This window comes from Chelon labrosus (assembly GCF_963514085.1).
Source record: "Chelon labrosus genome assembly, chromosome: 11".
NCBI lineage: Eukaryota > Metazoa > Chordata > Actinopteri > Mugiliformes > Mugilidae > Chelon > Chelon labrosus.
The window spans coordinates 3,832,189-3,955,418 of NC_140344.1; the positions used below are offsets into that span (position 1 = coordinate 3,832,189).

A 123,230-nucleotide genomic window follows, 5' to 3' on the forward strand; every position below is an offset into this window, starting at 1 on the left:
GTGGATAAGTATAAAAGTAAATTGGCTTTTTACCTTTGACAAGATATTGTTTTGTATATTTATTATATTTATTTGATTTATTTTTTGGACAATATGCATCTTGTCTCTATGTTTAATGCAAGACTACGCCTTGGCACGCTCTTCATTAGCCTAGGTATGGCCATAACTTACCATGTGACTAATGAGCAATGTCAATTAATTGGTTGTCAGGGAAAGCAACTAGGAAGAGAAATCTGTATTAGGAAAAGTGAACATATGCAGTACAGACAAATCCAGAGGCCAGTTTGTATTTTCCACTGGCAGTTCATATTGACCCACATCTGCTGCGGCCAGCTGACAGTAACAGTGACCGTATCATGGGTAGTTAATCCATAGTGTTAACTTAGCTGACGTTGCCTATTCCACTGTGTAAAAGCTAGTTAGCTGCATGGTACTCATTGTGAGATGAACAGAAATTGATTACTGTTAACACTAACCCTACTGTGCTGTTGTTGGGAATAAAGTGCTTTCTGGATTCTGGATCCACTTTTAGCAAACTCTGTACACCCATGTAATCACATATTGTGTATTGTCTTAGACAGAGGCAAAGGCTTGTGTATTTCATATTCAGGTATTCCCTGACCCTGTGACCTGCACAGGTCCTTGCAAATTTCCTAGTCATCACATTAAAATGTTAAGTTATGGTTGAAGCTTTCTTAGGAAAGCTTGCATCCAAATTACTTTAATGGGAAATGCCACAGAAGATACGGCGATGTTTGCTTCTGGACTGCCCTGGATTTGTGTACATCAGTGCAAATGCCGCTACCTGAGCCATAGTCATTCACAGCTATAGTGATATTTATTGTTTGATGACATTTTGTATACACTTCTGGTTCATTGGGCTTTACGCAAGATAACAGTTTGGTCCAAGGAGTGCTTCAAGTATAACTCACCTGAAATCCCTGAAATGAACACGTTTCAACAATATGGCATCGGACGGCATCATAATGTAACACAACAGTTGTCTAAATTGTACTGATGAATCTGTGCTCACGCGAGTTGGACTGTGAAAAATAGGAGAAAATACTCTTGACTCAGGAACATACAGACATAAAATAAATAACCCTCACCACACATTACGTTTTTTCATTTGGAAGCTCCACGTCCATTTCTCGAAAGTGCCAAACACCACATTTTTGAGCAAATACAGATGCTTTTTATGGATGTGTTTCCTTTGCTCGGGGCGTGTGAATGATGGGAGGCAGTCACGGAGTCATAAGCGAGCGTATTACACAGCAAGGAACATCAAACTGTCTGGATCATGTTTCCCCTGACTACGACTTGTTTAAAGCCTCTTTCCGTACCACATTTTAACACCACATTCACTCAAAGTCCAGACCTCTGAATCTCGCAAACAACCTGTTTAGAAGGAAAATGGGACAGTGTTGCAAAAAGTAGGAACTGGATATTTAGATTATTTTCTTGATGCAGTACTTCTGGCTATAACTTGAGTACAGGGTCATTATTACTGATAAAAGGAAAATAAAAAAAAGGAAAATAATACCCTCATTGTAATAAACCTCAGTCTAATCTTTGATAGTCAAGACAAAATGTGATAATTAGTGTTCCACACACTGTGTATATAGACTACAAAGACAATCAAAATAAAAAGGGATCTCAGGCAACTGACAACTGATTACAGAGACATGCGACAGCAAAATAAAGACATAAAAGGAGCACACGGCAGCCGAAAAGACTAAGAGGTGTAAACATCCAGTCAGTTGCCACCTTTAAATGTTTCTTTCTGATGTATACGGCTGCGTTTCATGTCTCTTTCATTTGAAGAGCTTTCTGTTGCGCCTCTCGTCCGCTCATGCTGATGGCGAGTTAATAGGACAATCTGACACACAGACAGAAGGAGCAAGGGATCAGCTCACAGACCCTGCAATTCATTCCCACTTTACGGCATCTCGTCTCACCAGATTTTACAAACAACATGACATGATATTTACACTGAACGTAGGAAGTCTGGTTGGAAATATCTCTGTATACACGATTCTGAAGTGTCCTGGTGCAGTTGTGTCTGGGTTTCACACCAGCTCAGCCACTATGTTCTCAACAAAACATTCTGAGGTGCTTGGATCAAGTGCTTGCATATGTGTAAAGCCAGGACAACAGTGAACATGTAAGCGCATATAGCACATATTCATGAGGTAGTGAACATGTAAACATGGCATCCTGATTTCAGAAATGATTAATCTGAACAAACCTGAATACAAGTGCATATCCAGTGCCCAGTTGTTCACAAATAAGAATAAATGTATTCTAAACTTGGATGGTAAAAGGTAAAGTGCTTTATTTGTCATTATACAAGTATCATATAACAAAATTACATGGTCTGATGGAGGGTTAGTCCTGAGCCACTGTGACCACGCGCGCCGCCACTGTGGGCCAACCAGACCCGGTGCCTAGCACCTAGCATGTGTTGATGATGGGAGGAAACCGGAGTGCCCGGAGAGAACCCACGCAAACACGGGGAGAACATGCACACTCCACACAGAAGGGCCCTGAGAATCGAAACCTCTCCGCCCCGGGAATTCAAACCGGCGACCTTCTTGCTGTGAGGCACCAGCGCTACCTACTGTTCCACCGCGCTGCCCTTTACGCAAGTGTGTGATCACAAATTCCAGCCTTGATTCTGATCTGGATCAGAATCTCAGTATGAAGCTTCCTCAACCACTGGGTCCAAGTTTCTCAGTGATGATGACTACCTGCCCGCTTCAGCCAAGAGACACAAAAACATGTCACTTATGGAGTAATGAAGACGCAGAATTTTATCTTTCCTTAATGAAAGAATCACATATTAAAAAGCATGTGATACAACCGAGGATAATCCCCCTAACTGCCACACTCACTGAGATATTAGAATGATACAGATGTGATCCTGAACTTCTGCAGTCCCACTAATATTTGTCTTACAGTGCGAAGAAGGACAGTTCTGTCTATTTTCAGTCCTGCTCTCATTTCATGAGTTCTTTCCCCGCATGAATACTTGATCTGTCAAATGCTGAAGCTGAAGTTGCTTCGATGAACTCAGAGTGAAAGTATGAATGATGCAGACATAAACACTGACACACACACACACACCTACACATGTCTTGTAGGGTAATCGGAGACATAGTGAATCATTACCACGCTTCTTCAGTCTCTCCTTAAATGCACTGATGTTACTGTGTGTGTGTGAGGGAGAGAGGAAGCGAGAGTGTGTGTGTGTGTGTCTCTGTCTGTGTTACTCACGTTTGTCTCGGTGGCAGTCGCTCCTGAAATGGGTCATAACAAGAGAGGAGGCAGAGGAGGAGAGAAATAGAAGCTGCAACTCAGAGTGTGTGAGAGGGACTGAATCCTTGCTTTCTGAGGGATAGATGGAGAGACAGAGGGAGAGGGAGGTAGAGAGAGAGAGAGAGAGAGAGAGGTGGCTGAGTAGAGTATGGCAGTGGGTCGTACCATCTAAAACTAGAGGGGTGGAGGAATGGGGAACAGTTCACTAATCTGCAGGAAAATGGGGGGACAAAGGATGGAGAAAGGAGGAGGAGGAAACAGTTTTGAACCGGTTCCCCCTCCCCAATGAATGGTGCTCTAATGACCCATTACTGGCCAGAGACTGGAACTTTTTGGGGACAGATGTCTCTATTGTTCAGAGAAGGTTTTTCCAATTTGACATAGACGTCTACCTTTACTCCTCTATCAAATCATGTTGTTGTCATTAAAAAAGTGTATTTTGTCCTTCAGGTGGAGGGGGGCAGCCGAATCCTTGCCTGGGACAGGATCAAAATCAGATCCCTCTCAATTACAGGTACACATCTGGTCATTCATACAACTTTCTGATGGACAACACCCACAGATGTTCCTATTTAAACCTCAACCCATTATCAGTCATTTAGAACTGAAATGGATGAGTGGTGAAACGTAGACGCAAGTATCAATTGCAGTTTTCTTAGTTTCAGCTTGCTTTTTTTTTTTGGATATACCATGGCCTGTAAGGCTGAGAAGAACCTTCAGTCATTCAAGTGACAAGAAAGAAGTGGAAGCGGCGAGAGAGGTAGCGTCAAACAATGAAAACAGAGCTAGGGGAGAGCTGTGGCTTGTGGATAGAGCAGCAGCTCTGGTCACCGGTTTAGATAGATAGCAGAGAACAAATGCCCCCACATGGAAAATAAAGCTGTTATTTTAAAATAAATTTAAGGAAACAGAATAGAACAGAAGTCTCTGTCCACCCAGTCACAAAGGGGGCATTTTAATTAACTTTTATTGTGAAGTTTTGGGAAGCTTAAGATGGATTTATTCTGTACCTTCAGGTGTAATAACGTGCAAGCGATCCCCAGTACTTCTCTTGTGTGTTTACACCACCTAGTGGATAAAAATATGGCTGTTAAATCCTGACTGAAATTCAATTTTATCTTTGATTTCTCTGTATATTGCTAGTCTTTATTTCTCACTTGACAAATAAAAAATATATTTATTAAAAAACAGAAATTCATAGGGACACATTTATATTTCATATGTTTAGTTCTACAATTACATACCTAGGCAGATGACTTTTGGATAAGGCCACTCAGATGTTGCATGAAGTAGTAACATCAGCCTTGTATCACAGACAGAGCAAATGGTTACACTGAGCTGGACAGCAGCTGGTACACAACTTCAACAGCTGCAGATCCTGAACAGCAGCCCATTATATACACATACATACTTCTGTTACTGGACAGTGAATCAAATGACCACAAAGAACGGCAACCAACCACTAAGAGAAGCAAAATGACCAGACAGATCAAACACACCACAGAAACAACAATAAAAATGAACACAGACACTAAATGAATGCAAAGAGACACAAAGGGACCAGTACAAATGCAAAATGTCCAGAAATACATGTTGTTTGTAGTTGCTTTAGTTCTTTTTCAGTCAAGTATTCTTGCTTGTGCAAAATGGAATGGCTTGTTTCCATTTCACCTGGCACACCGGCCACCACACGATGAACTTGCAGCCTGTTTTACCAAATTACAACTATTAACCTAACTGTAACTTGCATCTTGGTATATAACCAATAACCAATCTAAGTCGGTGTCCATGTCAGGCCCCTCCTTGAGGGGTTCAGGGGTTGAGTTTCTGCTTGCATTGTTATTTGATGGGAATTTAGTGAAAATTGCTTAAATACTGCTTTACATGTGCAGTTATAAGTCATTGTTATCAGAAGAATTTACAGGGAGAAAATAAAGATTATCCTCAGAAATCCCATATCTTTAATTGCTGATGCAATCCAAGCCTTGGTTTAATCACCGTTTCAGAGGCACTGCTGGCCCAACCCTCCAGCCACCATCTAACTCTGTTTTAATTACAAAATCCATTAAATGATTTCATTTTAATTAAAGCTGTCCTTTCTAATTAAGATATGATGATGAGGGGAGTGGGGCTGTCTCCTGGGCCTCTTCATTTATCTTGGAGTTAACCTCCGTCAGCAGCTGGCCAACAGCTACCCGGCGTTGCATTTCAATGAGCATTTACCCACCAGACCACAAGGTCAGTGCAGCCAAGAAACACACACACACACACACACACACACACACACACACACACACACACACACACACGCACACACACACACACACAGAAAACATGTAATCACACCCTCCTTAAAGGTCTTATTAACACTCATGTAACAGGCTGTTGCAGCAGATAAAAGTGTCCATTAAGATACGAAATTACAGTATTTACTGTAATGAATAGAATGAGAGAGAACATAACAATATACAATGAAATCAGTATGGAAAGCAGTTTGCAGACAGACACACTCACACACCTGAACTTGTCTTGTAGGCTAATAGAAATCACTCAATGTTAAAACTAGCTTCACTTCACTATTTACACCAAGGGGAGCAATGTCAGGACACATTGCACTGATGTAAACGTAACTGATTGTGTTTACATTAGGAAAGCGGACGGGAACAGGACACTCAACATTTTTAATACCTTTTATTCATGCATTTACAGTAAAGTGGGATTTTGAATAGAGTTCATTTACATTATTGCACTTTTACTTGAAAAAACACCTAAATACTTCCTCTGCTGCATATCTTGGAAGACTACAGACTACAGACAATAAGGAAGAAACACAAATCATTTCAAACACACACAAAGAGAGCCTGCAGTCTGTTTATGTTGCGTTCCCAAAAGACACGCTTTTGTAAATCACCTTTGGTTTCAGAGCCCCAGCTCTGATGTGGTTTTGCAGAAATCAAAAACTTCAAACTGTAATTAGCGCCTTCACCAACGTAAATAATCATTTTCCAAAATACAGTTGAACCACATGTGGAGAAACGTTTCTGAGAACATCTGCGTTGTTTGCATTTCTGATGTGGAGCCTAACCTTAGCACACAAAAACATATTTTCTGCATGTCAAAGGCTGAAGCACCACCTGCTGGACTCCAGGCAGCATCCACAGTTTGTTGGTATATACGTGTTTTATTAATGCTGAATTATAATTTAAATATATGAATATTATGGTTAATGGTATATTTATAAGAATAAGAAAACCTTTATTCGTCCCACAGTGGGGAAATTGCAGTTTGCAACAGCATGCAGAAATGACAGAGATAGAACAGATAATAGACATATTGCACAGACTGGTGTTATTACACCATAAGGTGTAATAATATTGCACATATTAAGAGTGCTCGCCGTGGAGCCCAACAGCAGCAGGAAGGAAAGACCCTCTGCATCTTTCCTTCACACATCGAGGGTGAAGCAGTCTGTCACTGAAGCTGCTCCTCAGTCCTGTCAGGTCACCATGCAGGGGGTGGGACTCATTGTCCAGCATGGAGGACAGTTTAGCCAGAACTCTCCTGTCACCCACCTCCCTCACTGAGTCAAAGGGGCAGCCCAGGACAGAGCTGGACTTCCTGATGATCTTATCCAGCTTCTTCCTCTCCCTCTCTGCTATGCCACTGCTCCAGCAGACCACTCCACACAGGATGGCCGACGCCACCACAGAGCCTGCAGAGTGCGGCCAGTTCAAACGTCTTATATGGCAGTGATCTCACCACACAGTTTAACAGTAGGATTCCTATGGCTATCCTGTATTCCATTGTAGGTCAGCAGGAAATAGATTTGGAAATTGTCATCTGACAAGATCAGCAGTAGATGAGAAACGCCAGACTTTTACAGTTTTTGGTTACAGTTAATCAATTACTGTTTGCTCTATGTCTAAAAACATTTCCACAGCTTAAACACCCATAGTTTCAAACCGCACTAACATTCACTACCGGCTGTCACAACACAAAAGATGGGTTCATTGACATATAAAAGATTCATCCCCTGGGGAGCACTAACGTTTTTAGATCAAATCTGGTTCGGTCTAAACAACCAGCTAACATCAGTCAAGTATGATCTGAGACTGATGGAAAAAAAGATGGAAGCAGCACTGTCAGCAGATATTTGAAATGCCTGTTCCCACCTCTTTGGAACACACATGGACCGTACAGTATACGATATTTTGGCTCGCCTTCAGGACCATCAAATCTTTTTCCAACATGATCATCTAGAATGAAGAAACTGGAGATCAACTGATCAGCATGGTTCAGTAGAGGCCAGCTCTGTACAGTTGTTTCTAGCTCTTCCTAGCTTCACAGCTAAAGCTAGCTAGCTCTTCCACTTTTCACTTCTGAATGACAAACTCAAACTACTGCCATCACTACTGCCATCTACTGCTCTAAAGAGTCATTTTCTTTCACGCAGGCGCAGAATGTATGCGATAGCTGGCTGTTGGCTATAGTCTATACGGTGTGTTCAAGTTCAGCTATTTGGTCCAGACACAAGCAACATGAGATGACGTCACAGTTGAGCTTTTTTAGTTCTTTGAGGTCAGTCATTCAACTGTAACTCAGGGGAGCAGGGGACTAATTCTTAACCATTGACAGGATGTGCTGGAGCAAGTCTGATCTACAGAGGCCCGAACATGCAACTTAACAGGACTTAAAAGATGTGCTGTTGACGTCTTGGTGCCAGATACCACAGGGCATCTTCAGAGGTCTTGTAGAGTCCATGCCCCGGTAGGTCAGAGCTGTTTTGCCAACATGTAAATGACCAACAGCACACTAGGATGAGAAGGGTTGAAGGGTATGGGATGAAAACGGGTCAAGGAGATGGGATGAAAGGGATGAAAGCGGGTTAAGGGGATGGGATGAAAACGATTGAGGGGAAGGAATGAGAAGGGGTCAAAAAGGATGGGCTCAAAAGGGATGAGAAGGGATTGAGGGGATGGGATGAAAAGAGATGAAAAGAGGTCGAAGGGGTTGGGACGAAAAGGGGTGAAAAGGGGATGGGGTCAAAAGGTGGAGGAATGTGTAGACTGACTGTAGTGGCTAGTCCTATACTCAGCCGCTACGGCTGATAGTGGGCTTGAAGCTGTTAAGACATGTACTCAGTTTAAAGAAACGAATAAACCAATAGTCCGTTTTACGTGATTTACTTAGATTGTCTTTTTATTTCTCATGACGGTGCCTTTGGTTGTAGTGAAAACAAGTAGTTCAAAAAATAAACCCGAGCACAGTCGAAAACTGTTAGGCTCCTTCCACTTCAGTAAACAAACACATAATTAACCCAAACTTAAACACCTGTAGCCACCTTCGGCCTGCATGTCATTCAACCGCTGCATGACATTCCGCTGCCCCCTGGTGGCTCGGAGGAAAACAACCCTCTTACAAAGAATATGTGGCTCTTACACTGATGATGGTAGAGGAACCTGGGGAGTGAGACTCAGGGTGGGGGCCACATCTCAGGAACAGATCCTTGCCCCCCTGGTTCCTGTAATGCAAGGTGGAAGAAGAAAAAAATAAACGAGATGGAAGGAGACAGTGGGGGTTGACAACTGAAATGAACTGAGAGAGAGAAGGTTAGGACCTACTTTTATAGGTAAGCACGGGAAATAAAATTATATGGGGCGTGGTCTAGTACCTGAACTTAAGTTATAATAACTTCATATACTGAGCACCCAACACAAAAGATTTATTTTAAGACTGATTTCTTTTTCGAAACAATTCCCATGTTGTTTTTAGTCGACAAAAGAGCAACCTTTAAAGGACTTTTTTAAGTACAATGTGAACTGTGACAAAGAGTCCTGTAGGATTTCTACTGCACGATTTTAGCCTTACAAAAATAAGCACTGCTCAATACTCGCGATACTTTCTTTTGCCCATCAAAGGACATCAACGACACTTCAGTGACATTCAGGGTTTAGGTAAAGTCACAGTTGTTGCCTAAGAAACCTCAATTAGACTTCTAAATCCTATGGATGTATTTTCACTTTGACTTTCAAGTACCCGTGTGCTGAGTGCTGTAACATTCTTATAGGACAGGGATTGGCAACCTAAATGATGGAGGGGGCTACAATTTTTAATCGACACTACCTGAGGGCCACCCAGGACCGCACACTTAACCAGATATGATAAAACTGCCATTTTAAATATGTTTGTGTATACACATTTGAATTAATTTGTGCATTTTTACACTAAGAAAGAGTTTAACATTTTCCCTGTATACCCACTCTACCTCACCACTACCAGCAGTGGGCACTGGTAAAAAGCCGCTGTTGTTTGCGTACTTTTGATTTAAGGTCCGCTACGATAGCAGCCCTTGCTGCTTCTGTATACTTCTCTATTTAGCTTTGTGCAACGTGTTGTAGCGGCAACTTAAATTGAAATCTTTCATGGCAGATAACGTCTCTAAGCAGACTAAGCACATAGGTTTGCCTTTACATTCTGTGAACAGATAACCTTCTTTCACCTGAAAGACACGATTTTCTCGAACAAGTTTTCTCTCTCCTCTGCTCTTAGCCACGGCGCAACGTCTCTTCTTCACTGGTAGAGAAGACCCGGTGGAAGCGTGCACGAGGCGGCGTCTGAATTTGGAGGCGCCATCTAGTGGCCAACTGTGTCATTACAACTGATTCAGTGCCGCAGAGGACACATTTTTATAATGTTCAAAAATTAATCTAAGGGCCACTTCGAGTGAGGTCGCGGGCCGTGTGCGGCACTCCGGTCCGCCAGTTGCCCATCCCTGTTATAGGAGATTGTAGCGTGTGTTTAAACATGGCCATTAGCGTGCTTTATCCTATATATGACTGAGATTTTCTATTTTGGATTAAAGTTTGGATTTGTAGCAGCTCCTGGGTCCTTTTTGGATTTCTTCCAAGATCTCTGCCACTCTTTTTCTGGAAAGGGATAATCCAGACGGGAATCTGTGCCGCTGCCTGTGATAGCTATAGCTGCCTTGTCATTTAGGAGCCACACAACATTATCCTGCAACACAGCAAGTTTAGGGTTTCAAAAAAAGTGCCATAATTGGAGCATAAGTCACATTCCTGAGTTGTAGAGCGAATATGAAATAGTCACCAAAATGTTGCTGCTTTGTTGTAAGGGTGATGATTAAAAGACACCACTGCCAGCTGACTGACTATAATTTGAGTCTATTTCTGGGGATGCTGATGATAAAAAAGCAAGAGCATGTTCCAGATGTGGGTGCCGCTCTCCTCCACCCCCGCCTTCTTTCAGCTCCCGCCTACATAATGTCTAACAGAGAGGTAGGTGGAGGTGGAGGAGGGTTGAGAGTGAGTGACAGAGAAATTTGGCAAGTGCCCTCGAAAAGAAACAGCAGGAGAGGGAATGATTTAGATTTGGAGAAGCCGTGCAGGAGCTGAAGACGCAGAGCTGATCTCCAGACTACTTAGAGTTCATTAGGAGCTGGTTTATGAGGATTAGGATGGAGCTTTTGTCCAGGATGAAGGCTGTCGGGGTCTTTGTGTTGATGATGTCTCTAAATCAGATCTCAGTTTCATCTGCTCAGGTGAGTACAGGTGTCTGCAGAAATGATGACATTTTTCAGACTTTTTTTCCAAATATTTTCTCTCTTGGGTCGCCATAAATACTTCCAATAGAATAAACAGAGAAGGAAAAGCACAGATTTGGACTGGACTGGAACTTTTTATAACTCCTGTCTAACCTGAGGCCATAAACCAGATAAGTCACTTAAGAACAAATGGTTAAGATGACAGGTGAATAATTAATGGTAAAGTAATAACAACAACAATTAATCACAATGCATTTTGCAAATCACTGCAGAAACAGCAAAAGCAACTGCTCTCTTCCTTGGTGTTTAGGTTTCATAGGATGCAATTATCTTTCAGTAAATACAACAACATTTTTATTTATTTCTGAAATAGTGGAACATTTTGTTTCTGGAAAAGAAACTTTTGAGACTTTGCTGCATGGTTAAATAAATGTTAGAAAAAGGTCAGATGACAAAAATCTGATTTGGTAGAAATGATTATCATCTGTCTTACCAGTCAGGGATCATGAGAGCAAAATACTTTTTTTTCAATAAATGTCAGAGCCAGGACTGTTGAAATATAGCACTTACTGTATTTCATATATTGTATGACAGTTTTCATCAGAACAATTGAGTGTATAATGAGGACATAGTTGACTGAAGAGATATTAAAGGCTTTGCCCCTTTAGAGAAGAACATAATGTAGTACTGACCATGGTAAATGAGTTAAGACATTAAAATTTGGCAAACAGATGTTTCTGAAAGGTTTTGTCAGCATGAAATGTTCTGACAAAAAAACAACTTTGCATTTATATAGAAACATGAATAAAGTTTCTTGAATTTTTTTAATTAAAGTGCTAATTAAATTAGAAAACAAATCTGTAAGCAGCCAAAAGTCTCAATCTCAGATTTTCCACTTTCCACTATCATTAAATATTCTTCCCATGACTATTTTTTTTTCTTCTGTCACTGAATAACCAATGCGCATGATGCCCATTTCTGATCAAACCAGCTGTGTTGATGTCTTGTTCTGTGCTTCAGTGTACTCATTTGTAACTGCAGCACAGCATGCAGACCTCAAGTTCACCCTTGTTCCTTTTCATTATGTCATTGTATGTAACAAAACCCCTGCCAACACTGAAACACAAACCCACAGGTTCATTATGTGGCAGCTGTGGTGGTGTGTTTCAGTTGGTAATGTGAGTTCAGCAGTGGCCTCTGATCCAGACTTCACCCCGGTGTTACTGCAGCTTTGAAAAGCTCACTTCTATATATAGACCTCACACCTGAAAAACACTCCAGACAGACTGAGTCTAGAGTCTGGAGCAGACCTTTGCCTCTGCTTAACTGAATGCGTACAGTACACGTAGACTGTGAGTGGACTTCAGTGTTAATTAGGGGTTGAACGACTTGGACGACTTGGACGACTTGGACGACTTGAACGTCGACTAGTTAATGAAGTCACACATAAAAACACTGTAGAAAGTAACGCTTTATCCAACAAAGGTTCAAAAAAGGCAACTGTACAAGTCCAGTTGCCTTTTTTGAAACTTTGTTGGATATACCATGACCTGGATGACTGAGAACCTTCACAGAAAAAATGAATGCGTTACAACAATGAAAACTATATTCTTGACCTGAATACATATTGTAGCATCTCACACAAAGAAAGCTACTGAGGCTTTTCTACAATGTTATCAAAGCTTGAACACGTTTATAGAGCTTGAGCTCTACCATAACGTCCGTCTCTCATGTGGTGCATTAACTGACATCAAGGACACAAAAACACGCTCTACAACCACAGCAACAATGCCAACTAATACAACACAAAACTGAACAAAAACACATGAGCTCATCAATACTGTGCTGCAGATATGTTTAGCTTATAGAAATCGGCACCGTCAACAGCATTTGATAGTATGTCACAGCGTGGTGTAAGATAGGATAATGAAAAAAAAAGCAGTATATCTCCGAATCCTTTTCCGTGTATAGCAGCTAAAGATCAAACTTTAGAAAATGAAATTCACTGGCAAATTGTTGATGTGCAGGCTCCTTCTCTCTGTTAGGTCATTTGTCGAAGTTGCTAATTGGCTGCTGTTGAGAGAATTTGGATTGTTCCTCTACTAGCATTAGTTGGTGCCTTTCTATATGAGTGCGAATTGCAGTACTACATTTGTTGTATATCAGGACTCACTTACATATTTTGCATGTCACGGTAGAATGGGCTTCATCTTTAGTGAAGTATATGCTGCAATGACTGACTGGGTTCCTCATCTGTCTTCTTGGAGGCGTCCATGTTGTTATTGTCACATGATCAGCAACTAGTCGACTTCCTGCTTGAAGCGTCACGGTACAGCAGTAAAGTCGACTAGTTGACTAGTCCGTACAACCCTTATTGTTAATGTACACACAGTAATGCACCTTTAAATTTTAGTTTAATTGTAGGATTTGATGAGGCCAGCAGCAACATCTCTCCACTAACCTTTCCTTGTCCCCCCCACAGGACTGTCCGTCCACTCACGATCTGCTCAACTCGCTGCGACAGGTGGAGAAAATGCTGGCGGTCCATGAGGCGTCGTACGAGCAGGGCCTGCGCTCACTCAAAAAGAAAATTAGTGCTCTGCACAACAGCACCATGGCCATATTTAGAGCAGGCAAAAATGGTGAGGGAAAACACTTACACTATCCTGGTGTAAGTACCCAAAAAATGAGAAGATAGCGAGGGTGAAAAGCTGAGGTAGAAAAACAACATGAAACTCAACAATAAGTCAAAAGGCTCTGTGAGCTGTCTTCCTTCCAGGCATGAGACTGGGAAGTCATTTTGAGGTGGTGCTAATTGTCATTTTCAAATTATATTGTGGACTGCTGTGTGGACTTATTGGCAGCACACTGAAAAGTAGCCTGGAAGCCCAACCAACTTCCCTGCCTACAAATGTCCTTGTGGTGGAATGTTGGTCTGGAGTCGCTCCATTGGGAACTGAGTATGCACCAGAAAAGACCTAGAGAGGAGTTTAAACTCATTGTTGTACTGCAGAAACAATTTGAGTACTTTGAGTACTCTTTGAAAGTACTGCATATGATGAAGTGATGTAGATACAGAAAATAGAGCTGTACACATCAAGTACCAGACAAGACACTAATAGGGAAAGTGTTTGAACCCAAAAGGTGAATAACAAATGACAAATAACAAATAAAATAGCTTTCTGAATGTCTGAAAACAAGTACCAGACCTGTTTTAGATGATGGTCTGAATAATCTGGACAATAACTGAACCTGCCTCTGTCTGCTCCCAGAAACCTGCCCCAAACCAGAACCCCCTGCCCACGGGCGCAGACTGGGCAGAGTTTTTGGTGTCGGCCACGAAGTCCACTTCCTGTGCAAGCCGAACTATGAGCTGATTGGCCCACGGACCCGAGTGTGTCTGGAGTCCCTGAAGTGGAGCGGCCAGCAGCCCATGTGCAGAAGTGAGACATGCGCTCAACCCACTTTAAGGACAGTCCTGACTTAGGTTCACTGTTTTTAATTCTTTTTTTTTTTTTTTTTTTTTTCAGGCCTCAACAGCACCATCAACTCTCTGGCTTCCTTCTCTCCTGCCGCTCCTTCCCTTTCCTCCTCCTCCTTTCCTGCATCTGCTGCTCTGTCAGCCGCCTCCTCCGCAGCATCTTCACCTTTTCCCGACTCTTCTTCATCAACCATTCCCTCCTCTGTCCGACCGTCTCACTGCACGCACTTCCTGGGCTCCACCCGCTGCACCTGTGACGTGGGTTTCACCATATCAGGCCGCGACAACAACATCTGCACTGGTAACAAATATTTATTTTTCTTTATTACGTGCGTTACCAAATGATGATTATATTCCTGATTGGTTAATTATATTCTTGATCATTCATGAAGTCAAAGAAATGTCAAAAAATAGAGTTGCTTAATTTGTCCGTCCATCAAACAAACATACTCACATCTGTGAAGCTTAAACTCCAAAAATGTTTGACACTTTTGCTTGAAAGTAGTCTTAAGAAATTCATCAGTAATAGAAATAGCTGTCCATTTCTTTCCCTTCAATAGACAAGATTGGTTCATCCCATTTATTTTTGGAGCTTGAACTACTTCTGAAGTTCTGTCTGTGTTTCAGATATCGATGAGTGTCATCTGTTTCCTCTGGGTCAGCCCGGCCGCCTCTGCTTCCATCAGTGTGTCAACACACCTGGAAGCTTCCACTGCTTCTGTCCAGCCGGCTACGACCTGACCCTGGACGGCCGCAGCTGCACAGGTCAGGGCCCAGAGCTTGTCCTGTCAGCTCAGAGGGAAATTGTGGAGGTGTGTGGACCTTTGGTTTGTAACGCTCACCTCTGACCTCTTCCGTTCAGACATCGACGAGTGTGAAAACCGGATGAACAACTGCACAGCAGACCAGGTGTGCGTGAACACCTTTGGAGGTTTCCAGTGCGTGACAGTGGAGTGTCCGCACATGAAGAACGCCACGTACATCAAGACGTCACCAATGTAAGAGCATCCTCCTCCACTTCTTCCTCCTGAGAATCTTCACTATCTCCCTGCTCCTCTTCGTCATCCACATCATTCTCCCACACCTCCTCTGGCACAGTGTGACTACACACACACACTTTGCAACACTTTTCAAATGTCAATCCTTCTGTTCACAGCTTTCTTCTGAGCTGTTTGGTAGACTGCAACTCATCCTGATCCAGGGCCATCCAGGGCCATTATTTAAAATGTGCACATTCTCAGAGCCCAGAAAAGAGATATCTATTTGAAGTAGAAATCATCACAGTGTAAAGTGTAAAGTCTATTAGCCAGTGTATGATGTGCGTGTGATGCTGAACGAAACACAGAGGATAGAAAACATTAGTTTATGGACACAGGAAGAAGTTTTCTTCTAGATTAAGCAATGGGTGGCATATTGAAATGGGTGGCATATCCACTTCTTGTAACGTGTAAATGGCCATTGGTCCAAAAAGATTTCCCACAAATCAGCGCAAATAAAACAGCAACAAAATACAAACATACGTAGCACATTTTATGTTATTAGCCATAGACTGAAGAGACATTTCCTCATAATCCAATGCCTCTCTCATTACAAATTGTGTTGGAGAACTGACATAGGGATATGGAAACAAAACTGCATTCAGATTGGGTTTTGTGCATGGCGTGCCTTCTGCATGTGTTCGCAAACCCAAAATCTCTAGGCTCTACTAAACACTTCTTTAGCTACATAACAAACAAAACAAGTAGAGAAACCCATAAACCTCCCACCTCAGAAGACAAAGACTCTGAATGACAGGGACAGCGATAGGGAGAGATTTTAAAAACAATGAGTTTAACCACCGAGTCAACCTCTTCCCCTCTCCACCCATCATTTAGGGTCCCTCCTCTAACAGAAACTGCACTGACTGAGGTTTGGCCCCAGACGAACTGCAGAGTTTTCAGGCTCCAGTCAGCTGATCGGTCAGGAAGAATACAACCGTTTATGGCACTAGATGTGTTTACCAAATCGATTTGAGTTTTGATTTATGCCTACAGCTGAATCCTAATTGCATATTACAGTAATCCAGGGAGGACAGAGTTGTGGTGAGAACACAGTCTCCAGGGAGCATCTCTACCACATGCAGCGTTAGCATTAGGTTGTTGCTTACACTCACTTACCAAAACCTCAGGTACACTTGTGAAAATGAATGCATTCTAAATCCCCCTTCAGGACTAGTGTTCAATTAATGTCAGAAAGAAAGTCAGAAAGGTGGTAGTTCAACAGGGAAGTAATTTTGGAGGATGTAGTTTGTGGTGCTGTTAAACCAGATTGAATTAACACTGAAGTGATTCCGTTACTTAGCGTAACCCACTAGGGCTGTCAGAGTGTATGTAATGGCTTCATTCTGCCAGAGAAGATTTGTTGTTGTCAATGTAGGTTAAAAAGGAAGTTTGGAAGTGTTGTACCCTCATGTCTTGAGTTTAGAGATGGGTGTGAGATCAGAGTACTCAGTGAGTATTCATGGGTCAGAACATGCTGATCGGCACTGCAGCTGGTGTGATCCAATCCAAGATGGTCCCTGCTACTTTACTTTCATCAAATAGCAGTTCCTTAAAAAGCCTGTAGCATGCAGTATAATTTCAGGGATATCAGATTGTGAAAAAACCATTCAGGGATTTGAGCAGATCGCTGTGGGAATAAACAAGCGTGGAGTCTCTGGAGACTACAGAGACTCCAGTGATTTAGTGCTGGCTGTCAGATTCTGTTCAGTTGTAGAAAAGATGTGGTGTGGACGAAAGCGGGGGAAGCTATTTAGACCACTGTGGTTTGCTGAATATTTAAAGGCACGTTTTGACCTCACTCTGACCTCAGACCATTGTATTGTTTTGCTAACTACCATCAAATTAGTTTTATATTGTGTGCAGCATTGATAGGTTGCAGCAAACCACAAGTCTGTTGGATAAATGTATGTATAGTGTACGTATGTATGAGTTGTAGTTATTTCTACTAATTACTCTTTGTTGTAAGCATTTAGGTAGGCACAGTGGCGAGGTGGTTAGCACTGATGCCTCACAGCGAGAAGGTCCCGGGTTTGAGTCCATGGGCCGGCTGGCCTTTCTGTGTAGAGTTTGCATGTTCTCCCTGTGTCTGTGTGGGTTCTCTCCAGGTACTCCGGCTTCCTCCCACTGTCCAAAGACATGCTGGTTAGGTTCATTGGTGATTCTAAATTGGCCGTAGGTGTGAGTGTGAATGGTTGTCTGTCTCTCTGTGTTAGCCCTGCGATAGATTGGAGACCTGTCCAGGGTGTACCCCGCCCTCTCACCCGATGACAGCTGGGATAGGCTCCAGCAGACCCCCGCGACCCTTAACAGGAATAAGCAGTTACAGAAGATGAATGAATGAATGAAAACAAGAGTGAGTCTCTAGGAAGTGTGGGTGGGTCATCAATAACTCTTGGACCTTACTGCATAGACTCTGGCTCCAAAGTCGCAGATGGCACCGCCCAGATCCCGGGGAAACTAGCATCGGTTTGGATCATGTAAGGAAGTGGGGTTGCATTGTCCATATTTATATACAGTCTATGGTTTTATGTCTCATCACGTTATTTATTTATTATCTGCGCAGCTACATCTGGGTTACAAAGTTCATTCCTTCGTGTTTTGAACATTGTCGAATGAGAAAAAAAATCAACCTTAAACCTTGAACCTTGAACATTACCCAACTTTACCTTCTGGCAAACCAGTTATTGGTGTCTGATGTAAAAAAAATCTATCAGTGCATCAACTTTTGAATGTCAGACATACAGAATATACCTTAAATTAACGGTAAGTGTTTGCTGTGCTGTGATAGATTTCCACATTCTAATTTATCTCAGAATGTAGATAGTCAGAGGACCATGGGCCTAATAGGAAGCAATTGATTCAAGTGAAATGAAACTGTAAAATAACCATCTTTTTACCCACTTTGTGTTTCCTCAGACGCTGTGAGAGGAACCCGTGCATGCTGGGAGACAAGGCATGCACTCAAGCACCAAACTCCATCTCCTTCCACTACCTCGCTGTGGTGTCCAACATGACCGCCCCGCGCGTCCTCTTCCGGGTGTCTGCGGCTCGTGTGCTGGGTGATACGCTGCGCTTCGGCCTGGCTGGCGGCCGCGGGCGGGGCCATTTCAGCGTGCAGCGCTCGGGCCGGCAGACGGGCACCCTCCTCTTAGTGACGCCCATCAAGGGCCCGGCCACTCTGGAGGCCGAGGTGGAGATGAGTGAGCTGCAGCGCCACACCCTGCTGGGCCGCTACCTCACCAAGGTCACCCTGTTCGTCTCTCCGTACGTGTTTTAGAGGGGTACATTGAGAGGTGGGTGGGGTCATAAAGTTCATCAGGGTCAACCGTTGCGTTCAATTCTAAAAAAAATTCTAACTGAAATCATCTGCTTTACTGAGTAAGATTGTAGATATAGATAAACAATAAGTTTAACTATTATTGAAATGAGAATCTTAATCTGCACAGAGAGAAGCACACCACACTTCATCAAATATGATAACTGGTTAGTGCACTTGGTTATTTGCATTTGCATTATTCAAGTAGGTACATAGGTAGTTACAAAATTATCTAGGTTAGATAGTTTCGTTAAGAAACATGCACGGTCAGCTGCAATAGCTTCCTGCTCACTGTCAACAATGCTTGCAGTTGGTCAGTGCTGCAAATTCATGCAGAAATATGAATCTCTTTGCTGATATGAACCACCTCATTTAGTTCAGTTCAAAAGGTCTGTGTATTTCTTTTACTTTAGTAGTGGTAACACAACATTCACATTCTGAAATACAATACAGGATGTAAATCGCTTCGCTGTTCTAATGGCTATCAGTTTGTAGGCACGCATCAGTAAGCAAACGCAACACTGTTCATACTGATTCAGACTATTCTTCATTTGACTGGTCCCAGCTGTTAGACTCAGGTTAGTCCCAAGCTGTCTTTGTGATCTTTTGAGGAAGGAAGCCCATCGACTCAGTCAGTGTCAGTGGACTGAGAACCCGTTTAGTTTGAAGTTTTGTTGATAGATATTTCCTTGTTCGTGTACTGAACACCACTCCAGCGGCACAGAAGCAGTTCAATTGTTGCTAAACGTATCCATGCCACCAAGCTAGCAGAATTAACAAAGTCAACCAGAGGGTGTACCATGATATGATTTCTGTGCATAATAAATGAAAGCACATGGCCTACGACATTATATGATAAGGTGTTTCTGACATTAAAGTGAATACAAAGATGAAGTGATCTCTGACTGCACAGAGGAAGACCTTTAAGGGCAGGATGAAGAACCTCACTGCAAGTCTTTCTGGGGTTACAGAAGGGAGGGAAGGGTGGTAGGGGTGTCAAACCACTAAGTGTTTTTGTCTTCTTTGTAGGTGTCTTACTGTATGTTTTGAACTTCTTCTGGATGAACTGTATGAATTCTGTATACCATGTAGGTTCAGGTAGACTGAAGATATTTAGTTTAAGAAGCACAGTATTAAAGTGCTTCTTCCACTGGTCAATAAAACTGGCATTTTAAATCTTATATTTGAATCGCAGAAAGAGTAACAGTGTGGCTGATGTGTCAACAAGTCAAAAGGATAACTGAAACAGAGTTTGAGTCTAAAGCCAGGGTCATAGTTGCACCAGTCTTTAAGAATATTGCTCCATCTCCCATTCATTTGAATTAAAGCCTGTACAAGTAATGCCTTCCAGACGTGCCTGTTCTGCAGTGCTTCCGCTGACGCAGGGAAAGTTCACGGACCAAAGTTTAAACTTTCACCAAAGCTAGATCAAAGTTCACCTTTGTTCAACTTTGGCCTGGAGTTTTCACACTGTGCCCTTTGTGGTTATTTGTGCCTCTAATGCATTATTATGTGTTATATGCTGTTTTTTTCTATTGTCCAAAATGGGCAAATCTTTTTTTATTTTTCAACAATATATATTATTTGTCTAAGTCTATGTGTAAGCCCTTATATTTCCTGTTACTGTGTTAAAAATGAAAGATTTTTGCAGATTTGTCATACATACATGTACTTTGTATTCTAACCACCAGTATATTGCTTAAGGTACTTTATTCCATGTACACACAAAATAAATGTGTTCCTCCCGACACTGTGTTATTTGCTAGTTGTCTTGTCTGTTCGCTTAGAGGCTTTTGGATGTTTTGAGACGTTCAAGTGTTAAATTGTAGTTTTACACAGTGGGAACTGAGTTCAACATGTTTTGGTATGTCGGACTGAAGAATTTGACAGAGGTCTGTCAGACAGCCTGAAGCCTCCAGAGACCAGACAGAACACACACAGCGCAGACCCACAGTCATGTATGTTTGCACTGCACGTCTGTAGCTACATTCTCCCACATGTACAGGACGAAAAGTCCACAGAGAGCCAAACACAGATATGAGGTCCGCTCTTCTCACACAGAATTGAACCGGATCTGTAAAGATTCTTTGTGAGGGATTACAGCAAATTTTACTATAATTATGATCAGTTTAACTAGCATCATCCTGCATCAGCTAGCATCACTTTGCCCGACAAACATGGCACAGTTATGCCTGACTAAAGCCTGGAGGACTTCTACTGAAACACCAAATCAGTCAGTCTTTCTATCAGGGAGGTCCACTGGTTCCTACAGAAGACATACATCTCACAAATATACTGTACAACTCTTGCAGTGTTTCTGTCAAAACTCCCTTTAACAGGAAGAAAGCTTGAGCAGAACCAGCTCATATGGAGGGACCCATCTGCCTAAGGCCAGCCGGGTAGAGACAGAAAAGAAAGAGAAGAGATTAGAGTAGGAGAACAGAGCAGCAGGACTAATGAGATAAACAAACCTGTCATACATGTAGAATTTAATCATGATACAATAAAGAAATGGCTGATGCATGTTATAAATAAGAGGATAGTAACTAGTAGTAGTACACCAAGCATGAGTAGTAATAGAGAAGAAATTAGATAAGAAATTAGAGGAAGAAAGTAGAGGACATGTGCTCAGTGCATCATCCCCCAGCAGTCTAGGCCTATAGCAGCATAACTAAGGGATGGTTTAGTCCAGCCCTAACTATAAGCTTGATCAAAAAGGAAAGTCTTCAGCCTGACCTTAAAAGTAGAGAGGGTGTCTACCTCCAAAACCCAAACTGGGAGCTGGTTCCACAGGAGAGGAGCCTGATAGCTGAAGACTCTACATCCCATTCTACTTTTTGAAGCTCTGTGAACCACAAGTAGGCCTGCACTTTGACATTGAAGTTGGGATGATATGGTACAATGAGGTCTTTAAGATAAGATGGAGCTAGGCCTTTAAGGGCCTTGTATGTAAGGAGGTGGATTTTAAATTCTGTTCTAGATTTTAAAGGGAGCCAATGAAGAGAAGCTAAAACTGGAGTAATATGATCTCTCTAAAGTTGTTCCATATACTACGAGCATTTAACTGTTGTATCTCTGAGCAGCATTAGACAATTAGTAGATGAGTGTTCAAAAATGAATGTGATAATGTGCAAATAGCTCCATGATGAGTCTGCTTGGAGCATTGTAGTGTTTCTGGAGATCGCTGCTCATTCTTCGAGCTTCACACATCTCAGAATTTAAATCACAATCAGTGCAGATCCCTAATGTAATATTAGCAAAAGCTATAATAACTAGCACAGCATCCAGGACCCCAACTGAGACTGCTTCACCAGTGAAAAAATAAGCCCAGCAGGAATCGTTTTTCCTGTACATTCTTCTCTCTCCACTTCTATTTTACAGGTTTAACTAGCACAATAAAGAGCTCAAAGCAAAGAGGAAGAACGAAACGAATGGCGACAAGGTGACCTGAGTCAAAGCGTGTTCCCAATCAGCCCCAAAGACGTTTGAGCAAAACCCAGAGGACAAGCATTCAACTGAATGCCAGAGGTTTGTAGCAAAACTAGGGATAGAGGAATACGTATTGCAGAGGTCACCAACTCCAGACAGAGAGAAGAAGACAGGAGGGCCAAGACTGAGGCCAAGACATGCTAGCATGTTTGAAATTACAAATGAAGTTACTCGGAGACCGGAGGAAGTGCAGAATATCTCACGTGAGTTTTTGGTTTCACTCCAAATGCTGACACCTTGCAGAGTAGAGAAAGTGTTCTGAAGGTTTCATAGAGATGCTCTAGGAATGCCCTGCAAAAAAAAGGGTAGTCAGAGCATGGCCAGCAGCACCTTACACACACTGACATTTCACACAAAGCTAAGAATATACCATATGCTCTAACATGCCATTCCTAGAGTCCAGCTGGCTGGCAAAAAACTGTGACGGGGGGAGAGTGTGGCGAGGGAACGGGTCTTTCTGAGTTTGTTGCCTCACGCTGGGACGCTGGCTGTGAAGGTGTGGGCGTGCGGAGACGTCTGGACTTCACTTGAAGCAGCACTGCCGTGAATGTGGGGGTAGAGAAATGTACGGGCGTATGTTTTGAGAGGTGGCCTCTCTAACGTGCACACATGCCCTCACACGAATGGGAACATAAACGTGGTACTGACACATTCACACAGTCGTGATAGCAGAGCATCTCAACTGTGCCACTGCTGGGCAGCTCTGCTACTACAGAGGGTTTTCTCTTGCCACCATCGTCTTAGCGCTTGCTCTGGGGGTTTCAGGCTGGGTTTTGTAAAGCATCTTGAGACAGTTTGAATTTTTAATTACACTATATAAATAAAATTGGAGTCCATGTTGTGTCCAAGTGACAGCAGACACTTAACTCTTGCCTTTATGAACATTGTGATAACCATGCAGAGGTATATCTCCTGTGTGATTTACTTCATTACTAGGAGAATCAACATGTGGTTAATTAAAATCAATTAATCAGTTAATCAGTTAATTAAAAGACTAATAATCCATTACAGATAATGTTCATGGACTTTGAGCTGCACCTTATCAAGGTTGGATCACACTGTGGCTGAAATGCCCATTCCTGCTGCTGACCTCCAAGATTTACTGGCAAATACAGACACTAGGAGAGTGGACTCTGTTTCAGAAGCACAGCGTGGAATCACATGCGGAACCATCAGGTGTCTGGCTTGAATACTGCTGCTAGTGATGAAGTTTTTGGTCGTGATTAAAAACAGGAATGGTGCTCACTCATTTTCATACCAGATGTAAAAATAACAAAACCACAGGCTGCACAAAGGGAGCAAGACCGAAATCACTAAAACAATGGGGGGTTGTAATATAAAGTGCGCTCTGTGTGATTTGTGGTTAACAGGCTCAAACGTGAAAACCACAGACAAAGCCTTCTATTTATTCAGAGGAAATGATTTTTCTGTTTCTGTCTCTAAAGGAAGTGATGATTGCCTATATTCATTGTTGTATTGTTAGATGAGGGTGTACCCACAACTGTATTACCGTAAATACCAGGATGTTGTGGTTCTCCCTGGAGAGTTCCAGTCAGATAATGACGTTGAATGTTACTTGGTTTTTAAGGATTTTCAGATCTGCAGACACCCAGCTCCACTTGAAAACGAAACAGATAACAGAGCTGAAATATTCACAGATACGACCTAAACTTGCTAAGTCAGCTCCCTTGGCTACACCCTTCGTCTTCATCTTCTCCCGCTCATCCGGGTTCGGGTCACAGAGTCAGCAGCCTCATCAGGGAACTCCAGACAGCCCTCTCCCCAGCCACTTCCTCCGGAGGCATCCCCAGGCGTTCCCGGGCCAGGCGAGAGATACAATCCCTCCATCGTGTGTAACGATGTCTAACTCCTCTCGACGTGGAGGAGCAGCATCTCAATACTCTCACTTTCTATCTTTGTAGCGTTCCAGCTCCTAAACCACTGAAGATGCAAAGTAACTCTTCATAACATGAGTTAAAGAAAAAAACTAATAGATTACTATTATTATTATTTCAGGCCGAAACACATTCCTTTTACAAACTGTAGAACAAGATACGTCGGCTTAGAAAGGGGTCACATTAAGTGGATCCCATTTCTTTGCAACATAAGGCTACTGTGAATATTATATACTAGACAACATGTTCATGATTGTAGACGATTCCTTTGCAGCATTACAGTACTAAATAAACTGTTTTTACACTGTGGATCGTCAGGTGGCTTCTGATTCCTCCTGAATTAACTCTGCAGCGGGACAAATGAGCCCAAGCGTGCAGCCAGTCACAAAGGTTTACCTCCAGGTACTCGAACAATAAGGAGTCCTGCAACACACTGAACCCACAGAGCTCTGATGACAACACTGTGGAGTTGTTCATGAAGAACTGCGGCAATTTCTCCCGGATGTTTTGGACCCGCCTGCTGAAGCTGAAGCTTGGTAAGCAAGCAGAGGCCCTGCTTAGAAATCAAAAGGTGCTCATCCCAAAGAGACCTTTCACAGTTTACTGCTCTTTGTATGAAGTCATGCTATTGTCCGTTTGTATTTTAAGCATCCTTACTTTACTTTTACTGTTGAACATCTGCACCGTGCAGTTTGTGTTGTCACCTGTGGCTCTGAAACCTATGGACTTCAAGAAGTAATGTCATAGACAAGAACCACATTGATCATTTCATTACTGCAATCAATAAACGCAACAGGCCTACAGGCAAACACTTATATAACAATTCTAACAATATTCATTCATTCATCTTCTGTACCCGTTTAGTCCTGTTAAGGGTCGCGGGGGTCTGCTGGAGCCTATCCCAGCTGTCATCAGGCGAGAGGCAGGGGTACACCCTGGACAGGTCGCCAGTCCATCGCAGGGCCAACACAGACAACCAATCACACTCACATGCACACCTACGGCCAATTTAGAATCACCAGTTAACCTAATGAGCATGTCTTTGGATGGTGGGAGGAAGCTGGAGTACCCGGAGAGAACCCACGCAGACACAGGGAGAACATGCAAACTCCACACAGAAAGGCCAGCCGGCCCATGGATTCGAAACGGTGACCTTCTTGCTGTGAGGCATCAGCGCTAACCACCTCGCCACTGTGCCGCCCAATTCTAACAATATATTTGTCGTTTTTCTACCTTTACACTGTGACTATAATACTTTATTAATGAATCAATGGTTAAAACAAAAATTGGCCGGGGCTAGATTAAAACACGCCAACTACTAAGTAGACAAATCAAGCTGTACTTGGTGAACAGGGAGAACGCAAAGACAGTTTACACACAATTCTGATTTGTGGAACCTTAATTCTGTCTGAAATCTGGTCTTTTACTGGGACATGCATGCTCTTCAATGAATATAACACGTTCACAACCCTAAAAGTAAACCATTTAAGGCACGTAGGTACGGACTTGGCACGGATCACAGTGCATTCAAGGCCCATGTGTGCTGCATTCAGTGTTTCAGCCCGTAAACTGGCACCGTGTTGAAATCAAAGTGGGTAAAAATGAAAAGAAATTTAATGAAGGCTTTCTTGTAAAATACCATCACAGTGGTGCACATGCACATGAAGAAACATGTCACTTACTGCATGGCTCACTGATGTGCCTTTATTGTTTCTGGACAAAAACACAGTTCTCACTGGGTCTTCTCTCTGCGTTTTTGACAATTGGGTCAACACAGGCTAGTGGCAGCTCCTGTATTTAAAGGTTCTGAAATAAACAAACCAGACATTGGAATAGAAACCTTGCAGACTTTATTATTATTAACAAACTGTCCATTTTTCATCTGTACAGACCAACAAAAGAAACCAAAAAGAAATGTGGACAAGAAAAAAAATATATCATTCTGACGCTCTGAAGCTCCATGGATTCAAACGTAAAACATGGTTTACAAAAAAATTTTCACAAATTTAAAATGAAATGTTCAAGCCATCATCGCTGTGGACAACGAGAATAGGAACCGACTGGAGATCTAACAGCTTCCGGCAGAGTTGGAAATCTGTGGGCGACACACACGCACACACACATACACACAAGTCATCCAACACACGCAAACATGCACACATGTGACCCATCACATGCAAACATAAACGCACGTCATCCAACACACAGAAACACAGTCACATGCCCACCGCTCTGCTGGAAGCTGCAGGGGGTTCTGGGATGTTCTGTACAGTGGGATCCGTCGGCGGGACGGTGATTAGGCACGCGTAGATAAAAACAGATGGGAAACAAAGTCAAGGCAGTTCGATGAATCAGAACGTCTCATTTACAAGCAGCGAGGGCAGCGCTCACCACACCAAGCATCAACAAATAGAAAAAGAGAGAAACAGTACAGGCTAACCGCACAGTACGTAGTTTACAGTATGTCATCACTCAGTATAGATACACATGTACACATGATCGGCTCGAGCTGGGAGAGGAGACACCCTCAGTAAGTGTTTCACTAAAACCAAGAAAGTCTCGTTTCTGTCTTTATTAACCCGAGACCAAAAAGCTCGAAGACATGATGACTCTGCAATGACCGGTTAAACACACTTCCTCCTCCTGTACCAACCTGCAGGCTGAGCATCAGACAAACCAGATACAGGAAACAAAATGTTTATGTTTCATTCAGAATTTCTTTCTTTTATTTATTTATTTTTTTTCACCATGGACATTACCATTCTTTTAGGGCTGCCACTACCAATCACTTTCAGTATCCATTCATCTTCATCTTCCTAAAGAAAACCCAAAGAAAACCCAAAGACGCAGAAAACTCATTATGATGAAGCTTGTGTCTGTTTTGCAACTTCTCCAGCCGTCTTGTGAATGCACTTTGAATTCTCTTCCCGTATACATCTGACACCAGTCCTTGTTTGACACCAACCCTCATCCTCTGCGTTATCACGTTCACAGTTCCCGTTTTATCAAATTTCTGTCACTTTCACCAAGCTCCTATCAGATTAACTTTTATGATCTAGAACAGAAAAGCAAGCAAGTTGTGTTGAACAGCTCCTAAATACCAGCTGCTGTTGATCCAGCTCCAAATGCCACATCAGTCTCAGTCAGTCCGTGTCCCCAAGAGGCGTCCGTTGTCCTACGTAAAGAACCCAAGGCAACTGAAGCAGGTTGATGCATGGAGGATTTCACGCCTTCACTGCCTGTTCCCTACATCTCTTCCCCACTGTTCCTCCTGCAGGATGGATTCTGGTGAAAAGGCAACCAGAGAACATTCAACTCATAGGGGGGAAAAAATACATTGACCATTAGTAAACAAATAAATAAGGCTATGAGAAAACAATATATATATATATTTATAGATATAAAAAAAGAACAAAAAAAATGTGCATTGATTCCAGTATCATCTTTACACAAAATGTTCACATCTCCACATCTGTTGTTTTTTTTTCCCCCCGGCACTGCGCTCAGATTTTCCGTACCAACCGGTGCAATACCGACAGCCCCTCAGAGAGAGAGGGAGAGAGAAAAAAAGCCACTTTGTCCAGTCTGTGTGCTCAGACCAAGGTTTTCAAGGTGGAGAGTGTGATGTAAATCAAGTCTCCCATCCACAGTGGGCATGGTGCAAGCAGCTGAACTGGGATCAGCAGGTGGACGTGGTGCTTTTATGGCACAGGTTGGGTTCTGACAAAGGAACAGGAAAGAAAAAAAAGCCAGACTGCAGTAAAGGAGAGCTGATGTTGCGGTTTCCAAAAAAACGAAATGATCCGATGACGTGGAACAATTCCCGTTGTAGGAAGAGATACGGAGCAAGCAGAGTAGGAGCGTTTGTGACTTTGTCTCAACCGTGGATCGGTCGGTGGAAGGCTGGCTGGTTGGTACCGCCCACCTGGCAGTCCCATGGCGATCAAATCTAACACATATCAAAATAAAACTGTAAAACAACCCCCAAAAACCTTTTAGCAGAAGGACAAACAAGAAGAATATGGTGGTAGAAAGACCGTTTGGATCTCACACACACACACTCGCTCACACACACACCTTCACACCAACACGCAGTTTTGTCATTAAAATCATTAAACTGCTCTATACATGAGCATTTTTCCCCATCCCACTTTCTACACATTTACACTTAATATGATTCAATTCACCACACTCAACCCTAAATCTTGACCTCTGACCCTATATCCTTGCAACCCACACTGCCCACTCCCCTTCCCTATCTTCACCCCTGCACCACAGCAGAGTAATAGTGCATCTACATTGGACGAGTGAGCGGTAAAACTGCAGAAGGAGCTGAAACTCTGTAACAAAGCTCAGGAAGAGCATATGCCCCACTGTAGACTAGGTGGGGCATATGTAAAGAAAGAGCAGGGGGAGTTGCTGGTCACGCTCACTTTAGGATTGTGGGCAATGTCATTCCCATGTGGATGCCCCCCTCTAGGGTAAAATGCTTGGAGGGGCAAATAAATGGGCTGAAAAGGACTGAAGAAATAAAGATGAAGGTGATCCGGTGGACTCTTCAGGAGTGAGAAGAGGGTAAGTAGAGGGGCATCAGGGGGTAAACGACGGGGAGGTCTTTTTCAGTGGTGGTCGGTTCTCCTGTGGGCATGTCCTGACCCTGAAGTGGACGGAGTCTACCTGTCCTTCAGCTCCTGAGTGACTCGTTTGGTGAATCTGCCGCAGAACAGGCCCATCAGGAAGAGCAGCGCCACGCCTGTACCAATCACAGTCAGGATGTAGTTCTTGGACGGTGACGTCATCACCTGCACGGCCAGGTCTGAGAAACCCTCAGCAGGAGCCACCTAAAGGTAGGAAGAGCGTGCATCAGCTGTGTTCTACTATTCTGTCTGTTATTCGGTCAAATAAAAGTCTGTTTTTATTCAGTTCATCTGTTTCTAAATAGAAAAATAGAAAACTAATTTTAATGCAGCACAACCATCACTTTTAAAACAAAATATAGTAACATGCTTTAACATCATTATAAATAATGCGTATCTTGGACATTTATCCTATCAAGATAAATACTACATACGTACTTCAGCACAGACCAGAGGAAACTAAACAGCACTGCAGCTGTTGTGTTTATTTTGTGGTGTGTAAAGTTCAGTTTATCCGTTTTGTTTAACTTCACCACCGGTTGTGTTTCCCAGTCTTGAGAGGGTTTTACTGAAAGGCTGGCTGGAGAAGATGTGCTCTGTGTACCTTGGCAGCGTAGCCCCACATCTCAATGCGATCCTGAAGCCTCTTCTTGCACTCTGGCTGCAGACGAACACGTTTGTCCTGCAGCGCCTCCATAAGGCACGACATTTCTGAGAAAACAAAAGCAGCACAGACAGACGTTATGTAGTGTTGATCTGAAGCTGTCTGAGGTCAGATGATTTATTGACAATAGCTGGCAGCTAGTTTGTTTGATATATGCTCTAATAAATTAACAATGATGCTGTGAGGGTGTTCTCTTTCTGCTCTGTTAGGACCTTAGCTTTAGGTAACCTTTGTTTTTAATTTTTAATTGTTTTTCAGGGACTGATTTGTTTCTTTCAGTAGGTTCTAGTTGACTCAGTGATGAAAATACATGTTTTCCATAAAATGAAGATGCCATAACATTTAAATAATGTAAATAAAGTTAGAGATTTACAGATTGGAGAAAAAAAAACAACATATGATCTAACAGAGGTTGCACTAGACGTTTTCGTTGTCTGTCATTTTGACTGACAGGGTCATAAAAATCCTGTCATCTATTTTTACCCGTCACTTCAATTTTTTTAAATGATAATAATGCAATTCAATAGCATTTAATTTTCATTAAAAATTTCATTATCTTTAAGTACTTTTTCAGTATTGACAGTACTGACTTTAAATGGCAGGAGAAAAAAAAGTCTGGGCTGCCGACACGCCTTGTCCGTACTCGGACCGGAACTGCTAGCGCTAACAGCTCTTAGATGCACCGTTTGCACAAAAACTCATCACTAGCAACGTGCTTTCATCCGATTCCTCCATTTTGGTAGCTGTTAGCCACATAGACATAGACATATACATATATATTGTATATATGTCTATGGTTAGGCGAGCTCTGACGTGTGCATCAGTATAATCGGTGTACCAGGAAATCGTGCACTGATAAAAGTTCCGCAATGTTTTGAATGCAAACTGCGATTAGAGACAAGAGCCAATTAATAATGTCACTCGCCACCGAGTGGTCAGGGGTGTGAACTGCAATCTGTCAAAATTACAGATGGCCTTCAGATTTTTCCATCACAGTTCAAAAAAAAAAAAAAAAAAAAAAAAAAAACGGTCAATGACAGAAAATATTCAGTTAACGCGACTCCTGGATCCTAACTAAAGATATGATCCGATATCGACAGCATTTAACACCTTCAAAGGCAAGAAAAATGTCACTTTTAATTTTCACAGGAAGCTTTTTCTTGAGTCACATGGTTTAAGTGTGAATTTGTAGACTCACGGCGGCCTTTGCCAGGTGGGATGGCAGCACAGTGGTGTTTGATGTCCAGAGCGCAGGCTGTGTGAAGGACGGGGTCGACGAAGATGTCCGCTTTACTCTCCTTCAGCATGTTCAACACCTCCTGCATGATGATAAACAAGAACGGGAGGAGAGGGGGCAGAGGAGGAAGGGCCATGAAAAATACTGAGAAAAATAGTTTCTCCTTTTCTGCGTGAACTGCTCAAGTTTTGGATTCCTGACAGAAGAGCAGCCACAGGTGTGTGTCTGTCTAAATTTTAAATCGGTGCCTAGCTCTGTAATTGATGAAGCTGGATTTTTATTTTTTTTTTACCTTCTTACAACTTTCTTGTTTAATCTTCAGCAGGTTGACCTTCAGGCACTCCTCCACCTGTCCCGTCTGCTCCTGAGCCGCTGCCTCCTCTGGACACAGCTTGTAGATCTAGACACACAAACAAACACACACCATCATTTATAGCCATGTATGCTGTTGAAGCTCTGAGCTTTTGCCTGCTTGCTGAAAGCAGGGCTGAGTAGATCATTACACGTCTATGGGGATCAATATTTGAATTTTCCCTGAGAAATAATCAAGCCAACAATAAAGACTGTAGTAATTTAAGCCAGTACAAGCGTAACGTTTCACCTAAACTGCCAATGAAATGTGTTTTATTTGTAATTAGCTAAAAGCAGTTATCGCCTCCTGCTGGCCACACCGCCACAGTACAATGTCAGATGATTTGAGGAAAGTCCGGGTTCTGACACTGACTTTAATAATATATGCTTATAGATCATCTTATATGATTTGATGATTACAGTACAACATTAGAACAACCAATGAACTGTGTGCTTTCAGAAACAAACAATTCATTAATCGGTTTTCCACAAAACTGGGAGCAATGCAAGGATTAAGGTGATGGATGCAAAAAACTGGGACATTTGGTTACTTGCTCCCTGAAACAAGCGGCACTTTAGAAGAACAACTAAAAAGTACAGCAAAATCTAAATATCAGTTGGATAACTATGTGTGTGTGTTTGATATGGAGGGAGATAGTATCAAGGTGTGAACCTCTTGAGTGCAGTGGATCTGCAGTTGAGGGTCCAGCCTGTAGTCCAGTGCCGACTCCTGCAAGATGACCCGGATTTGATCCTCACAGTCTGGAGACAAACGCTGAAAAAACACACACAAAACCGAAATTTAAATGATTTGAAGTGCTTTAAGTCAATGTATTTTTGGATGCTGCCCAAATTTGTTATTTTAGCTAATTACTAAAACGTATTCAGGTTATAAGTTAAATAATGAATATACATTTGAAGTGCAGACTCCTTTTAGTTAAACAAAAAATATTAAACCTTTGGCAATTCAAAATATTTTACACACTTGCCGCTATTTGGGACTTAAAAGTAACTGGACAAGTGAAGATGACCATAAACTGATCACTGCCTGGTTGAAGTCTGGAACCCCTGGGCTTTAAAGATTGGGTTACCTCTTTGCCAGGCCTTCACTGCAGCTAGCTTCAGTTATTAGTTAGTGGGTCCTTCTGACTTTAGTTTTGTCATCAGCAAGTCAAATGCATGCTCAATCAGACTGAGCTCAAGAAACTGGCTCATGCACTGCAGAATATTCCACTAATTTATCATTCTAGTCCAGGTTGATCTTAGTTTCTTCTGTCCAAAAATGTTCTAGCATTAGCAAGTTTTATGTTCTACCCAACACCTTTCTAACCTTGAAGTTTATAAAACGTTGCTCCTTGTGTTGGTCTTTTTAATTCTTTACGGCAGACTAAAATATAAAGTGTCTACCAGAAAAAAAAAAGCTATTATGGAAAAGTTCACATTGATCAAAGAACACTGCAACTAGAGCTAAATCCAAAGAGAGGTGGGAATGTAAACCAAAATGTTGTCTTAGATGTGTTGTATAAAGACAGTTATTTGTCTGACCTGGTCAGCGTATTTGAGTTTGAGGCAGGAGATGACCTGACCCTCCAGCTCGCTCTCAGCCGTCGCCTTGGTCAGTATGGACTGACAGAACTTTGGGATGTCAGCTTTGCAAGCCTTCCTCAGCACCGGGTTCAACCTGAAGTCTGGACACACACACAGTTTCAGAAACAGCACTTGGTGGTAACAGGATACAATACTTCTACTTATCCAATGCTGGAAAATAAAGTCTGATTTATACAATGTCAGATGGTGTGTCTGTACCTGTGTTCTGGGTGATCTGTCTCTTGGTGATCATCTGTTTGCATTTAGGATCCATCAGCTCGCTGTTCTTGTTCTGTTTCAGACACTGAAGGACGTTCTTTCCATCCGAATCTGTGCAGAAGCGCTGAACACATGAAACAACAGTTACATTCAGGTCCCTCATAAGAATAAACCTTATTCACTGATGTACCCAGAAACAAAGACACTAATGCACTGGGAATAATTACTGCTACTAAGGGATGGTGGATCATTATGCACCATGAGTCAGACTGACTGATGATATTTTCAGGAAATTCATCTGTTCAACAATACAGTATATAGAATATAACCTTTAAGCAACTGGCTGATTCCTTAGGCTGTTGAATGACAGCATCATTTGATCAATTGCTCTCTGTCTATGATATGAGAGCTGTTTGTGAATTTAACTTTCAAAGTTACAATCCCTTTAAAGATCCATATTCTTCCATAAAACAGTGATTATTTGGGTGGTACTGTATCCTAAAGTCAAAATAAAGTGGCTTTAGAAAAAAAAATGCTAAATCCTTATATTACACAAATACTTCAACTGCATTAAAAACAGGCAGTTTAAGTTCCTACTCTTCAAATCTACTGAACTTTTAGCTGGTTTTACAGCCATATTCTGATCACTTGATGCTAATTTACAGGCCTACGTTAGGGAATCAAGTAATACTGGTTTTAAAATCCTACCCTGATCATGTGCTTGCAGACTCTCATTAACTGGTAGTCAAGTTCAGGATCAACCATCTCCACCTCCTGCAGCTTGAAGATCCTCTGGTGGCAACGCTGCGTCAGCTGACGCTTTTTTTCCTTCAGACACTCGATAACCTGCACACAGCAAGAGACACCAACAGATGTTAGCGTTACTGAAACACTTATAGAGCATCTATATCTAACTGTCAGGTCAAACAAAGAAAACAAAGATGAGACGTCTCAGCTGCAATTCAATTTTAGGTTTTCAGTTCCAAAGGTAAATCAATTTTGATAAAATTTCTCCACAACTGCGTTGAGGCATAATGATTTGTCTAAAAGTGAATTTGTTTATGTGTGAAATAAACAAGACGCGTCTCCGTGTGTGTAGTTGCTTACCTGTGCGTTGCCAAAGGCCACATTCTGACACAGCTCTTTAATGTCCTGCTTGCAGGACTCGTACAGTTCTGGTTCAAGGCGGATGTCCTCCGACTGCAGAGATTCAAGGAGCATTCAGTGGATTTACAGGAAACACAAACACAACCAAAACATTTAGCCTGTGCAGGTAAGAAGAAGCATCACAGTCCACATAAACAACAGAAGATGCAACTCTTGACCACTGACTATAATGCTGTTTTAGTGAACGTACCATCTCCACCTCCTCCACCCGCAGCTGTTTGCGACACTTGATGGACACTCGCTGCTCTTTGGCGTCCTGCAGGGTGTCGTTCCTCACCGTGGTGCTGAGGCAGATCACAACATCCACCCTGAATGACAACAAGACACAAGGTTACCAGTGAGCCAGAACTGAGTGTTGCAGGTTGTTGTCAAAACCCCTCTCATAAACTGTAATGAATGTTTTATGGCAAGCAGTTCTGATATTTACTGGCCAAGTTGGACTATCTGAAATTTAAATTGCAAATACTGATGTTATTCTGACAACTAAGACTACAGATTTATTTAATTTAGTTTAGAGTACTCCAAAAAATAGGATGGTTTGTCATTTTAGGTAGTTAATATGATACAGATGTATCTCTGTGAAAGTAGTGTCAGTTTGGCCAATGCAAGGAAGTGGAGAAGCATATTTATATATAGTCTATGCTGTGGACAAACTGTGGATGAAACCAGTTAGTCCATAATGGTTGCACTGCATGGTGTCTGCAGTCTAGTTGTAGCAATACTTATTTTTACCAAACACTGACTAAAGAAATTACGCTTGAGAGATTCCAATAGGAAGCTGAAGTTAACAGAGGTAAGCCTGGATGTAACAGCGTGACTTTGGCTTTCTTTGCAGGATTATGCAATTGCGGGTACTGGCCATGTAGAAAGGATGACTATCACAAGCATTCTGTAAAAACTTGTAGAAGTTGACACAATATTCATACATCTAAAAAAACTACACACCTAAAATTAGTTTAACCCAGATTAGAGATCCCTTTCAGGTCTGTTTAAAAATCCAGATTATTCCCTTTTGCCTTAGAAATAACATCTATCAGACATTCGGGGACATTGTCAGTATTTACTGGACTGCTGGATGGAAAAGAGCTGATGGCTTAATTATAATTAAGCCACCAGTCTCCCACAGAAATGCTGAGAGCTGAAAACCTCAGCAGGAGTTATGAGAACTGTCAAACCATCATTTTAAAAAAAAATCACCTGAACTTTATTTTTGGCATGAGAATGACGTACGAAACAATCTCAAGGAATTGAATCCATTGCAGAACATTATGTTTCTAATGAAGTTGGATATAAAATGTGATGACTTCATTTTATCTGTGTGAAGATAATGCCACAGTGACCTTGACCACCAAATGCTGATCCATTTAATCCAAATAGAAGTTTGTGCCAGACGGGATGAATTTCCCTCCAGAAATTCCTGATACTTTATCACATACATTATACATAATACATTCTTTACATGTATATAGACAATCAAATAGTTATATCCCTTATGTGTTGCAACTGCTGGAAAGCTCTATGTCTCTGGTCATTACTGCGGTAGGAATTATAAAAAAAAAAGCAGAAGGGAGGAATGATAAATAGTGTTACTGTTTTTTTTATCAGTTGCACAATATATAGATATGAAGAGATGTTGTGAAACTTTTTGTGTTTGCGTGTCTTACTTCTTCTTGATGTTGGGACACAGTTTGAGGACGTCTTCCTTGCAGGCTGTCTTGAACTTGTAGGAGAAACGGAAATCTTTGATCTGAATCTGTGAACAGAGAGGCAGACAGAACTGCATGTTATTACTGAATATAGCAGGTAATGTGGCTCATTACCACATGCTGAATCTGTAATGTTAACATGAAGACACGTCTCCAAGAAGCCTCTTATTGTGTTCTTGCAGAGCTAAAACAACATGACAACACATTTTCGTCAGTCTGCTCACCAGCTGGAAGTGTGTCACTCCCACCGCACACTTCTCATTCATTTCCTTCTGGTGTTTGTTCTGAATCAAACACTCCATCAGATCACCAGTGTCGATCTGATTATCAGCTACCTCCTGACAGACAGACAGAAAGAGAAGTGAGGCATTATGAATAGAGGTTTGAATCACTTTCCACAATTAGATGTAGCATCTGGATGAAAGGAAAAATCTAAAAACTAAAATGTCTTCTGAATTATGCTGAAACTATTAAAAACAATTGGTATCCACTATTCTCTACTCCATATTTGTTAGAACAGAGACATTTCTGACAGACGTCTGGACAAATGGATCCAAATTCTGGACCATTAACTACTCTCTGCATTACGTGTTAGCAGCTGATTTTATTAGTTTTAAGAGTAATGTTCTAATAAATGTTCTGAGTTTTTAAATGCCATTAAATGACGTTTAACGTGGACACTGTGACCCAGCTTGTAATAAATAAATAGGCCGGTAGGGGCTGGAAGATATTACTGAGGTACGCTGAGAAATCTCATCAACATAACCTGTTTATTCAACCATGAATAAAAATGCTGATCAGTGTTCTTTACCATCATTGTCCGCAGAGAAAACTTGACACTTCCAAATATCACAGGCTAACGTTACCTAGCAACCTTAGCAAGAAAGCCAAGCAGCAACAGAGAAACTTCCTTGATGACATTTAGATAATATCAAAGCAGGAAAGGCAAATGGGGAGGAACAACAAAAAAAAAAAAAAAAAGCGTACAGTTTTTCAGAATGCCAGTACTGGCATACCAAGACAAATCCCAGTGGGTGAACTGTCAGTATATGACTTGAGTGTATTCTAGTATTGGGCCCCTTGCACCCTCCCTAATGATAGCAATTTCACCAGATCACAGCCAGTAATATAACTTTCAACCCAGAAGAAGCCTGAATGAAATTTGTGTGCCCACTCCAGTCAATCAAGTTATACTTGTCACAAAGCTGTCACTATAACAACTTGACAAATGCCAGCAATGCTACATATTCCACATCTGAAAGGAGTTTACGACAGAATAAATCTACTGCTGCATACGTACATGACAGTAGGTCTGAATGACGGGTTCACAAGCTCGCATCAGTAGTGCCTCGATCTGGATGTCCTGGGGACAGAACAAAGAAAATGACAACGTTTACAAGAAAGATATCATCAAATCAAGTTGTTTTGGTCAGCCTGCAAATATTAAACCAGTACAGCTGGTAGTACGGCATATGGATGAATTCAATCCTAGCAGTGGTTTCTAACATGGTGTTTAGTAACTTACGGAGGCTCAACATCAATCTCACGGGTCACAAAATGAAAACACAACATAGTTCTTTGATGTAAAATAAGTTTTTTTATTAATACCTAAAATCCTTAATACGAGGAAAACTTTCTTTGACAAAACAAATGTGGAAATCTATCACAGCACAGCAAACACTTACCGTTAATTTAAGGTATATTTCTGGAGTTTTGCATATAAAGATTTTTGCATATTAGATTCAAGCCCTTGCCAAATAGATGCCCATTCTATGACCATAATCTGCCAAAGATCATATCATATGGTTACAGCATCAGTGAGAAGAAAGAGGATTCTGCTTTTCCACTTTAGACCATTATAATATAATAAAAAAAATATATGATTTTGTTTACTTTTACCTGATGCACTGTGCTAAAGAGCAGCCACCTTAAAAATAACAGAACTGTGTAGTTTCACTGCAAACTAGGCCATTCAACTATAATAATAAAAAAAAACACCTGATCAAGACCTACCTCTGACTCAAGTTCCGTCAGATTTCCCACAACATCTCTGCAGTCAGACACCAGATCCTCCAGATGATCCTGCAGACACTCCAGCTCCTGCCCGGCCTCCGTTTTCTCGCTGCACCACTTCCCCAGGTCGGTCATACAGCGTCTCTGCAGCTCAGGGTCCAGCTTCACATCCAGTGCCCTCTGGTGGAGAATCCTCTGTACCTCCACTTTACAGTCCCGGGAGAGCTGCAGGAGGGTGACAATGATGTCAATGTTAGAAAAGAACCAAAGTTGCATTTAAAAGGGTCAAGTGTAAACCTGTACTGCTTAAAGATGCTATAAAATGATATTCCACCCTAGATTTCCAATCATTTTGTTCTTTATAAACAATTCTCACAATTAAATGTTTGTAGATTTGTGTATTTAGAACCTAAGTACTTCACAGCTAATGGCTAATACAACTTTCTATTTTGTCTATCGTGGGTCGCTTTACATCACTTGTTGTACATCATATCATCCAATATGGAGATACAGGGGTTAGCGAGCTATGCTAGCTCATCTGGACAATAAGTCCACATAATTTATAGAAGATGTTGTTGTTCCATGGACTACTCACAACTGTATATAAATCATGTCTGTTGAGAAACGTTTTAGTCTCCAAAAGGGTAGATAAACAAAACTGAATAGTGGGACTTTAGAAGGGTCTGAAACTATATCCTTCTGAGGGTGGAGTACCACTTTAAGGACAGCACACACATTACGCTGCCAGTTTAAATCAAACACGTAATTGCTGCCATGAATTAATCAAGGCAGCCACATTTTCCATTGGTTCCAAAGGTTAGCTTTGTATTGATTCTTCACATGACAGTTCACCAACTCACATCAGCAATTAAAACTCCCACATGCACTGAGACGAGATAAGAATTACCAAACACAATCATCCCTCCTGTAAACCACCAGTCATCATGACAGGCAGACTGTTTGTTTGATTATCATCATCAGCCCAGCAGCGAAACGTACTTACAGTCAGACCGTCGTTTTCTGCTTCAGACGCCCCAGTGGGGAGCTACGAGAATATTCTCTGGTCAGTGACAATGTTCCAGTATATTTATTTAAGTTTTCATTTCCTTCTTTATATAGACAGCCGGCTGTAATAAATATTTATTCATGTTGTCAAATTTAGACATTTTGCCAATACTTGAAGCAACATCCAGGGTGCACAAAAGTAATTTAGATCCACACTTTGCAGGCAAGGATAGAATCATATCTCACTACAACAATGTGAGCAGACTCTGTATTTTCTACATTTGATAGAAGATAGTTCAGCATGAAAGGTCTTTGTATTATCATGAGTGACAGCTAAATGTATTTGAGGAGGTGGTTGACACTGCAGACAAGACAAAACCTTGGGAATACAAACTTGTAAACTAACGGTGGATAAATGCCACGATTAAACATTATTTGAATGAACAAACCCTTTAAAGGTCAAATCAGATGGAAAATCAGGGACGACAGTAGAGACTCACCCTCCGTCCCTGCTCCACAGAGCGATAGGCATGGCGATACAGGCAGGAGAAAATGGCGCCGGGCGGCATCATCTCGCTAGTCTCGTTCCAGCCGTGAGTATGACAGAGTCGGGACGCGTCACCCTGACATTTTTTATACAGGATGGGATCCAACCTGGATAACAACACAGAGATAAACAACGGAAACTTTTCCTTCAGAAACACTACGCTTCTTTAGAACTCAAACACGATGTTGTTATGTAGCAACAAATGGACCACAGATGAATCAGCCTTAGTCGTACTGTCTATTTTCTAAGATAACATAAAACACATACATGCAGTAAATAGACACACACATGTGTTTTATGTCATGTTTTTATCTATGTTTGTACTGTCTGTCTATATGTTTTATGTAACATGTTGTTAACCATGATCTACAGTTTGTTTTATTTGTTCTATACTGTATGTTTCATGGTTTGTGTGATGTATGTCATGTGGTGGTCTATAAGTGTAAAGGATGTCCTGCCTCTTAGACTGTAAACCTAGTTTACCTATGGGTACCAGTAAAGTAACCTGACCTGACCTGACCTGACCTAGATGTATTATCAACACAGTAATAGCTGACAGACGCAGATTTCAAATTTAACATGTTTATGTTGTGCACACAAATATTAACTAGAACCAAGATATTTTTTCCATTTCTCTATATTTAGTCCAGACTTATTTTAAAAGGCATTAAATGCAACTGAAAGTCCAATCCTCCAACTAGTCATGTGTTTTTATTTATTTTGTCTCGACTAAATCAGCCTGGGAATAAATTGTAGCGCGACTTACTTCCAGTCTCTGGCGATAAAGTACTGCAGCTCCAACAGTCTGCGCTCACAGTCCTCCACCATCTTTTCTGTGTACAGGTGTTCCATCAGACACGACAGGATCCTACAAGATTAGGGTTGACAACACAAATATATTCAGACCAAGACATGTAACGTAGGTTGAAAGACCATGAGATAACTTCAGGATTAACGCTGGGTTGGTAGTTTGCAATCTATGAATACACCATTTCTGGCAAAACCTAGATGCCTTAATTTCAGAGGAAACAAGAGTTCTCCTGAAACAGTACACAGAAATTAATCTCATTATTCTGATGGGTGCTCAATTCTATAAATTTATTATTGGAGATGGCTATCTCCTCAGCAAGAGTCTCATCCTGTGAGCGATGTCAAAGCCATTTCATTGTGCATTTGTTTTGAACATCATTATTGTATAACAGCGACTGATGGAAACACTGGACTGAAGCATATGAAAGCAAGCCTACTTCTGGCTTTGTGTTTAAAAATTTCCATTTATTTTTCCAGTTTGACACTGCAGGGTTACAAATTGTCCACACATTAATTTAAAGAAACAAACAACTGCTAATTGCAGTCAGCTCAACTCTTTGCCCCATTACAGTGCAGTGGTATTAAGCCTATTAATTTACACATTTAAACAGTTTTTTTCTGGCTGACTTCCTGCATCTGGCAGCAACATCTGTTTTGCTTTTAGGCAGGAATATGTGTTTGACTTGCTTGTATTTGTCTGTTATAGTTTTCTCTTTGGTAGTCAAATACGCCTCTCAGCTGCCAGTAGATTTGGCCAAAACCACCCCTTTTATGGGAACATGCTCACAGCCACATTAGCACTCTGGGCTGACTTGACAATTTGATAACCCTCTCTGTGACAGTGTTCAGTGTGACTGCAGATGTTAGGCTACAAAAAGACCTCTTTAATAGAACACAGTTTTTCAGAGGTTTCCATTTTCACATATTACGTTGAACGTTACATCAAACATTTGAACTGACATTTGGAATCTGGATCTTTGCATCAGAATGAAATATCAAGTGTCTGCAGTTATTTTTGTCTACCCGCCAAAAGAAAGGTTCAGTGCAGTGTGACAAGGCAGGGAAAACAAAATGCATGAATTATGAATATATACCAGAAGAATTAACTTAAGACAGCATCAAGACAGTACATGTAATACACAAGATGAAGAGGACTCACATGGGGTCACCGTTGCGGATGTGTTTGCAGGCCGTCTGGATGACAGACTCACAGGCCTCGTTCAGTGCGCGGTCGATGCGGTAGTCGGCTCCGGGGTCGGCTTCCTGGATCAACGTCTGGAGCTATAGGCAGAAAACAACAACATTCACTAAAGAACAAGCCCAATGTCTGTATAAATGCTCCAAAGGGCCGTCTGTGAACCAAATGAAAATGAGTGAGGCAACTGCCTGCACAGCTGAAACAAGGCCACTCAGTGCTCTGTCATACCCCGGCCAGATCAGCCAGCTGGCTCATGTGGGGTGCCGGCTGAGGGTTAGCACACTCTAGCTTGCTGCCATAGTGGGGTTAATGGGACTACTTGGTTTATTTGACATGGAACGCTGACAGCACCGGTTTATTGAATTTAAAAAAAAAAAAAAGAACACCCACAATATTCAGACAGTACTTCTGAAAGCTCAAAGTGGTCACCTGAGAAACACTTAACACCTCCAAACATGACCATTTTCCTGCATGAATAGGCTGCTTGGACTTGATTTGGAATGATTATACACAGTGCGTCAGCCTCCTACTTCCTATGTTCAAATTTAGACAAAACAACAGTGAGCAACTTGTTTTTGGGAATTGGGAGCACGAGAAGGAACACTCTGTTTTCAATTTGTTGGCTCGGGTACAGGGAGAAAACGGATATGTGCAGTCCTGACAGTGTGATACTGGACACAAACTTTATTTGTCCCACAATTTCCCCATTGTGGGACAAATAAAGGTTTTCTTATTATTATTATTATTATTTGTTTATGTTCAACTTCACCAATGGTGTCTCAGGCTGCCAGGCATGGTTGAAATGAAGCCCACACCCCCTTATTGAAAGGTGTGGACAAGCATCTCATGAGAAAACATCCTGGGGCTTTCCAACCTCGAAAAATGTGTATTTATTTAATGTTTACCTTTTTTTTATCTCTTATGTGCACTATCAAATAAACTGTATGCTGCTGTAACACTGCAGATTTCCCCACTGTGGGATAAATAAAGGATTATCTCATCTTACCTCATCTCAAGTATTGCAGTTTTCTCTAATACATGATTGCTAGTTTGTGCCTGTGTTTTCTGGTACGTGTCAAACAAGAACTCAGAGCAGATGTTAATGATTATTGAGACAATCCTGCTTACCAACACATTTGCAAGCTGTTTGACGTTTATGTGCCAATAGACTAAGACTTAACATAACCATTACACTGTCAAGTCAGTCTAAGGCACCTTTTGCAAATAAATCATGCAGCTGTATTTTTTTTATTTATAATAAGCACTACCCACTGGATTTAAATCATACACCATCCAGTGTAATTATTGGCAGAATATACAGAATATACATAATATACAAATTAGGTCTGCAGGGAAGAAAAAAAAGTTCAGCTGAACTGAGATGTAGTAGCTAGCAAACAAAAGAATTTTAAGAATGTTGTATTCAAAATTGGAAGCTGTTACCCATCGCCAACACTAACTGGAACAGTTAATATACTGTACTTTACTTGTCAGCATAGTCCTGACAAGCATGACTTGGGCTCATTCAGGAAAGGCAGCGCCATGATGTCCCATCCTATTTGTTTTCTTGCCATCCACTTACAACAAACTGTACTGTTGTTCCCACTCACCGCCTTCTGACAGTTGGGCTCAATGGCCCCCATGTCTCCTCGGCCGGCCCTCATCAGACAGTGCAGTGTTCGTCCTTTGCGGTGCAGACCGGAACAATGACTCTCAATCTCACTGCGACAGTGCAGCACGATCTCAGGACTCAGAGAGAAATCCTCCATCAGCATTCGCCTGTAATCCATCATCTCACCCTGACACTCACCACTGACCACGCGACCTGAAATGCACACAAACACTTAAGTGTGGTGACCTGTTTGAGAATGAAATATTCAACACACAACACGTTTCATAGAGCAGACCCCAGTCCACATTTGACTGATGCCCATCACCAATAGACGTTCCAGACTCTGGTCGCCATGGTAACACCTTGTGTAGCTAAAATATGGACACAGCTACACTTTGAAGCACCAAAATCTGATAAATTCAGCCAAAGTTGAAAAAAAAAATCTGTCACAGCATTCCTGAGATGCTGCATTCATAAGAATTAGATGGACGGATGCTGTTTTTCACAATCTAAGCAGTAGTCCTTTTATGTTTACTTTACACAACGCTAAACTGAGACAGACATCCAAGTGGGAGGTTCACAGCATAGATGTCAATGAATCATGAGAGAAAATCGAACAGGGACTGACACATCATTGATCTCAAAGTGGCCTCTGACTGTTAGATTAACAATTACAGACATTGGAAGGAACAGTAATTGACAAATAGGAAGCTCACTTGGAGGCCGAGCTGCTTACCTCGATGTACAGCAGACTCCAGACACAGCAGCAGATAAGATAAACGAGCTTCTCGAGCTCGGGGCATGTTGGTGTCCACGCTGCAGCGGTACTTCCTCAGGTCTGACTTGCAGGCTTTGGCCAGTGAGTAGCTCACCTTGTAGTCCTGAGCAATCAGCTTCTGTCTGGTGGTCAGCGCCTCGCGACACTGAGGACACACAGCCACGTCAAGACCACAACTGAGTTTTAAAAACTGAACATTTATTTGGTCTGATTTCCAGATTGCCAAAAGAACTTGAATAAAATCACACCCTCTTTATCGCAATAAAGAGTAACTAATTACTAATATGGACCGTACTCACCCTCTCGGACATGGCCTCCTCAAACTTATGATTGAACAGACATTTGTAAACGCGTCCTTCCCCGGCCATTGTCTAAAACATTCAGAAACAAACAACAGTCCATCAACTGCAGCCAGATTACCTTTTTACTACTATAGACACTGTTGTACACTGGGGGTGCACGGGGGAACGGGGTGAACGTCGTCATTTCCCTCCAGATTGAGTGAAACTCAGAAATGATGCGTTCAGTGCACAGTTCACAAAAATATTAACGTGTTCAATGAACGCTGTTCACTGACTCTAAATCACTAAATGTGGTAGAGACACCCCCAACCCTGTGGGGAAAATAATATATATCAATAAATCCTCACATTTTCACAGAAGCGCTCCCGGTCGTCTCTGCAGGCGAAGTAAAGGTAGCGGTCAAGGTGGAAGTCGTCAGAGGAGAGCTCTGCGACTCTCATGATGGCCTTTTTACAGTCATCCTTGATGGCATGTGCCCCTGGCTGCTCCTCGGCCTCCCGCACTAAACCTTTTTCCAGACAGGCGATCACCTCACCCTGAGAGTGGATGTCCTGCAAAGAGAGCAAAGGTCACAGTTGTAGCGGTTACAGTCAGGTATGACAGTCACTGTGTCTCAGCTCTGGGAAGATTTACATCTCCCCGAGTCTATAAGATGAAGAGGTAGAAGAAGCTTAATTTTTAAGTGCATAGGTTTAATTTCCACTGCCTGATCCCAGCTGAACACCTATGTGTTTTCTGCTCGAAGTGTTTGTGTTTGATTGCTGGCAATACAATATGTATTTTGTTCTGTACATTTTCTAAAGTTTCTTAGAACCACTTGTCTTAACCCAAATGTCAACAGTAACATAAAAAACCAAAAAATTGAACTCTGTATCCCAAGTGAGTAAGCAAGTCATTTTTAATTTGGGATATATAGATATCACACTAAACTCTTTACCAATCATGAATACAACATCATAGAGCCCTGCACATTACCAAACTCATCCTATGCACTTAAAATAGCAAGTGTAAGTGCAGAGATATGTGTTAGACTCAGGTGTGCTAAGGCAGTAGAACAGAATTTAGCCATGAGCACAAAGAAGCACTAGCTCCCCGTTTTTTTTTGTTAGTTTTTTTACCTTGAGTTTTTCTTTTTACTTTCAGTATAAATAAACCATACTATAGTCTCCACTCTGAATGATAAGCCACCATGACAGATTTCTGATAATGAACCCAATGTTGACAAATAAATAACTCGCTAATTGTGCAGACACGATATCCTGTAAAAACTAGAGCCCGACCGATAAATGATTTTGAAGGCCGATACCGATACAAATATTTGTTGGTTTTAAAAACCGATATATCGGCCGATATTTTTTTTTTTCAGAAACGCGCAACAAAACATTAACAGATTTCCCTAACATTAGTTATTTGTAGTTATTTATGAGTTTTAACTAAAATAATATGATAATGCATCCCTTTACCTGCACTTTTTAAATTCTTTCCATCAAGCTACATCAAACCATTTTCAATCATCAGTTGCTGCCTGCCTTCTAAAACCTACTATTTAGCGATCTAAATCCATTATGTGACTCGTTAATGCTGCGGCTGAACGACAGTCTGCAACGCACACTTGGCGTCATTGGATTTCACACACGTGTAAAAGAAAAGCTAACTTTTATGCACAAGCTACGTTTGATACTTTTTCTCTGTCTAAATGTTCACTCCTCGCAAGTCTAACTTACATTTTACAATGCAGGGACTGTAACTAGAGATATGCTAGTTATAAATACAGTAATCATTACAGTACTTTATTTAGGCAGAATAAGTTCGTTGTGGTTTCCAAGCTCATTAATGTTAACGTTAGCGGTCTTCCACTGATAGTGGCATTAGCTAGCTTTGTGGTTAGCTAGTCTATGATGAGCCATAATTTAGCAATGGATAACGTCATACTGCAAATTGTAAAACATACATTTTCAATATAACAGGCCAAGGAGAGATGATACGTCTCATTGCTATAACTGTCACGCTATTAAAGAAATACTTCAGTCACATTGTCAAACGTTAAAAGGACAGTCAGTCAACTACACTGTAACAACGTAACGTAATTAGCTAATTCCGCTTCACTCTCGGCTTATTTAACAGCAGCAAAACTGGACATGATAGTCACGAATTTTGTCATGCTTATTTGAGTTAAGAGAACTGATGGGGATGTTCTTTTAATTGTTATTCAAGCAATGTATGTCTCGTGACCAACTCACCATGAACACACTTCACCGATGGTCTTACTCGCGGATAACTGGTTCTCTCTGCCGACTCTGGCTGGATCAGCACGAGTTATACACGAGTGTTGCCAACAGGGACGGTGTAGAGTGTCCTCTGGTGGACAAACTAAACTATACAACGCCAACACTCATGACATGGTTGAAGGGTGTTTCGTTTTTATTTTATTTTTGAAATATTCATTTATCGGCCATTATAAATGCCGATACCGATAGTTTTGAAAATGCCTAATATCGACCGATATATCGGCCAGCCGATATATCGGTCGGGCTCTAGTAAAAACTCTAACTAAGCTTATGGGGTTCTCCTAAGAAGGGAGAAAATACATTCAGAGTCAAACATCTCTTTGCTCACTCCAGCTGAGTCACACTTTGAATGTAGTTTTCTAGGCTTTCAGACAGAGGCAGTGACCAACCACAAAATCTGGAAGAGGCCATCCGTTTGGCGATTAAAGAAGCAAATTTGTGTGCATTCCTGCTTCCAAAACAAAAGACCAGGTTTGGTGTCCACTAGTCTTCCTCTACAGTCCTGCAAGTCCTTTAAGGTTTGAACCTAATGGACAAAGTCTATACCACGTGGCGAGCTCGAGCCAGTTTTTAAAATGTCTGTCTCAGTTTCGCAAAAGAGAGTGAGACAGCAAAATGTAATTAATGCACTTAAATTTAAAAAAAAAAGGAAGGAAATGGCTCCTGTCCTCATTCAGAACAGTTCACAATAAACTATATATATTTTAATGCAACATTTAACTTTTTCACAGCAAAACTGAAAAATACACATATTAAGTCTAATCTAAATGAATCAACAACACCACACAATTTCTGTACAACTAACTGGCTCCGAAGTCGCAAGATGGCGCCAGACGTATCTCCGGGAAATAGCATCAGACTGGCCAATGCAAGGAAGTAGGGATGCATTGTCCATATTTATATACAGTCTATGGTATAGATTTATGTCAATACAGAAAATGTTATTAACTTAAACGTTCAACACTAAAAAGTGGAGGTGGATGAACTGTACATTGCACGACTGCACTTTTAATAATGGGCCAAAAATCATTAGAGTCAAACCTTAAAAACACCTGATAAGTGAAAAACTAAATGTGGCTATGGCAGCACTTCAACTCACCTTCTCTCCAGTGCTGATGCTACCGCAGTGCAGAATGTTGATGTCATCATGACATTTGTCCATGAAGCCACAGATCAGCCGGAAGTCACTGAAAACGATGGTGGTCATCTTGGTAATGTACTGGTTACATTGGTAGTCCGTGATATTGCCACGGTGATCTACCAGACAGGACACCAGGTAGCCTTTTCCCAGCTCCTCTGCTGCACATTCCTTGATCTGAGTGAAGAGAAACAACAGAGCGACTTGGTACACAGAAACCTTGATGTTCCTCAAGTCATCTTGCATAGTTTACTAGAGCTAGGTGATATGGCTTAAAATTGAATATTTAGTCAATTTATATAAAAATTTAAATGTAAAAGCCTCTGGTGTGGTAAAGCACTTGTGAGACAACTACATGTTAATGTTCTCTTAAAAGTATTAGACAAATTTCCATACTACAGAGGTATTATAAGAACATTTATTGTGTAAAACCCATCTCCCACTTAACTAGTCACTACATGTGTGAGAGTAGACACATTCTTTTGCTTTCCTTATACTCCACAAAATGTGATTTGGGCTGACAAAATATATTGCTTGTAACAACCACCACCATTTGACATAAATAGCACATTACTGTTTTGTATCTTGTCCGACTATTTAACCTTCCCCATTAGGGAAGCTACACAGGTGCTTTTACCAAATCATCCTCTTCTTTGCTATGTGTATTGCTATTGTGAATTTGTTAGTTTCCATACAATACAGAAGGAGTGCTCATTTTTCCAGAGAAATCATCATCATCATCTTTCTGAGTTTTTCAATTTGACCTGGAGAGATGTGCTCACTATAAGTGGATTCTTCTGTAAACGCTTGGGTTTTCAGTTTCTTTATACTGCATATGTACCGTCTGTAGGTTAATATCAACCATCATTTGCATATTTCTTTAACGCTGCATATGTGTTATCAAAAACGAGAAGATCGTTGCTTCATTTGCGTTTATTTGCATGACATCCATCTACAAAGGAAATTAAGCAATCAGCAACACTTGCCTAAACGTAGAAGTTGTCGTCCATTGAAGGAGAATGCCGACTTTAAATTATTTTATGCTTTTATTGTTTATTTACTGTTATAAACATGTTAAAACACAACCTTACATGAAACCTGCCCGAGGATTTAATGAAAAATATATACCTATCAGCCACAACATTAAAACCACTGACAAGACAAGTAAATAATATTGACCATGTTGTGACAATTCAGTGTTCTGCTGGGAAACTTTTGGACCTGGCATTCATGTGGATGTTACTCAGACATGTACCACCCACCTAGACCAGACCAGGCACCCCCACCCCATAGCAATGACACTCCTTGATGGCAGCAGCCATCCCCAGCAGGATGCAGCCTGACACAGGCACACACACAAAAACGCTTTAGGAACAACTCAAACATGAAGAACAGCACAAGGTGTTGACCTGGCCTCCAAATTTACTAGATCCCCAACGAATCAAGTATCTGTGGGATGATTCATAGGACCCAAAGGCCCCCACTAACAACATTCTGTTGCCAGACACCACAGGACACCCTCAGAAGGCCCATGTCCATTCTCTGATGAGTCACAACTGTTTTGGAGGCACAAGGGAGACCTACACAATATTAGGAAGGTGGTCATAATGTTCTGCCTGATTGATGTATGTATGTGAAACCAAATTATCATTTTGAGAGGAAAGCTGTCGTGAAACTTTAAGGACTTTAGAGGCTTAAAAACAAATTGCTGCTTCTTGGCCAATATAGACTTCAAGCATATATTACAGATAATGCCTTCCTGTATATTAGATCATGAAAAATTAGGCACAGTCAGTTGAAATTCAGATGCTACTAACATCGTGTGTAGTTTCCTGCTTTGCACTTTAGAAAGTGTTAAACTGAACTCTAAACCCTACACTCCAAAAACACAATTGCCTGAAAACTGCTAAACTAAGTCAAGTTAGTGCCAAGAAGTTGACATAGCAATCGTGCTGTTAAGGAGTAGAGGTTTGGTTTTAGCAACTCACCTCAGAGATGGTCGTCTTACAGACCTCCACTGCTACAGATTCAAACTTTGGGTCAGTGGTCAGGTTCAGCTTGTAGTTCCACAGGAGCTGGAGGAGAGAAGATAATGAAACATGTCGTCCATCATCAACTACTGTTGTGTCCCAAGTAAAATTAACACAACTTTACAATCAATAACACAAATTAACAGAAAAAAAAAAAATCTTAAACATGACTTTTTAACTTCAGTGTAAAATACATAAATATATAATTGCTTGAAGTTTAATTATATTTCTACAGTTCAGGTTTTATGTTGATTCAAAAGCTCCAACTGCATCTATTGTGTGATTTACTATGGTTAAATTATAGACCATGACAAAGCCCTGGGGCAGTGAAATTTTATCTTAGTGGATGCCGTGCCACTCATTCTTGTGCTTGTTTAATTTACAATACACACTATCCACCCTTTGTCCTCCCAGCTACAGCGTACAGGTGCATGGACAGCTCAGTAACAGAACAGTCAGGTCCAAGATTAAAAATATCTACATATTGCAGAGAGTGTGTAAAAACTATTACAGAATATAGCTGTCTGGTCAGATGTGGAGTAGATGTTTGTCTCCATGTCAAAGGTCAAAAGAATAACCTTATATGTCAAACATCTGAAAACTCAATACAAAGCTGGTTAATGATTGTTGCTTTTCTTATTTATGCGACTGAATTACCAAACATGTGTATGCGTTTGTGGAAATTAGTCTCAGATGCTCTCTAATCGACATACACATCATGATATCGTGCTGGGAATGGGTGTTATAGAGACACTTACATGATTGCATTCAGCAGCAATTTCCGTTTCCTGAAAGATAGAAAAGAGAAAAGAGATGTTTGAGTATAACAAGAGGATAACTTCAAGTTTAACACATTTTTGTAAGGTTCATTCTTTGGTACAACAATTTGAGAGTGAATATGTCACATTGAGGACAGCTCCTCTGAAAGCTGTAAAAGATTAGGCCTATCTTTTCCTTCAACTATATAATACCTCATGATTATCTTTTACAACTTGTAAAATCCCATAATCCATAGCCTGTAGTGGAACAGTGAGTTCAGACAGTTGCTGAATCTAGCAGTGACATTGTGGTTAAACCTCTGCAGGCGTCTCATTTAAAGAAGAGATGCAGTTGTGGCTCAGTAGCCCTCTGAATGACACACTTTCGTAGGTGGCCTCCTGACTCAGGACGCAGCTTCTCAGGCCAATGAGACCACAGAGATATTTTCCTGTTGCACTGCGTTAACCTGAGCTGAACTGGTCGACTTCCTGCCTCAATGAGCAGTCCAACGTCTAAAGTTCAACAGCCTCCGCTACCCTTTAACCGGAGAAAAACAAAAATCAACAATGCCTGCCAGCAGATGACCAGCCACTTTTCTGACCGTCTGCCACATGGCAGCCACGAACAGGCAGCGTGTGTTTGAATATCTGCGTCTGTGTTTGCAATGCATTTTACACGTAAGTGTAACAATGCTTTTCACACAAATAAAATGTGTGATGAGGGGGTGGACCTCACCCTGACCGCACTGAGAAACAGCTTTCACATGTTGGTAGAAACAATGAACGAATGAATAAATGGGAGAAGAAATGTGACCCAGAACAGCTGACACCCGACTCCAGAGCAGCAAAACAACTTTCTATATATTTACCATGTCACAAATTAGAAGTGTACTAAACAAAGAGGCTCCACGTTTAACTTAAATGATAAGAGTTGGGATTAGCTGGCAGGCTCAGAAATTAGGAAACTGGCCCCATTCATTCCAGATGTTGTGATCTGAATGTTCAGATTATTCATGTGCTGTTTGAACTTTTCAAACTCTGTTTACTTTCTTTACTTACGTTTCTCTTCACTTTCATTTTTTTGCTACGCTGATTAGCCTGTCAGAGTGATCCCTCTTTCTCTCTCTCTCTCTCTCTCTCTCTCTGTGATGCACTCTAAAAGCCGCAGACAGGGGTCCAGCTACACGGTGTGTCTTGCGAGCATCTATCCAGCTCTGTCAGGGGATCAGCATGTTTCAGAAAGCCCAAAATTTCTCACATATTTGTGAACAGATACATTGGATGAAAGTGTGGAAATAGCGTTTTGTGAGTCAACAGGAAAATGTTCAGCTGCACCAAGTCTGAATTACTGTATTAATCGTAATCATAAACTGTTTGCATGAGTGTTGGAGCTGCTGACCAGCTGTTAGCCACACCAAGACCGACACACCCAATCACATTGCTGAAATTTTCAGGCACTGAACGTGAAAATCAGTTAAAGCCTCCATCTCATTTAATAGCTGCAGCTAAATTAAACTTAATCAGCTCTTCTCTTATTGTCTTGGGAAAACCAGAGTGAGGTCGAGCTATAATTGGAAATGGGCGACAGGAAGTGATGGAGAGAGAAAATGACACATTAAGCGAGAGATAGGAGGGGAGGAGAATCCAGAGGGAAGCCGCCATTTCCAATACTTGGAGTCATGACGCAGAGAGCACAGCAGCTGGGCGTTAGGGTCTATATGCGTAGGCTTCATGTTTATTGTCCTTTTAAAAGCTGCTTTCTAAAGCTCCCAGCAAGAAGTATCTGAATGAATCCAGTGCCAACAGAATAGGAAATCAGTTTGCATTGAAGTATTTGGAACAGTTGATTTCCCATCAAGTTCAGACATATGGGATCAATCTGTCAATGGTCAATAAAATGTCAGAATGAAACTTCTTGAAACCAAAGATATAACTCAAAATACAAGTACTGATCATTTTCATGATACATTCATCGGATCAGTACTTCCTTAAACTACTGACTGCGTCTATTAAATGCCAGAAAATGTTGAAAGATGATCATCTTTCAAGGCCCTAGTTGACACCTTGTATAGTCCGACTAACAAAACTCAAACATTTAATTGAACCTCAAATAACACATTTACATGCAATTAGAAGATCATTTCATGCTTCAGAGACAAGAGCAGGAACCGCAAATATTGACATGACGACATCAAAGGACGGACAAAAGCAACAAATGAAACACAGCAGATAGGATATCTCCTGATCATCCTTGACAGCCTCGACAGAGCCGGAACTTGACGCAGCAGTGTTGTGTAAACGTCAAGTACTAATGTGAGCAATGTACACTGCATTTTTAATCATGGAGACGTAACATTTGTAACCAGAAACCGCTTACTCTATATTCAGATCAGCTAGAAGCACTCTTAAAATGTCAACCGTTCTGTCTCTCCACACAGAAAGTGTGCTTTTTTTCCCCTCTACCAAAGCAGTTGTGTTGAGCAGTGTTTGGGTCAGGTGTGCGACAGATGTGTACCACCGGCTTCATACAAAAAGAAGTGAAAAGAGGGTGAGATGCTGACATTCAAAATCCAGCAGAAGGTGCAGCAGAGATCTTCAAAACAGGAAACAATGAACACCCACACCTAATTGTTAATAAGAATGGGTTTTGTGTGCTTACTATGTTATTTTTGGTTCATGTTTCCTTTGGGAGTGGTTTGTTTTTCTATTAAATTTTGCCTGTTGTCCTTCAAACTGACTGTTACATTTTAAAATGTTGCACATGTCAGAATGACACTACAATTTGCAGCTAAAGAGGTTTAGTTTATTTCTACTGGATTGGTATTGCAAATATTTTACGACTTGTACAGAATGAAACTTAGTGGACTCTACCAGCCGCAGGTCACCTTCACTTTTAACATAAACTAATAAGATAAAATAACAATAAAACCAAATACCGGCTTGCATGGCTGGTATTGTGTCCACCTTGTGAGTTTCTCTCTCTTTGTGTGTGTGTGGTCCTGGACATACCTATTTTAGCAGACTCTACCACAAAGGCAGTTTTGAATACTTTGGCAGATCGATTTAACAACTTCAGAGCTGTGGCAAGATACCCTCAAAAAAATGAAAGGTGCAAAGTTGAGGTATTAAGCATGAGTTCAAGGATGGGTGTGGTCCGTGTATTGGGTCCAAACATTAACACATTGGTAGGCGTTGTGACTGTCGTGATGGATATCAAATAAAGTGTGGAAAGCTATTCAGAGACAAGCAGAAAGGATCAACGCTGGTACACTTTATGCAATACTGTCAACATTGTCGGTATGCCCATTCACTCCTTGCGATAAAAAAAAAAAAAAAAACTCATATCACGTCAGCTTTGTTTGCCATACAGGTACATTTGTGAAAATGAAGGCATAATAATAATAATACTAAAGCCTTCAAGAAGCTAAGATTTAGTGCATACACTAGGATTAGGGCCGTCATTAGCTTAACTTCCTGTTCAAAAGACCCATGTCTTTATCATTTCAACTGCACTTCAAATTCTGCTTACTTCCCAAATGAATAAAATACATTTGTCAAAACAAACTAAAAGCTCCTTTGCTTGCTTTGAATAAAGAAAGATATTATACATCCACCACGTCACCAAATCTCTGAGCCAAAACTTCCGAGTAAACTGCTAACCTGCGCCTACCTCCTTCTTTTGAGTTTATTAGCGGTTGCTAAACATGCACAGGGCGCGTCCCTGCTCAGCAAACAAGACTCTAATGTTACATTTCCGTACAGTGGCATCGGTCGTATCAGACCAACAGTGTTATCTGGAATCAGACTAATACCTAGTACTGGTACTAGTTCATTTATACTTTAAAGTCTTTCAAAGTGGAAATATACAGTAACTAATGTCTACATTTCAGTACGGCACTGCAAAGGGTGTTTTATATTATAAGTTCTATAAGAGGAAAATATAAAAAGGTACACATGAGTACTTAGCATCAGCAGTGAGCATCAAAGCTTCAACCGAGACAGAGGTATTTTAACATGGCACATATGCCGTCTGGTATGGAAGCTTGATTTCCTGTATTGTTCAGAAAAGCTGAACATACAGCAACAAGACCGCTCATTCAGCATCAATGTGGCCTATGCAGCCAACCTGCCACAGCAAAGCTTCCTCCTTTTGTGCAACACTTTTAAAATACAAAGAAGATTTCCAAATTTAACCCACAACACAAGACTATTCAAGCAGCTGGCATTATTCATGCAGCTTAAAATACAGGCGTTTGTTGGTGCTGTAAGTACTGATCATTTTCATGATACATTCATCTGATCATTACTTTCTTAAACTACTGACTGCGTCTTTTAAATTAGAGAAAATGTTGAAAAATGATCCTCACTTTCCAAGGTCCTAGTTGACACCTTGTTTAGTCTGACTAACAAAACTTCAACATTTAATTGAACCTCAAATAACACATTTACATGCAATTACAAGATCATTTCATGCTTTAGAGACAAGAACGGGTCCTGCAAATATTGACATGAAGACAGCAAAGGACGGACAAAAGCAACAAATGACACACTCCAGTGGACATCAGCACACCAGACAGGATATCGACAGATCATCTCCGACAGCCTCCACAGAGCTGGCCCTTGACGCAGCAGTGTCGTGTAAACGCCAGGTGTTAACAGTGAGCTATGTACACTGCATTTTTAATCATGGATTGACTAGAGACAGTAACCAGAAACTGCTAAACCACCTACACTGCATTCAGATCAGCTAGAAGCACTCTTAAAATTTGAACCTTTCTTGGCTCAGGTTTGTATCAGGTGTTGGAGTGATACATGAAAATGGGACAAATGTAGTCATTAACGTCTGTATTTCAGTACAGTTCTGTTTTCAGATAAGAACTTCTATTAAAAAGGCAAATATCAAAGACAACAACACGCAAGTGCTCGGTATTAGACCATCAGTGATCATTAAAGCTTCAACAGAGACAGTGGTATTTCAAAAAGGGAAATGCACTCCCTGGTTTGGGAGATTTATTCCCCGTGTTGTTCAAAGAAGCTTAATATATGCACAGCAACAAGGCAGTTATTTTTTTTTTGTCCTGTAGCATTAATGTGTTGATTGATAAATGTAGAACTGGATAAAACTGGTAGGACGAGACAGAGGCAGACAACGGTGGCCCATGCAGCCGACCGGTCAGAGTAAAGAGTTCAATCTCCAAAGCCTCCTCCCTCTGGACTCCTAGGCTCTGCACCACGTACACAAAACCACAGCCACCAGCAGGACGGTCAGAGGGCAGAATCGAGACACACAAAAATGCACTGCATCTAAAAGCAGCTCTTAATCTCACCCTCAAACCAGAGAACAGCAGAGTGCCAGCTGACACAAAAGGTGGTTGGTACAGCAGCTACCGACTGCCTTTCCTTTAATCGATTAAGCTTATTTGTTGTGTAAAACAGCATCAAATTGGGGTGTTGAAATAAGTAGTACTGTGTCATCCTTGGAACAGTTGTGTAGTGGTTAGTACTAACGCCTCACAGCAAGAAGGGTTCTGGGTTTGAATGCGTTTGCATGTTCTCCCTGTGCCTAAGTGAGTTTTCACTGGGGGCTTTGGCCTCCTACCACTGTCCTAAGACATGCATGTCACAGATGTGTATGTGAGTGTCAATGGTTGTTTGTTTTTCAGTGTTAGGCCCCCGCATTATTATTGATAGGTGACTGGTCCAAGGGATACCCTGCCTCTCACTGAATGACTAATGGGATTGACTACCCTCTAGTCCTCCTGTAGTGGATCATTTGAAAATGTATCAATAGCCTGTGCCTTAAAAAGAGTCTTGCTGACCAGATACGTTAGAATTGTCTTTGTTAGTTCCATTATACTGTTATTTTTAAAACATGCATTTTAACAGCATAGTTTGATTTTTAAAACCCTCTGGATTTTATGTACAATTCAACTGTGGTAAACACTTCCTAGTACACAAATTACTCTTGTAACACTGTCCAGAGAGAACTCAGCCCAGTCAGGCAAACTTAAACTTAACTATCCATAAAAACAAGAACGAGGAAGCTCTAGTGAGAGTTTAACGGAGTGAAGAAAACCGCAACCACAACTAATTAACCAGTGAATGATTACAACGAAAAACGGGCATTAAGATTCCAAAGATGTCAAGGTACACCACTGTGATGAGCTAGTAAAAAAAACGTAAAACAAAGCACTTACACTGAGATCACCATACTCAACATTTAAACCTCTGTGGGGGGGGGGGAAAAACATCCTATATCAAATTGTTTGCATTCTAGTACCAGTCATGAACTTCAGAGTCATTTTCCGTGGCATTAAAAAGGTTTTTAAAGGTCTTGATGAGAATCAGCAAGCAGCCTGGTGTAGAGGGCACTGAGATACTGACGAACAAACAATATCAACCTGAAAATACGTCAGAAGAACAAGGAAAGCTTTAACACCCCAGTGTTTACCTTAAACATAAGCTTATGGATGAATAGATTTCCTTTACTAAGATCTTAACATAAAAAAAGCACATAACGGGATGTGACTACATTTGATTTTCATTAATGATTATCATCTGTTGATTAACCAGGTAATATTCCAGTTAGGGATGCAAATGTGTTTTTTGTTCTACCTCATTATTTTTATATACAATGGTTATTTTGTTTATGTATTGAGTATATTTTCAGCTAATTTAGACAGATAGGAAACAAAAAAATATCAAAGCCTCTCATTTCAGAAATTATAAGCAGACACTGTTTAGAATTTGTGCTAAACAGCTGAATGAATGGCTTAAATAATTCCCACATTTTTAAAATTGATGCAGATTAATTCTCTGTTATTCAACTCATGTCAGCTCTAATTATGTTCCTCACGCCACGCGTTAAATGGGTAGAAGCTGAACAGAAGCAATCACAATAGTAAAAAAATAAATAAAAATCTGCAATAGACGGCATGAGTGATTCACTGACTCTCGCACTTTTTAATACGCCCCCCTTCTTTAAAATCTCTCTCTTAGCTTTTCCCCAGCAGTTCATTGTCCCACATTCTATAAACGGGACAGGGCATTTCATGACGACTTCTACCACCAGAGAGGACGCTGTCTTGTGATTGTGAGTAAGCAGATAATGGGCAGCTGTAAGCTCCTGTTGTAGCATACAGAGAGTTCTCAGTCTGCTGTAGTCCTGCCGCTGACAGGCAGCTAATGAGCTTAAAAAAAGGGAATGAGCTCTGCAGCCACCCAGCCAACCACGAGACCGCTACGCTGATCTCTCAAGGAGCCCTTGAATGAGCCTAAAGGTCACAAAAGCAGCATGGTGAACCAGGAAATCACCAGCTAGTCTGCAAAAGACGTTTTTTTTCTTGTGGGAGGATGTGTAGAAACTGTACATTGAGGAAGAAAAAAAAAACAGTTACTGTGTTTCCCTTATCGTGTGTGTGATCATACTGTGCAAGTGTATGTATGACACACCGACCCTCCAACCACCAACCTGCCATTATTTTTAACTTCAGCCTAGGTCAGTTCACTTAAGGATGACTGGGCTGGGATCAAACGCAGAGGTTGCAGCATCTCTAGTGTAATGAATAGCTGTTCTTCAGTTTTATACTACAGTAAACTACATATCTTTATCTCCAACTTATCAGTCCATTAAAGAAACAAGTGACAGATTTGTTGATAATCAAAATAACCGGTCCAGGCCACACTGACTGATTGGCGACGAGAGTCCCGCTTTCCTCAGTCATATCACTTCATTTGATCAGAATATAGTTCATATTAATCTGTATGATACACGGGTGATCTTATAAAACATTAACACCCACATTACAAACATATAGAGTCCTATTCTGGTAAGAAGTAAATTAAAGAGGGATTTTTTTTTGTTTTCTTTTTTTATGGTTAATTGCAACCTAAACATGTCAAGACAAAATTAACTACTCCAAAAACCACAGAGTTGTAATCCTAGTGCTGCCCCAGGCTCAAGTGGAGGGCCACTTAAAACCTTTCCCAGGGTAAAATGGGTGTCCGCAGTCAAATGGATCTAAACTCTCCTATATCATTACCGTTAGCTACAGGACAGCTATTCAACCAGGGTGAAATCACCAGTCAGCTCTAACCTCTTCACTGTCAGCACAAGTCACTAGGGCTAACTGCGGTCTAAAATAAGATTAGACACTGTTGTTAATTGCCGGTGACACACAAAATAAATGGTAAAGATTATTTTAAAACACCAATAATAACAATATCAATACCAGCGAAAAAACTTGGCAATGTTATCCGAGCTAACACCTCCCTGGAGCTACATTAGCTAGCGGTGTAATGATAACGGTTACCGTTTAGTTAGCAGCCTTATCGTTGACTAACCAGGAATGAAAAGTTATCTGGTTACTGGTTTGGCTAAAACAAGCAGTGTGGAACTGTGGCTCCAAACTGTAACGCCAACATGTTGGCGGACAATGTTGCACTTAGCCGCTAGCACTTTGAGTTGAAACGGCTCCGAACAACCCTAATAAACTACCAGTTTGTTGAGCTCTAACTCACTATTAGATCACTGACAATGAAGTGAACAAAACACAGACTGCATCAGTAATAGCCGTGTCTTCTAGTTAATTCGGCCTACAATGTATACACGAAAGAAGGTTTATTTCAGATGGTGTCTAGTTGTTTTTATACTGATCAACGGTTAGTTCTTCGCTAATGTGCGACGTTAAAGACAACATTTATTAGGGGACACGTTTCAAAAAGTTGCAAGTCGTAAAGAAGGAAAGTGCCGTTCGTGGCATTGCATCCCGCCGAACTGAAGAGTGCCTCCTGACGACTTCGAACATGTTTTCAATTTATTTGTGCAGCGGGTGTCATGTTGAATATTATTTCACAAGTTATAAATTACTGCATTTTTGGCCGACATATGACGTGACGTTCTCTCAATACGTTGGCTAGCAGCTGGCTAACTGTGGAAGCTAACGCTAACTGGTTCGTTCAGCAGGCACACCCTGCATCTTTCCCTGCAATCACAGGACTCCCTCCCGCTAATTTACCTCTTTCTTGTCTTGAAGACATTCCAGGACCGCCAGGTTGTTGCTCCATGAATGTTTGGGGCAAAGCCGGGTCAGGTCCTCCCTGCACACCGCCTCTTCAGCCAACTTCCAGCCGGTAGAGCGCTTCCGAGACAGCGAGGCCACAGCGCCTTGGTTCCTCTCAGCGACTCCAGCATTCACCGCAACGGGCCCCGGACCCCCGGCTGGATTCTGTGGGTTGTCAGGATTGGGGAGCAATTTGCCGATAACATTATCTGCTCTAAATGGATGCACAAACGACAAGATGCACATCAAAAGCAGGAGCAGAGGAACACGTATACAGTCCGCCATCTTCACAGAGCCACTCAGCCTACTGCTGCGTTCAGGAGCTGTCGGATATATGGGAACTAGGAGTAAAGTTGCAGACGGTTCCCCCCAAGGGTGGCAGTGGACAGCTCATAAATAAATAAGTGCCGGTGAGTTCATACTCTGAGTCATCCAATCAGCCGCAACGGAAAGTCTGTTCCTACCTTAATTATTATTTTAGTGGGAGACAAAAAGTTTTAAACAGTATTTACCAGGTGCAAACGAATGTAGTTCACCACTTGGCTGTCCTACTGCAATGTAAATAAAATGATACACCTGACAGCCAACCAATGATCTTGGCTTGATGTATTAGTAAAAACTATTTTAGGATGAATAAAAACACATAGATGACAGGAGCAGGGTTGGGGTGTCGTTTGAAACTGTTTCAACCGATTTGACAGCTGATTTTTGCAACAACAGCTCAACACTTCTTTGAGAAACACAAATATCCTTTTCTGCAAAATGTTACTCTATAAATCAATAAAATTTATACAAAGGACCAAGGCTGATAATGTGTATTTGTCCATTTCTCAATACATGAAGTCAGGTCACTGAAGGCCTGAATCACACACATGCAGTCACTGTTCAAATATACGTACATTGTAGTTGAACTGAAACAATCGGTTTCTGTAATTGCTTGTCCTCTGGAGGGTACAAAAGGTTTGATCCGTCAAAAAGATACACTGCCTCGCCACGTGGATTTAACTAAGCAAATAGGTGTGAGCCTCCTATTGGATAATTACTGCATGGGTAATTATCTTTCAGCTGGCCACAAGTTATTTAACCCCAACTGATGCAATGAGTAGCTTCTCATTTGTTAAATAACCATGTCTAAAGACACATCCTGTGGTTGTGGAAAAGATGTTAGTCTCTTTGAGAAGGGTCAAATCATTGGCATGCATCAAGCAGAGAAAACATCTAAGGAGATTGTAGAAACTAATAAAATTGGGTTAAGAACTGGCCAACGCATTATTAAAAACTTGAAGGATAGTGGGGAACCATGGTCTTGGAGGAAGAATTGGGGTCGGAAAAAAATCCTGATTGATCGTGATCGGTGAATGTTTGGTGAAATCAAAGAAAAACAACAGCAGCGGGCCCCAGACCCCCGGCTGGATTCTGTCTAAAACTTGGAATGTATGTTTAATAGTGAAAGTAAGAACATTTCCACATGTACAATGCGAAAGGAACTCAAGGGATTGGGACTGAACAGCTGTGTAGCCTTAAGAAAACCAATAATCAGTGAGGCTAACTGGAAAAAAGGCTTCAGTTTGCTAGGGAGCAGAAAGATTGGACTCTGGAGCAATGGAAGAAGGTCATGTGGTCTGATGAGTCCAGATTTACCCTGTTCCAGAGTGATGGGGGCATCAGGGTAAGAAGAGAGGCAGATGAAGTGATGCACCCATCATGCCTAGTGTCTACTGTACAAGGCTGTGGGGGCAGTGCTATGATCTGGGGTTGCTGCAGTTGCTCAGGTCTAGGTTCAGCAACATTATGTGTCCAAAGAATGAGGTCAGCTGACTACCTGAATATACTGAATGACCAGGTTATTCCATTTTTTCTTCCCTGATGGCACGGGCATATTCCAAGATGACAATGTCAGGATTCATGGGGCTCAAATTGTGAAAGAGTGCTTCAGGGAGCATGAGACATCATTTTCACTCATGGATTGGCCACCACAGAGTCCAGACCTTAACCCCATCGAGAATCTTTGGGATGTGCTGGAGAAGGCTTTGTGCAGTGGTCAGACTCTCCCATCATCAATACAAGATCTTGGTGAAAAATGAATGCAACACTGGATGGAAATAAATCTGGTGACATTATAGAAGCTTATCGAAACAATGCCACAGAGAATGTGTGCTGTAATCAAAGCTAAAGACAGTCCAATGAAATATTAGAGCGTGTGAGCTATATATATACAGCGCCCTCCATAATTATTGGCACCCCTGATTAAGATGTGTTCTTTAGCTTCTAATAAATTCCTTTTTTTTTATAAATAATAAGGGGACCACAATGAAAAAAAGAGTAAAATCCAACCTTCAATTCAAGTGCATTTATTCAGAAGGAAAAAAATCCCACATTAAGAAATAATTATTTTACATCAAATCATGTGTGCCACAATTATTAGCACCCCTGATGTTAATACTTTGTACAACCCCCTTTTGCCAACAAAACAGCACCTAATCTTCTCCTATAATGTTTCACAAGATTGGAGAAAGCAGAAAGAGGGATCTTCGACCATTCCTCTTTGCACAATCTCTCTAAATCATCCAGCGACCTGGGTCCTCTCCTCTGCACTCTCCTCTTCAGCTCACCCCACAGGTTTTCAATGGGGTTGAGGTCTGGGGACTGAGATGGCCATGGGAGGAGCTTGATTCGGTGTCTGGTGAACCATTTCTGTGTAGATTTGGCCATATGTTTAGGGTCATTATCTTGCTGAAAGACCCAGTGACGACCCATCTTCAGCTTTCGGGCAGAGGCCACCAGATTTTGATTTAAAAAGTCCTGGTATTTCAAAGCATTCATGATGCCATGCACCCTAACAAGGTTCCCAGGGCCTTTAGCAGAGAAACAGGCCCACAGCATCACCGATCCTCCCCCATACTTCACAGTGGGCATGAGGTTCTTTTCTGCATACTCATCTTTTTTGTTACGCCAGACCCACTTAGAGTGTTTGTTGCCAAAAAGCTCTATCTTTGTCTCATCTGACCAAAGCACACGGTCCCAGTTGAAGGCCCAGTACCGCTTAGCGAACTCCAGACGTTTGCGCTTATGATTTTGAGTGAGAAAAGGTTTTTTCCGTGCATGCCTCCCAAACAACTTGTTGGCATGTAGATAGCGCCTGATGGTTGTTTTGGAGACTTTGTGACCCCAAGATGCAACCATTTGATGCAATTCTGTAACAGTGAGCTTTGGAGATTTTTTTATTTCTCTGACCATCCTCCTCACTGTGCGTGGTGGCAAAATAAACTTGCGTCCTCTTCCAGGCTTGTTTACCACTGTTCCAGTTGTTTTAAACTTCTTAACGATTCCTCTGACCGTAGATATGGGCAGGTGTAGGCGAGTGGCTATTTTCTTGTAGCCATTGCCTGACTTGTGAAGGTCGACACACATCTGCCTTACTTGAACGGTGTGTTCCTTTGTCTTTCCCATGTTGAAGAGAAATGGCCTCTGTGTCACGTCATATTTATACCCCAGGGAAACAGGATGTTTCTAATAACTAATTAAATGTTCCTACATACTCTGATCAACTTTGTAAACTACTGTAGAAATGACAGAAATATTTTAATTACATGTATTTCCTAGGAATTGTTAGGGGTGCCAATAATTGTGGAACAGTTGATTTTATGAAGAATAATTATTTCTTAGTCAGGGTTTTTTTTCCCCCCTTAAAAATTCACTTGAGTTGAAGGTTACATTTTTCTACACTTTTCAGTGTGAGAGTATGTTTCTACAATAAAAATTGAATTTATTTTAAGGCTTTTAACACATATTACCCAGGGGTGCCAATAATTATGGAGGGCACTGTATATATATATATATATATATTTATATACACACACACACACACACACACACAGTCGGGGAGCGATTGAGGCACGGTCCTGCTGCTGAGCCTTAAGTTTGTTTCAAGTTCAATCACAAAAAAGCATCAAATCTGCAAAGGTAATCTTGTGCTTTTGAGTTTGGATAATACAACTTTAAGTTGCTACATTAACACATCAGCAACTAAAACTTGGAATGTATTCTTAACAATTGGATTCTTTAACTTTCACACATTTTGAGTCACTTGTTTAATTTAGGTCATTCTAAATGTGCCAATCAATGATTTGACTTAACCAGATGCACGTAAAAAAGTAAATGCGACAAAAATGAAATAAAGATGATGAAATCTGACAGTTCTAGTCCAATGAACTCTTTTCAAAATCAATCAGCAAAACTGCATTTAATCAGAAAACCTGTTAAATCCAGTTTTCTAATGCCAACAGTCCCACACTCAAGTTTTTTTCCTCTCTGCTTTGACTGGTATTACTGGTAAAAATTCCTGTTTTGTCCGATTCCTTCGTGTTCACTTTGCCATTATAGTATTAGGGTTTCAAAAACATGTGAAGAAGCGTGAATGCTACACATAAGGTATATCTATCTGTACCGAGACAGAGAAATTAACATTTTCCTCCATTGGTGGTTTCTAGATTTATCATTAACACTAAGAGACGACGTGAGCAGATTCTAGAATTGAAAAAATAAAAAATAAAAAAACAGTCATACCTGCAATTTAAATGAAAAATAACACAATTTTTATTTATTTGAAGTCATACATAAAAGAGTGGTAGCAAATATACATATATACAACTTTCTTTAGAAAGAAACTCAGGAAAGTAAAACCGATACCATCAGATTACTTTGGCACTTGATGTTTAGTGGGGAGTGGGATAAAACTAAAATCCTACATCATAAATAAACCCCACCGACAGATTGTGCGAGTTTGAGAGAAGGGAACATTAAAAAGCTTAAAAGGGAAGCGGTAGGACAGATTGAATGAAGAGAGGTGTCTGCTCTTGTTTGACTTTTGCACATAGCTCCTAATGGTCCTTTAATTATTTACTGTTGTTGACTTCCACGCACGTGCTGCTGTTTTGTAATAATCTTTAAACTGCCATCCCAGGGAGCCACTAGATTTCCAATCATTTCTGTACAACGTAATCTAATGTAATCCATCACAGTGAACAACATAACTGAAAACAACCAGAAATAGTGTAATTTACAGTCCAAACAACAGATGGATTAATTGAGAAGGCAATCGGCAGATGGAATGATGGTGAAAACAGTTCGCTGCAGCCCAGGCTGGATGTTGACCATGTTTAGAAAGCTAATTCATTTTCATGCTGTACAGAAATGAATGAGGACTAATGGCTGCATGCGGCAGTGCAAGTCTAAACCTGAACGGCCTGCACACAGCCTGAAAATGGTTGGCAAAAAGTCTAAATACATGATTTGCAGTAAAGAGCTGCAGAAATGTTGGTGTCAGTCATTTAACTGCAGGTCTGACGCGGTATTTCTCCCAACAATCACGTTCATTAGACTCAAAAGACGAGAAAAATCACCTTCTGTTGACAATCCTCCAACCACTTCCCCAGCTGAGATGACTGAGACTCCGCAGGGCAGACTAACCAAGTGACAAGTGTTATGCATTATTAATCTGACCTTTTCCCGCATGTATACACAATCCTTGAATGGAAGAGCATCCAAGTGCCACACAGCTGACTCAGGCTTCATGCTGTTACACAGTGACATGGATGTTTGGTTGAAAGGGGAGGAGAAAAACTACAAGGGATGAATCGGAAAGGTTTCCTCTGGCCGTTTCTCTGTGTAAACATACAGATAGAAGTTTAGCAGCATTTAGTTTCCCACACACACTGTGGTGTGCTTTTTTGTTTCCAGGTCTCTTGAGGAGACCAGTGGTCCACATTCATCAAGTCCTCCTCACTCACTCCCACTTGTACAGCTTCAGCATCTTCTCTGTAAGCGAGGCCAGAAAGTGCTCGCCGTTCACGGAGAAGGGACTGATGTCCAGCACTGGGAGGTCAGCCGGAAGCTTCTGCAGAAGAGAGCCACTGCCAGCGTCCCACACCTGATGAGGAGGAGGAGGAGGAAGACAGACAAGGAGACGGATACATGAGGAAGAGGCAACTGGAGGCTCTCTCAATTATATATAAAACTCAGAAGGAAAAATGAAGTTAATATGAAATATAGCTTTAAAAGAGCAAAAAATAATAATGGGGATGGCTGCTGCCATCAAGGAGTGTCATTGCTATGGGGTAGGGGTGCCTGGTCTGGTCTAGGTGGGTGCTACATGTCTAAGTAACATCCACATGAATGCCAGGTCCAAAAGTATCCCAGCAGAACATGAACTGTCACAAGATGACAAGATGTCAATGTTATTTAATTCTCCTGTCAGTGGTTTTAATGTTGTGGCTGATCAGTGTATCTTATCCACACAAACAAACACGCACAACTAACCATGGTGGAGTTGGAAGCCTCATCCCCAGCACAGACCAGTGTCCCGGCTCCCTCTGGACTCCTGAAGACGGCATTCTTGGTGAGCAGTTTGCAGGATGAGCCGGCGCTGAACGTCTGCACCGGTGAGCAGGAGCAGCTGGGTATCTGACTAGAGTCCTGCTGGGGGGTCCGGTTCAGAGCCATCAGGACACAGCGCAGGAATGGGTTGGAGCGTCCTGTGGCAGAAACAACATTTTTATCTACAGTTAAACACTGTCAGCACTGATGCAGACGGTCCTGATTCAGGGTTACTCTTCAGGAGGTTTAACATGGTAAACATGGTTAGAACAGCACCTTGAACTGGATCACAGCTGGCCAATATTCCACATAAATAATTTAAATTAGAATCAGACAATAAAAGAATTGCAATATAATGTCAAGGCGCACACCCAAAATGGACTCAAGCCTCAGATACATTGTCTGCTTTGGGATGTCCAGGCTGCTGGACCAGAGACTGAAGTGGCTCCTTGCATGCTAATTTCTTAATCACATGACTTCCCCAGGTAATACTAGTCTCATCTGAATAATGCTAATTAAGTATTTTTGTAGCAGCTTCAGCAAGACCATACCGACCAATAGCACAATTCTTGATGAGGTCTTCAATTCACAGCTTTTCTTTCACATTTCTGTAACTACTGTCCAGGAGCATGTAACAAATAATTCCAAATAAAATAGTGAGTCATTCATTAACACAATTAAAACATCAAGAAAGAATTGAATACCCCTTAGATCAGTGGTGAATGCATAACACTTTCCATTTCATAACTAAACCACCTGAAAAAATATTCAAGACCTTTGCTGATAAATGTTGACGTTTTCATACCTTTTTCTTTTTTTTAGTACTTTTTAAAAACGTGCAGAACTTGTGATCTGAAAGGATGTTGTCATCTGTGCCAACCGCACAACAGGTGTTTAACACTGTCACCAAAGAAGGAAGAAAAGTCTGCACCCTTTGCTACATGCAATCCCCTCCCCCTCCCCCTCCCCCTCCCCCATTACTTCCGGCCCCCCTTTACTCACAAGCATCCAATGAACGCACAAAAGGCCAAAATGATAACTCTGTGTCAGAATGATGTGTGTCCAAAACTTCCGTGTTATTTGCAGAGGCACATTTGAGACGTTAGTAACCTCTGGTCCACTTTTCAGCAAGCTGCTTATGAATCAGCATTTTTCCTGCTAACAGCAAAGAAGCTGTCTGCTACCACATCAGGTACAACTATTTTCATTCTTGATCACTGTTCTGTTTATTTTATTTGACTTAATATTTTTGTTATTTGCTTTGTAAAAACTAATTGTATCACCCATTTAACATATTAAGATTTAGAAATAGACAGCCAGTGAAATGTGAACCCATGTGCTTCTACCCGTCTGCAAACTGCTGATCTGGTTCTTACTTTATTTCTCCCATCCCTCTTTCTGTTGTGCAGATGGGTTCTGGTAATCAGACAGCTGCTGAAGCTTTTCTGGAGCTGCATTATCGACTTGTGAGTCACAGGCTTTCGACAATTAAAGCATCTCTGCTTAAGAGTGGCATTTTATTTTGAAAAGCAGGTTTTGATAGGGACATTTTGTCGTGCATTAATAATTGATCATCAACCCTGCGATTAGAATGGAAAAAGCCTTTGCTCCAAGGATGCATTTATTTATTAGTGTGTCTGTAAATATCCCAGAGTCTTGACGGTTGACTTCCACTTCATACCAGCACACATGTATTGTAGGTATGTAGGTACATATTAGGGATGCAAAATTACAGTTGGCCAGTGGTTCAACATGTACCTCGTTTTCCATCCTTTTTTTTTTTTGGGGCACATTTTTTGGTTGGGTTAGGGCCCCCGTTATGTGCATGTAAACACCGCTGTAGTGGGCTATTTTGTTGTATCATGAGTACAGTGGCAATAAAGGCTTCTTATCTTATCTTAAAATAGGGTGGGCTGTGGTTCTTTTAACTAAAATAAAACTTCCCACAGCTCTACGTTGACTGACACTTTTTTCTTGACTCTCATAAAGGGGCCATGTTTGGATCACTGCACAGTGAGAAAACTCCACTTTCCAGTAAGGTCCAACTATTTGTAGTGATAGCAAGGTGCATTGCTTTAGCCGATTCGTTTTCAATACCTAAGCTGGAAAAGATGTTCTAGAGCAGGGGTAGAACTCATATTAGCTCAGGGGCCACACACTGCCCAATTTGATCTCAAGGATGCCCAGATCAGTAACATAATAACCTATAAATAACAACAACCCCAATTTTTTCCCCTTCGTTTTAGTGCAAAAAGTAGAAGTACATTATGAAAATGATTCTGAATTTTGGTACATTGCTGCCATCTGCTGCTTGGTTCTGGGTCTCAGTGTTGTGGTCATGTCCACAAAAACAGTGTGCCCCCGAGTGGACAAACTAGGAACAGGTGGCAATTTTATTGAAAAATTACAGTTAATGTCATCGAATTCATCCCGAGGGCCAGAATGTACCCTCTGGTTTTGGCCTGTGAGCTATATGTTTGACGCCCCTGTTCTACAGGGTACTCTGTATGACGATCGAGTTCATAAAGTGACAAAAGCCTACAAATCATTTGCAATTTCCATCCCCACTGCCCTAGTTATTTTTCTGTCTCTCTCTGAACCACTGTGTTAAGTATGATGGAAGGCAGCAGCGAGGGATTGTTGTCTTTTGGAATGCCAGTGTTATCTGTTGTCTGCTATCCTGCTTCCAGACTGTGATATGGCTGGATGATGGGGTCACAGATGTGCAATCACGCTCGACGTGTTTCCACTTGAATAGGTTACGCTTGGAAAACAAAGCTTGCAGTCTTTTTTTGTTTAAAGTTTTCTTTTCCTAACCGTCCACTCACTGGTGTTGGGGTCTTACCAGGCCTGTATGTGACCAGACAGTGTCTGCTCTCCGTCTCCACCTGGATGTCGGTGCAGCCGGCGGTCTCCAGGGGCAGGAGGTGAGGTCTGTAGGTGGTCTCGTTCACCTGCTCCCAGAAACACCCGCCTTCCAGAGAGCCGGCAATCAGCCCGCCACAAGGGAATGAGCTGGACGCAGCCCGTGGAACATAGCACAGAGACGCCACCGGACACCTGGGGCCATCAGATTTCAATAAGTTAGGAGATTTCAAGAAAGATAGTTCATCATTATGTTCTAGTGGAACAGTGTTGAACATACTGGTCTCTTAGGGACCACATCCACATTTCAAAAATAGATCATATCTTTTCAAACTGCTCTTAAAAGCGGATAACGGAGCGTACCTGGAGCGTAGCGGCTGCAGCTCCTGCACATGTGTGCTGGTGTCTCTGGTGTCGTAGATGAGCACAGAGCCGTTGCTCAGACCGGCGTAGATGTAGTTACTGTTATCCAAACACCAGCAGCAGCTCCACACGGGTTTACCAGCGTTATACGTCTGAACTACTGTGTTGGTCAGCAGACTGAAACACACACACACACTTGTCATAATCAAAGATACACACAAATGTCTGAAGTTGGAGATTTCACGACATGTGCATACCTGGTCAGTTTTATGGTGCTGTCTAGGGCGGCAGACAGCAGCAGGCTGTCGTTCTGTCTGTTGAAGGACAGACCTCTGATCTGTTTACTGTGGATAGGAACGTACTGACTCGCCTTCATGTTCACCACACTCACCTTCTTCACTCCACAACCTGAATGGAGGAGACAAAGTGAAGGATAGAAATACAATTTAATTAGTTTCAGCATCTTCAAGCGCTAAAGGGCGTAACTGTAACAAAAGAAACCCAAAACACTGACATGACATGAACTGTAGTGTAATGCTCAGAAGTTGCACCAAAGAGGAGGACAAATACGTGTACTGGCATGTCAAAAGGAAGACATGGAAGGGGAGGGAAAGGAGGGCATCTCACCAGGCACCAGTGTGGAGTGAGGGGACGGCTGCGAGGACAGCAGGCAGCTCAGAGGTTCACAGTAAGATAAAACCCTGCAGCCTCCGCCCTGAGACACCAGCACCGCCTTAGAGAAGCTGTACTGAGCTGTCCTGGACCCGTCCGCCCTCTGAGACAGGCTGAGGTGAAGGGAAGACGACGAGGAAGAGGAGGAAGTAGAGGGAGCTGAGCTCCTGCCAGTCTGGGCCATGAGGGCCCTCAGCTCCTACACAGGGAAGAAGGAGGGCTTGAATAACCATCAGATGCACGGCACATCCTGAACTCCACAGGGTGTAAAACATGACGGTTTTTAATCGTTAATTTATATCTTTGATAAAATCACCAGCGGCACCAGTCAAACAGTTTGGACAGTGTTCATTTTGTTACTAGACGATAACGAAAAGTATTTGCCAATGACCATTTTTTCTGTGACTAAGACGAGCTAAAATTAGTATCTGAAAGGCGCTATATAAGTCCAAGCTATTATTATTATTATTGTGTACAAGTCCAAATACAAATCAATACAGTAAGTCATTCAAGGTGCGAGCCTTTTGTGTGTACACCCATTATGGTTACACCTCATTATGTTTGTATTTGAATTACCGTAACAATAGTCATAATATAAGACAAGATAATCCTTTGTTTATCCCACAGTGGAATGCACTGTCTGACAGGTTATCTCAGGAATGTGTTCAGTCATCATACTTCTTCTGAACATCTGTGTTTATTGCAATTTCATTTGAAGTTTCAAAATATAAATGCAGCCAAAGATTTTTACTTGAGCTCTACTAGCTCTACTAGCTTTTTATCTGTCTGTAATGTATGATCCAACCTCCTAAATTAGCAAGGACAGCAGAGCAGGCTTATATCTTGGTCTCACGCAAGAAAAATTCTGATTACTATTTTGTCAACTCAAATGTCAAATATGGACTGACATTTTGAAGTTTTCCACTGGACATTGTGTATCTTGGTCTCTACAGATTCAGACGAGTGGCTCTGGTCACAACATGGATTACTACAGCAGTTATTTAAAGCTATTTGATGTGTACCAACAGTAATTGGCGCAACACAGCTGATACCATTAGATAGATAGAAGTATACTTCACAGTTTGTCACCGATACCTGTAGCTCTTGCTGTGCTTGTCCATACTGGTTGGTGACAACTTGCAGCTTGAGTTTGTACTGAGCTGACTCCAATTCAGCCTTCCTCCTCAGAGACTGCTCCTGCTCCAGAGATCTGCACACAAACACATTAAATGCTCTAGTTTAGTTTGCTTGTTAGATGTAACGGATAAGCTATTCTCATCAGGTTAAATATAAATAATTGTATTTTAGAAAAATGACTTTCAAAGTGCTTCTCATAGACTGACGGCAGTGTGTGTATTCAACAAATCGGTTTACATTCCGCGCATACCTTTCTGCACTGCAATAAAACAGGAGTGGAAACCATTCATTGCTGAATAAACCTACTGATGACTGATATCCCTAGACAGTGGAAGGTGAACAGTACCATGCTTATTATGTATCCCTTGATTATAGCACAAGAGATCCAAGCACATTTTTCACAACAGAAAAAACTTGTCTGTCACAATTGGTATGTTGGTAGTGAAGCAGAGAGGATGTCACTCACTTCTTCAAGTTCTCTTGCTCAGAGTTGTCCAGGGCTCTCAGCTTTGGAGCGTACAGAAGCACAATGTCTGACCGCTTTGCTTTCTTGTTGCACTAAAAACACAAGGAAATGCACGTACAGTTACATCATCGTCTGCCACGTGGGATTCATATCATTTCTGCTGAGTTGCATTGGCTTTGCTGACCTGTGGACATTTCGCAGCTTGGCCCTGAGCCTTCAGCCAGCGCTGGATGCAGGTGTGGCCGAAGAGGTGTCCGCAGCGCAGAGCGGACAGCCTGTGCTCGCCCGCCGTTGTCCACGCCTCAAAGCAGATGGTGCAGGTGTCGCCTTCGTTCTCCTCGGTGTGGGACGACTGGACTGAAGCTGGGTTTGCTAGGGCCACCTAGTGGAGATGAGGGAAGCTAAATGAGTCTGAAGGAACTATAAACTATTACTTCTAAAATCAGGTGGCTGAAATATGCTGCCCTGTGGTAGACATGGCAAGAAATATTTTTATCTGTTCTGGTCTGGTCATCCAGCTTAAAATCCAGATCCATCTGTCTTATTTTACAATATACATCATTAGAGCAAAAAACAATATTAAATGAATTTACAGAGAATTCACAGATGCTTGACATTGATGGGTTGATCAGAAAGTTACCTGGAAGTTCTTGTTTTGAGCTTCTGTCCTCTCACCATCTGGAGGTAAACTGGAGTCTGAACAGAGAAAAATAACACCGGACTCTCAGAATATAACACACAATGTGCATAAGCCTAATGAGACCATGAAAAAATATATAATTATTGTGTGTTTTAAGTTCAGAGGACTACAGAAACTAATCAGGATTTGGAACACACTGAATTTTGGTTAGACTCACTGGTTGTACTGGCGTCTTGAGACTGAGCGAGTTGGCTGGAGGTGCTGAGGTTAGGACCAGCAGGCAAGACAGGGTCAGTGGGCTCCACAGCAGCAGGTGTCCTGTCTTCATCCCCCTCTGCCTCATCCTCAGACTCGCTGGCCTCGGTGGTGCTGCCAGACTGCGGCTGTGCCACGCTGGCAGCGGGTGCTCGGAGCAGGAAGTCTGGGAATCCTCTTGAGGGTGCTGCGGTTTGGCTGGGGTAGTGCACCCTGAGGCCCTGTCTGCAGAGGTGCGTAGAAAAATTCACAGCCAAACTAAGCTTAAGTTATGCTAATTAAAACAGAATTTCACTTTTCTACACAGCAGGCATGCATCCAAATAAGGCATAAATCAAGCCTCCTCTGAGCAATTCTGGGTACCTGAGTCTCCTCCGTATGGGTGCCCCCTGAGCAGCTGAGGGGGCAGCTGTCACCCCACCCACCACCCTTTGACTAAACGCCCAGGTGGCAGGAAGCCTGGGAGGTGCCCGAGCTGCTGCCCGTCCGTTGTCGTCATCATCTTCATCCTCATCCACTTCAGTGCTGCTCCCCGAGTCCGAGATGACATATGGTACATTGGCATCCTCAGGCTGACCTGCAGCAGCAGCACCAGCAGCTTCTGGCTGTCTAAGGTCTCTTGCCTGCAGCTCCACAGGGATATCTACCTCCATGGCCTCCATCTGCAAGGCTGATGCAGGACAAAAAAAAAAAAACACACCTTAGATTGTCAGTTTCTGCTCTGACAAAGCATCCCATCACCAAGGCTGCAAGCTTGAGTCCTTTACCCTTCAACTGAGCAACATTGTATGACCTCAGTTCCAGTTTTGGCATTTCTATACTGTCATTTCTTGTTAATTACCAGCCAATACTGAATATACATGATACCCCGATCAGTCATAACATTGTGACCACCTTCCTAATATTGTGTAGGTCTCCCTTGTGCCTCCAAAACAGTTGTGACTCATCAGAGAATGGACATGGGCCTTCTGAGGGTGTCCTGTGGTGTCTGGCAACAGAATGTTGTTAGTGGGGGCCTTTGGGTCCTATGGGTTGATGGAAGGGGCCTCTGTGGATCTTCCCACAGATACTTGATCAGTTTGGGATCTAGTGAATTTGGAGGCCAGGTCAACACCTTGTGCTGTTCTTCATGTTTTTTTTTTTAGTTGTTCCTAAAGCATTTCTTTGTGTGTGTGTCTGTGTCAGGCTGCATCCTGCTGGGGATGGCTGCTGCCATCAAGGAGTGTCATTGCTATGGGGTGGGGGTGCCTGGTCTGGTCTAGGGGGGTGCTACATGTCTAAGTAACATCCACATGAATGCCAGGTCCAAAAGTTTCCCAGCAGAAGATGGTCAATGTTCTCATAATCCTGTCAGTGGTTTCAATGTGGTGGCTGGCCTGTGTATATCTGCATCAGACCAATACTGGCCTGTGGATCCGTGGATCTCTGAAGCTGACTATAGCTTACATGGGCAGATCTAACGTTCGCAAGCAATATGAATATGGGAAAGCCTCCAACACTAACCTCTAGAAAATCTGACCACTCCTTACTAGTTATCTGGCAACACGATCGCAGTTGGCTAGCTTTAAGCATTCGTCATCACACCTGGCATTAAAGACGCATCTCAAAATACATCCCAAGCCACCACTTGAGATTCTCAGCTTTGCACTCTGTATACAAATAAACCTGACAGTATTTGGGGCGCAGTCACGTACATTAAAACAACTGCTGTATCAGAACCATGAACAGAAGTGTGTGGTGTGTGCATCATGACTTGGGGAGATGAATAATAATTTTGGAACAAGCTGTACAGGATCTCTCTCTCTGGAACCTTATAAAAACAGTACTTCACTTCATGTGGCTCCTCCCCACTGTCTGCTGTTACAGCTAAAGGAGAGCTGGGGCTAGTGGACACTCATTCATTACTATACAACAGACTGCAAGAATCCATGAATGATAATCGCAAACAAACAAGTTGCCACGTGTTCATGGTGTTTGATACACATTACCAGGTAGATTCACATTGGAGCCAAACTCAGCGCCAAGTAGCTGCACAAAAACAGAAGTTACATCTCCAGCAAGCTGAGCTAACCAGCCATGTGGCCTAAGTTAATTAGCACGGCGATAACCCTGAACATGGGAGCGTTTCTGACCGTCTGCTGTGCAGCAAATTCCCTTTAATAACACATCTGTTAAGATGTTACATTCGGGCACTTTAGTTGCGTTGCTCGGGTCCAGGCGACGCCTTTCTCGGGTAAGTAAACAACTACAGCCCGAGGTCTTTGGGGCCTCCAAGCTAAAAATGCCAAAAGCTAATGACAGCTGCAGTTGAAATTTCAATCGGCTCGGCGTTCTTATCAAAACAAAAAGCGACGTTACAGAACAATCGGGAAAAATATATTTTTTGCTCTCAGCTGCATCTCCTGGTAACGACGGACACGCATAGATAGCATTCGAGAGGTTGTGAGACTACCAACACCCAGTTAATGTCTCCAACAGCTTATATGCGATGGTCGATACACGTAAAACTACCTCTAATGCTCGCTGTGATATTGTTGTTGCGAAACCCACACGCAGAAGACAAGAGTCAGCCTGGTTGGCTCGTGGCTAACACCGGCTAACACGGCTAACGCGACCCGACTGGGCTGTGCTGTGCTATGCGCCGCGTAGTTAGCAGCAGCGCGCTAAGACGCAAACACCTACCTGTGAAGGTTTAACAGCCTCTAATCCCGCTTTGAAAGATCACACAACGCGACAACATGGCAGCACTGCAAATAAACAAATCGGATGGGTCTGGCTGCAGGGGTGGTTTACGAGTTATTTCCAAATAACGCAGGATTTGAGTCCGAACCGCGGTCAGGGCTCGAATCTCCCGGCGCCAGCCCGCTCTGCCCGCCCCATCCTGCTTCTACGTCACCGCCGAAGATCCTCCGTGGCGAAGATGAGTCCTCTTCAGTGGTGTTTAAGGTTTCTAACGGCATCCGCAATCATTTCATCACATTTAACCATTTAATTAACGAACAAGAAGTAGAAAGAAATCTACGGTTTACACGGCTTGCATAGATTTATACTTGCCAGTGACTAATGATTTGTGAATTATTACACAGTGTATGTTTAAGCAGTTTTATGTATAAATACTTTAGAATGGGTAAGTTTAGCTTATGTTACATGGTTGTTGTACTGCTTAAAAATTAATCCAGTGAATACCACCGTCCTTTCCTTATGTGAACCTTCTAACACCAGATAAGACTATAATCCGAAATAATGGCGGAGTGAGCTCTTGGACATCAGGTAAACTGAGATGAGTGTTGTGAGTGCATCATGACTTGGGGAGATGATTCATATTTTGGATCAAGGTGTTAAGGATCTCTCTCTCACTGGAAGCACACAACTTACTATTTCTTTATTTATCTCCACACTGTCATTGACATTAGTTATCTTATAGAACTCCACAAAGCCCAAACTGGAACACTAAAAAAAAAAAAAAAAAAGGTAATGTAACTCCACCGGGCTCCTTGATCATCCTGTCCTGTGTTATCCTGAGGACACCTCCCTTGTACTGTCTACTGTTACAGCTAGAGGAGAGCTAAAGGTAAACTGAGACAGCATGAGAAACCTGCAATTTGACTTTGGCCCTGGAAAATATTCAGAGCAATTGTTGCTGAGACCTTACTGTGGAAACATGACCAAAGTCACATGACATAATTATTGTGATATCATTCCAAAAAGCAAGAGGTACGAGAAATGGCAAATGCTTCAGCTTGATGTGAATATAAGGGTAGGAAATCTCAATGAAAAATATACTGTTGATGTAAATCACTAGCTTGTATGACTTCTTCAGTGTCGACTTAATCTCCAAACTCAATCCCTATGTGCTGAGGACAAAGCCCTCTTCCAAAACATTCCCAATGAAACCCTTCCCAAAGGCCCTCAGTTCGTTCATCCACACCCTGACACGCATGTTTTCTTTGCACGTTTTGCCTCATATCTCAAGATCACCAAATTTCGTTGCTTCTCACCCGCCTGACTCTCATTCACTTGTCAGCCAAAGGATTCCTGTGTTCCTTTGCCTCCTTTCAGGCCGTGTCGACCCGCTTATGCCTCTGCATCCTGCTTGGGTACGACTTCGCCACGGCATGGACCCCTTCATGATTGCTTGCGATCATCTAGTTAACATTTTAGATTGACCATGAGCACTGTTGTTGTTAAATAATAAAACTAATCCTCAAAAGTGCAACTTACCTAATAATTGTGCACACAGTGTAACGCTAAAATCACCCTGTCGTATTGTGATATTTAATAAGATCACATTTAAATCTTAAATGTTAAATTTTCACCAGATTTCATTTTGTTCTCCTATGTCTCTTCTTCTAAAGGCTAGGCCACATGCCTCTATTAAACAAAGAGAAATCTCCATTTGAAGCATTTATTATTATCTGCTGTTTGATTGTGGTGTTCATCATGAGCAGACATGTAGACCACTACATACAGTTTGAAATGAATTCTATCAAAGAACAAGGCAATAAATAACACTAGAAGAAGGAAAACATGGAAATGGAAAAATCTAAAGATCAAGAAAAGTGATATTGTTACAAACGAATGCAACTCAAAGGCATACATAAAGAACAAGAATGAGGAATCAGTATTATATGTGAAAGGGATATTTTAGCTTATAAAACATTACTATTCAGACTGCACCAAATATATTTTTAATCACAGAGATCATTAATGTTAAACACAAAGACTAAAAGACCAACTGAAGTGAAGGTAACAACATTTTCAGATTTGACCTGACACACAAGAGTGGCATTTAGTTTGAAAACCTGACCTTTGGTGCACTAACCTCTAGGTGGAGCCTTTACACTTTGCTCAGGTTAAGTTCACATTCAAAAAGGCCCCAGAGCTAGTGTTAAACCATCTGAATAACAACGAAAACGTTCAACAGATCATTTCTGTGGATGTGGGAGGTTAAAACAAGATACACAAAGACCAACATGCAAACATTTATTTGGAGAAGAGTTACAATAACGTCAGAATTAGTTTTTAAATGGCATTTCCCATGAAAACACCTATGTGAATTATTTACAGTACTCATTCATTTTTTTTATTTTTTTTTTATTTTTTTACTGTTTTCTACCAAGTAGAACAGGGATGTCAAACATGTGGCCCGGGGGCCAAAACCAGCCTCACAAACTGTCCAATCTGGCCCGTGGGGTGAATTTGCAAAGTGTAAAAATTACATAGAATGCAATCTACCAACTAAAGAAACTTCTATTTGTAATTTGACCACTAGCACTAATTTAGTGCATCTTAAGACATTTCCAGTTGTTCATAAAATGTTATGTAAAATGATGGTTAAATAAATGTAAACATTTTCATAATGTAGCTCTTTGCACTAAAACAAAGGGAAATTGTAATTTTTTTATAGGTAATTATGCTACCTACTGGTCCTACCCCTTGAAATCAAATTGGGTTGTATGTTGTCCCTGAACTACAATCAGTTTGACACCACTAATGTAGAAGAAAAGGAAAGATATCAAAACTAATAAACAAAACAAATTATACACTATTGTTAATATGTTAACCAGCTTCACAAGGTTGTTACCTGGAATTTCAGTAAACAGGTGAGCCTTGTCAAACTAGTATAACTTCTCACCTTCATAATGTGCTTGAGACATCGGTTTTGTAATGTCGAAGTCATGTGGGTAAACAGCAAAGAGAGCTACTGTAGTGATTCATATTACGTCTAGAACCACTCAGCTATTTGCTATTTGAGAAACAAGATCCCCATTGTTGTAGATATGAAGGTCATTGTCCAGAAACATTTGGCAATTTTGAAAGTTTCTTCTAGAGCAGTCACATTCACCATGCACTCTGTGAATTTACTGGAGTTACCAGACTCAGAAATCATCAGTTTAGAGCCCACATGCAGTAATTGCTTCCCAGTTGTCAAGCAGAAGACAAATCTCAACACTAATTATTTGGAGTGGCCTGTGTGGATAAGACCTTATTGGTGGAACTGCTGAGGGAAGAAGACAAATAAAAGAACCAGGAAACACAACCAATGGACAATAGAAATGGATATCTGGACTATGAGACATGGAGAAGGTAGACATATGATATCATCACTTTACCAGTATGGCTACCACAACATTCATTCCATCTCATTCAAGCCTAGTGGGACCATCATTACTTTTTCCAACATGACGATGGCCCATAACATAACTCCAGGCTCCACAACGGGCTGTCTGATCAATGAATTCACGAGGTGATGGACTGCTGAATCAGGTGACCACAGCTTCACAGTCCCCCAACCTAAACCTGAATAATATGTTATGAATGATAACCCTCATGAAGCTGCTGATTGTAAATCCAAATGTAATGCAATTTAATATTATAATATTATAACGGCTCGTAATAGTAAAAATAGTAAAATCTTTTTCTTGACATAATGACGTAATTTCTTATTTCATAATTTTTTCTTATTTTTGATGTCTTCAGTGCACTGCAGAAAATAGTAAAAGCAGAAACCATTGAATGTGTTGGTGTGTCCAAAGCTTGGCTGGAACTGTATAATTTCCACAATGTTTTTTGTCCTGAGGATGATCCCAACCAGCAGCTGGGCAGTTGATGAGTTTTATTGCTCCTCTAACTGTGCCACCACACTGCGCAGTTTATCCACCAACACTGCAACAGAGAAAAATTCATGCTGACTTACAGTATTACATATGAGATGTTTTCTTCCTCAGTTTACGTCATGTTTTAGACTTGAGTTTCACCATCAAACACTTTAAAGTCAGCCTTCCAGCTACGGCACACAAATGCACATACCTACAGAGATTTAACTGCTAACATGATGATGGAAGTGTTTGTAATTTACCTCCAGCAGACGGCCTTGCGAAGCTATCATATGCACGGCATGCGTTGATCAGCTCTCCCAGTGGTTTAGGGCAGTCACTGGGCAGTGGCTCTTGATATTTCTCTTGGCAGACTTTATCAGAGATTTGTTTATTTGAATAACCTGGAAGAGGTGTGAGAACACTTTGAGAACACAAGTACAAGGCAGTTATTCTGTCTTTAAGTATGCTGGTGTCGGGGCTGTTTGGTTGGAAATCTCAACAACTATTAGATTGACTGCCATGAAATTTTTCCACATTCATGTTTCCCAGAAGAAACTTTGTTGGTTTCTAAGAAAATGTCTGAACAACTATTTTGATGATAACTTTGATGACCCTGACTCCAGTATTATTGGATTATTTTGTCCATACTATGGTTTAGGATTAGAAAACCACTGACGTTAGCCTCACTTGGTGCTAATTAACAAATTTCTAACATGCTAATTGCTAACGATGGAAAACAAACACAAGCAGGCCAGCCACACAGCTCAGTGACAGTGCTGCAAATTGTACATTTAAACCAACTATTAGTGTGGATTTGATCATGTAAATAATAAAAATTCATCTGCAGTCTACTTTTAAGTCTTTTGAATCTATGATATGAGTCCTGTTCACAGTCTTGCTGCTCCAGCTAATATTACCACATTAAACTTTCCTGTTGAACAGAACTCCTTAAATTTATTAACTTTATTTTGCAAGTCATGACAGAACTCACCTTCGAAAGGTTTTTTGCGTGTTGCAATCTCCCACAGGACGATTCCGAAGCTGTGAGGCATCAAGTCAGAGAGCAAACATTTGTTGTTTAATTAGACAATTAAATCAGTTCATCTTCATTCACTCTAAATGACCTGTCTGAAAGAGAAACACAAACTCTGCACAGGCAGTGGCTGCACATACAGTCCCTGAAGATCATTAAAATCATGTGCTGTTAGTTCTGAGCAGTTGTACAGGGTGACCCCTCTCTGGTACTGACCTGTATATCTCACACTCTTTGCTGTAGACGTGATTGATGTCGCTGAGTGCCTGGGGAGAGGAATAGCACAAGGGCTTGATCTCCTTGTCCTTTGTGGATTTCTTCAGTGACGTCTCCGTTTTCGCCAGCTCAAATCCTCCCAGCTGGAAACAAAGACAATATTAGCGCTGTATCTAAAGACAAAGCTAAAACAAAGACAACTGAACTTGTCTGAGTTTTCTTGAAGACTTTTCACCACTCATCCAAGTATCTTTTTCAGATCAGTTTAGGTTTTGATTCGGAACACCTGTGGGCTAAAGCGCAAACAGTTTATGCCTCTGTGGGACATAGACGACGTTGGCTACGTACGTAGGCAACGCTGTTTATGTTCGGTGCGAGCCATTTATACATGTGCGCTTGTCAGTCTGGCTCGATCTGTAACAACACCACCCAACTGCTAGTTGGCGCTCTGTCTTTTTTATAAGTTGGGTTAATTTTTGTTTCTACTTCCTGCTTCACTTTTAACAATGGCGACTCAAATTTTTGCCGAAATTTGTTCGCCTCGATGTGTTCCATCTTTAGTGATCCAAAATAATCAGTTTGAAGATTGCAGAGAATACACTACTACCAAGCGGACCAATCACAGCTCTTGCGGTCTGCGTCGCCGCGACACGTAGTTATATTTCTGGGTAGGTACACGTCAGGCTACGGTGTTAGGGTCTGCGTAGGGTCTGGGTTGTAGCTACGGCGTCATATTAACACATATGCATAAACTGCGCATCACTGGCTTTAGTACCTTGACTCTGTAGCCTTCTGCCACCAGGAACTTGCTGCTGCTGATGCACCCGTGGACCTTACTTTTTTCTTCTGTTTGGTGGAGTCTGAGAGACAACAGTTCCAGTAGTAACTTATTAGTGCATTTTATTGTAAATATGGAAACATGAACATACCATTATTGTTGTACAAACAAATGTATATCTTTTCAAGTTTTCAGTTTCAACATATTCTGATATCAGAAAGTATGTGTATAAATCTATAGCATCCACCTCTGTTTGGTCTAGAATCTGTGCTGATGTCGGTGAATTTTATTGGCAAATGTTTCATTTTACTTACTCATCTTCACCAAGAAAATCTGCACCCCTCCTTCTTTCTGTCAGTACCTCCTCACACATTATTTAAATTTGTCAGTAAACACACAATGAATTGCAGACTGACCGATAGAGTCCTTGCGCTGCATCCAGGCACATGCGAGCTTTCCTGATCCAGGGCATTCTACATGTAGAGTCCAGGACCTGTCGAAGGCTTCCTTTCTCACAGTACTCCATGATGATGAGGAACTGTGGGTCGGATCCTGCAGACAGTAACAGTGACACACTGCATTGCCGGAAAGAATATCAGGCCCTGTGTGATTCACGTGCTGAAGTCCACTCACCTGTTTCGTCCTGGACACAGATGCCGAACATTCGCAGGATGTTGGGCGACTCAAACCGTTTCATGGTGTCGACTTCCTTATTGAAGATGGACTTCAGCTCCCTGCAAACAGAGGAAATGTGGTGACAAGGATTAAATTATGCCTCATACTTAACCCTCCTGTTGTCTTCGGCTCAATTTGACCCGATTTCAAAATGTAAACTGTCATAACTTTGGTTTTCTTCCATATAATTGCCTGAAAATTACATGGATGGTCCCCTGCTTAGCTCTTTACAGCTCAAATTAATTATGACTATATTTGTTAAATTATGTGTGTTTTATCAAAATTTATAACACCGGTTGTCTTCCCGGGTCAATTTGACCCGGTCATATTTAGTGGTGCAATGGGTCACACTATTGTGGTTTTCAGCACAATTAACACACACACAAACATATACAACCACCCACACACACCCACCCATCCACACAGCCACCCCCACGCCCCCACACCCCCCTGCCACACACCCCCCACCCCCGCACATACACAAAAACACACACACACACGCATACACGTACACAAAAACCCCTACACACGTATACACACACACGCACCCACACACCCAAACATGCACACACATACACGCATACTCACACACGCGTTCGCACACACACACACACGCACTCACATTCATGTATACACACACATACACACACATCCACCCACACACACACACAAACACACACACCCCACTAAACCAAAATCACACACGTATACACATACACACACATATACACATACACACACATGTATAAACACACATGCACAGACACACACACATGCAGTGTAATATTTCCAGTCTCTGATTGGCATTTGGCCTTCAGACAACACCAAATGTCAAAGCTAAACATTTGTGAACATGTTAATTTCACACCTGTGATTTGTCTTTCTCCAATTCTGGACAAGATAACTATAAACAAAAAACTGAGATTATAAATACAGCATCCTCAGGGAATTTCACATTTCACTCTGAGACAGCGTGATGAAGGGGAGACATTCTCTTGTCTCCTACTGCCCCAAAGACAGAAAAAAATTGCTTCTCATGAGCACTCTGCATTGGGACACTGCTTTTAGTAGCACCATGGAGGACAAAAGATCATCCTTGATTATAACAAGAACAAGAGGGAGTCCACAACCTCGACAAGGTATTGCACTTTTTTTCATGTAATATTTATCGATATTCATTCAGGTCAATGCATTGCATTCTTGTGTGAAATAAGAATTAATTTTTGAATGATTTGTTGTTTATTACTTTTATTACAGGTCACCAGTGTATACAGCTGTAAACGGATTACAGCCCCCTGTCAGGGGCTAACGGACTGTCCCTCACCCACACACACGCTTGAGCTGTATTTCTGTGTTTATTATTTTATAAAAAAGATCAAAGAAAGAGTTATTAAAATAAATGCTGAACTTTGCAAATTATATTTCTTTACTCTCTTATTTATGAAAACAAGTGCATCAGTAAATTTTGACCTTGGGGTATCCTGACTAATGCTTTACATATACTAATCAGTAGTTAAGCCAAATAACTAATAATATCTTCTATATTAGTTTTTTTTTCATAAAACATGTCTAAAAGAAGTTTAAAATGTGTGGTAATGACTTGTCATGAAGTAGGCCAAAAATATGTAACAGAATGGTGTGATCATTTTACACATTTGCATTGTAACCAATTGAAACAGCCCAGGTCAAATTGACCCGGGAGGACAACCGGTGTGACTATTTGCTGCCATTAAAAAAATCAAAAAGGTTTCAAAACAATATCCTGCCTGAACATTGACATATACCAGCCTGTGATAATGGATCAACACATATGCCTCTGATCACAAGCATAGTGAAAATAATTCAGAATTTCTGCTTTTTTTTTACTCAAAAACGAGTTGTACTTTTTTGTAAATTAGGTGTATCGTACCATAAACTACAAACCTAAATATAAAATTTATGTTAATGTGTTGGAAACAAGTTCAATTAAAAGGTGAAAAAAAAATAAAAATAAAAAAATTTATACACCATGTTTTATAAGCAGTCAAAACAGCGGACAAAAGGTACGTAGTAAACGCGAAGACAACAGGGCGGTTAAAGGTTCATCTAACAACAGTACAAGCTGGAGCTCTAATTTATTCAGCAGTCACTGGTTTCAGTTTTCAGTCCAACCTCACATTACCATAATTTATTTAGTGATTATATTGTTACCACAGAATTCTGCATGTTTCTTATTTAGATAATTTAAATACAACAAATCCTATTTCAGCTCCTCATGGCCTAAAGATTTATTTATTTTTTTTCTAGGCTGACTGACGTCATTAAAATATATTTTCCAGTGCTTTATTTTAGTCATACTGATCAGCACAGACCTTGGGCTGGTGTTCAGGGGTCCAATGTAACGCTTGATGGCCACTGTGAATCCACGATATTCTCCTTTGTAGACCTCAGAGTTTGATGTCGTCATGAAGGCCTTTTTTGGATGTTCGTACCTCAGCTCCTCTGGTTTAATCATTCGGATGTCCTCGTTAGTGATCCTGGGCTTCTCCACTGTAAAAAAAAAACTAATAAATAAATTAAAAAATAAAGCACAATGTATTGTTTAGCTGCAATCAGGAGGGAGAAGAATTTCAGAACTTCATAAATTTCTGCCGTAACCCGACAGAAATTTACCACTGAAGGCTATGCAACTTGCCCATATGTCTTTTAAACCTGTAATAACACATTTGTTTTGGTCACTCATGGGCAGCAAACAAAGTGGTGACTATACCTTCAACATGTCAGCAGCTTTTAAAAGTTATTCCATAAATCCATAAATCATCTTAAACGTTTGTTTTTGAGTCAGGGGTCAGCTGGCTGTAAAATAGCCATCCCAGCTGTCAGTTAGACTCAAACAATTAGACATTCGGTTAGCTACTTCCCTTAGCTATGTTTTGTTCTCTTTGGTTTCCACCTCTTGAGGGAAATATCTGACTTTGGTGACTAAATACTCGACTGTGATCACCGTCTCATCTCTAACTGTTTGTTTATCTGCTCAGTACAGACGCTTCTTGTAACATTGCTGCTTGCCAGCTAAAGGTGAGTCTATGGGCTCCTTCAGACCTTGCATTAACTTCCATCCTGGGAAATACGATCACATGTGAGCTTAAAGGACACACTGACTACATTTAAAGGGGGTCTGGGTCACGTGTGTCCACATTTGACCTCATTTCTTTGGTAGTGTGAACCAAAGAAACGCGTCCTGAGTCGCATGAAACACCACCTAGACTCAACAGGGGTGCTCCAGCCTCTTTCATTCAGAAAAACAACACACCGCTCTGTAAGTGATGTCTGAGCCTTTTAAAATATTACATCCTTGTAGCTGTTAACTAACTAAAAAATAAACAGATCTAAACAAGAGTGAGAGTGATGTACATATTAAAATAGAAAGGTTGTGGGCAGGAAAACCACAGAGAGGCTCCCTCCAGCTCATTAAAGCAGTTAACAGGTTTTAACAAGCCATTGACCTCTAACATGTGCCAATAAGTGATTAAAACACCACAGCCCTGCTAATGTAATGTGACAACTCTTGTGGACACAACACGTGTGGTCAAGGTTTTGACTCCTGTCAAAATAACAACAGCCGCTACAAGGCACTGTCAACTGAACTTAGAATTCAAAAAGTAATGATTTGGTTGATTTTTTGGTAGATGATAATGATAAGAGATACGAATTATAATAACTCTGATTTCACAAACTACCTGTGAGGTCATGTTTCACTGTGGTCTCGAGGGAATACATAGCTATCTCATACAGTAGGACAAAGCTGGAGGAAATGAGGCGGCACATCAAACAAGTCGGAGCTAAGTGAACAGACTTACTGTGTCTGTGATCAGCTGGGTAAGCTCGAGGAAAGAAATTCAATTATAAGACGCCACATTTACTAATGGTTCATAACATAATGACGTAAATGCTGCTGGATTTAACACACCGTTATGATTAGTGAGATCCTGCTGCTTACGCTAATTCTGTGTTCAAAAGTGTTCAAAGGTTATCAAATATCTGGGCATACCTATCAAAGGGTTTTCTTTACCATGGCTCTGTTCTACACTGTAGAACTAAACACCAGCAATTATGAGGCAGTCAGCAAAAAAATAATTTTAGAACCCCCAAAGTGTCATAGATTCTTCCTTTTCAGGTTGAGGTTTTGCATTAAATGTACAAGTGGATGAACACCATTCTATGTTTTAAAGTTGCTGGAGGTCCCCCTTGGCGAACACCCTATCCAGTACAGGCAATAGTTATGCCAGGTAAGACAAAGTATGGTCACAGCAACTAAGTATTAATGTTACAAAAAACAGTGTTACTATACAGTATGCTAACTTTATAGTCCTGAACTGACCTGTGATGTGTAAGAAGGAAGATGGTGGCCCTGAAGGTCAAAACACAACGACATTTCACAAAAGACAAGGACAAAACAGAAAACACAACAACATTTCACAAAACACGACAACATTTCAGAAAACACAATGACATTTCAGAAAACTAGACATTTCACAAAAGACAACAACATTACAGAAAACACAACGACATTACAAAAAACACGACGACATTTCTCAAAACATAACGACATTTCACGAAACACGACATTACACAACGACATTTCACAAAACACAACGATATTTCACAAAACACAGTGACATTTCAGATTACGGAAAGGGTAGGGACAACACTTCTTGTTTCTGATTGGACAGAACTCGACAGTGTAACGTCATTTCCTGTTTCAAAACGCGAGTTTTAAACCACGTTGGAAAGAATAGAGGATGAGATGGCATTAATAGAGGAATATTTTGAAAGAGGACATACATATGATGTCATTCTTGATATGCTTTCAACCCATCATGACATTAACATGTCCCTTGGAACCCTGAAAGCACAGCTCAAGGAGATAGGACTGAGGAGTCCTCAACGTGCAGACATCCAGAAATTTGGCAACGACTCATACATGTTGTCTGCTTTCAAAGCGCATCACAGTGTCTACACTTCCGCGTATCTGACCATTCACAAAGCATCATTTCTTGACTGGCAGCGAAACAACCAATCACATCAGCTTATAATTTAGCACGGAAGTGTTGTCCATACCCTTTCCCTAATCTGAAATGTCATTGTGTTTTGTGAAATGTCGTTGTGTTTTGACCTACAGGGCCACCGTAGATACATGACTTATGGCCCTGGTGGAATTGGTCTGACTAGTATTGTGTACTGCAGAGCAGTTTTAAATTATGGTCTACTCACACATCTCCACGACTTTTCCCACGTTGATTTTGACATCTTCGAACTCCTTCAGCATGGCGTCTGTTTTCTCTCGCTGAGATTGCATGTGCTCCAGGAGCACTGAGGTAAAAAAAAAATTAACAAAAAACACTTAAGCCAGACTCTATACCGTCCAACCTGTCAAATCTGACATGCCATAAAACTTTTTTTTTTTTTTGGTAAACAAATGTGGTAATGGTTAGCATTTTTAAAATTTTGTTTAAAGGTCCTGTTAGCCCTTCAATTAGAGAAAAATAATAATTATTCTAGAGATGGATTGCTCATCGTGACATTAAGTTCAAAAGGTTTTCAAGGGAACAGGGGTGCAAGTTAAAATTAATTTAATACTGTAGTGTGATTCAGATTGTTTCTCTTTAACCCATAACAGGCCACAGTCAAAATAGGTTTTCCTCACATTTCTTCAACTCGTTGTCATCATCCATTCCATCCACTTCATCTTCTTTTGCTCTGCAGCTCAGTTCAAACACTTTGTACAGAACGTTCCCCTGCTCCACCTGCAGAGCACCGGACAGGATCTGGAAGGCATCGTTCAGGCGTTCATTCACGCTGCTGAACTCGTCCCCGTGGCTGCCGGAGTTCAGGATGCGCTCCACCCAGTTGGCCAATGTGTATTTTTTAATGAGCTCCTGTGCTGATTCCAGGGTGATTGAGAGTTCCTTAAGGGCTTTCACTACCTCTGGCGAGTTTTGGACCTTCTCCCTCTGTTTGATGGACCTTACCAGGTCATCCAAGGCTTTGACTCGGGCCGAAACACGGCGGCAGCGCTTCTTATTGGCCTTAACATTTTCAACCAGGGTGTAGATCTGTGAGGCTACAGCCAGGATGGGATCTACAAAATCCATGATCGGCTAGAGAGACAGAGAGGACAGGAAAAAATGTAGTACATGAACCACAGTTAGCTGTATATGAGGCACACTATCATTATATCATATATCATATATGAGGCACATTATCACTGTCATTTCAATCTCACATCAATAACGTTACCCGGTCTGCATATTTCCACCTACGCAATATAAATCGGCTCCGCCCCTCTCTCAGCCCCCATACCACTTCCATCCTTATTCACAGCCTTGTCACCTCCCGCCTCGACTACTGCAACTCTCTCCTTTTCGGCCTCCCCCACAAATCCCTCCATAAGCTCCAAATGGTCCAGAACTCAGCCGCTCGCATCATCACCAAAACCCCCTCATTTCACCACATTACCCCTGTGCTTCAGCATCTCCACTGGCTCCCAGTCAAATCCCGCATCAACTTCAAGATCCTTCTCCACACCTTCAAGGCCATCCATAACCTCGCCCCCCCCTTATCTCTCGGATCTCCTCCATATTGTCACCCCCTCCCGCTCCCTCAGATCCTCCTCCTCTATCCACCTCTCTGTCCCCTCGGCTCGCCTCAGTACCATGGGGAGCAGAGCCTTCAGTTGCTCTGCTCCCCAACTCTGGAACTCACTCCCACCAGACATCAGAAACATTGACTCCTTCCCTCTCTTTAAATCCAGACTCAAAACCCACCTGTTCCAGATAGCCTATCCACCTTGATTGCACTGTTCCATTTGTTTATTCTGTCTTGTTTTGTGTCTTTATGTTTTTGTACAGTGACCTTGCGAGTCTTGAAAGGCGCTTATAAATAAAATGTATTATTATTATTATTACTAATCTGAGCAAACCTGGCCTAAATATAGCCTATACTATCTCAACATTACCATCTCATGTTATAGCCTTTTTCAAAATAAGTTGGAAGACATTAGCTTTTGTTTGGGGTTTAGGTTTTGATTGCTTAATTGAAATGCACCCTAATTTATTGCGTTTTATACTGAATGCACACAACGAGGTCCAGAAGAGGAGTAAGCCCCTTCTCCTGCAAAAGTCTGGATCTATAAGAACTACTTTCAAGGTACAATGTGCACATGGAAACTCGGACCATTAGAAAACCTCTTGAAGATGGGGGGTACTGGCAACACAGTGAATCCAGTAGAAACGTTTAGAGACTCTCAACTCACAGCGTTATTAGCGCTTGTGCTAGTGGGCCGTAATCATTCCATAAGGCCCTTTCAATTTTAAAAGTTTGCTTGATATTTCATTAGAGGAGAGGGCCGGCCTGTTTGGCACTCCTGGTCAGTTGTGAAGCGCATGGCATAAGTTGAAATGCAGGATGAAAAGCTGTATGTGGTGGGGGACAGGATTCATGACTAATATAATACTTAATCCCAGAAATTGTTATCACCGGTTAAAGAAACAGATCGATGTTTTGTTTTGTTTTTTTCTTTAAAGCACATACTCATCCAGCAGCTGTAAGAAGTAATGGCATGTCTGTACTTGATAAAGTGGAGTAAATGTCTGAGTAGTTGTTGCAACCACAACTCAAAAACTCAGAAATTCTAGAAAAGTCACATACGTAGGCATTTGGATGATGAGTGTATCAACTGATTAAGGCTATTCACAGTCGCCCAATGTTTGTTTTCAGGAACTCCTAGGTGCGCCAATTCCAAAAATAGTTGGAATATTTTGAGGGCTGGACGTCTTCACTGGCTTCTCCCTGTTTTTTGGTTAGTAGACCTTTGTCCACACATAGGCCCGGCACTGATTTTTATAAGACTAATGCAGTAACAAAGCTGAATCCTTTCCATCCTCCGCGGATGGAAGATTATGTTGAGCAGTTGTGGTCAGCTGGATATGTCATTCATTCATTCATCTTCTGTAACCGCTTGTCCTCCGAACAGGTCTCCAGTCTATCACAGGACTAACACAGAGAGACAGACAACCATTCACACTCACACCTACGGCCAATTTAGAGTCACCAATGAACCTAACCCGCATGTCTTTGGACGGTGGGATGAAGCTGGAGTACCTGGAGAGAACCCATGCAGACACAGGGAGAACATGCAAACTCCACACAGAAAGGCCCCAGCTGGCTGATGGATTCAAACCTAGAACCTTCTTGCTGTGATTCATCAGTGTTAACCACCACTCCACTGTTCCGCCCGGCTAGACATGTGTGCAGGTTTGATTTTGTCACTGTTTACTGACCAGATGAGGCTATATACTGAGCTGCTGTTGTGTTGCTGTTATGTTTCACACCGGAGTGTCTCTAAGAAGAATCCAATCAAGCAGGCCTGTAATGCTGAGCTTAGCCTTCAGGTGAGTGAGGAGACTGTCCATCAATAATTCATACTGACAGTGCCTCAGAGTCACTATCCCTCTATGGCTGCCAGTATCACATATGTATGGGACTCCTGGCTGCTTATAAACAGCTCACTCAGCAAAAGGAAAAAAACACTACAGAACAGGAAGTCTTTCTAATGTGTCATGTGATACCTAGAAAGAATGATTCAAATGAATTTGGTGTGTCCAGGTGTTTGCTGTTAGTTTGCAGAGAACATACTATTCCGTACTAGTAATGAATTTAATGATGTCATGCTATTGTTTTTGTTGCCTCAAAACTAACACAGACAAGACTCTGGATATGAACCCTGCCCTATGGCGTAAGAGCTGTGCCCTTAGTATAGTCATCATGCACCCTGACCACTGTTAAGTGACAATTGAATCATTATTCACTAAACCAACACCCTAAAAAAAACTAAGTACTGTGCGTGCAGTGATTTTACATTTGTCTGCTTGTCTTTGTTATGTCCATCCTCCTATCCTCAGGCCTCGCCAGTTCAAGCACTTTCAAGCATGCCATTCAAACGAGAAGGTAAATACCAAAAGCCGAACAAGCCTCTAGTCAGCGATAGCCTGTAGGTTTGCCAACCGTCCCTTGAAAAACGGAACCGTCCCGTATTTAGAAACAAAAGTACGCGTCCCGTATTGAGCTGAAACGGGACGCACTTTGTCCCGTATTACCGTCAGAATCAAAAGTAGTGTGTAAAATGTCAATGGAATGAATGAATAACACGGCGCTTTATATGTAAATTTACGGTAAACTTATTCCCAGGCCGTCTCCTGCTCTGTGACCAATGAGCTGAAAGCGGTAATCCCGCTCATCTCATTGGTCGAGGCACTGTTGCTTGTGAAGAAGATACCGGAAGACAACAAAGCAACAGCTTTTCCTCACACTTTATGTTTGCACTTTTCGTATTGCGCTATTACAAGAGGAATGTTCTGCTTTCTATTGTTTTATATTAATTTAGTTTTAAGTTAAGCAGGGTTTCTGTTTAAGAAAGATATTTATTTTATTCTGTTAATTTCGTTATTTTGTATTAAAAATGAGTTGCTGAATAATCATTTGTTTTCCATGTGTTCATATCACTCACAAATGCATCTAATTCAATTAAGGTTTGAGTCATATAGTTAAAAAATCGTTCCACATACACAAATAAGGGCTAAAAAAAAATCACCACGCCGGGAAGAATGAAGGCAATCGGGTCTGCCGGCCCTGCCAATGAGGTGTCCCCTTATTTACGTTTCAGGGAGTTGGCAACCCTAGTGATAGCATTCATGTTGGAGGGTAAGAGCAGGGGAGGGGTAATTGTAGTCCTCTCTAGCCCCAGGGAAGATAGCCTGTCTTTGTATATGTGTAACTTTAAGTGAGCTAAGCAATGTTTGTCTTCAGCAAAACTGCAAATCAACATTACAGCAACATTCGTTCTTAAGTTACGATGTAGATAAATGACTCATTGAGTCACTTCTGAACTGAATTCTACAGCAAACTAACTTAATCACAGAGTCATCAAGAGAACAGAAGACAAGGTGGCAGAATACTTTACGCAAAAACGAATCAAAAGAAAACTTACCCGTGAGAGGAAGTCACTCGAAGTTGCCTTTGTCAGCTCAGGTAGGCTGTATGTTGTGTGTATGAGCACTGAGAGAAAATGAAACTGGCCGCCGTATGCGTGTAGATCCTCCTTCTGCTGCTCACAACTTCCTGTTTCTCTCTGACGGTTGGAGTCCTTCCCCCCATGACACTCTGGGTGTGTGTGCACCTCTGCTCAGACAAGCCTAAGATATGTTTATTTTATCCTTGAAGCAGAGGCATATTTCACATAAGGTGAATAAATCTGCTGAGCAGAAAGCATCTGGAGGTGTCCTGACTGACTGCTTTATTGATTACCTTCCAGCCAGGATGGCTTCATGTGACACACTCATGGCCACTGCCTTAGGGGCAAGAGGAAACCTACAGCACACTTAAAGGTCCAGTGTAAAGGATATTCTGTATCAAGTGGTGGCGTTCCATAGTGAAACCAACCCATCCGTCACTCCTCTTTTTCCAAGTGTGTAACTAAAAACACAAAAGTCCCTCTATCGAGTAAGCGCTTGGTTTCTTGATAACAAAAAAAACAGATACAGTTTGAAGTTACAGGTGATCATACACTAAGGAAAATATAATTAAATGTTATGTGAAGTTTCGGCTAATAGGTCCCAAGATGTTTTTTGCTTAAAAGAAAAATGGCACAACACAAGCACTCTTGCTAAACACAATATTACACAAAACAAAGTTATAGCTTTAAATTATTATACAGTACATGCGCAGTTGTGATGAGCAGTGAGGGAAATGAAAGCCTCACGCAGGGTGATCAGATGTCAGAAACCTGAAAAAAAATGTCCCAGCTACTGTCATGTCAGCAGGGGTCACAGTTTTTGCTGACTGTGTTGAACTGAGCTGAACTGATATGAATTACATTAAAATGACTGAGCTGATCTGCTGTTATGTGAAGGTGCACCATGTGCTGAGAAAATCTCCCCTGGGAGCGTCTCCAACCACCAGGTAGGCCTATAATTCTGAGACTAGCCCTCAGGTGAGTGAGGATACAGTCCATAAATGATTCATACCGACAATGCCTTAAAGTCACCATCACTGACAGAAAAAGTAGTCCTGTTATTTGATCAACACATTCATTTTCATTCATTTTCTGTAACCGCTTGTCCTCTGGAGGGTCGCAAGGGTGCTGGAGCCTATCCCAGCTGTCATTGGGCAAGGATACACCCTGGACAGGTCACCAGTCTATCGTAGGGCTAACACAGACAGACAACCATTCACACACAGGGTAGGCACGTCAGATGGAGTTAGTATGTTTGGGTGCTAGGCAATGATCGTACAATTGTATACTAGTTAGGAGTGTAATGACCTCAGACCATAGTGTCATAGAGTAATCCACTTCTTTTGTCTGAATAATTCTTTGTTGTATTTCTTAAAGTGTGCCTGTGTACATATCAGTTTAGATTGTATCAGTAAATACTAGCTGTGCCGTTCTTCTTTCCATACTGCTGCTTTCTGGTTACAATTCTTCCTCGCTTGCCGCAGGTTTACTTTCTGTAGATGTTGTTTTGTGAATCTAATCCCAGTATCCTGATTTTCATTTAATGTATAGCTTCTGCCACGTCTTTCTGCTTCTGTACCTGTACTCATGGAGTTTCACATTTCCACTGGTCTGTGAACTGACCTGCAAATAGACCAGAATTGCTGTTGTTTCTTATCGGCGTTCTTAGATTTTACTCTGTGACTTGTTCCAGTCTGTCTTGGGTGAGTCTGTGCAGTTTCTGTTCTCTGCTTTGCCCTCTGACAACATCCCCCACAATGGAGGAAGGAAAGAACTATCTTGAGCAAAAAACATGCTGCTGCATGTAAAAAGTCACAGGCATGTGACGTTTGACAATTGCCTAGTGTCCAAATACTTTATTCTCCATTTAGAGGGTAAAGTTCATGCTTTCTGGAGGAACAACCTGAACCATCTCAGTAGAACATTTGTAGGCCTGTTTAGACCTTGCATTAAGATCTGATCTTTAGGTATGTGTGTTCTGACCCGGCATTAACTTCTGTCTCCTAATGCGTTCCTAGATCCACCTAGGATGCATTGCGTTCACACTACCAAAGGACCACCTCCAAAAGTGGTCAGAGATCGGATCTCTCGAATGCGATCTGAGTGAATCCTGGGGGTGTTCACACCTGTCTTTTTCATAATCAGATCGCCTAGATCGGATCTTGATGAAAGGTCTGAACAGGCCCTGATCAGACCCCTGTTTTTTACAATGAAAAATTGGGTTGAAATACCACGTTATCCAATATTTTGCAAAATCAACCTTTGTTAGTTTAAATGCTCAAACACTTTTTGGGGTTGTTGTAACTGCCCATGTCCCAACTTGCAGCAGTGTAAACAGCTTAGAAGCTTAGAAATAAATGCCTGTCTAATGTTGCCTTTTTAGCATTGTAATTCTGTAATTAAATGGTTTGTTTTGCCATTGTAGTTGATGCTGTGTAGACTAAAGCTGTTAATTCATTCAGATTCAGATTCAGAAAACTGTATTTGTCCCCGGGGGGCAATTTAAGGCACAAGTGAGCAGATTCATGTGCAAGTACAGACATTTTAAGGAGCCAAAAAAAAAAAAACAGAAATAGAATAAGATACAAAATACAAAGTATGTACAAGTTACCGTGCTATAAATGTTATAACTATCCAAAATGTCCATGGAGAATGTAAACAGACTGTGTAAGTAAAGCGACTAAAGTGCAAATGTAAACAGTAAACAGTAGTTACAGGGAATATGTATTTACAAGTTATAGCCGAGGTAGAATGGGTAATAAATAAAAAACAACCAAGAGTCTCTGGTATGTGAGTATGGGGGTGAGGGGCAAGGGGCGTGTGACTGTGCTATGGTTGTGTGTGACCCTGGAGAAGAGTCCGAGAGAGGTATGGGTCTGCATTTGTGTGTGTTTGTCTGTCTCCTTTTTGCCTCAGGTGTGGAGCAGACCTGCTGCTAGTCATTATGCTAGGACTGGGCTGCTATCGCACCTGCATCTCATTGTCCAGTCAGGCTGAACTCCAAGGGCTTTCTACTCTCCCACTCATCGCCACTTCTTCAGTTACCTACAGTATGTGGTAGTTAGTTAATTAATTGGGAGTGCGTTCCATGTTTTTATTGCTTTGAAGGAGAAGGCTGATTGAGCAAATGCTGTGCATCGAAAGGGCACGCTTCAGTTCCCACTTATGGTGGACCTGGAAGTTCTACCCACTTTTTCAGCACCGGGCTGGACAAATCTTCTCAAAGGTGGAGGTGTGGCATTATGAATGATTTTGTGTAACAGACGTAGATTTGTGAACATTATTAAATTATCAAAATTGAGTAAATTGTCTTTTGGGAGGGCGGCACAGATATGAGACTGGAGTGGTTTTTTGTCTAAGATTTTGATAGCTTGTTTGTGAATAGATGTAATTGGTTTCTGTTAGGGAGGAATTTGTGGTGATGCCGATGAAGAAGAAGAAGTACCAGAGTCCTGTATGTCTTATGCTGAAGGAGTTATTTAGGCTCGTACGAGGAGAGCAGAAGCTTCGTCATCACAACATAAGTGCATGGGTCCACCTCAGTTCTAAGGGACAAACAGTAAACTCAGATTCTTATACTAGAAAGGTGGGCCGAGGCAGCAAAGGGGAGATGCGTCAATATCCAATTGGCCATTGTACATAAACATGAAGATTCACACCAACTAGGAAATACAAATTGTCTTCCAGGAACGGAAGACGTTATCATCTAACTCTACAGCTGTGTCTGTTGACAGCCAGACAGTGAGATTGGAGACGCCAATAAGAGGGACCATGGCCTTGGCATGTTCCTCAAAGAGAAAATAGGGCAGATAACTGACCCCAACAGTAATCTAACATTAACTACACATAGGCAAGAGAAATTATTCTCTAACAATCCCCTCTTATTGATCATAAGATCAATACACTATAATTTAACACCTTAAGGGTGAGTTAATGTCAAGCCATCAGAATCAAAGACCATCACGCAATACAAGAACCCAATGAGATCAAATGTGAAACAAGTAAATAATAAAACAAATAAATGCATCAACATTGATAAAGATGGTGTTGTAAAATAAAAACACAATTAAACACAGAATCACGTGAGTCAAATAATATCATGATGTAATATTCACACCCCTCTTATATAGCATGTCAGCTTATCTAACATGTGACCCATGAACCCCACCTTCCCGTCAACAAGGACCGCTGGAGGCAAACCCTCAATGGGATAAAGAACTCCTGAAACACATAAGTGTTAGAAGGGCTCACGTTTGAAATCACAGCCACATGAACCTACTTACAGGAAGCCAAACCCCCCCCCCCCCCCCCCCCCCCCCTTTTCTTGACGAGAGGAGGTAAAAAGACCCCCGCGCTAACTATTCTAACCATGGAGTCAGACCTACGGGAAAAAACCTCAGTGTCATGGAAGAAAACCCAAAGTCTAGTCTCATCCAGATGATGTCATAAGGGTGTGTAATCACTTGGTACAACACATGAATCAATAACAGTAATACATGAAGATTACATAACAATTCAATGTGACAATAGGCAATCAGTATCAGACTAAACGCATGAAGGTAAATATGAAACTTTCAAAGTGGAATTACAGTAAACAAGACAAAGCAATCATAATAATGTAATAGTAGTAACAGTTGACAGGAGGAATGATCTTCAACCCATGTGCTGAGCGCACAGTAGAGGGCCACCACCATGGAGAGGTTACTAGCACATACGATGCATGGTGGTATGGAATCCATCTCCTTGATCTTCAGCTTCTCCTCATATGTCAAGTAGACATATGCATCAATGATTTATTACCTCAATGAGTGATGAGGACTTCAAACAACAATAACAACACACATTGTAACGATCCCAAGGATATTCTAATGAGAAGAAATAATAAATAATTTCAACTACTCTTTTACTTTATAATTACTATGTGATTTGAACTTAAGTGTAATTAAATGAGAATATAGTATATGTAGTGTATCAAATAAGTAAACTCATTTTGAGAACTTTCTTATTCTGCAAGTACCAAAGGTTTTCCCTGTGACATGTACTGCAAGTTTAGCAATGTAGCAATCACCAAAAACACATCTGTCAATTGGGCATTCAAAAACAACAGAAACTGGAGATCGTCTGGATCGAGGATGAGCAATAGTCTTTCTTTCTGTGTGATCCGTGGATGTCTCAGCATGGTCATTTGTGTCAAATGCATCATATTTCTTCACACGCATGTTAATGTGAAGTGCTGGAGGGTTCATCAGTTCATTCTCACCACATGAGATCCCTGCAATGTCCGCAGGATCTCTCTGCTGAGAGCTTCCCCTCTTAGGCAGCTCGAAATCAACGTCGTTGGAGTTTGGATGACCTTTCACCTTACTCTGATGGTTCTCCATCTGTAACCAAAGCAAAAGGGGTCCCCAGAGGAAAACAAAGAGAAGAGCTCCTCCGATCACGAACCAGAGTGAGCCGCCCCCCTCGACCTCGGCCTTCGGGGTGAATCTGCACCTTGTCGCATGCACCCATTCTGGTTTGCCTTCGACTTTCAGAGCTGTTCTTGTCCACAGCAACACCTGATATAGACCCTTCCACCTGGGAGACAAAGACACCTTTTCCAAAGATTTTATTAGTACAAAATCCCCTTCTTTGAAAGGGTGAATGGGCTCATCCGAAGGTCTCGGGAGTCTATCTGCCACCTGTAAGTGATATTTTGGTAAGATTTCAGTTAGTTTCTTCACATAGTCAAACATGTACTCATCTGTCCAAATCAGAGTGGTTTTGTTTGGTGTTAAGGGAGGACTTACACCTGTGGACATGGGTCTGCCCATCAATACTTCATGTGGACTTAGTCCTGTTGTTGCATTTGGTGCACTCCTGATGGAGTACAACACCAATGGCAGTGCGTCAGACCATTTCAAACCTGTCGCCATCATTGTTTTTGTCAGTCTGTCTTTAATGGTCGAGTTCATTCTTTCTACCTGACCTGAACTTTATGGACGATACGGAACATGTAATTGCCAAGTGAACCCAAGAGCTTTTGAGAGAGCCATTTTTGAGACAAATGCTGGACCTCCGTCACTGTCAATTGCTTGTGGCACTCCGAATCTTGGAATCAGTTCTTTCAGCAAACATTTCACAACAGTTCTCGCATCTTCTTTTCGCGTTGGATAGCATTCTACCAATTTAGAAAAACGGTCAGTGATCACAAGCAAATATTTGTAACCCTGACAGTTTGGCATATATACAAAGTCTATTTGCATATTTACAAAAGGGCCTGATGGAGGTTCTAAATGGTCATGTCTCACAGCGCTGTTCATTTTTCTGTTCTGTTGGCATATCATACAACCATCTACAAGTGCTTGAGATACCTGCGTGATACCTGGAGCGAACCACTGTGAGCGAATGACATCATTCATCACCCCTCTCCCTACATGCGCTGGGCCGTGTGCAACACGCGCAAGCACATGTAAGAGAGCACGAGGGCAAACCGGTCGACCATCAGGGTGGAGCCACAAGCTAGACTCCTTATCAATAGAGCAACCTTTAGCTAACCAAAGACTACGTTCTCTTTCATCGGTCTGGCCTTGCAGGGCCACAACGTCATTAACGAAAGGTAGTGTGATGGGGTCACAAGGTTGGGTGGAAACACATTGGTGAACCAAAGAGGAAGAGGAAAGTGCGGCTTGTTTAGCTGATGCATCAGCCCTCGCATTTCCTCGTGAGACAGGATCATCACCGTTAGTGTGTGCAGCGCATTTTACAATCGCGAGTTTAGAGGGAAGCAAAATCGCATCCAAAAGGTCATTTATCAACGTGTGATGTTGCAATGGTTTACCAGAAGACGTTACAAACCCGCGCATTTTCCAAATTTGGCCAAAATCATGAGCGACACCAAAAGCATATCTAGAATCTGTGTAAACTGTGGCCACTTTCCCAGTTGCAAGTGCGCAAGCTCTCGTGAGCGCGAACAATTCAGCAGCTTGTGCGGACGTCTTCTGTGGTAACGCGCTAGCTTCCAGAACGTCAAAATCAGTAACGACAGCGTAGCCGGCTAAATGAACATTATCAGATGGCCGACTAGCCGAGCCGTCAGTGTAGAGAACAAGGTCAGAATTTGGAATCGGTGTCTGTAGCAAATCTAATCTGGGGGAGGTACATTCACTTATCGCAGCGTTACAATCATGATCAGAAACATCGTCAAACGCTGGAAGAAATGTAGCGGGATTTAAGGGTGGTGAGCGTCGCAGAGTGATGTTTGTGCTTGCAAGAATGATAGCTTCATAGCCAGAACGACGTGCAGCTGACAAGTGTTGTGTTGCAGAAGTGGTCAAAATAGATACAACAGCATGTGGTGCAAAGACGACGCAGTCATGAGCCAGTACAATGGGGGCAGATTTGTCAATCATTGCTGCAACAGCAGCCACTGATCTAAGGCAGGCAGGCATACCACGGACAACAGTGTCCAAGCGACACGAGTAATATGCAACGGGGCGATAGTGGGAACCATGCCTTTGCACGAGGGTGGCTGTGGCGTAGCCATCATTTTCGTTCACGTGGAGGTGGAAAGGTTGCTGATAGTCGGGCAAACCCAAAGCTGGAGCAGTGATGAGGGCCTGTTGCAGGCTTTCAAAGGCGTGAAGCATTTCGTCAGTCCACTGAACAGATGTGGGTGCAGTGTGTAGTGTAGCAGCTCTCAAAACAGAGTCTAGAGACGCATACTCAAAAATCCAGTGCCTGCAGTAGTTCGTCATGCCTAGGAAAGAAAGCATCTTTTTCTTTGTGGTGGGAGGAGACATATTTCTCAACAGCTTAACACGCTCAGGTGACAAAAGTCTTTCTCTATTTCTCAAAATGTGACCCAAATATGTGACTTCAGGTTTACAAAATTGCAATTTAGCCAAAGAGGCCCGGTGTCCACACTCAGCAAGTCTTTTCAAAAGCAAAATGGAGTCAGTGTGACACGCCTCTTCAGATGGTGAGGCAACGAGAAGATCATCAGCATACTGCAAAAGTGTAGAGCCTCCTGGCAGCGTGAGGTCATCTAGATCTCTTTTCACCGCCGCCGCATACACTGTGGGGCTCGAAACAAAACCCTGAGGTAACCACTTCCATGCATACTGCCTGTCTTTGAACGTGAAAGCAAACAGATACTGGCTGTCTGGATGCAAGGGAATCGAGAAAAAAGCTGAGCACAAATCAATGACTGTGTAGTGCGTGGAATTACATGGCAATGACGTCAAAATGGAAACTGTGTCAGGAATTACAGCAGCAGGAGGAATCACTATGTTATTAATGGTTTGAAGGTCCTGCACAAAACGCCACTCACCAGGGCGGTTACGTTTTGGGATGGGCAACATAGGTGTGTTACATGGACTGGTGGTGGGAGTTAACACATCCTAGTCCAAAAGAGACTGAATAACATGTTCAATACCTGTGATGGCTTGTGGTGGTAGCTTGTACTGTCTAATACGTGGCAACGATGCATTTGGTTTGAGTGTAACCTGATGTGGTGGAGACTACAAGGCCAACATGATTTTTATGCTTAGCCCACAAAATTGAGGGAACCTCAGCAAGTCCTGAAGAAGGACCACAAGATGGTGGAGGTGGTGGCTGGTGTAAAGCAAAAACACTATGTGTCATGTCAATATGTTCAGTCAGTGTTATCATGTACAGTTCGTTCCCCAGATACGTGATTGGGCATTCGGAGAAGATACAGCTCGCCTCAAGGCCTGACACCGTGCCACCATGGCTCCGAGATGTTTTGGCTCACAGCCAGAGGATACTGCAACCGTGACATGGGGAGAAGACAGTTTGACATCAAACAATGCATTTTGATGATCATAAAGTTGAATTGGAATTGCACATCCTTGTGGACCAACAAACAAACAATGCTCACTCACCAAACCCTGTTGTTGGTTTATTACCGTGGCAGCTACCTGTTTATACTGTTCCGAAGGACTGAAGGCTGCTGTACAGTGACACTGCAACAGAGGCCTCATGTCGGACATTAACGCAGCACACGGAGGGGAGGTTTTAGCAATATTCTGGATACTGGACACTGTGAACATAGGAAGCAAATTGAAATTTGACAAATCCCAACAATACAAGCAGTCACTTGCAGTTTTAAGGAATTGAAAAACATGTGGAGCTTTTTAATCAGGAAGACTTAGAAACAAACCATCCGGTGTACAGTGCATGGATGCATGCAACTTACAAAGCAAGTCTCTTCCTGTAGAGTATCACAGTCCCGCCCACAGCCGGTGCCGGAAGTAAGAATCCAATGCAATTTCTCCACTGACAGTTCGGATATAAGCCATAAAAACTTAACTGCACATGGTTGACTTAAAACCAGCTACGGCTGTACTAAGCGATTGTATATGCTCATGTAGACACCAAAAGTTCATGGGGCACTAACCTTGTTTTGAGATAAATGCCTTTTATTCGCGATGTCTTGGATAAGTACTTCATTACCCACAATCCTGAACAATCCCACAATAAATAAAAAAGAACCTCTGTTGCGTTTTTGCACGGTAGACTTATCAGTGCAATCATGATCTCCTTGGCTGCCATGATGGCTTTTTTCAAGGATGAAAACAAGAGTGTCCAGAGGGGTGAAAACCACTTCAAATCGGGTCATGTTGTTGAGTGTAGCGTGTCCGAGGGTCAGCTTGTGGGGTTTGTAAGGGCGAGCATGAGAGATAAGACCTACAAAGTTGTGGTAAGTTTTACAGGGAGGTTGGTAACGTTAGTTAGCATTATCGTTCACTTTAGCTACTGTAGGCAGCCTTAATAGTCATATCAAGCATTTTATGATGCCACATGCCTGACATGTCTAAATATAAAATTTAATACACAATACCTATATAAAACGCTATTATTGACACGATTACTACTGAAAGAACTGATATTAACTGCACATTCACTATATAAAAATCACTGGAGGAAAAAGTTCGCGTGGCCGTTGTCAGATTTGGAAGTCGCTGAAAAGGCTCTTTCGAGGTTGTAGCTTCGAGTCGACTTCAGTGAGGCGCCTTCAGTGAGGCGCGGTGGTTCATGGGATGAGTAGTTCCTTCTCTCGGAAATGAAAATATGTACACAGTCTTGTACCTTTGACTTTTTTTGGACTTTCTCTTCGTTTTTTTCACTCGAAATGATATGTTATATGCTTATGAGTCAGCCGTAGCTGGTTATCCTAAGACATGCTCTAAAACTCTTTAGATACGGATTTTTCCAAAAGTAAATGGGAGAAATGAATGGGAACCGTACTTCCGGCACCACCGCTCTCTTTGGCTGTGGGCGGGACTGTGATGCTCTATGAGATTTATGGGACTCGTCTCCGAAATGAGAAAGGAATGTGCTACATTATTACTGTCAACCGTAATATTTGTGCATTTGGACAGTGGCTCTTTCTGCGGGACACCTGAAACACCGACTGTAGTGACAAAGTTATTAGTGGCAGTACATACATGTTCATCAGATTTCACAGTTGAAATGGTCGCACAACTATCAATCAGAATTTCAACAGTACTACCGTTAACCTCGACAGGCAAGAAAGGGTCATCTTGTGGATTAGATGAAATTTGAATAGTAGCCGCTTGCAACACATGAGGTCGTTCAGATCCTGCTCCTCTTTGGCACCCCCATGTACGTTGATAAGGGGCGCTGTATGCACCGTATGCACCGTCAGCAGGAGGAAAGTTAGGAGGGGGAGGGGGAGGAAGTGCTGGCAGATTTGTCTGTGGGGGGTAGTTTTGACCCATCCGATTGTGATATTGAAACTGACCTTGATTTTGATTTTGCCATCTATGGTATTTATTTCTACATTCATAGGCCCAATGACCTGCTCTGCCACATTTACGGCAATTACCTTTCTTCTTCCTTTCTCCCCTCTGTTCATTCCGCTGAGTTTGCTGAACCATCTGGAGTTTTCATCATAACAAACACACCATTCCTCTGCATTCCAATCAGACTAGCAATGAGTGTTTTCCAGTCAAATGTGGACCGTGCTGGATGTGCTATCTTAAAAGAAGCAGCAAATTGTGGTATCATGTTGTCCAAGAAAGTGGAGATACATAAATTGTTGCATCTCATCCCGTGGTATGGAAGAATTCAAATCCCATGATTTTGTGAATCTCTGAATAAAGTCTGACACTGTTTCTTCCTCTCCCTGAATACAGTGGACTACGGCTGAGAAATCAATTTTCTGACGCGCGCATTTATTAATGGCAATTTTTTCAGTTTCTTCTAGCCAATCTATCAGCGGCCTGCCTTCAGTAGCAGCACTAGGGAACAAAAACTCATCAGAACACATTTGCCAATTTTCACCATATGAATATGACAACAGCTGCTCAACAGCGGGTACCAAACAATCGTATGTGCAACATACTCGTTTTAACCATGCCAGGTAAGGTCCAGGTTGTGTGATTGGATTGGGGGCTTTGTGGATCATATCCAAAATTTCACTTGGGTTCCACGGTTTACAGACAGGGGTATCACCTGGCATTTTAGGGGCGCTTAAATGTGCTCTAGAGGCACGTCCCCGTCCTCGTGCTACATCTTTCCCTTTTTTACCTGTTGCTTTCATTTGTGATCTTGTACGCCTAGACATGTCTGTGTCTGTGTTAAATTCCACCCCCTTTGGTCTGGCTTCTTTCTCAGTCATTTTGGAGTCAGTCGGCTCAAAGTCTTCGTCTGTGTCATATGTTTCATCTTCTGAGTCAGTTGTACTATCATGAGATGTATGTTTCGTTTTGCGTTTACACTCTGTCACAGGTTTGTGTTCCATTGACTGTTTGGAGTTACTGAGGTGTGTGTGTGGTTGCTCTGTTTCAATGTCTGTGCTAGCTGCGAAGCTGTGTGTAGCTTGTGTTTTGTTTTTCTTCTTATCTTGTCTGTGTGTATTTTCACTGGTGTGAGCGCCTGCACTAGTGTGTGCCTCTGCTGGCCTGTCTGCTAATGCCTGTTCTCTGTCTCTTTTTAGTTGAATCATTGCAGCAGCATGCAAAATCAAATCATCATCGTTCTTTACGACACGTTATGGGATTTCTGTGGAGACCCCCAGTTTCGGGCAATTAACAACAGCACGTTCCAGTTCAGTCGTTCCACATTCACTCAACATTTTCTGAAAATCTTGAGGAGAAACTGGTTGTTTAGACTGTCTTTTCACCCATCCATAGAACATTGCTTTCGCACACGCTTTCACATCATCAGCATGTTTTTGTTTTATTCGTGTCATTTCAGCCGCTTTTGTTTGTAAACTCACTTCCAGTCCAGGCATCAGAGATGCATTCACATGATCAGCTACTTCCTCAATTGCAACTCTCAGTTCATCTGAAATTTTCTCTTCCTTACACACATCTGTTCCATTTCTCTGGTTTGCCACACTCATCCACACCTGTACACATTCTTTCATATATGGATAACTCCACACAGCATTACCCACGGCGGGGTCCATGTTTGCTTTAGCCACTCTCAGTTTGTCTGTTTCAAATGACCCAACCATAGGCCATTCCCCGTGTGTCCAATCCTGCATAAGAGTGTGGTGAATGGATACACATATTTCCAACCTTTTAGACGACCAACTACGCCAGCTGGTGTTCTCGAGGAGAACATGCTCTGCAGATATTGTGGCTGCAAACCGCCTGCACCGTGTGTCTCTGCATCAGGTCGTTTAGAGTGTGGTGTGTCGTCTTGTTTATTTGATGTGTATGTCAATTTTGTGTGTGAATTTGTTTCACCCCCTGTTTTGGACTGATGAGCACCCATCGTATAAATTCAAACAAACAGGACACTCAATAAACATACAGAAACAACTTCAGCAGCATACAGGTTTCTGGTCTTACATAAATTTTCAGTGTTGTACGCGTGAAGGTAGACGTTTAGTCTCAGTGTATACACATTTAACTTTGCCGACGGACACAGACGGGTGGTCCCCGATCTTGATCTCTGGTGAAGCAGATCTCTATCTATCTACCCCAAAATCCCTTTCCTATGACCAGAGGTCTCAGGTGGGCCCTTCTGTGACGGGCACGGACTTTCACCGCACCCAGAACGGTGATAAGCTCACCCAGCTCTTCCTCAAAACCATAAGCACTTTGCAAAACTCATAATTCACTTTAAGTTAAAACGTTTCTCTTATACAGAATTAATAATGAAGTATCACTATTAATACGAGTTCTTTATCAAAAGTTTATCTCCCATTTTACATTTTTATTTTGTGATCTCGTCAAACGCAGACACGGCAAGGCACAATACATAACAAGACATTATACATTTGCACTTACCGAGTTGTTGTTCTACTGAGATCCTGTTCGTGACGCCAATTGTTAGGGAGGAATTTGTGGTGATGCCGATGAAGAAGAAGAAGTACCAGAGTCCTGTATGTCTTATGCTGAAGGAGTTTATTTAGGCTCGTACGAGGAGAACAGAAGCTTCGTCATCACAACATAAGTGCATGGGTCCACCTCAGTTCTAAGGGACAAACAGTAAACTCAGAGTCTTATACTAGAAAGGTGGGCCGAGGCAGCAAAGGGGAGATGCGTCAATATCCAATTGGCCATTGTACATAAACATGAAGATAAGGACTCACACCAACTAGGAAATACAAATTGTCTTCCAGGGACGGAGGACGTTATCATCTAACTCTACAGCTGTGTCTGTAGACAGCCAGACAGTGAGATTGGAGATGCCAATAAGAGGGACCATGGCCTTGGCATGTTCCTCAAAGAAAAAATAGGGCAGATAAGAAACCAACTCTGGTGATTGGCGACTCTATTTTGCGGAACGTGAAGATAGAGAAACCAGCGACCATAGTTAGATGCATTCCAGGGGCCAGAGCGGGCGACACTAAATCTTACCTCAAACTGCTGGCTAAGGCTAAGGTTAAATACAGTAAAATTGTTATTCACGTCGGCAGTAATGACACCCGGTTACGTCAGTCGGAGGTCACAAAACTTAACGTGGAATCGGTGTGTAAGTTTGCTAAAACTATGTCGGACTCCGTAGTTTTCTCTGGTCCCCTGCCCAACCTGACCAATGATGACATGTTTAGTCGCACGTCGTCATTCCATCGCTGGTTATCTAGGTGGTGTCCAGCAAACAACGTGGCCTTCATTGACAATTGGCACACTTTCTGGGGAAAGCCTGGTCTGATTAGGCGAGATGGCATCCACCCAACTTTAGCGGGTGCTGCTCTCATCTCTAGGAATATGGCCAATTTTATTAACCCCCCGAAACCATGACAACCCAGAGTTCAGACCAGGAGGCGGAGTTGTAGTCTTACACACTTCTCTGCCGCTTCTCAAGGACTGTCTCACACCCTAAACTCTATAAACTCTATAGATGTTCTGTCTGCTCCCAGATTATTTAAACCAAAAAATAACAACAGAGGAGTTTCTCATAGGAACCTGATACAAATCAGTACAAGTTCATTGGTAGAACAGAAGAATAGGAAAATTAAATGTGGTCTTTTAAATGTCAGATCTCTCTCATCTAAATCTCTTTTAGTGAATGATCTGATAACTGATCATCAGATTGATCTATTTAGTTTGACTGAAACGTGGCTACAGGATGATGAATATGTTAGTTTAAATGAGTCTACTCCACCCAGTCATAGTAATTATCATATTCCTAGAAGCACAGGTAGAGGAGGAGGAGTGGCAGCAATCTTCCACTCTGATTTATCTATTAATCCTAGACCTAAGGAGAGCTTTAATTCATTTGAAAGTCTTACTCTTAGTCTTCCCCATCCAGACCAGAAAATACAAAAACTAATTCTTTTTGTTGTGGTGTATCGCCCACCTGCTCCTTATTCTGAGTTTTTAGCTGAATTCTCTGAGTTTTTATGTGATTTATTTCTTAGAACAGATAAAGTCATTATAGTAGGTGACTTCAACATCCATGTTGATGTTGTCAGTGACAGCCTTAGCTCCTCATTTACATCATTATTAGATTCAATTGGCTTTTCTCAGAATGTAAATGGATCAACTCACAGTTTTAATCACACCTTAGATCTTGTCCTAACATATGGCATAGAAACTGAAGGTTTAACAGTATTTACTCATAACCCTCTTTTGTCTGATCATTTCCTCATAACCTTTGAATTTGCAATAATGGATTACACAGGAACTGAAAAGACATTTCATTACAGTAGATGTTTGTCTGACAATGCTGTAACTAGATATAAAGAATTAATTCCTTCTTTATTTACCTCAGTGCCATGTACCAATGTTGTGGACGACAGCAACCACAATTTAACCCCTGCACTAATAGATTATTTTGTCGATGGCACTGCAGCATCGCTTAGTTCAACTTTAAACTTAGTTGCTCCTCTGAAAAAGAAGGTCATAAATAGGAGGAGGCTAGCTCCATGGTATAATTCACAGTTGCGCTGTTTAAAACAGGCAGTCCGAAAGCTAGAAAGAATTTGGCATTCCACTAATTCTGAAGAAGCTCGCATAGCCTGGAAAGATAGTTTAACAACTTATAAAAAAGCTCTCAGTAGTATTAGAACAGCATATTATTCATCATTAATAGAAGAAAACAAGAACAACCCCAGATTTCTTTTCAGCACTGTAGCCAGGCTGACAAAGAGCCACAGCTCTGTTGAGCCATCTATTCCTTTAGCCCTCAGTAGTAATGACTTCATGAGCTTCTTTACTAATAAAATTGTCGGCATTAGAGAAAATATTCAAGGCATCCTTCCAACAGCTGTTAAAGATGCAAGTACAGCGACATTAGAAACTTTTGTAAGACCTTATCAATATCTGGAATCCTTCTCCCCAGTAGATCTTCTTGAGCTCTCTTCAACAATTACAGCATCTAAACCATCAACCTGTCTTCTAGATCCAATCCCAACTAAATTGCTCAAAGAAGTTTTTCCATTAATTAACATCTCCATATTGAACCAGATAAATTTATCTTTATTAACAGGATATGTGCCTCAGTCTTTTAAGATTGCTGTAATTAAGCCCTTACTCAAGAAAGCCACTCTAGATCCAGATGTTTTAGCCAACTATAGACCAATCTCCAACCTTCCTTTTATTTCCAAAATTCTAGAAAAAGTTGTTGCTAATCAGTTGTGTGACCACTTAAACAAGAATGGTCTGTTTGAAGAGTTTCAGTCAGGTTTTAGAGTTCATCATAGTACAGAAACAGCTTTGGTTAAAGTTACCAATGATCTCCTCATGGCTTCAGACAGTGGACTTGTCTCTATACTTGTTCTGCTAGATCTTAGTGCTGCATTTGACACTATTGATCATAATATTTTACTACAGAGACTTGAAAGTGAGGTCAAGATTAAAGGAACTGCATTAGACTGGTTTGAATCCTATCTGTCTGACAGATTCCAGTTTGTTCATGTCAATAATGATTCCTCTACTTATACAAAAGTAAGTTATGGAGTTCCTCAGGGTTCTGTGCTAGGACCAATACTCTTCACGTTATACATGTTGCCATTAGGCAAGATTATTAGAAAACATGGCATAAACTTTCATTGCTATGCAGACGACACCCAGCTATATTTATCTATGAAACCAGATGAAACTAATCAGTTGGTTAAACTCCAAGCATGCCTTAAAGACATAAAGGCTTGGATGACCTGTAATTTTACTCTTAAACTCAGACAAAACAGAAGTTATTGTATTCGGTCCTAAGCATCTCAGAGATTCATTATCTAATCACATGGTGTCTTTGGATGGCATTACCTTGGCCTCCAGTACTACTGTAAAAAACCTTGGTGTTATATTTGATGAGGATATGTCCTTTAAATGTCACATAAAGCAAGTGACCAGGACTGCCTTCTTTCACCTGCGTAATATCGTCAAAATTAGGAACATCCTGTCTCAGAGTGATGCTGAAAAACTAGTTCATGCATTTGTGTCGTCCAGACTGGATTATTGTAATTCATTACTGTCTGGCTGTCCAAATAGCTCTTTAAAAAGCCTCCAGTTGATTCAAAATGCCACAGCAAGAGCATTGACAGGAATTAGCAAGAGAGATCATATTACTCCAGTTTTAGCTTCTCTTCACTGGCTCCCTTTAAAGTCTAGAATAGAATTTAAAATCCTCCTCCTTACATACAAGGCCCTTAAAGGCCTAGCTCCATCGTATCTTAAAGACCTTATTGTACCATATCATCCCAGCAGATCACTTCGGTCTGAAAGTGCAGGCCTACTTGTGGTTCCTAGAATTTCAAAAAGTAGAATGGGAGGTAGAGCTTTCAGCTCTCAGGCTCCTCTCCTGTGGAACCAGCTCCCAGTTTGGGTTCGGGAGGCAGACACTCTCTCTATTTTTAAGGTCAGGCTTAAGACTTTCCTTTTTGATCAGGCTTATAGTTAGGGCTGGACTAAACCATCCCTTAGTTATGCTGCTATAGGCCTAGGCTGCCCCCCCCCCCCCCCCCCTTCCCCCCTCTTCCCCCCTCTTCTTGTGAGTATCTCTGGCCCGGAGTGGTGTGTTTCCCGTGGAGCTCTATACTACATCTGTTGTTGTGGTCTCATCAGCCTGCCTAGTCTTCATGGAATCCTGCAGTTATCCACTCCTACCTGAATGAACAATTCTCCAACCTGCCTATGATTCCTCTTACATTTTCAAACTGTCATGTAACATCATCAGTTTGTATCATAAGATTCCACATGTACACTTTAGTCAGATATGTTTATCTATGACAGATGTATGTTTATCTTGCTGTTCTCTTCTCTTCTCTCTTTGCTGTTCTCTTCTCTCTTTCTTCTGTCTGTACCCGGCTGGCCTTAGGCAGATGGGTCCCTCCATATGAGCTGGGTTCTGCTCGAGGTTTCTTCCCGTTAAAAGGGAGTTTTTCCTTGCCACCGTTGCCTTCAGGCTTGCTCTGGGGGTTTCAGGCCGGGTTTTTGTAAAGCGTCTTGAGACGATTTGTATTGTTATTGACGCTATATAAATAAAATTGAATTGAATTGAATTGAATAACTGACCCCAACAGTAATCTAACATTAACTACACATAGGCAAGAGAAATTATTCTCTAACAGTTTCAGAGCAGTCTTATTTGCCTGTGACCATACTGGCATACAGTAGTGGAGATATGAAAAGAACAGTGCATTAAGGTATGTCTTAGATGCATCTACTGTTAAAGCGTTTCTAATAAATCTAAAACTAGCTAGGCTGTATTTCAATGTATGACATAGCTTTTTAATGTGTTTTTTAAAGCTAAGTGTTGGGTCTAAAGTGACTCCTAGGTATTTGACCTCATTAACACAAAGTTGTGGGATTAAAGGTCAGCGTTTTATTGTAAACGTTGATGTGAACCAGCAATTAACGTTTAGTCTATTTTTAAAGTGCTCTTTCTAATGTACCCGCCTTCAGTGTTTGCTACAGGTGCAGCCCTGCTCCTGTAGATCCTTTAGTTTCTTTTTGGAATTCAAACTTTTGTGGAATTTTATTGAAGAAAATGATAACTTTTTGTCAATAAAAATATGTTTTATATACAGTCTGTGGTTATACACTTGTGTTTTTCTTTGGACATTACATTCCAAATTCCAGCTGTGTAAAAACTGAATAACTACAAAACACATTTCAGATTGAAGGAATAATAACACTTGTTGCATTTAACACAAACGGGACCATGGCAGTGTTCATTAGTGTATTTGCAGCAGTTTTTCTCATGGTTAAAAATGCTGATTCTTTGCTGCTCTCGTGTTGTAAGTCATGCATGAATGTTGTTTTGCCCCAGGTTTCAACAGATCATGACAGGATCTCATGATATCCACACTCCTCAATAAAACATTGTGTGTTCTGTGTATTACGCAAATAAATGTGGATAATGTGGGTTTCTAGAAAGAGTGGTTTCTAACAACAAGTCACATGAAAAGGGTTTTAAACACTCACTTGATTGCTGTGTTCATGGCAGTATATGGAAAAAATCTGTATCTCTTTATTGAAGTGTAGCTTAATCAGTTCTGCCAATGAACTTATTTTAATCACTGAACTTTGTTCCAGTGATAAACAATTAGATGATCTCTGGTCTGTGTAACTATTGTAGGTCATTGAAAAAAAAACCCCCAAAAAACCCAAAAAAACAAAAAAACAGAAATAGAATAAGATACAAAATACAAAGTATATACAAGTTACCATGCTATAAATGTTATAACTATCCAAAATGTCCATGGAGAATGTAAACAGACTGTATAAGTAAAATGACTAAAGTGCAAATGTAAACAGTAAACAGTAGTTATAGGGATTATATATTTACAAGTTATAGCCGAGGTAGAATGGGTAATAAACACTGAACTTTGTTCCAGTGATAAACAATTAGATGATCTCTGGCCTGTGTAACTATTAGCCATCTGTAGGTGAAAAAGGCAAACAGAATGGAGTGTACAGGGCTTTAATACCTCAGCAGACAAAGCACTTTATAATTTTCTGTGTCTCAGTCATCCATTCATACGGACACTGTCACAGTCACACATGCTTATTCCCTTGGAGCAACATGGTGTTCAGTGTCCCACTCTCCAACCTGAATAATGGAAGACCTGAAAACCAGCAGAAACCTAGTCTGTAAAAGACAACAGAGATGTCCCGGTTGAATGAGTCTAAATGTTGTGTCTGATCAGAAAACATAAATGATACGTGAAGGAGGGGCTAATGATAACTTATCACCTTATGATCTGAAGATAAGTAGAAGATAGATAAGCCTTTCTATTTTCTTTCCTGGAAGGGCTTATCCTGCACTCCTCTGCAGACAGACGGCTTGCATGAGCATCTGAGTTACAGTAAGTTATAATATTTCAGTACACAAGTGAGCTTAGGCTGTGTTACAACCGATAACTGCTGTTATAGTCTTGTTGTAATTTGCATTATGGGATTTGCAGTATTTGTCACTTTATGGGAGCTAGAGTAACAAAACAATTTCCTTGAGGATTAATAAAGTGTTCTGATTCTGATTACAGCAAGTAATCATGGTCACCAAGAAAGTTTGATCTCAGTGACATTTTCAAGTTGCCTTTCTTGAGCCTTTCTTGACAGTCTTAAAATGATTTGACTTTGTAAGTTCCTTAAGACGTTTTAGTCAGTTGGAGCCTATCCCAGTTGTCACTTGCCGAGAGGCAGGGTACACCCTGCAGGTCGCCAGTCTATTACAGGGCCATTTACCAGGGCCAAGAAAGAAAAGCAAATATGTGATGACTAGTAGATACAGATTGTAAATCAAAAGTGTACATCTTTGTACAACTGATTAATGCCATTTCATTTTGTTCTATGAGAACTGCCTTTCCACCTAAACATGGAGGTCATAAAACCCTTCCGGACCATCTACAACATGTTTGACAGGATGAGGAACAATGATCAGCAGTACCCCCACACTTTGCAGAGGCTCAAAGCCCTTGAGAAGCTGGTGGTTTTCATCAAGGACAAGGAGCCAGACCAGATTTCTGATGATGTGAAGGAAGCTTTAGAGAAACTCAACAAGATACTGTCATCAGCTGTTGCACTGATCACAAAATTCTCAGAGGCACACATGTTGAATCACATGGTAAAATCCTCCGACTACAAATTAGAGTTTGACAGCCTGAACAAAAGTCTCACTGATGCCTTTGTGGCTCTGTCTGGGGCTCTGCACGTTGACCAGGAGAAGAAGCTGGCTGAGCAGCAAAACAAAACGTCACTTCTACAAACCAGGCTTGCTGAGCATGAGATGAAACTAGCTCAGCAGGAGATGAAACTAACTGTGCAGGAGATAAAACTAGCTATGCAGGAGATGAAACTAGCTGAGCAGGAGGACATACTGCAAACATTGGAATCACACTTCGCGAATGAAAGCAAAGCATTCTATTGTACTCTGCAGTAAAGAAGAGCAGCGTACATGTTTACTGGAATCACAGAAAAACGTCTACCTACCTTATTGATTAGCAACAAATACGAAACAGTCAGTGTGTTCGATGACAGGTACGATCACGCATATTTTTTTTTCTTGTGTTGGTCTTCATGTATTTTACCCCAGTAAAAGCCTGGTTCTTTTTTTTCATATATGTTTTTTGTATGGTATATAAATGAACTCTCTTCTAATTGTTCTCAATGGTTGCATTATATCAGAATTACATGTGTAAACAGTTTAAAAATCAGATGAAAAGTCTGTGAGTCTGTCATAGTCCTGACTCAAGTTTTACAGCCTAGAAGCCTGTCCAGTTTTCACTGGGAACTGATTCAAATCGTCGTCAGGCTTTGTGTAGTACCTGACAGAAGAGTAACAGCAACATAGTTATACACAGAGCTGAATTTATTTACAATCAAAGGTCTGCCAAAGATTCTGACAACAAAATAAAGGATGAAAATTTTACATCCGTCAATGCATATGTTGAAATTCCCTTAATGTCACATACTTTGTTGTAGTGATTGATTGTTGGGTGATCCATTTGTGTGCACAGGTATTTTTTTCTCTGTGTCAGTCGAAACACGGCACATAATGAAATCCAGATGGCGTGTTACCAGACTCATATTCTGATAACAATATGAGTCTGGTGATTTAGTGCTTATCTGTTCTAAGCACTAAATCACATAAAAATAATTCAGCTAAAAAGTCAGAGTAAGGAGCAGGTGGGCGATAAAAGACAAAAAGAATTGTTTTTTGTGTTTTCCAGTCTGGATGAGGAAGACTAAGAGTAAGGCTTTCAAAGGAATTAAAGCTCTGCTTAGGTCTCTAGGATTAATAGATAAGTCAGAGTGCAAGATTGCTGCCACTCCTCCTCCTCTACCTGTGCTTTAAGGAATTTGATAATTGACTGATATGACTGAGTGGCGTAGAGTCATTTAAACTGACAAGGTATTTGGCCTGAAGAAGAAGAACGTCACTTCCAGAGCTGCTTTCACGCTAGGCTGGTGTTCATTTAAGGTGGTTATTCATTTTAAATTCACCTAACTACCTGCTAATTTTGGGAAAGCAAAATGAAAGTGACAGTGTGTTTATATTTTTAAACCAGATACAGTATATACCTTTCCATGAAGCAGGAATCAGTATTAACACAAATGTATAAGAGTTACTATTCTTCTCTTCAGTGATTTTGCAGTAGCACTGTGCTGTTAATCTCTGTACACCACACACCATACAACAATATTCAAGTGCTTTAAAATATGTGAAAAAAATAAACACACGACTGGTCTGTAGCATTTTTGTTTACTGATACAGCTTAATAAGTAATACATGTTAAAATAATAAAAGGATAATAATAACGGGTGATATATCCAATACAGGAAAATTGGATGTGCAAGATTCAATAATAAACAGTAACATGCATGCTATTCTCTTTTACATAATGATTTCAGAATGATAGTATTGTCCAGGAGGAGCTCCAATAAGCTTTTTTGCAGTCAGATATTTCTGATATGTGTGAATCTGCATTAAGAGTTCACAGAAATTCTTATTAATATTGAAAATAAACAAAAGGAGCAAGTATTTCATTTTTAGTTTCTCATTTAAGACTCGTTTAGAATGAATGATAATGCCTTAGCGACCTGCCAACAGTCCCAGTTAAGTCCCGCCCACAGAAAAAACTTCACGTTTACTAACACATAAGGGATCCATACGAATCATACCATCCATATGAACCATAGACAGTACAAAGATGGACAGCAGAACTGCTCTTCATAAGTGAAGCCAAAGTAAGTAGAGCTCCCCCTGGTGACTGGCTTCAGTATAGGTCATAAGCTCCACCCCCTCTGTGTTAGTGGATGAGACGTGGGCCATACTAAAAAAACACATCGGTTGTCATGCCAACTGCTCCAAAAAGCAGTCAGTGGGACCATGACAGTTGTAAAACAAAATGTAAAAACAAGTACAGTGTATAATCCAACATTCCTTTGTAACTGGTGAAGTTAAAGCAGCGCAAAGTATTAATTAAACAAAAACATGAGTGAGTCTGGCGGAAGTGTGGATGGGTCATTGATAATGCGACTCTGCGTGGCTTCACTCTCAGACCATAGTACTCCGCAGTCTCTGGCTCCAAAGTCGTAAGACCAGTATCCCCGGGAAAAAGTGGCGAGTCGTTGAATATATACAGTCAGTGACAATGATATCAACATAAAAGTACATTACTGAACTAAAACCACAACTAACAAGACAATGATATTGTCAATATATTACTGGACAACAGACCAAGTATGAACAAGCATGTCCAGTCATATAGAAGAACAAAGATGTATTTGTAGTTATTTCTAAAAAGTGAGAATAACTGGTTGTCTAATCATGTGGAGCAGTTTGTTCCATTCTCACGGTGCTCTGAAGGAGGAAATTTAATTTTACGCAAGTTACTTAAGATACATGTCAGATATGTAAACAGAGAAAGTCTACCTTCTAAAGGGAAATGGGGTTGCCTGCAAAGCATATCATTAAAGACATATATTTATACACACACACACACACACACACACACACACACACTGGGAGCAGTGTTGCCTTCACCTTCCCTGTCATTTCTGGTTCTGCTTTCAGCCCATATTATTTCTCAATCTTCTCATGATGTTGCTATCACTGTGGATTGCCTCATCAATCACTACACCCCTGTCTCAAAACTCTCAACATGAAGTTCTAAGCATTTACTGTTATATGTGAACTGAATGATCTTCTGAGCAGGGAGCTTTCTGAGCTGCTAAGATGTTGATAAGAGTAAAACAAACTTTTAAAACTGCAAACAGACATCAAAAATAGTGCTATCAATAGTGCCATTCATTTGCATTAATGCACATTAACCATGGAAATCCTGCCAATAATTGCAATTAAATATTTTAGTCTAATGGTAGCCCTGGATGCTGAACAATGTTGTTGTTTCTCTTTTACTGACCAAAAGAATTTTGATTTACCATATAACGTGTTACAACAGGTCTGTTTGGCACTGCAAAGGTCACTGGGGCTCTGGTGAGAGGTATGGTAGTCACGGTGCCTGGGACCTGCACAGCTCTAATGACAGGCCTGTTGGGTATGGCGCTAGAGATCACAGTATGGGACCCTGCATTGGCGAAAGGTTGAGACATGTAGGTAGTGGAGTTGGGCCTATACATCATTGTGGGGGACATGATACCATTGACGGGAATAGGAGATGTGGGGCTCGACACTGGCATGGGAGAAGACATGGGGGGGGCATGTGGGCTCGACATTGGCATGGGAAAAGGCATGGAGGGAGCTGTGGGGCTAGACACTGGCATGGGAAAAGGCATGGGGGGAGCTGTGGGGCTCGACACTGGCATGGGAGAAGGCTTGTAGGTTGTGGGACTCGACATTTGCATCTGAGAAGGCATGTAGGTTGTGGGGCTCGACATTTGCATCTGAGGAGGCATGGAGGTTGTGGGGCTCGACATTTGCATCTGAGGAGGCATGGAGGTTGTGGGGCTCGACATTTGCATCTGAGAAGGCATGTAGGTTGTGGGGCTCGACACAGGTGCTGGAAGTGGCATTGGCATGCGAGGAGGCATAGGAGTTGTGGGGCTCCACACTGATGTGGGATGAGGCGTAGGTGCTATTGGACTCGACAGTGGCACTGGATAGGGGGGCAGACCACTGCAAACCCCTACATCCACTGGCCTTCCTGAAACAATTTCGAACACTTTCTCCAATACGTTTCTATGTTCGACCTGCAGAGCTGCAGACAGGATCTGGTAGTTATAAGTAAGTTTTTCATTCATCTCTGCAAACATTCCTTCATAGGTCGAGGACTTCATGAAGCTCTTAACATTATTTGCTTTGGAATATTTTTTAATCTGGACGTTGACATAGTTCACGGTGATGAAAAGTTCCTGAAGAGCATTTTCCAGAGGGGCAGAGATTTGGCCTGGCCCCCTTTGTTTAATGGGTATGACCAGGTCCTGCAGGGCTTTGATTCTCTTGATGACCTGTTGACATCGTTCCTTGTTGGCTTTCATATTATCAATCATTTCGCAGATTGAGAAGCACATGCCCACGACAGGATCTACCAAATCCATGATTACCTGTGGAGACAGGGAAGCAGACAACTTTGAGTGTTATAAATAAGATGACTGAACAAAACTGAGCTGAACTAGACTGGAATAAGCAAAACAACCTAGTTACAAAAATATAAATTATCTGATGCAAAGTGACTTTGTTGTGAATGATAAATATACCTAATCTGAACATGAAGAAAAGTTACCCATAAAAGAATTTTACTAGAGACAGCCAGTTACATGGAACAGCTTAAACTTGACTGATTTTCAAACTCATCTCCAGCCACCACTCAAAGTCAGTCATTTTCAAAGTAACTACTAGCAGTAAAGGAATCTTTTAGCACGAGTGCAGAGGATGTTATGGATGAAAATACTCTGGTGACTAAATAGAAAGAAAAGTCTAAATCTGAGTTCTTATTTTTGCAGTGAAAGTAGCATAAAGTAATCCAAGGCTGAGCAGCTCAAGGCTGTAGCTACATTAGCCCTGCAAGGGGACGCAGCTGATGGTCCCAAAACTGAGTTTAGACTTAGATTTAGACTTAGACTCTTAAGAACCACAAGTAAAAAGAAAGACAAGTTAAAAAAAATAAGATCAAAATAAAATAAAAGTAAAATCAAGTAATATCCAATAAAAGAAAAGAAAAATAGTATAAGCAAAAACATTACAGACTGTGTGTCTGTCTGTCTGTCTGTCTGTGGCACGCATATCTCGCGAACCGTTGGCCCGATTGATTTGAAACTGGGCAGGTGTTTCGCTATACAATTAAAACCACCAGTAAAAACACTACAATTAATGTCTTTGTGGGGAGGAGACATGGGTCACGACAATGGTCCCAACTGAAAAATCTTCTTCAGCTCCCACTATAGGAATACATACTTCCGACGGGCACTGCACTAGTATGAACAAATGTACAATTTTTGTCCCTTTTTGTGTTTTCTAGTTTCATGGAAGGTTCATGCTTCTGCGTCAATTTGACGCCATAGCTACTGCGACAGCCCAGACCCTACGCAGACCCTAGGTACCCGCGGTAGTAGTGTATTTCCGCTTAGTATTTATGTCTGCTTCTCCATCTCCGCAGTTTTCAAATTGATTGTTTTGGATCAAGAAAGATGGAACACACTGAGGAAAACTTAACTGAGGTCATACAATTGTGTGACTTGTCTGCAAAATTTCGGCAAAAGTTTCAGTCGCCTTTCTTGAAAGTGAAGCAGGAAGTAGAAACAAAAATGAACCCTCACCCTCAAGAGTATACATGTAAACATTCAAAGAAGAAAAAAAGAAAAAAAAAAAAAGAAAATGAAATACAACACAAAATCAGTAGTGGTTCTGCTTATTTATAAGAGGCATGCCAGCTTCCACAAGCGCCGCCAATCAATTTCAGTTTCAGTCTGATCATTTTCCAGGAACTGCATAAAAGTGTTCCATATCTCTGTGAACTTATTTAGTTTCCCTTTGGCAACATAAGTTAATTGCTCTAGTGTCAAGCATGACGCCATTTCCTGTAACCACATTCCAGTTGTCGGGCTACCCATACTTTTCCACCTCAGTGCAATCGCTCTCCTAGCCTGAAGCAAGGGTAGATCAATCATGGGTGCAGTTTTGTGGCCCAGTGCAAAGTTATCAGGATAAATACCTAATATACAGAGCTTTGCCTCAAGTGGAACCACCATATTAGTCACACGTGAAATACTTGGTAATACAACTCCTATTGGAGTTTGTTGTTTTATTCATGATATTCATGAATGTCAATGTCAATATATATATTTAACCTCCTTACCACCTCAACCCTCAATCTACACAAGCTGGTTGTTTCAACTTCTGATTAGCCACTGTAAACCTGATGCAATATGTAAATATTTTTTGTACCATACCATATTTGTCTGCCTTATTCTATTTTTTTGTATCTTTTTTTTTTTATCTTGCACTGTTGTTCTCTGCCGCTGTAACACCCTAATTTCCCCACGGGGATGAATAAAGTCCTATCTTATCTTATCTTATCTTATCTTATCTTATCTTATCTTATGTAGGTTACATATTTCCAAAATGACTGGATTTTTTGGCATTCCCACATGCAATGCAGCAGAGTGCCAACATTGTCACAACATTCAGTACAGCTCTCTGGAATGTTGGGGTTGTAGCGATGTAGTTTAACAAGTTCTGAACCGCCACTTGTATTGTAGAAGTTTTAGTGGTGGGTTTACAGTCAGCTCTCCATGCGTTGAGTCTACAGTGGGAGTTGTCCTTCGATTTGGATCGTAACATACCATACAATACTGACAGCTGACCTTGAGCAATACACTTTTCTATAGCTGACATGGAAGGTCTATTCAGGGAGTGAGTCTGCGATTTTATGAAGCTCCTTAACTGCAAGTATTTAAAGAAGTGAATGTCTAGCATACCCTTAAAGTTAGAACATTGCAAAACAATGGCATGACGTCATAAGAAACATATCTGCAATTCCCCTACAGTAAACCAGCATTAAAATCATGAATGTTTTCCGTATGCTTAAGTTTATGAGAAGCTAGTGGAATTCAGCAGTTTTATACTTTGAGTCTGCATAGTCTTATAGACCTGCCTGTAACACTTATCTGAAAACTGTGTCTGAATGTCTGAAAGTGTTAACATTTTAGTGATGGCGCAGAAATATAAATAAGTGTTTAATTATCTCTAAATTTGTACTTACGTTTCAGACATTTCATTTCTTACATTCAGATCATTTTAATCAATCCCTGCCCATTTTAATTAAACATTTTAATATAAAAATCAAAACATAAGAATAGGATCAGAAAACAAAAGAATCAGATTAGGAAAACAGTTTTTTATGCCCACTAGTATTTTTTACTAATCAATAATAATATTAATTTTCTAGGTATCTGCATGTCCCATTCAGAGTTGAATTAATGGTGGGGGCTAGTGCTGGCATTGTTCTGTCTCACACTGAGAAGGTTGCTTTGACTGTTACACAAAAACTGACAGATCTAATGGAATAAAGTCTGTTTGAGGGCAAATGTTCTACTCCTCTATAATTCTTACTACTGAAGCCACATAGCAGCTTAAGATAAAGTTTTAAATGTGCAGTGTTTGGAACAGAGTGAGGATGGTGGATCATGCTCCACGATACAAGGGAAACTCTTAATATCAAGTATGAATAGGAAAAGTATACACAGCAAGAAGGAACTTTGTTGAAATCTGCACTTTTAAAATAACTGTACACCTGTTCAGGAAATGTTTCTTCATGGTCAGTTTTTCTTGTAGTGTAGTTTTAACAGAACATTTATAACAATATGTTATCTGTATATATTATATAGATTTCAACAGTTTTTTAAAAAAGAGCTTAATAATTTACCTGTCAGTGGAAGTAGATGTGAAGTGTCGTGTCCAAGAGTTCCAAATGAACAAAATGAAAATGAAATGAAATCCTTTCTGATGGTTGTATCTGAATCATCTGTGGCATTTGTTGATGCGTGCCACATACAGAAAGCTATCGACAAATCTGTTTGACCTGCTTATCCAGTTCTAACTCTGCGTGACTGGCAATCCGTGTTTAATGTGGGCAGCCACAAAACTGCTTCACTGAATATGAAACAAAGCATAACATGAACCACACAAAGTAAAGCATACAGCAACAGCCACAAACCAAATGGATTACTTAGACAAAGTTAATGCACGAACCAAAAACAATGCCACCAAAAGTGAACTGCTGTCCTGAAAATTGTGTAACCCAGTAAACATTCAGTGAACTTTAGGCATTTTTCTAAATATCTCAACTGTCACGGTTTTTCAAGGAGAGGTAGGACCCAAATGCTGGACACTATATAATGAGGCAGGAGTTGGCAAAAACTGAATTTAAAAACAGAAAGCGCTGCTGAGACCCTCTGCACACGACCATCAGTAGCCAGAGAAGCACCTTCAGCGAGAGGCTGCTCCTCCCAAGGTGCAGGACAAATAGACTGAGGAGCTCCTTCGCCCCCCGTGCCATCAAACTGTTTAACCACCACTCACTTGGGGAGGAGGACAAAAAAGAAAGGGACTGAATGACTTTTTTTTTTTTTTTTTTTTTGTAACTAACCTGCAAAAACACGAGTGCAATAGTTAAGTGCAATAACAATATGCAGCTGGTATTTTTCTATTTATGCAACAACCATGTATGTACAGTACAGTCACAATATTTATTATTATTATTATTCTTTTCTGGGTGTTTGGTATTTGGGTTTATAATTCGTGTACATGTATGTCTGACAGTGTTGTATGCGATGGAAATGTCAAATTCTCTGCGGGAACCTCCCAAAGGGATCAATAAAGTTGTCTGTCTGTCTGTCTATCTATCTATCTATCGATCGATCGATCTATCTGAGACAACAGGTATTCCAAAAACAAAAAAAAAAACTGCAAACTGAGAAATGGTAGAAAACAGTATGACGCGACAGAGGACAAAGGGAAAAGCAGGACACACACACACACAATGGCAGAGGAGACACAGGTGAAAACAATCAGGGCAGGGCAGACAATTACACAGGTGGGAAATCACAGGACAGGAAGGTGACGAGAAACAGGTGAAACCAATCAAGACGGGGAAGACAATCACAAAGACGGGAAGATACAGGAAGGGACACAAGACAGGAAACCAAGAACTTAACAAAATAAAACAGGAAACTGGAAAACATGAAACATGAATGAAACTCAAAACATGAACACAGGAATCAAAAAAAACTATGACATCAACTATTTCTTGAGTTATCAAAACTTAGTGTTGGGGACAATTTATAAAACAAAAATATTAAACATTAAACATACCTTCGGTTTCCGTCTGATACTTTAGTTAGTAAAAACCTTTGATTTTGGCAGTGATATAATTCGCCTAGCAACTTTTTTTTTTAATTTTTTTTTAATTATCAGGAAAAATCCCTTACTTCTAGTAAAAAACATTTACTGAGACACATTTTGCTGAGTGCTCGTAAGCCGAATTCAACACTGGACCTGTTCAAAACAAAAATGCAAACAGTCAGATTCTACCACCTGTTTTCTTCTGCCTCCAAAACATAGACTGTATATAAATATGGATAATGCGCCCCCACTTCCTTGCATTGGCCAAACTGACTTTCCTGTACTGTACTGTACTTTCCTGGGGACATGGGTGGCATCATCTTGCGAGTTTGGAGACGGAGTCTGCGCAGTATGGTCCAAGAGTGGTGGAGCCACACGGAGCCGCGTTTTCAATGGCTCACCCACACTTCCTCCAGAGTCACTCACACACCAACTTAATCACCCTCTTAGTATTCTGTGTACAAATTTACATAAGGACCTCATATATATATAAAAAAGTAGCAATATCAAAAATACAGTTTGGTAATGCCTTTTGCTTCGTAATTTATTGAAAAAAGTTATAAAACGTGGGCCTTTTCCTTTAGATTGTCATGATATAAAGAAAATGACTACGCTACTAAGAACAGATTGAATAAAGAAGATTTTCTTTTTGCTTGAAATTAGCAAACTTCATGAGTTCCTTTGGTACTATTACTATTATTATTACTATTATTATTATTACTATATTTGGTACTTTTAAACAGGAAGCTGTTTGTATGAAATGGGATGTTTTGAGAATTCATTGCTGTACAACTAAGTAGAACGGTAGTAGTAGGCCTTTTGTTGTGTATAGCATAATCATCTCTTACTCATCAGGGAGCGCAGGAGAAACAACACATAGCATATTTAAGTTTGTTGTTGCTTGCTACCAGAGTGGAGCCTCTTCAAGCAGTGATGATCGGGAAGCAACCCCAAAATATTGTGAGATCTGTGTGTGGAAAAGAAGAGAAAAACAGCAAAGAAGATGACCAGATTTGCTTATGCAGCAAATTACAATCACAATTTGGCGTAGAGACAGTGTGTCAGAGTAGTTCATGCACAATACATCATGCCAAAGAACAGCACAGCCAAGCGAAATGCCTTGCCATTACATTCATATATGATTCAATTATTCAGTGGCAAATGTAACTGCTGGCTCAATTACATGCACAGGCACTGTTTTTTGAATTAAGCTTTTATGAACTGAACCAGAATTTAACGATGTAAAAAAAAAAAAAAAAACATTCAACTCTCACACCACAGACCCTAAGGTTACAGAAAGATTGTGGTTTGGGTTAAATATAAATAAAAATATAATGTCTCAAGTCACTGTGAACTGTTAAACCAGTCCACACTCTTTCTCTAATCTTAACCAAAAGCTCTAAGTGCCTTGAGATAAGACTTTTAATATGGCATGTGAATATATTTCTTTGTGAACACCTAACTCCGGGTAGCATTTTCAACATGGGGCCAAATCTTAAACAATGCTTCCAATATCTTGTGACAGTGATAAGATAACGGTTATATCAACGGTTATGGCAATCTTCTCATGATGTTGCTTTCACTCTGGATTGCTACATCAATCACTACGCCCCTCTTCTACCGTTTTGCCACCACAAAGCAAGCGGAATCTGAAGTGTGGTCGTGGCAAGTAATTTACCAGAGTGTCAAAACTCTCAACATGAAGTTCTACGCATTTACTGTTATATGTGAACTAAATGATCTTCTGAGCAGGGAGCTTTCTGAGCTGCTAAGATGTTGATAAGAGTAAAACAAACTTTTAAAATTGCAAACAGACATCAAAAATAGTGCTATCAATAGTGCCATTCATTTGCATTAATGCACATTAACCATGGAAATCCTGCCAATAATTGCAATTAAATATTTTAGTCTAATGGTAGCCCTGGATGCTGAACAATGAATCATGTTTTACACATTGACAAGAAACACCTAAATGTTGTACTTTGTGTTTGAGTTACTTTCCACCACTGCAAAACATTGCATTGTTTTCCTGTTTTTAGTGTGTTCATTTGAAACATGTCAAAACACACTCCCTGGATGCAAAACACCTTGTCAACCCTTTCAGGAATACCCAGCCCTGAAGGAGAGTACTCTGTTTTCTACTAATGTTTTCTGTCTCTCTAAAAT

General features: G+C 41.3%; 4 protein-coding genes across 7 annotated transcripts; 1 reads left to right on the top strand and 3 right to left on the bottom strand.

Moving 5' to 3' along the window:
* The first annotated feature begins 10,610 nt into the window (after positions 1–10,610).
* On the top strand, positions 10,611–20,464 carry LOC311495903 (fibulin-7-like). The gene is made up of 7 exons (XM_084555552.1): positions 10,611–10,876; positions 13,362–13,521; positions 14,152–14,322; positions 14,410–14,661; positions 14,988–15,125; positions 15,223–15,358; positions 18,317–20,464. Exons 1-7 carry the CDS (start codon positions 10,781–10,783, stop codon positions 18,675–18,677), a joined length of 1,314 nt encoding a protein of 437 aa, XP_084411678.1. The 5' UTR covers positions 10,611–10,780; the 3' UTR covers positions 18,678–20,464.
* Positions 20,465–25,933: 5,469 nt separating this feature from the next.
* LOC311495064 (Golgi apparatus protein 1-like) lies at positions 25,934–60,076 on the bottom strand. 3 transcript variants are annotated; one of them, XM_084554375.1, is made up of 27 exons: positions 59,165–60,076; positions 50,148–50,177; positions 49,348–49,434; positions 47,321–47,536; positions 44,281–44,484; positions 43,931–44,002; positions 43,590–43,776; positions 42,852–43,066; positions 41,203–41,324; positions 40,000–40,101; positions 39,187–39,340; positions 38,685–38,726; positions 37,682–37,906; positions 36,969–37,031; positions 35,893–36,006; positions 35,627–35,715; positions 34,153–34,270; positions 33,903–33,995; positions 33,504–33,641; positions 32,796–32,919; positions 32,535–32,677; positions 31,663–31,764; positions 30,931–31,038; positions 30,600–30,720; positions 29,342–29,448; positions 28,778–28,941; positions 25,934–27,385 (listed from the first exon to the last, which is right to left on the bottom strand). In XM_084554375.1, exons 1-27 carry the CDS (start codon positions 59,492–59,494, stop codon positions 27,325–27,327), a joined length of 3,531 nt encoding a protein of 1,176 aa, XP_084410501.1. In that variant the 5' UTR covers positions 59,495–60,076; the 3' UTR covers positions 25,934–27,324. The 3 variants fall into 3 exon arrangements, with proteins under 3 accessions (XP_084410501.1, XP_084410502.1, XP_084410503.1); XM_084554376.1 differs by lacking the exon at positions 38,685–38,726 and having other exon boundaries at positions 59,165–60,074; XM_084554377.1 differs by lacking the exon at positions 38,685–38,726 and having other exon boundaries at positions 25,934–28,941; positions 59,165–60,074.
* A 3,711-nt stretch (positions 60,077–63,787) lies between these two features.
* Positions 63,788–75,367, bottom strand: rfwd3 (ring finger and WD repeat domain 3). The gene is made up of 13 exons (XM_084555553.1): positions 74,665–75,367; positions 72,346–72,652; positions 71,945–72,207; positions 71,728–71,783; positions 71,272–71,469; positions 71,088–71,179; positions 70,580–70,694; positions 69,440–69,683; positions 69,070–69,220; positions 68,813–68,989; positions 68,430–68,644; positions 65,528–65,742; positions 63,788–65,138 (listed from the first exon to the last, which is right to left on the bottom strand). The coding sequence occupies exons 2-13, from the start codon at positions 72,642–72,644 to the stop codon at positions 64,995–64,997; spliced, it is 2,169 nt and encodes a 722-aa protein (XP_084411679.1). The 5' UTR covers positions 72,645–72,652; positions 74,665–75,367; the 3' UTR covers positions 63,788–64,994.
* A 1,071-nt stretch (positions 75,368–76,438) lies between these two features.
* Positions 76,439–91,532, bottom strand: LOC311495362 (mixed lineage kinase domain-like protein). Of its 2 annotated transcripts, XM_084554779.1 has the most exons (11): positions 91,311–91,532; positions 86,970–87,423; positions 86,537–86,635; positions 83,635–83,812; positions 81,242–81,342; positions 81,025–81,160; positions 80,606–80,690; positions 79,831–79,973; positions 79,573–79,622; positions 78,842–78,982; positions 76,439–78,648 (listed from the first exon to the last, which is right to left on the bottom strand). In XM_084554779.1, the coding sequence occupies exons 2-11, from the start codon at positions 87,415–87,417 to the stop codon at positions 78,599–78,601; spliced, it is 1,431 nt and encodes a 476-aa protein (XP_084410905.1). In that variant the 5' UTR covers positions 87,418–87,423; positions 91,311–91,532; the 3' UTR covers positions 76,439–78,598. The 2 variants fall into 2 exon arrangements, with proteins under 2 accessions (XP_084410905.1, XP_084410906.1); XM_084554780.1 differs by lacking the exon at positions 91,311–91,532 and having other exon boundaries at positions 86,970–87,427.
* Between the last annotated feature and the right edge of the window lie 31,698 nt (positions 91,533–123,230).

Excerpts from the sequence above, each read along its gene's own strand:
- LOC311495903 (XM_084555552.1), top strand. The coding sequence starts at position 10,781 with ATGAGGATTAGGATGGAGCTTTTGTCCAGGATGAAGGCTGTCGGGGTC. Across the intron at positions 14,662-14,987 it reads CGACAACAACATCTGCACTG|ATATCGATGAGTGTCATCTG; the intron begins GTAACAAATATT and ends TCTGTGTTTCAG. Across the intron at positions 15,359-18,316 it reads TACATCAAGACGTCACCAAT|ACGCTGTGAGAGGAACCCGT; the intron begins GTAAGAGCATCC and ends GTGTTTCCTCAG.
- LOC311495064 (XM_084554375.1), bottom strand. The coding sequence starts at position 59,494 with ATGGCGGACTGTATACGTGTTCCTCTGCTCCTGCTTTTGATGTGCATC. Across the intron at positions 43,777-43,930 it reads AGGAGGCCATGTCCGAGAGG|TGTCGCGAGGCGCTGACCAC; the intron begins GTGAGTACGGTC and ends GTGTGTCCTCAG. Across the intron at positions 43,067-43,589 it reads GGAGTCTGCTGTACATCGAG|GTCGCGTGGTCAGTGGTGAG; the intron begins GTAAGCAGCTCG and ends TGTGCATTTCAG.
- rfwd3 (XM_084555553.1), bottom strand. The coding sequence starts at position 72,644 with ATGGAGGCCATGGAGGTAGATATCCCTGTGGAGCTGCAGGCAAGAGAC. Across the intron at positions 71,180-71,271 it reads AAGCTGCGAAATGTCCACAG|TGCAACAAGAAAGCAAAGCG; the intron begins GTCAGCAAAGCC and ends TTGTGTTTTTAG. Across the intron at positions 70,695-71,087 it reads GAGCAAGAGAACTTGAAGAA|ATCTCTGGAGCAGGAGCAGT; the intron begins GTGAGTGACATC and ends GTTTGTGTGCAG.
- LOC311495362 (XM_084554779.1), bottom strand. The coding sequence starts at position 87,417 with ATGGATTTTGTAGATCCCATCCTGGCTGTAGCCTCACAGATCTACACC. Across the intron at positions 86,636-86,969 it reads TGACAACGAGTTGAAGAAAT|TGCTCCTGGAGCACATGCAA; the intron begins GTGAGGAAAACC and ends TTTTTACCTCAG. Across the intron at positions 81,343-83,634 it reads CCCCTGAACACCAGCCCAAG|GGAGCTGAAGTCCATCTTCA; the intron begins GTCTGTGCTGAT and ends CTCTGTTTGCAG.